Consider the following 144,179-nt stretch of genomic DNA (forward strand, 5'->3'; position numbering starts at 1 on the left):
TTAAACCACCTAAACCTATACCAACTGACAAGATTCGCGAGTACCATTTTCACGCGAGTATCTTTTTCACGCCAGTGCTTTTTCACGCAAGTACCTTTTCACGCGAGTACCTTTTTCACGCGAATTGCTTTTTGACGCGAGTACCTTTTTCACGCGAACAGTTTTTCACCCAAGTACCTTTTTCATGCGAGTACCTTTTTCACGCGAGTAGCTTTTCACGCGAGTACCTTTTTACGCGAGTACCTATTTTACGCGAGTACCTATTTTACGCGAGTACCTTTTTACGCGAGTACCTATTTTACGCGAGTACCTTTTTACGCGAGTACCTTTTTCACGCGATAACCTTTTTCATGCGAGTACCTTCACGTGAATTGCTTTTTGACGCGAGTAGCTTTTTACACGAGTACCTTTTCACGCGAACAGCTTTTCAGGCGAGTACCTTTTTAACGCGAATACCTTTTTCACGCTAGTACCTTTGTACGCGAGTACCTTCTTCACGCGAATTGCTTTTTCGCGGGAGAACCTTATCACACGAGTAGCTTTTTACGCGAGTACCTTTTCTAGTGAGTACCTTTTTACACGAATAGCTTTCTCGCGCGATTACTTTTTTAACGCGAGTACCCTTTTCACGCGAGTACCCTTTTCACGCGAACAGCTTTTCACGCGAGTACCTTTTTGATGCGAGTACCTTTTTGATGCGACTACCTTTTTCACGCGAGTACCTTCACACGAGTACCTTCACGCGAATTGCTTATTGACGCGAGTAGCTTTTCACGCGAGTACCTTTTATACGCTAGTACCTTTTTACGCGAATTGCTTTTTTCACGCGAATACCTTTTTCACGCGAGTACCTTCACGCGAATTGCTTTTTTCACGTGCGTATCTTCTCACGCGGGTACCTTTTTCACGCGAGTACCTTCACGTGAATTGCTTTTTGACGCGAGTAGCTTTTCACGCGAGTACCTTTTTCACGCTAGTACCTTTTGACGCGAGTACCTTCTTCACGCGAATTGCTTTTTCGCGCGAGAACCTTATCACATGAGTAGCTTTTTACGCAAGTACCTTTTCACGCAAGTACCTTTTCTATCGAATACCTTTTTACACGAATAGCTTTCTCGCGCGATTACTTTTTTCACGCGAGTACCCTTTTCAAGCGAGTACCTTTTCACGCGAACAGCTTTTCACGCGAGTACCTTTTTCACGCGAGTACCTTCACGCGAATTGCTTTTTGACGCGAGTAGCTTTTCACGCGGGTACCTTGTTACGCGAGTACCTTTTTACGCGAATTGCTTTTTCACGCGAGTACCTTTTCACGCGAACAGCTTTTTCACGCGAACAGCTTTTTCACGCGAGAACCTTATCACACGAGTAGCTTTTTACGCGAGTACCTTTTCACGCAAGTACCTTTTCTAGCGATAGCCTGTTATCGCCTGTTCACGCCAGTACCTTTTTCACGCGAATACCTTTTCACGCGAATACCTTTTCACGCCAGTAGCTTTTTCACGGGAGTACCTTTTCACGAGAGTATCTTTCATGCGAGTACCTTTTCAAGCAAGTACCTAGTCTAGCGGGTACCTTTTCACGCGAATAGGTTTTTCACGTGAATAGCTTTTCATGCGAATAGCTTTTCATGCGAGTACTTTTTTCACGCGAGTACCCTTTACACGCCAGTTCCCTTTTACGCCAGTAGCTTTTCAAGCGACAACCTTTTTCTAGCGAGTACTTTTTCACGCGAATAGCTTTCTACGCAAGTACCTTTTTACGCGAGTAGCTTTTCACGTGAGTACCTTTTCACGCCACTACCTTTTCACAGGAGTACTCATGAATCCATAGCTTGATCATTTAAAACACGTCAAAGAAGAAGATATTTGCTCTGGCGTCGACCCCTGTCATCTCGGTAAGCCACAGTTTTGCATGGATTTTATCAAAAATATCAATCATGTAGCAGACAGGTTTAAATGGTTTAAATAAATGCAATGTCGAATATCTAACTCGGAATAAAGATCAATTGATATCAGTAATATAGCTTTTGAAAACACATTTAATGTGTAACTTCTGCAAAAGAGAAATCTTGTATTCAAATTGTTTCTTCTTTCTACAGACATCACTTTCACAAAAGCGATGCACCTGAAGGAATACAATCATTTCAGCCTTGGAAGGATCACAAATGTGAGTTTCAAATACCATATTTATCTTATCACTTGAGTACTGTATTCTTCTTTACATAACTGAATTTGTAATTTACTTTTCATTGCTTACATACGAGGAAAAGTACACTGTATTATGTATAGTATGATTTTATTGCAGGACCTTCGGTGTGTTGATTGGGAGAAAGGCAATGCTATAGGTAAGGTCACACCAATTGATCTGAAATTCACAAACAATGGATTTAATGAACAGTAGTTATAAAGGGGCTATTAATATTCCAAAATGGGTGCTTTTGGGAACTTGCTGGCTTTTAAGGTTGTCTTGCCGCGCGGGTAACCCAGGTTCGATTTTCCTATAAGGGTAAATGATTAAGGCGCCTGGTGTGTGGTGAAATTCGCTCAAAAATTGCCCCAGCGGCCCCAAAAATACCTTTCAACGTACATTTCTATCTCCCTTGGCTGCGTTTATTTGACGTAAAGTTAAACCTTGTATCAACAAATGTTGAAATGGAGCAATATCATCAATAGCACAGAGCCTGCATTTGAAGTGCTCATTTGAAACGCAAGCAACAGTCAGTGAATTTCGGATATTACACTAGTTTCGACTACAATGCATGCGACTATAGTAGCTTAAGTTCACCCTGGAAAGTTGTAATGGTTAGACGTATGTCTGTGTTATTTCAATAGGGGAGCCTTGAATAGTAAGTCCTTGATGCAGCATCAAATATCCATCCTGGTCGTTGTAACCTTGAACAACGTATGCCATACACTAAAGCACAAACTAAAGTTGCTTCATAAAACATTCTTCTAAAAGCGTGTTGAACTATATTTGTAGAGCAGTCCATAGTGTTATTTATTGAAGATGTTTATTTAGTTGTCTTGCCGAACTATTCGCTCATATAAATGTGGTACAGTTGAGTGCCTCACAAATTATTCCACTATATCCTCGTATTAGTGTGGGGGGCACGGGTGGCCCAGTCGTCTAAGGCGCCGCGATTCTGAAACCTATGATTGTGGGTTCGAATCCCGGTTCACCCCGATTATGTTTCTAGGTTTGTCAGCACCATACCCGTGCTCGTGGGTTTCACCGAAGTGGTAAACGTCTGAGACCTGCATCACTTCGGGCTTTCCTCCCACATTAAGCTGACACGCCGCGATATAACTGGAACACTCACTCACTCATATTAATGTAGTGGAGTACTATGCCTGACGACTTGCTGGACTATACGCTGACATTAATGTAGTACAGTTCAGTGCTTCACAACTTGTTGAACTATTCGCTATTGAAGTGGCACAGTACATTGCCTCACTATTTGGGGAACTATTCGCTAATATTTATGTGGTACAGTACAGTGCCTCACGACTTGCTGAACTATAAGGTAATATATATGTGGTACAGTACAGTGCCTCATGACTTGCGGAACTATTCGCTGATACTAATGTGGTACAGTACAGTGCCACACGACTTGCCGAACTATACGCTGATATTAATGTGGTACAGTACAGTGCCACATGACTTGCCGAACTATATGCTGATATCAATGTGGCACAGTACAGTGCCTAGAGACTTGCTGAACTATTCGCTGATATCAATGTGGCACAGTACATGATATCAGTGTGGTACAGTGCCTCACGACTTGCGGAACTATTCGTTGATATTGATGTGGTACAGTACAGTGCCTCACGATTTGCTGAAATATACGCTGATATCAATGTGGCACAGTACAGTGCCTAGAGACTTGCGGAACTATTCGCTGATATCAGTGTGGCACAGTACAGTGCCTCACGACCTGCGGAACTATACACTGATATCAATTTGGTACAGAACAGTGCCTCACGACTTGCTGAACTATAAGGTAATATATATGTGGTACAGTACAGTGCCTCACGACTTGCTGAACTATAAGGTAATATATATGTGGTACAGTACAGTGCCTCATGACTTGCGGAACTATTCGCTGATATTAATGTGGTATAGTACAGTGCCTCATGACTTGCGGAACTATTCGCTGATATTAATGTGGTACAGTACAGTGCCTCATGACTTGCGGAACTATTCGCTAATATTAATGTGGTACAGTACAGTGCCTCACGATTTGCTGAACTATACGCTGGCATCAATTTGGTACAGTACAGTGCCTCACGACTTGCAGAACTATTCGCTGATATTAATGTGGTACAGTACAGTGGCTCATGACTTGCGGAACTATTCGCTAATATTAATGTGGTACAGTACAGTGCCTCACGACTTGCTGAACTATTCGCTGATATTAATGTGGCACAGTACAGTGCCTCATGACTTGCTGAACTATTCGCTGATATCAACTTGGCACAGGGCAGTGCCTCACGACTTGTGGAACTCTTCGGTAATATTAATGTGCTACAGTACAGTGCCTCATGATTTGCTAAACTATACGCTGAAATCAATTTGGTACAGTACAGTACAGTGCCTCACGACTTGCTGAACTATACGCTGGCATCAATTTGGTATAGTACAGTGCCTCACGACTTGCGGAACTATACCCCAATGTCAATATGGCACAGTACAGTGCCTCGAGACTTGCGGAACTATAGGCTGGCATCAATTTGGTACAGTACAGTGCCTCACGACTTGCGGAACTATACCCCAATGTCAATATGGCACAGTACACTGCCTCACGACTTGCTGAACTATACGCTGGCATCAATTTGGTACAGTACAGTGCCTCACGACTTGCGGAACTATACCCCAATGTCAATATGGCACAGTACAGTGCCTCACGACTTGCTGAACTATACGCTGGCATCAATTTGGTATAGTACAGTGCCTCACGACTTGCGGAACTATACCCCAATGTCAATATGGCACAGTACAGTGCCTCACGACTTGCTGAACTATACGCTGGCATCAGTTTGGTACAGTACAGTGCCTCACGACTTGCAGAACTATTCGCTGATATTAATGTGGTACAGTACAGTGGCTCATGACTTGCGGAACTATTCGCTAATATTAATGTGGCACAGTACAGTGCCTCATGACTTGCTGAACTATTCGCTGATATCAACTTGGCACAGGGCAGTGCCTCACGACTTGTGGAACTCTTCGGTAATATTAATGTGCTACAGTACAGTACAGTGCCTCACGACTTGCTGAACTATACGCTGGCATCAATTTGGTATAGTACAGTGCCTCACGACTTGCGGAACTATACCCCAATGTCAATATGGCACAGTACAGTGCCTCGAGACTTGCGGAACTATAGGCTGATATTAATGTGCTACGGTACAGTGCCTCACGACTTGCAGAACTATTCGCTGATACTAATTTTGTACAGTACATTGTTGCACGACTTGTTTTACTATACACTGATATCAATGTGGCACAGTACAGTGCCTCACGACCTGCGGAACTATACGCTGATATCAATTTGGCACAGAACAGTGCCTCACGACTTGCTGAACTATTCGCTGATATTAATGTGGTACAGTACAGTGTCTCACGACTTGCTGAACTATGAGGTAATATATATGTGGTACAGTACAGTGCCTCATGACTTGCGGAACTATTCGCTGATATTAATGTGGTACAGTACAGTGCCTCACGATTTGCTGAACTATACGCTGGCATCAATTTGGTACAGTACAGTGCCTCACGACTTGCAGAACTATTCGCTGATATCAATGTGGTACAGTACAGTGCCTCACGACTACTTGAACTATACCCCAATGTCAATGTGCTACGGCACAGTGCCTCGAGACTTGCGGAACTATAGGCTGATATTAATATGCTACGGTACAGTGCCTCACGACTTGCAAAACTATTCGCTGATACTAATTTTGGACAGTACAGTGTTGCACGACTTGTTTTACTATACACTGATATCAATGTGGCACAGTATAGTGCCTCACGACCTGCGGAACTATACACTGATATCAATGTGGTACAGTACAGTGCCTCACGTCTACTTGAAGTATACCCCAATGTCAATGTGGCACAGTACAGTGCCTCGAGACTTGCGGAACTATACACTGATATCAATGTGGCACAGTACAGTGCCTCACGACCTGCGGAACTATACACTGATATCAGTGTGGCACAGTACAGTGCCTCACGACCTGCGGAACTATACGCTGATATCAATTTGGTACAGAACAGTGCCTCACGACTTGCTGAACTATAAGATAATATATATGTGGTACAGTACAATGCCTCACGACTTGCTGAACTCTTCGCTGATATTATTGTGGTACAGTACAGTGCCTCATGACTTGCGGAACTATTCGCTAATATTAATGTGGTATAGTACAGTGCCTCATGACTTGCTGAACTATTCGCTGATGTTAATGTGGTACAGTACAGTGCCTCACGTCTACTTGAAGTATACTCCAATGTCAATGTGGCACAGTACAGTGCCTCGACACTTGCGGAACTATAGGCTGATATTAATGTGCTACGGTACATTGCCTCACGACTTGCAGAACTATTCGCTGATACTAATTTTGTACAGTACAGTGTTGCACGACTTGTTTAACTTTACACTGATATCAATGTGGCACAGTACAGTGCCTAGAGACTTGCGGAACTAATCGCTGATATTAATGTGGCACAGTACAGTGCCTCACGACCTGTTGAACTATTCGCTGATATCAATTTAGTACAGAACAGTGCCTCATGACTTGCTGAACTATTCGCTGATATTAATGTGGTATAGTACAGTGCCTCTTGACTTGCTGAACTATACGCTGGCATCAATTTGGTACAGTACAGTGCCTCGAGACTTGCGGAACTATTCGCTGATATCAATGTGGTACAGTACAGTGCCTCACGACTACTTGAACTATACCCCAATGTCAATGTGGCACAGTACAGTACCTCGAGACTTGCGGAACTTTTCGCTGATATTAATGTGGTATAGTACAGTGCCTCATGACTTGCTGAACTATTCGCTGATATTAATGTGGTACAGTACAGTGCCTCACGATTTGCTGAACTATACGCTGGTATCAATTTGGTACAGTACAGTGCCTCACGACTTGCTGAACTATTCGCTGAAATTAATGTGGTACAGTACAGTGGCTCATGACTTGCGGAACTATTCGCTAATATTAATGTGGTGCAGCACAGTGCCTCAAGACTTGCGGAACTATTCGCTGATATTAATGTGCCACGTTGTAGCGGTAGTAGTAGTAGCGTTAGTAGTAGTAGTACTACTGGTAGTGGTAGCAGAAGTAGTAGTGGTAGTTGTAGCGGTAAAAGTAGTGGTGATAGAAATGGTAGTTGTGGTAGTCGTAGTACTCAGTCATAGTCATAGTAGCGGTTGTCGTAGTAGTAGTAGTAGTATTGTTAGTAGCAGTGGTAGTAGCAGTAGTAGTAGTCATAGCAGTAGTAGTAAAGGTAGTAGTAGTCGTAGTAGTAGAGGTAGTAGTTGTAGTAGTAAAGGTAGTAGTAGTCGTAGTAGTAGTATGAAAGGTAGTAGTCGTAGTATTAGTAGTAGTATTAAAGGTAGTAGTCGTAGTAGTAGTGGTAGTCGTATTGGTAGTAGTAGAAGTAGTGGTAATAGTAGCTGTAGTAGTAGTAAAGGTGGTAGTAGAAAAGGTACTAGTAGTCGTAGTAGTAGTAGTCCTTGTAGTAGTTGTGGTAGTCATCATGGTAGTAGTAGTGGTAGTAACAGAAGTAGTGGTAATAGTAGCTGTAGTAGTAGTAGTAGCAAAAGTAGTAGCGGTAGTAGTAGAAGTGGTAGTAGTGGAAGTGGTAGTAGTGGTAGTAGTAAAGGGTAGTGGTAGTTGGAGTGGTAGCAGTAGTCATAGTGGTAGTAGTAGCTGTAGTAGTAACAAAAGTAGTAGCGGTAGTAGTAGTTGTAGTAGTGGTGGTGGTAGTGGTTGTAGTAGTAACGGTAGTGGTCGTGGTAGTAATAGTCATAGTAGTAGTGGTGGTAGTAGTAGTAGTGGCGGTAGTGCTAGTGGTAGCAGTCGTAGTATTAGTAGTAGTAGTACTCATAGTAGTAATGGTAGTGGTATTTGGAGTGGTAGCAGTAGTGGTAATAGTAGCTGTAGTAGTAGCGATAGTAGTAGTGGTTGTAGTAGTCGTGGTAGTAATAGTCATAGTAGTAGCAGTCATAGTAGTTGTAGTGGTGGTAGTAGTAGTGGTGGTAGTGGTAGCAGTCGTAGTATTAATAGTAGTAGTAGTCATATTAGTGGTGGTAGTGGTAGTAGTATTGATATTAGATATGGTAAAACATAGCTTAAAAGACAATCCATAATATTGAAAATGTCCATTGTACAATTCCAACTATACCATTAGCATGTGTTTATGACATAGGGATCATACCATGTGTTCACAAAAAAGGCGAGAGGTTCCTGTCACACCGTGGACACCCTAATACATCTAATACATAGTAAAACAAAGAGTAGATAAGACAAATAATTTATGTGGACATTTTATTGGGAATGGTACATGATTGAGAATGGTAACGACAAAACATGTACTTATCTGGGTTTCAAATATTGCTTAGGGAGCATCCATTTGATTTGTTGGAATCGAATAATAATTCTATTTCACGAAAATGCAGTTATTAAAACAATATTTACATTAACATTCACACAAACTATTTAATTTAGAACATTCGACGATTCAAACCTCATGGCGGAGACAAATAAATGGCAAAATAGGGTCATATTTGGTAACTGTAGTAATTGTGGCAACAACGACATCTCGAATTTTGTGTAGAGTGGGCGTCCGTTGTAAACAATGTCGTTTATATATGTGCAACATTCTGCATGGTGGCAGTGCAGCGTAACTATTGCCCAGTCAGGTCGGTCCTAACATAATCTATAATATAGTGATATAGAGAGTTTGGTTTTACGCAGCTTTTGGCAATAAATCAACAATATCACGGCGGGGGACATCAGTAAAGAGCTTCACACATTGTACCCATGTGGAGAATCGAACCCCGCCATCAACGAGCGAACACTATAACCACTCTTTAATCACGAGGCGGGTTCCATACAGGTTTCAATTTGGGACCATTTGATTGGCCATTTTCAAAATCGTAGTCCAAAACTCCAGCCAATCGCATCGCTTCCTCTGATTTGGCCACTTCCGGCATATAATTGACACAGTACATATGTTGGCCACTGTGGGACGGCGCCTTTACGCTTTCATCAATTTCGAGAGATTGTGATGGCCAGTGATTGGTCATCGACAGTTCCTTGTATGCCTTCTGCTTCAGCGCTATGTCTCTTGGGGCTGCCCAGATAGCAGGTGTCATGGAAACGAAGACCACGAAGCGCCATCTATCTGCATTTGGCCTGTTGAACACTGGCGGGACGTTGTCATGAATGAGCCTAGAGTCCCACAACACCATGCCACCCTTTGGTACTGCTACTTTCACTTCTTTGCATTTCCTTTTCCTGTACCAACTGACTTGATTAGTTGTCAATTTGTAGAATTCGCTCCTGAGGCTCTTTGCTCTGGCTGGTTTGTAATGATCGAAAAAAGCACTGTGGTACTTGTGCGAATCTTTCAGTACCCGGAAACAGAAGTCGTTTTCAGTAGATTCTTCTAAGTATAGCGCCCCCTGGTAACAGTGGAGGCCCTCACGTGACACCTTCTGGTCTACGTGGAACCAGTTCTGACCAGAATCGTACACCTTGTCAGTTTCTTCTGGGGGACGTGAGACAGCCACGCCATCAAAACTGGTCAGCAACTTGTCGGTCTTCCACAAGGAAGAAAACACTGGTTTCACCTTTAACCTGGCAGACCACGTGGCTTCAAAGTGACCAATCCGATATTGATATATAATAGAGCGTCGGTGATTTGGCCAATCGGGGGCTTCAAATTTTTCCAACCAACTTTTGTATTGGCTAATTAGTTGATCACATTCTGCTTGATCGATGACGTCATTTATGACGCAATAGCCATTGCTTTCAAGTTCATTTCTGGATAATTGGCTGAAAACACAAAAGAGAAAAACCGTTTCTTTTAATATAAATGAATACAACTTAATTACACAATTGTCTAACATAAAACGACAAATGAGCAATACAGTAAACTACGGTTATAACGAACTCAAGAGGACCACATTTTTTAGTTCGTAATAACCGTAGTTCGGTATGAGTATACATACAGCATATATGCAACAAATGCCCGGGTTCGTTATATCGGTCGGTTCGTTATAAGCGTGTTAGTTAAAAACGTAGTAACTGTATGTATTCAACTTAAATGTTTGTATAAGTTATGGCCAACCTTTTCCTAAAAGTCCCACTTTCCCCAAAAACTTTGCCTTTTAATATCATAAATCATTTTGAATTTTAAATAAATCAGGTTACAGCTGACTTGGAAATATCTGTCTTTATTAAGCTTTGATCCCAATTGTTTTTCAATTGCAGCTCAGTCAAATTTCTCCAACAAATCACTTTAAGTTTAATAACATCTCTTCCGACTGAGGAAAACACATGATCAATGTGGTACAACTTTCAATAAAAAAAAATCTGTGCCTAGCATACCTTAATAACAAAGTTATAAACAGTTCGGGTAGGACTTTCGGTTCGGAACAAACAAATAAGATTCCAAACTTTAAAAAAAGAAATACGGGGAACTGTTTCCTTAGCAGATTGAGACGGAGACCTTTTGAACATGTAAAGTGGATTCTTTTTAAGATTTCAGATGAGTAATTGCATGAATGTTATTTTACGCCTTATTTCAGCTATATCACGGCGAACTGTAAATAATTAATCCGTCAAACCAGAGGTTGATAAGATGAACAAACGATCCATGACGAAGGAATCGATAACAATCAGTCGGGACAGGGCAAAATTATGCCCGCTCCTCCTCTCAACCCTTACAATAACGATAACCTATACTGGGGACCTGGCCAGTCTCACACTCTTCACATGTGTTAGATTAAGTATCATAGGCATGGGGAGGTATAAAGGGATATAAACATCAACCTAAAATATCACAAAGTTGTTTCCAATTAAATCAGTGTTAAAAACGCTAATATATAATGGTCCGTGAGTATTGTAATCAAGCTTTTAGCAAAATGCGATATGGCTTCGAGCAAACTAAGAAATGCCTTCACATACTGCATCCATGTTAGGGATCGAACCCGGGATTTTGGTGTGATAGTATCCACCACCCCTATTCAGTGTTAGTAGGGCATACCCGAGGGTGAAGAAAAGACCTTTAAGCACAACAAAAAGAACTACAACTCGTACCAAATATTTTGAAGAGGTTATTTTTTTATCATTTTCTGAAAACAGTATAATACGTAAATGAAGACTGAGGAAGTCTACCACCGACATTACATCAGCAAGTATAGTTCAGTGGTTAAAGAGTGAGTATGGTTTAACGCCGATCTTCGTCGTGTCGAGCGAACGCTTTATCCACTCGGCTATCCGACTGCCCCCAAGTCCTTAAAGGTGGCCACTCGAAACGATGAGAGATGGCCACACTTAAATCAACTCTGTCCCTAAACAGTGAGAAGGGTTTTACGCCTATATTCTAGCAATATTCAACAAAGGTCTTCTGCGTAACGCCCCCAATTCATGAACAGGCTTCCAAATCACGATTCTGCTTGATAATATTCCAGCTGATGTGGGTAAGTATCTGTTCTCATCTAAAATGATCAATTAAAGGAATCACACACAAATTATAATGCAACGGTTGAACTAAAAGTAAAAAGTATTACGTACTGAGAAAATGTGAAGGTTTATGAGATCGATTTAAAAATCAAACTTTAGTGTGTGTATGTGGTGCTGCTTGTACTAGTCCGGACTGATGCCGATTTATAGTGCTAGCTCACTGAGATACCATGACGCAGTTTAACATGAATACCCCACCCAGACACAGTTTACTGACTCCGAGCCGACCAGTCCTTGTTTTAGCCCCTTAATGCCGAGCGCCAGACTGGATAACAAGTCTTTTAACGGTTTTAGGTATGACGCGGCCGAGGATCCATCCCCGGACCTCCCGGGCACTATCAGTGAGATCGCGGTATAACTAGCGTGTTGGAGTGTTTCTACATTTTCTTGAAAGTTTAACAAAAATAACCCAACGTATCAGTAAATTAACATAGTCTCATTTCCTATTGGATTGAGAAAACACAAACTCAAAATTTATTGTGAATATAGAATGCCATATAGAAAGTGGTCAAATGTTAGAAGTGTTAAATTTGGGATAACACTTTCTTTGTAAAGTACAGACTCCCGTTCAAAATTGATTGTTAATGTGAGTTATTTGTTTCAAAAGTTAAAACACATGAAAATAACAATTCAAACATATGCAAAATTACTTTTTACCGCTTGTATATGAGCAACACAGCTTACCTTATGGTAGCCCCTGAAGGGGCAGCTGACATAGCCATGGCTTGGTTCAAATAACCTCTGAGGGTGGTATAACTATTGTTCGCCTTCAATGAATATCTCTTCGTCCGATGGGTCTTTTATACCTTAAAACTGATTCCTATTGCGCAAACGCTTAAGATTGTCAGTCCTATCCATATGTACATGTTTAGGGCCAGCTAGACAATGTGACGCCGCCTGAACAAGTATATGTAACAGACCCCATGATATATGATCGTATTGTGAGTTGTGGTTATTGCGCCACAGCACGAAACGTGCTTGAGCGACGAAGATCTATATATAGATACACGGTATTCGATCGATAGCCGAGATGTTGTTACCCGCCTTCCGTGATCGGTGTTGTTGTTTGAGTGAGAGTGAGTGAATATGGTTTTACGCCGCTTTTAGCAATATTCCAGCAATATCACGGCGGGGGACACCAGAAATGGGCTTCACACATTGTACCCATGTCGGGAATGGAACCCCGGTCTTTGGCGTGACGAGCGAACGCTTTAACCACTAGGCTACCCGACCGCCCCAGAGTGAGAGTGTGAGTGAGTGAGTTAATAATGACATTTCGGAATCTTTTTGGTTGTTTTTCTCATTTAAATACGCCCGCCTTCTTTCGGCGGGCACTGGTGGTAGTGGTAGAGAAAGTATTGTGACGAAAGAGTCCTACATTACGAACATATAATACGATCATAAAGAAAACAAACATCGTTTATATTACCAGACGAAAAAACATGGATTATGCTTCCATTTAAAGTGTGTTTGAACCTTAGAACTATTAACTATTAATATTAATTCCATTCGACGAGTGATCTGTAAGTTTAGAAATCTCTCTACGTTGTTTAAAAATATAAGAACAAAGATATTGACTATTCAAATAATATTTGTACAAACTGTAAATGTGGGTCTATTGAAGTTTCTCGCTGTGCAGAGTTGCGTTCCTTGGGCACGCCAGAAACCTATGATTGGGCTCGAATCCCGGTTCACCCCGATTACGTTTCTATGTTTGTCAGCACCAAACCCGTGCTCGTGGGTTTTACCGAAGTGGTAGACGTCCGACACCTGCATCACTTCGGGCTTTCCTCCCACATTAAGCTGACACGCCGTGATATGACTGGAATACTGTTAAAAGCGGCGTTAAACCCAACTCACTCACTCACTCGTATGTTAATCCGCGATGCTATAATCAGCCAGTCTGCCCGCGGAGCTGATGAACGAACAAAAATAACGAAACTGAATATACCCAGCTATGACATTGTAACGTTTTCTCTTAGGTTGGACGGAGCGGTCGGGTAGCCTAGTGGTTAAAGCGTTCGCTCGTCCCACCAAAGACCCGGGTTCTATTCCCGACATGGGTACAATGTGTGAAGCCCATTTCTGGTGTCCCCCGCCGTGATATTGCTGGAATATTGCTAAAAGCGGCGTAAAACCATACTCACTCACTCACTCACTCTTAGGTTGGACAGAGTGAAACGTGTGTGGCGTCGAAAGAAAACTGTTTCATGTACAACTTCCATTGAAAACGAGTGAGTGAGTTGGGTTCAACGCCGATTTTAGTATTCCAGTTATATCACGGCGTGTGAGCTTAATATCGGAGGAAAGCCCGAAGTGATCCCTGTTTAATATATGTACCAAGTTTGGATGAAAATTCCTTCACGGTTGACAAGGTATGCTCCCGAAACGAAATACGTACGTACGGGCAGACAGACCAGATAAATCGTTAAACAAGTTCAATTTAAATCATACTGTGTGAAAGTAGGGAAGTTTCAAGTATAGAGTCGTGATACAAGGACACGATATATTAGGCAACGGAATCTTCCTTAAATGGTGAAAATTGGTTGAAGATACTTTCACTGATGTCTTATTGTTGACGTTCAAACAGTTCAGCGATCTCTCACAGAATTTAGAAAAATGTAATGTGCATAAATTATTTAAATTATTTGGCAATAGATTTAATCAAATTATAAATTGTAAATTAAGACTAGGCTGTACCGATTTAAACGAACCTCAGGTTTTACTGATTTTTTTAATTCATGATGATCCTGCTTGCAGTTGTTGTCATCACAACGACGACAGTTTTCATGTTTTATTCCAATATTAGAGTTATTGTGATATTAGATCAACACGTTATTTCTATGTCAAGGGCTTTAGTATCAAAGGCGACGTTTCGGTATAGATCCTTAATGTACATTTGTCAAGCAAGACAGTCTTGCTTGACAACGGTATCCGCACAAATTGCTTCTAAATTATGGAGTAGTAGCAGCAGCGGTAGTAGTAGTAGTAGTAATAGTAGTAGTAGTTGCAGGTGTAGAATTGTTAGATTTTAGTGCGGATCAAGCAATATATAAAGTCGGTAGCAAAACCGCAAGAGTTACCTCCCTTCTGGCCTCGCTCTATTTCCTGTTTACGGAATACTCCGAATAGCTGATTCAACCTTCAATTATCAAGCTCGGCGGATCAAGGTTAAATACACCGGCCAGGTAATTGCTTAATTGCCTGTCATGGCACAACCAAAGGTATACGTAACGCGTAGAGTGCCAACCGAGGGCTTGGAGCTGTTGAAGAAAAGCTGTAAAGTCTCCGTGTGGGACAGCGACGATGTTGTTCCAAAGGCTACTCTCATGGAGCAGGTGGCTGGGATGGACGGGCTGTTCTGCACGATTAGTGACATCATCGACAAGGACGTTCTGGAGGCTGCAGGTGAGTGGATATTTATCTACATCTTACTTGATGTGTTTTACCTTCCACAGTTATTTAGTTCTAAATAAAACAATATTGCTCTTTGTGAATGCAATTGAAATCAAGAGTTACCTCCCTTCCCCTATCGATTAATCTGGAGTTCTGTGATGCATAAAAATTCAAACAAACGGTTGTTGTGATCGCTTGTATTGGCGTTGCAGACGCCTCACTTGTTAACTGCGCTCTCGGGTAAATTCAAACCACCGACACCCACACCCGTTTTAAAAAGAAACCTGGATCCGCCTCTGATGAATTATATTTGATAAAATCCGATATTGTGAAATGTTTGGTCGTCAGATCCGTTAATTAAAATAATAAAGATGATAGACGTCGGTGTAGTCAAATATTTGTTTTGGTAGCATACACAACAATATCACTCAACACTCGCCAAATAATGGGAAGGTTGCATATTACACAATGACCGTATTTCATCTTTAGCGCGCACTACCATTTGTTAACAAGAACACCTTGTTATGCAATATAGCTGTATGTGCATAATCTCCGCCGATGTGGTCAAATTGCGGATGTTGACGTATCGCACGAGACGTTCGACACGTAGTTGTAACTGTAATCCTCTCACTGAACCAGCAGGGGAAAATCCCTGTACTATATACCGTATACGTATATATAAGTATAACATTTCAAATGTTGTTCCTCTTGAAGATCCGGGGTCTTCAGCAACCCATGCTTGGTGTAAGAGGCGGCTAACGGGATCGGGTGGTCAGACTCGCTCATTTGGTTGATGCATGTCATCGTATCCCAATTGCGTAGATCGATGCTCATGATGTCAATCACTGGATTGTCTGGTCCAGACACGATTATATACAGACCGCCATCTTTCAGCTGGAATAATGCCGAGTGTGGCGTTAAACTGTATATTTAGAAACAAACAAAAGCATATTTTTTTATACCTGTTATATATGTACTGTTTTTGTTTTTAGTCCTTTTACGGTATCTTGTTAGCCTTTTGTGCAAGAGCATGTGTTCGTGTTGTTTTATCTTCTGTGCACAATATAAGGATTTTATCTTTTCTCTCAGTAATTATTATTATCTGCATCAAATTTATATGCAGTGTGTTGAGAAGATCAGCAACCCTGCAGAGTCCGCTTGGAAGAAGTCGGCTGGACTGAAAAGTCGCTGACCAGTCACTTCCCACTTGAAACCGTCCATGTGTGATTCTGCATCAAAATGTAAAAATGAAATGTAGATTATGCAATAAATTTAGTGAGTTTGCCCAACACATTGTCAGTGGATGGCCAGCTTTAGCACACACACACAGTATCTTGCGACATGATGGAGTGTCTCGATCATTTTATTACCGTCTTCGCTATGCTTGTGGTTTTGACACAGGGGTCAGTCCATGGAACCACCTAGAATATGTAGAGGGGTAAATACAATATTCTTTTGAATAGGCCCGAATACAGCCTCAGACGTATCCATATCAACAAACCTGATCTTGTCCTTTTTGATAAATCCAATGAAATCATTTATATTATTGAATTTTCTGTCCCTTTTGTCACTAATGGGATTGAGAAGATTCGTAGAAAACATGACAGATATGCAGACCTCGCTTTTGAAATGTCCCGCTTGCATCCCAAGTACGAAGTTGTCCGACAACCCATTGTCCTCTGTGCCTTAGGTTTGGTACCTCCCAATCTGTTGACTGATATTGGGGGAGAGTAATGTAGAAGGCTGCAGTGTTGGGGGGTCTTCACATACTCCGAAAAGTTCTCGGTGGGTTCGACTATAGGCAGCACTTCCTGGGAGAAGTCCCATTCGCTGTCTGGACTGCGTGTAGAGGGGGCAAGGGCCCAGAGCTGATGACGAGCCTAACCAGCCTGACTCTGTCAGGATCACCCAAACCCTCTTTGCTGCATTTGAAGCTGTAAAAATATACCCACTTTCCACATATCTAGATTCAAATATGTAGATGCAGCGACAGCTGGACATATCGTTATTGTTTGTTTTAAAATCGCAGTCAGCGAGATTCCAGCTTCGTAACTAATCGAGTCTCAGACAAACCCGTGGTTGTCATCATGAGAAACGTCTCACGACGCTTGTTTGTGATGACACACAATCGACCAAGTCACCGACCCTGATCACCCGATCCAGACTTACCGCATCTTCCCGAGGCAAGGGGGTTAACCGACTATAAAAGTACTGTTTTCACTTTTACAGTCAGTTAACTCCCTTGCCGCCTCCTACGAGCAATGGGTTGATGTGGACTTACTCTAACATCAAAGTGAGTATGGTTTTACGCCGTTATCCACAAGAAGAGCCATATCGGTTTGGAGCAGTCGGTAAAAGCGTTCGCTCGTCACGCCGAAGACGACCCGGGTTCGAATCCCGACATGGGTACAATGTGTGAAGCCCATTTCTGGCGACAATCCAGTCAAAGACAAAACGTGATGAACCAACACACTCGAATCCTCAAGACGTGTTCCCCTAACTACATACTACATAGGGCAGCAGTGTAATCGTTACATTACATGAATTCACAACAATCGCTGCATACAGTCCGTATAAAATTGACCGTCTTCGTGGTCTGGCGGTAGAGCGTCCGCCCGGGGAGCGGAAGGTTCGGGGTTCGATACCAAAAGACGTTGAAAGATGGTACTTGTTGTTTCCCAGTCTGGTGCTCGGCATTAAGGATTGGTCGGCTCGGAGTCAGTATACTGTGTCTGAGTGGAGTATCCATGTGAAACTGCGGCATGGTATCTCAGTGGGCTAACACTATAAATCGGCATCAGTCCGGACAAGTTCAAGCACCAACTCACAATATCGTCGGATCATAGGTTTTCGGACATCATATGTTTTCGGAAGGCCATGTTGATCGCGATTACTCGTAAATACTCAGATGTTCCGACTGCACTGTGGTGAGCCGACTGGAACCATTACTTTAACATCAAGGTCACCCATCCGCGCTACAAACATTGAGTAAAATGTGTGAAACAAAGTGAATGAGGCGGACCTAAAATAGCCTAACATGGTCTAGCCTGGTTCCCAGTGTAGCGCCAGCGCAGCATACTCACGGAACCAGGCTGAACCTTGACCCAGCATTGGTCATGGGGTAAGTAATGTTATTCAACAGTTGTGTCATACACGATCGTGCATCTCGCGTTCTGGACCGTGTCCTACATTTGGAGGAGATTATTGACAAAACAAACTGTGATTCGACTTAGAATATCATTTATGGAAATTAGCTTGTAATTAATTGGGGTCAACAAGTGGCAGTTATAGCCGTGGTTCAAATGGAAATTACACTATTTCACATTTGCTCTTCATTCCGCAGGAATTTTGGTTTGTTTGTTGTTAAACGCCGCACTGAGCAATATTCCAACTATATGACGGCGGTCTGTAAGTAATCGAGTCTGGACCAGACAATGCAGTTATTGACAAAATGAGCATCAATCCACACAATTGGTATCTATGACATGCATCATCCAAGTCAGCGAGCCTGACCACCCGATTCCGTTAGTCGCCTTTTACGACAAGCATAGTTGCCTTTTACGGCAAGCATGGTTGCTAAAGACCTATTCCGCCCCAGACTGATAGGAATTGTGGGACTTGTGGGACTGATGGGATTAGTGCCACAGATGGGATTTTTGGGATTGATGGTATTAGTGCGACTGATGGGATTCGTGCGACTGATGGGATTAGTGGGATTAGTGCGACTGATGGGATTGATGGTGTTAGTGCGACTGATGGTGTTAGTGCGACTGATGGGATTGATGGTATTAGTGCGACTGATGGGATTGATGGTGTTAGTGCGACTGATGGGATAAGTGGGACTGATGGTATTAGTGCGACTGATGGGATTAGTGGGACTGATGGTATTAGTGGGACTGATGCGATTAGTGGAAATGATGGGATTAGTGGGATTGATGGTATTAGTGGGACTGATGGTATTAGTGGGACTGATGGTATTAGTGCGACTGATGGGATAAGTGGGACTGATGGTATTAGTGGGACTGATGCGATTAGTGGAAATGATGGGATTGATGGTATTAGTGGGACTGATGCGATAAGTGGAAATGATGGGATTAGTGGGATTGATGGGATTGATGGTGTTAGTGCGACTCATGGGATTGATGGGATTAGTGGGACTGATGGGATTAGTGGGACTGATGCGATTAGTGAAAATTATGGGATTAGTGGGATTGATGGTATTAGTGGTACTGATGGGATTAGTTGGACTGATGGGATTAGTGGGACTGATGCGATTAGTGGGACTGATGCGATTAGTGGAAATGATGGGATAAGTGGGATTGATGGTATTAGTGGACCTGAAGGGATTAGTGGTACTGATGGGATTTATGGGATTGGTGGTATTAGTGCAACCGATGGGATTTTTGGGATTGATGTATTAGTGCGACTGATGGGATTAGTAGAACTGATGTATTGGTGCAGCTGATGGGATTAGTGGGACTGATGGGATTGTTGGAACTGATGGGATTAGTGGAACTGATGGGATTAGTGCAGCTGATGGTATTAGTGCGATTGATGGTATTAGTGGACCTGATGGGATTAGTTGTACTGATGGGATTTCTGGGATTGATGGTATATGTGCGACTGATGGGATTAGTTGAACTGATTGGATAAGAGGAACTGATGGGATTAGTGCGACTGATGGGATTGATGGATTAGTGCGATTTATGAGATTAGTGGAACTGATGGGATAAGTGCGACTGATAGGATTAGTGGAACTGATGGTATTAGTGCGACTGATGGGATTAGTGCGACTAAAGAAAACTCCACTCCATCGGCGCCAAACAAACAACTCCGCGAGCATCGTGATCCCATAATACTATAATCACAATCCTTTTGTTATCGCCAATTTAACTTTCTCGAATTATGTACATAGGAGAGGCATTGTAGTGAGTGATGGAGGAACCTTTTAAGGAATCGAACCCGGGCCTTCCGCTTGACGAGCAAACACTTTAACCACCAGGCTACCCAACCGCCCCCTGGAGGAATTTTAAAGATGCTATCAGAGATACGACTGTGCTTGGAGAGGTTGAAAGGCATTTTTTGCTTGTAAACTATTTAACACGTTGCATCACGTTTTGGTGTAGATTGTTATCTCTGGGTCGAAAACGATATCCACGTACGTGTTCTTATAAAGCTGAGAGTAGCTGGTGAAAATAGTAAAATAACTTGGGTAACCAAAATCAGAATGTAACTATTTCATACTTGGTGCTCCTTTGACCTGTGAAGACCCGGGGAAGAATAGGCCTTCAGCAATCCATGCTTGCCGTTAAAGGTGACTATGCTTGTCGTAAGAGGCGACTAACGGAATCGGGTGGTCAGGGTCACTGACTTATTTGATGCATGTCATCGATCCCAATTGTGTGGATCGATGCTCATGATATTAATCACTGGATTGTCTGGTCCAGACTCGATTATTTACAGACCGCCGTCATATAGCTGCAATATTGCTGAGTGCAGCGTTAAACAACAAACATTCAAACAAACGTCAATCGTCGACGCACGGTGTCCGCACTAATGTGTCGCTGGTGTGTACCCATGGTCTGTCGAGCAGTTTCCGCAGCAGTAACAAAGCGATTTTGAAGATGCTATCGCACAATCTGACGATCCTGACGTCGGGTGGTGACCCTTGGTCTTTCACTACGTGGTCGGTCATCTGTAGGGTTGGTGGTCTGGTGCCGTTGCTGGAGCCTGTGTATGGTCCTAACGTGGACTTGAAATGCATTGGCAACTTGCGGGCGGTTTCTCCAGCTTGCAATGGTCCAAGAGCTTGGTGTCGCTGATTTCTTGGCAATCTTGCAATTCAAAAACGATTGAATGTTATCCGATCTGTGTGGATTTTTATAGGGCAAGAAATGGGGGAACGCATGTGCATTTCAATTTGCATCGGGTTACCATTGCCGTTGCCGTGCTGCGTTTGGGCGATCGGTTTTATTGTCATCTGCTTTGTTTTTTATCAGCAAATTTCATTTTTTCCGAACTAGGTAATGTAAAATTTTAGAAACTTTGACAAACAGTACCCAGATATTTAAATGACAACATCAATTTGCCAGATTGCTGGCTAGTCGTTATGTATGTTCAATAATCTGGAACGCGACCTTAAACCCCATTTAACCTCACCTCAACGAACCTTCCGACATAAGTAACCTTGGGGCTTGTATATAGGATCCGTGCACAGGACAAGGCCGTGATAGTCACGCACACTTGATAGATTCTTCTGTAATATTACACGAGGCGACACTATTTGCCTGGAGTCCCCAGGCATCAACATCCCAGGTAAACCCGACACGTGTTCAATAATCGCCTTGTTTACATACTGTTTCATCTTTTCATGAAGCGACCACATGGTGTCTGAATGTGTAACACTATCTTCCACGTTGTAAGCGCTGGGATCACTTAAAGGGGCTTTCAACTCGGAACAGTGGCAGTCCAGGTTTGAAACAATTTTAGAAATTTATAATGCAAGTCGGACTAAAAGAGGATTGGGTGGTCGGGACCCCCGTTTCACAAAGGTGACCTTAAGTCCTATACTTTAATATCAGCGTAAAAGTCCATAACATCCATACCTCTAATGTCAATTTTACTTATTTTGTGTTTGTTTATTGTTTAACGCCGCACTCAGCAATAGTCAAGCAGTACGACGGCAGTCTGTATATAATCAAGTCTGGACCGGACAATCCAGGTATTGACAAGAGCATCGATCTACGCCGTCATATGGCTGGAATACTGCTGAGTGCGGTGTTAACCCCCCCCCAAAAAAAAAAACCAAAAAAAAAAACCCAACAACAAAAAAAAACAACAACAACAAAAAAACACAAAAAAACAACAACAAAAAAACCAAAACAAACAAACAAACACAAAAGAATATCATACGAATGTATAGCTGAAAGATTGTTAACTGTAACTTAAATCAACAAAGGAACTATTTCTGATATGGGTAGTTTCCAAAGAACTTAAGATGACGTGTTCGGGATATTAATGTTTCATTTTGCCTTCCTGCAAACTTTTTATAATCAAGGTGGATGTGCGGTGGGGTGGCCTTTTGGTTAAATCGTTCGCTATTCGTCTCGAAGGCCCGTGTTCGAATCCCAACATTTGTCCATTATGTAAAGTCTATGTCTGGAATATTGCATGAAGCGGCGGAAGACCCAACACACCTACTCCCTCTGAAAATTGGCCTTATTTGTCGCCTTTAACCTTTCGTTTATACCTTACGGCTGCACAGACCTGTCGAGTGACCAGTGTCAACATCGATCAGTGGGACATCATCAAGCCTGTGGTTAAAGCGTTCACTCGTCACGCCGGAGGCCCGGGTTCGATTCCCAACATGGGTACAATGTGTGAAACCCATTTCGGGTGTTCCCTGTCGTGATGTTGTTGGAATATTGCTAAAAGCGGCGTAAAACCATACTTACTCACGACATTGATCAAGCCATATTGTCGATAAAGGGTCTTCCGGTCCCGAAAGGTACAGCGCCTTAAACGGTATATCGAGTGAAAGGAATTATTTTAAACGATGTTCTTAAGCATTTCAGTGCGTTAACCCCAACTCACTCACTTTTATGACTGCCTCGTTTTTATATTCATTTTAAAGTCTGACAAACGAACCTTTGTATGTCAAATATGTTACAGCATATACATGTATGCTTTGATGATGCTTGACAGAGCGACGCTTGACAGAGCGACGCTTCCTTGCGTGTCGTACTTGCATTTCAATACGGGCCATTTGACGTATACATATTATGAATAAATAATGTCAACGACAATGGATCACTAGAAAAAGTAAGCATGCCGTGCATATCATCATCAGTCTCAAAGAACAAACCACCATATGCATTAATGGATGACTCAGGTAAATTGGTTTGTCTCTTTTGTTCAATTTACTATTAAATTTAATATGTCCTTAAAAGTCCATTATTATTGTAAAGTTTGTTTTTTTTAGAAAAAATATATAACTCCCGCGAGGACTACGATCCCATATCGCCGATGTCCTATGAAGTGACTGCATTGTATACTACTCAAAAGAAGTTAAGAACACGTGATTATTTCATATAACTGAACTAATAGATAGTCGTTCTTGCATGATGCCATTGTCATGGCATAGGGGTATTTAAAAGTTGCAGTTATTTAGTTATACTGTATTATTGCCGAATCGCAACATGACGTTTTCATTCTGCATTCTCGCGATCAGTTCCGCACGACACTTAGAAAGAATGAAAGGAAATATACGAACTCGGGGAACCGCCATTGGATGCCATGTCTGCAAAATAACAACATGAATTATGCACGTGCTCGGATAACCGCCGGATAAAGAAAGTTCACACTCATGTCTGATGGTGGATAAAAATTTGATGGGGATGTATTTGATACGGGGTTGTTGGTTTGGTTGGTTGGTTTGTTGTTTAAGGCAGCACTCAGCAATATTCCAGCTATATGACGGCGGTCTGTAAATAATCGAATCTGGACCAGACAATCCAGTGATTGATATCATGAGCATCGGTCCACGCAATTGGGATCGATGACATGCATCAACCAAGTCAGCGAGCCTGACCACCCGATCCCGTTAGTCGCCTTTTACGACAAGCATAGTAGCCTTTCACGGCAAGCATGGGTTGCTGAAGACCTATTCTATCCCGGAATCTTCACGGGTCATTTGATACGGGGATCAAAGGCGACATTACATGCATTATATCAATGATCATGAATATTTCACACTGCGTCTGTCACGGCAGGTTTCTTGTAATCCCATTTTCAAGCGTAAACTTTCTTTTCCCCTGCATGCTATATATCTCAATTCCTTTTAACTGGATTAGCAGTTAGCATCGGAAACGTCCACCCGTGAATATCGTGGTCTTCAGCAACCCATGTTTGTCGTGAGGGGCGACTAACGGGATCGGGTGGTCAGGCTCGCTGACTTGGTTGTAGCATGTCATCGTATCCCAATAGCGTGGATCGATGCTCATAATGTCAATCACTGGATTGCCTAGTCCAGGCTCGATTATATACAAACCGCCGACATATAGCTGGAATATTGCGGAGTGCGTTGTTAAACAACCAACCAACCAACCAACCGTTGACATTTGAGTGTTCAAGAAGATCTTTAGTGTGTTGATTCATGATTATTTTTCTTTCTTTCAGGTCCCAGTTTGAAAATTATCGGCACAATGTCTGTGGGCATGGCGCACATTGACGCACGTGAATGCGCCAAAAGAGGGGTACAGGTAGCCAACACACCGGACGTCGCATCCGACAGCGCTGCCGAGTTAACGGTGGCGTTGCTGTTGTTGACAACGCGACGACTTGCTGAAGGCATGTACTCACAGGTTTCTTATAAATGTCCTGTCGGAATACGTCCCCATTACCGCATACAGAATACGCCCCCCAGTACCGCATACAGAATACGCCCCCCAGTACCGCATACAGAATACGCCCCCAGTACCGCATACAGAATATGTCCCCAGTACCGCATACAGAATATGTCCCCAGTACCGCATACAGAATACGCTCCCAGAAATCTATGATCTTGGGTTCGAATCACTGTACACCCGGATTATGTTTCTAGGTTTGTCAGCACCATACCCGTGCTCGTAGGTTTCACCGAAGTGGTTAACATCTGAGACCTGCTTTTCTCCCACATGAAGCTGACATGCTGTGATATAATGTTCACAGCGGCGCTAAACCCATATCACTCACTCGCTCACTCTAACGTGTTATCCAAGACTTACAATAAGTCCGCTGCATCTCGTGTTTCAGGCATCCAGGCAGTCAAGACGGGAGAGTGGGGCTTGTGGCGACCTATGTGGCTGTGCGGGGTGGAATCCGTCAACCGCACCCTGGGGATTATAGGAATGGGGAGGGTGGGCTTCGGGGTAGCCAGGAGAATGAAACCTTTCGGTGTCAGCCGTATCATCTACTACGACGAGTTCCAAGCAGGGTATGCAGCTGATGTCGGTGCCGAGCTTGTGGACTATGACACCCTGCTCCGCGAGTCCGACATCATCTGCATCTGCTGTGCCCTCACACCCCGCACCCGGGACATGATCAACGCGAGCGCGTTCGCCAGCATGAAAAAGTCCGCCATTCTCATCAACACGGCCAGGGGACCAATCGTTAACCATGACGACCTCGCCCAGGCTTTAACCCAGGGAGACATAGCAGCAGCTGGCCTTGACGTCACGGAACCAGAACCGCTCCCTTCAGACCATCCCCTCATGGCGTTGGATAACTGCATCATATTGCCCCACCTTGGCACCAACTCGAAGGAGACGCGTATCAATATGGCAACCAACACAGCCATGAACATAACAGCAGTGCTCTGCTGTGGACAAGCATAAGTTTTGGCTTTATTTTATTATTAGTTGGTTAACGGATATTTTCTACAAGGTATTGGTCGGTGTTCGAAATAAGATATAACTAAAATTATGTTCTTCAGTTACTTTCTCTCTTTTTTTTAATATAGTGTCGGGTGACGAGAAGAAAATTAAAATTTTCAAGTTTTCTTTTGGTATTGTAGTAAAAAACCAAGCAGCGATGTTAAATGTTAATAGTGTAGAACGTTCACATAAAAACATGTATGGTGTTCCATTGAAGTGAGGGATAGTATTGGAGCAAATTCTGTCTTATTCATAAGAGCGATTGTCAGTCTCAGTGTTAACATTAAACTTGGGTTTTTTTCACAGTCGTGATTTTTTAGCTCACCGTTCCGTCAACCAAGTGATAAAAAATTAAGACGTCTGTAATGTATTATGTGAGAGAAGATATATATTTTGTTTCTGTGTTAGCATACACATGTAGATGTACATTTCTCGTTATGCCAGTCTTGTCTTTGGAGGCTGACATAAATGGCTATTAAATAATAATGAAATCTGTCTTTTTGTTTTATTCATTGACAAACTAGATAATATTGGATGTATATCGCTTCATTATCATATCCCTCTTATATAAAATTGTCATTGACATGCCACTGTCATTTATTATATAATCTATATAGTGATCTATCAGTGAGGCCTCCTATCTATGTAGAGGGACACTACGCTCATATCGTCACTCTCCTTGACAACTGGTTAAACCCCAGCGGAAGTAGAACAGGGTCAATAAGAGTGCTTCATCATAGCTTGATGCGGGTACTTGTTGTTGAGAACCCTTGGCTCTAGATATTTGGCAGTTTGGCCAAGTTTATGATCTTGTTTACCGAGACTTTACCGGTATACCAGGATATGAAATACCAATGGATACGTACCACAATACGTTTGGAAAATACGGGTATATTGCGTGTTTGAAAATCATGCAGCATATTATGTTGTTCGAAGATTTTACATTATTGTCAACTCAAACGGAAATTATGGAACAGAAACTTTTTCCTGTTGTCGAAACAGTGAGAGACTATTTGTTTCCTTAATCGCTGCAAGGTCACTGTTATATCACCTACACGTCACTGCTGGAACTCGCTCCCACATCTCATCGCACTTATCTATCATACCACTATCATGGTTGTACTACTTTTACCTCTCGTGTACTGTTTTGCCATCATCACTAGCTAACAATGCAGTACGTAACGCAGATAGGCATCCTGCGCTGGTCATTGTCCTTCATGGCTAGAGCCTACTTACAAATAGAGATCTTAGAGCTAAGACGGTCGCAACTCCGATACTTTAACACTGATTGACACATTTTTCTCAGCCCCACGGTTGTTTAAAGTCTTCACCCATCTTTCCGAGGTAAGCGTGTCCACGTGTCCATATCAAAGCCTAGTTTCTAACCTTGCTGTATCAAGGCCACTTTTCTTGGCTAATCGGTCAGATAACGAAAGCATTCGCGATTTCATCCCTGACACACTAAAATAGGCAATCGTTGGGGTTGGGGGGAAGGAAGGAGGAGGTCGGGTAGCCTAGTGGTTAAAGCGTTCGCTCGTCACGCCGAAGACCCGCGTTCGATTCCCGACATGGGTACAATGCGTGAAGCCCATTTCTGGTGTCCCCGCCCGCCGTGATATTGCTGGAATATTGCTAAAAGCGGCGTAAAACCATACTCACTCACTCATCTTGGGAGGAAGCCCTAAATCGTAGGACGTTGACGTGTGAAATGTTGACGAAGTCCACGAGAAAGGCTATGGTGTCGATAGACCATGGCACTAGATATGGACAGTTCTGGGGTTCTAACCCTCAACCAGCGGATCTTGACTCGGTCATGGGGCTATATGGTATTTCAACATGAACACAACTGCCATACATCAGCATGAATGCATGTACGGCACAGAAACATTCACATCCCACGATAACTCGAAAACTATTGGGGTTTGTCGGGCAGCCTAGTGGTCAAAGCGTTCGCTCGTCACCCCAAAGACCCGGGTTCGATTCCCGACATGGGTACAATGTGTGAAGCCCATTTCTGGTGTCCCCCGCCGTGATATTGCTGGAATATTGCTAAAAGCGGCGTAAAACCAAACTCACTCACTCACTCAAAAACTATTGGCAGAATCGGACATATCGGCAGGTTATGATCGATTTGAGCTCACGATACCACAGAAAGGAACGAAGTAAGCACGATCGATGCTTTATCATTTTATACACAGATCAGCGAATATTATAAACAAAGAAGAGTCCAAAAACAAACTCAATGTACCGAAAAGAGAACAATAAACACAATAATTGAAGAAATAGCATATTCGCTCATCGTATTCTCACCATGAAAATCTTTTTATCCCACCCATACGGAGGGAAATACTGTATACAAATGGTCATTGTTTAATTGTAAAAAGGAGAATGTCTTAGGGTTAAAACGGGAGGAGAATAGGTTCGCTTTGTTATGACAGGCTTGCTCATTAGGATGCAAATGGAAGGTCATGCTTATGCGATCAAGTGTGTAATTTTGGACGACTTGTCCTCCAACATGACCTTATATGGAGCCTCTGTATGTAAAGCCTCAGCCTCCGCTGTATTTTCGTTTCAGCCTTTGCAATTGATAGACAATACTAGAGTACAAATGTCCCTTATTTACGCGCCGCTTTCGATATTTTCAATGCAGTATTTGCATTAACGATGTCACGATCTACCTTATTCTGCAAAGTTGTATACACCAACGAGACTTGCACTTTAAGTATCTCTTTGTCTTGTGAAATGTGGGAGGTCTTTTATTTCAGCTGGGTAATCCTTCAACCATACTGGTCCCTGCTTTTTATCGCCCTTGAGCTGATCTACCCATAATCCCCTTGGTAGATAAATGTCTCGGGAGTTAGCTCCCTTGTCTAAGACAGGGGCCACGAGAAGGTCGTCCCCAAGTAAAAACTCGGAATCAGTCGTAAGGGCGATTTCATCTTCAGGGCTGATCCACCAAAGTGGTCGTATAATTGGACTACCCTGTTTAACACTCTCTTTCGCTAATGAAATAATTGTGTCTGCATATCTTTTACGTAGTTTCATCTGTGCTTTAGCAATAGTAACTACCTCCGCATCGTAGATCCAGGGCGCAATTGAAAACTGAACAGCAGGCAAAAAAGTATTCACTTGCAACCATCGTATGAATAGCTCCCTTTCAGGATAGGCCCCTCCAGAGAAGGTGATGTCGTCTTGGTACGCATTCCCACCAATCATATCGGGTAACACGAACGGGTAACCAAGGATACCAAATGTAAGGATGGCTGGGATGACAGTTTTAAGACCAGTATCATAACCCCAAGAAGACATCCTATCAAAAAGACGAACGAAAATAGGATACTTTTGCGATGTCCACCCTACCCGAACTTCCTGGTGTCTAACTGCAGTGTCTGATTGATATGCCAGATCTGCCCACAGGCGTGCATAGTTCTCGGGGTTAGGGTAGGGTGATTTAATGGAGTATGACCTTGGGTAGTAAAAGGCTTCACCAGCGTCGAATTTAAAGGAACTGACGTTGTGTGAGGCCCTGAGGTTCCTAAGTCTGTCCAGGAATCTCTGTACGGCGTTGCCATTGGTAACATCCAGCAATCCAGCTTCATCCCCGTTCCACCATTTCACCAAGGCTGGGGCGGAGCCGTCGGTTGTCATGACGACATGTTTCTCCCTCGCTGCTTCCTTGTAAGCCTTGGAGTTGACGTCCATGAAAGGGTGCACCCACACCGTCACTCTGAACCCCATGTTGTTCAATGTCCGGATCATTTTACCAGGATCTGGAAACTTTCTAATGTCGAATTCCTGATCTCCGTAAAGTGGGGTCCAGTCATCATCGATTTCGATTTGCGAATAGGAAAAATCATTTTCTTTGATAGCCTTCGCGAATTCCATTAGAAGTGTTTCGTTGATGTTTTTATTAAACTGCGCCCACGTTGACCACACTGGGAACCTGAACATCTTCTCATCTGGTATGTTCTCTGGACGGTCAATGTACCGTCTTGACATGGCGTCGTGAAGGAGCTTGATATTTGACGCTCGGCAGATGGTGTAGTTGAGTTCGGGGAGGACGTTTTTGTTGCTCATGTAGGGGTAACCTTGTGATTTGCTGACAAGGCACACTTCCCCGTCTCCAGACTGATTCATGCTAACGTACAGGGGGACGTCGTTACTTATACGTATACCTACGCCGTTTGAATTGATGAAATAACGTTCCACAACGCCACCTATGTCTGACTTGTGAGTAAACATGTCTGTGGATACGAAAGGCTGCAAGTCCAAATTCATCGCATTCAGAGGCCAAGGTTGATGGACGTGCTGAAAACCGCCGTACCACTGCGCTCTGGACATACTGAAGCAATCCTTAATCTCTTGGGACACAGTTTGCAGAGCCTTTCTTCTCACGTCATAGCAGACGACATTTTCCTCCTCAGTGCGCACGACCTGCAGTTGTTGTTTCCCTATCTGATCCACACACAACGCATTAACGTCACCTCCGATGCCACAATCTCTGAAGTCGGAGCTCTCAGTGTCCAGACCGATTCTGCCAATTAACGCGGGTTTCAGGTGAGAAAATGAGTCGTATATTCTCAATGTGTAATAACTGTCCAATGTCAGATCTTTTATGGCCCGATCAACACACTTTCCTCCATAGTGTTTAAACCAAACACCCCCATAGTAAGCTAGAATTGTCCCGATAAGTGCCACGGCCAGGTATGCTGCTAAAGTACTGTCACGACCGGCCATGATTTAATGCAGCCTGCAAAGAGACATGAAAAACTAATTGACATAATAATAATGGTGAGGTGAAATGGGGTTTAAGGTCACGTTCAAGATTATTGAACTTGCATATAGCAACGTACTTGCGCGCGCGCGCGTGTGTGTGTGTGTGTGTGTGTGTGTGTGCATGTGCGTGTGCGGACACAGTGCTGGTCTCATTGGGCGAGCACACTGAGATACCATGCCGCAATTTAACTTGGATACTCCATTCACAGTATACTGATTCGAGCCGGCGAGTGTTTTTTTACCCCCTGAATGCCAGGCGCAAGGCAACAACACGTATCATCTTTCGATATCACGCGGCCAGGGGATCGAACCACCGACCTTCCGCTCCCCGGGAAGACCCTCTGTCCACAAGACCAGCGGGGCGGTCCATAATGCAAAGGCATAATTTTCACACAGGATGGATGAGTGACTTGCGTTTCATGTTGTTCGGATGTTCGAGAGTTGTTCGAGAGTGCCTTTGGTCTTTCGCTGCTTTAAGGACCGCCTCCGTGGTCTAGTGGTAGAGCGTCCGCCTGGAGAGCGGAAGGTCCGGGGTTCGATCCCGGCCGCGTTATACCAAAAGATGTTAAAAGATGGTACTTGTTATTACCCTGTCTGGCGCTCGGCATTAAGGGGCTAAAACAAGGACTGGTCGGCTCGGAGTCAGTATACTGTGTCTGAGTGTGGTGTTCATGTTAAACTGCGGCATGGTATATCTGTGGGCTAGCACTATAAATGGGCATCAGCCCGGACTAGTACAAGCAGCCACACACACACACACACACACACGTGCATGCACGTCGCTATATAAGTGCAATAATCTTGGACGCGACGTTAAACCCAATTTCACCTCACCTCACCTTTCGCTGCTTTAAGCAATATTCTATCAATATCACGGTGGGGGACGCCAGACATGGATTTACATTATACCCATGTGGGGAATCGGCTTTCATCAAGGCTGTGTTTTTTTAGAGTCACTGGGGTTTTATACACACTGATTCAAATTGGTACAGAAGTTAAAACATTTCTGTCTCGTGCAGGGAATTCAATTGTGACGTATATAGGACACGTTTTACTTAAGGTCTTCCAGCCTTTGGGTATAGCTCACTTGCTATCTTTACACCACAAGGTCACATTGTCTGCTGTTTGTGGATTTCCTTAGTCATTGATGCTTATTAAGTAGTTCATATAGCAGTAATTTTGAAAACCCCAACATCCCGCCCCACACCCCACTTAAAAACTGGATTTGACTTAAAGATTACGAACGTCATCAAAACTTTACTAGGCTGAAAGCAGCCTGCGAAACACTGCAAACTTAAGGACCAACTTTCGTGTGCTTTGAGTGAGTGAGTGAGGGAGTGAGTTGGGTTTGACGCCGCTTTTAACAGTATTCCAGTTATATCACGGCGTGTCAGCTTAATGTGGGAGGAAAGCCCGAAGTGATGCAGGTCTAAGACGTTTACCACTTCGGTGAAACCCACGAGCACAGGTATGGTGCTGACAAACCTAGAAACATATTTGGGGCGAACCGGGAATCGAACCCACAATACATAGGTTTCTGGCGTGACCAAGGGACGCAACTCTGCGAAGCGAATCGCGGCGCCTTAGACGACTGGGCCACCCGTGACCCCCGTGCTTTGAGTGAGTGATTGAGTGTTTTTAGCAATATCACGGCGGGGGACACCAGAAATGTGCTTCACACATTGTGTGGGGAATCGAAACCCGGTTTTCGCTGTGACAAGCGAACGCATTAACCACCAGGCTACCCCGCCGCCCCTTTTTGTTTTTCTTTTGCCCGGCAGTAAATGTGAGCCACTCCCCTTTGGCATGGCAGCCCCATACATATATAATTGAACATTCGTTCGAATTCCGTTCCCAGTGTCATAATTCTAGACAGCTACAGTTTTCAACATTACAATTTTTTTAACCATGGCCAAACTGAATGGAATATTTAATTTCAATAATGCACTCATATCGATAAATAAGAATGGTAAATATAATTCAGTTTGAGAACATCATCATCGTCAACACAGAAACCTAGACAACGTGATTATACTGCGACGTGTACGGAATAATGTCATAAAACACAACGACACATGTAACCTAGTTACGGCTGTTAAACACCACAGCGCCATATGCAATTGGACCATGGTACCAGGAACATGCAATTATAACAATTAACTGACCTTGGTTGCCGCTGCTCTGTCACCATCAATATTTAAATAATATTATGCTTTAGGAAGGTCAAACGGTGCACGAAATGAAATGTTACTCAAGGTCACGTCACTCAACCTTGTTATCCTCTGAACACAATGACACAGTCGGTGTTGCAACTGCGTTAAAGTGGAATGTCCTATACACGACTCGCCGCACTTCATGGTGAATAGGTGAATAGGTGAATTCCGATTTACTCCAGTCTGCAATGTTCTACCATGTCTCCGCGGTCTGATAAATATTTGAGTCATGCCACAGACGTTAAATTACTGTGCTCGTTGTTACCATTGGGATATTTGTCGGACCCGTTGAGTTTGAGGATACCCATATTACAATGCGGCATGGTAACTGAGCGGGCTGGCGGGCACAGTGACTATAAACCCAGCATAATTCCGGACTGTAGCAAGCAGCTACACGCACGCACGTCGCTACTTGTGTGAAATAATCTTAACCTACCAAAACATGACCTACTGATACATGACCTACCGATACATGACTTGCGGAAACACTAGCACTCCAAACCCAAGTAATGTTGTACACTAGCAAAGTAAACCCAAGCAATGCTGTACACTAGCAAAGTAAACCCAAGCAACGCTGTACACTAGCAATGTAAACCCAAGTAATGTTGTACACTAGCATTGTAAACCCAAGCAATGCTGTACACTAGCATTGTAAACCCAAGCAATGTTGTACACTAGCATTGTAAACCCAAGCAATGTTGTACACTAGCATTGTAAACCCAAGCAATGCTGTACACTAGCATTGTAAACCCAAGCAATGTTGTACACTAGCAATGTACACCCAAGCAATGTTGTACACTAGCATTGTAAACCCAAGCAATGTTGTACACTAGCAATGTACACCCAAGCAATGTTGTACACTAGCATTGTAAACCCAAGCAACGCTGTACACTAGCATTGTAAACCCAAGCAATGTTGTACACTAGCAATGTAAACCCAAGCAACGCTGTACACTAGCAATGTAAACCCAAGTAACGCTGTACACTAGCGATGTAAACCCAAGCAACGCTGTACACTAGCAATGTAAACCCAAGCAACGCTGTACACTAGCATTGTAAACCCAAGTAATGTTGTACACTAGCATTGTAAACCCAAGCAATGCTGTACACTAGCAAAGTAAACCCAAGCAACGCTGTACACTAGCATTGTAAACCCAAGCAATGCTGTACACTAGCATTGTAAACCCAAGCAATGTTGTACACTAGCATTGTAAACCCAAGCAATGTTGTACACTAGCATTGTAAACCCAAGCAACGCTGTACACTAGCATTGTAAACCCAAGCAATGTTGTACACTAGCATTGTAAACCCAAGCAATGTTGTACACTAGCATTGTAAACCCAAGCAACGCTGTACACTAGCAATGTAAACCCAAGCAACGCTGTACACTAGCATTGTAAACCCAAGTAATGTTGTACACTAGCAATGTAAACCCAAGCAATGTTGTACACTAGCAATGTACACCCAAGCATTGTTGTACACTAGCATTGTTAACTGAAGCAGCTTTGTACACTAGCAATGTAAACCCAAGCAATGTTGTGCACAAGCAATGTGAGAAAGCCAGGGTCGAATGGGAACGCGTCGGCTTGTGTAATACTGTTTTGCTTAGCCAGGACCTCAGCATTGTGAGCTTCTCTGAGCCTCTATAGTAAAGGAATCAGCATATGTGAAAATAAAGCAATATTACTAGCAATGGCGTCTTTAGTTACCGTACACGGTGTCATATTAGGTTAGCACAAAAATATCTTTGTCGCACATGTCATGTGAAAACTTAAACCTCAAAACTTAACACTTACAACCTAGGACGTTGAAGGTCAAACGGAAACTACTCTCCAAACGTTGTTGATAATTTTAACTTTATATTAACTTTATCAAAGTCACGAAAGTGATAAAAATACAAAAACATTAACGTCCTTGCACATAACAATTAATTATGTTAAAACACAAACCAGTGTCGAATAACGAATTTCTGTGAAATGTTCATGTGAAATATGTGAGGTGGGTTCTACTGACGGCATACGGACTCATATCAGGTCAGTAACAGCCATCTTGGATTGTTACGTACGATATACGGACTCATGTCAGGTCAGTAACAGCCATCTTGGATTGTTACGTACGATATACGGACTCATGTCAGGTCAGTAACAGCCATCTTGGATTGTTACTGACGGCATACAGACTCATATCAGGTCACTAACAACCATCTTGGATTGTTACTGACGGCATACGGTCTCATATCAGGTCAGTAACGGCCATCTTGGATTGTTACTGACGGCATACGGACTCATATCAGGTCAGTAACAACCATCTTGGATTGTTACTGACGGCATACGGGCTCATATGGGGGTCAGTAGTTCTGCTTCTGATTGGTCAATCTCAGTTTGAGGCATAATAAGAACCCAATATTAGTTGTGGAAACATCTGTTACCCTCTTGTATTAGTACCAGTAATATGAGCATATACATCTATTGAAATACATACCCTTGATATACGGAATCGAAACATAACTTTCCAAGGCACGGAAATCGGAAATTTCAGCACCTATTAAAATCTACAGATATGCATAGGAAATACTCCATGATCAAATACAAAGTATCAACCTTTGAATTCATGCTTGGACTTGTCTGCAAATCCGGTCACAGCATTCATGACAATGGTGCTTGTGCATACGGCAGTATACGATGATTATATGTTTCAAAGGAGTGTAGTCAAATGAAATAAATGCCCAAAGTTAGTTCGTATGAGGTCATAGCATTCATTGCCTCTGTGTTTGCGTTTGTTTCAGTGGTGTAAAGTCCGGCTTCTCGCCTTTGACAAGTGACCACGCAAACATTGCATAGCAAGGGTTTACCGGACCCAGCCTCCTGCGTCGTATACTTATATACAAATTAAAATTAGACGCAAATAATTCTGCGTCTGGTTGCAAAAAAATGCGGTTATTAGAATAATTGAATACGAGTGTATCAACATTACAGACAGCATGTTACATCAAACTAACGTTTCTATTCAGGCGGAACATACACTCAACGTTCAGTGATCTATGAGTGACTCACTTTATCGCAGTGTTTAGCACTCTTGCAGCAAAAGCAGGAGGGGTTCACAAGAAATGGGCTTCACACATCGTACCCATCTGGGGAATCGAACCCGCCCCTTTGGCGTGACGAGCGAACGCTTTAACCATTAATCTGCCCCTTAAAGTGTAGGGTGCCAATGGTAGAATTGTTTAAATTTCTACCTATAAAAGGCTAAAGGCTTATTAGAATGTGCAATGATATGACGTCAGTGCTTAAAAAAATTCTTGATTATCAATCGAAGCAATCGACTCCAGTTTAGGACCCGTGTATTCATGCCTAACACCACCCCATGAAATCGCATCTTGCTCAGTAGCCAGTGACATGAAGATTAGAAACGAAATTCTGAACAAATGATGCGTTGACAGAAACCAGTAAACATATATTAAACATGAGGAGAAACGAAATGAACAGATTTGGTGTTCTTGAAATATTTGAAAGATTGAAACAAACACAACGAAAGGTCCTCAACGCTTTCTTAAATCTTACTAGTAGTAACATATCATTCCTGATTCAGTTGTCTGCTGTGGTATATGTACGGTACGTACGAGCAAACCGAACCACCAGCTCAATGCCTCTTCATAGGGAAAGGTCAACACAACATTTAGATATTTTCCCCCGACTATCAAAACTGCGATATTTAAGTAAACTATTATCTATTTATTATAGTGCATGTGCATAAGGAAGCCGGAAATAGCCTTACCACTGACACAGCACAGCTGACACTAGGCGATTCCGGTTTGAAAGGGGATATATATCAATGTGAGCATCTGTTCAGCAGCTATCGTGAATGCACATCGACAGTGTTGTAATGTCAGTGGTTAGCGAGGTAGCGTAGTGTGGCAGATAACATGTATGTACCGGTGTGTTTATCGACATTCAGTAGGGGCTATAGTGGTTACGACATAACCCGTTGTATGTATAATAGAGTACTTACCAAAGTAGTATCTCGCTGTCGCCTCACTGAAAAGGACTGTCTCCCGTTCCGCCCGCTCGGGTTATTACATGGACGTGTATTTGCAAACACTTCAATAAGTTGTTGTTAAGCGTTTGTTAAAGAATTGACCCGAATGTTGAGGCGATATCCCTGACAGGCGAATCTATGCTGTTATTTCACGCTTTCACTGAAGATTGTCGTGGGTATCACTGGGTAGCGCTATCTGCGTTATTTAAAGGAGCACGGATGCATTACACTATCGGGATACATAATAGGTGCCGCCGCAGCATACAAGTCGATGACGTGAGAGGTTTTTTTCTGAGTTAATCCACAGATAAATATCACGTATTTGCATAAGGCGGGTTAAAAATATTTTCCATTTCTCGTCACATTTTTTAAAACTGAATAGACAGGGAGATAGGGTTAAATTTAAAGAGATGATTTCTGAAGGTTCCAAATCTTTAAAATTGATTCGAATGTGCCACCTGGTCCCACGCATAAAGGTGAGAACCGCTAAGTGACCCAACGAGACTGGGTATGTGCAAAAGTTTGAATTTAGTGCAAAAACGAAATTGGATTTTGAAAAAGATTGTTAGAGTCAGGGCAAGCTTAGGTGAGAGATGGTAAAGCGAAAAAATACCTTGTTTTTTAAACAATCCAAAAAAGTGTAATATTTGTCTTTGTCTCTCAACAGTTTGCCCTAAATTGTAGATCATCCCATTCAACTCTGGCTCAAGAAGATTCGTCGTGTGCAGTCACTTACTGCGTGATGACCGAGTTATTCACATACTGGGCAGGACAGTGGTATCAGATATCAGAATCAAGGTTGAACAGAGTAGCGCGTAATACGTAGATCCCAGGAAACACGCACACACACACGCACACACACGCATAGACACGCTCACACTACACGTAGGAGGACATTTCTTAGGATAACGTTATCATTATGTTGTCTACCTGTCTCGAGAAGACATACCATGGAGTGAAGGCTCGGAGAAAATAAGTCAGTGGGTTAATACTTACGTCACAGCGGCATTAGTTCACCTATATATATATATTTGTCTTATGCATGCATGCTTTGGTCCGAATCAGTGAGAATACCAGGCATTTATCCACTTCGTTCCATTTATCCATTTAGCATTCATACAAAATTGTAGACAACAGAAAACAAACTATCATTATTCCCTCCATTTCCTTTTCATTCAGAAAATATCGTAAAAATCCGGAAAATGGCGTCTTACATAATTAATTCGAGATACAAAATTGCTGTTGGAATGTTGCAAATGTAATGCCAACAGTTCGGCAATTCCGAGGGGGAACATGAGGAATGCGACTTTCATTTTAGGGGGTAATTGAAAATAAGAGAATGGGTCTCAGCCAGTCAGGATCCAACATTCACGTGTTAGTTAAGATAAGACAATATTGCCCTTTGAGTTAAAATCCTTTGCTCGCAGGACACTGTGTGATGTCACCCATGGCCTGCACATGTTGACTGTCAGTCAGACGCACATGACCATCGTCACACTCCTTTGGGGGTAATCCGAATGAGTGAGTAATGTTTCACGCCGTCTTAGAAATATTCCAACAATGTCGGTGTCTGGACACCAGCAATGGGCTCCACACAATGAAACCGAACCTTCTGCGTAACCACTCTACCTGGAGATATCGCTGTGGTGAGATCAAGCGATGTCTACATTGTAGATAGCGCTGCAATGAAATTGCATCACAATGCTTTGCAGACCATTGTGACATCATTGGTTACCCTGGCATCTCAAATGGCATCACTAATGGCTCTGCCACTGAAGCTGTTAGCAGTACGTTTTACACTTAAGACACTGCTTCTTATTGTCTACAAACTGAAAAAGTTATAAGAATGATATTGGATGATAAATAAAAACTCACCCTCGTGTCTTTTGATATCAAATATATCAACACTCGTTGATAAAAGTGGAAAAGATCCTCGGCAAGCCTCGGAGTTTTTCCACTTAAATAACTCGTGATGATATATTTGATATCAAAAGGGACTCGGGTGAGATTCTCTATATATAGTCCACTCTTTTGACGATAAAGGATGCTGGATAAAACAATTATGATGATGTCACACTATTGTACTTGCAGTGAATTTACTTTTTATTCTGAACAAATTTTAAACAAGTAAAACTGACGCAACTGTAGGTCATTGTGGAAACTTATTGAGAAATTATATTCGGAACCGCAAATGAAACGTCACCCCAAGTGACAATGCATGAAAAGTTGTCATTTAAATATCTGGGTAATTTCAACCTTGATGATCAGTTTTGCCAAGTTTCATCTTTTTAATATGTCTCTAGGTATGTTTACAGTGTTTGGACAAAAAAGGTTTCTCATATATCTATCCATGGTGACGTTTTTTTGCGGTTCAGTAATGTTATGTATCAACCATAACATGGCTAGGATCGTTGATTCTACTTCATCAAATATCCCTGTTTATTTAAAGTCTGCGGTGGCTAAATGTAGATATAGTAACTTAGGGTTAGATGTAGAAACTGGTAGATATAAGTATTGAATATGCACAGAAACTTTGTCCATTTTGTAAAAATAATAATCAGTTATTCATTGAAGATGAATTTCATGTTATGGTTACTTGTAGTAGGGGAAATGTAATGTATTAAGAGAAATGTATCAAAATAAAACCATGAAACAATACACCCACGAAACAATACATGAAACAATATACCCACGAAATAATGTAACCACAAAACAATATACCTATGAAACAATATAACCACGAAACAATATAACCATGGAACAATATTACCTTGAAGCAAAATGTTCATGAAACTATAACCATGAAACAATATAACCACGAAACAATATAACCACGAAACAATATAACCACAAACTAATATAACCATGAAACAATATGACCATTAAGCAAAATGTCTATGATGCAAAATAACCATGAAACAGTATGAAACCATAAAACAGTATAACAATGACACACTAAGATAGTTAGACGTAGATCGAGTATAGATCAATATAGTCAGGTAGGTTGGACAAAGGTCGAATGAAGATAAGATGCAGACAGGAAGGTTGGACGTAGATCGAATGTAGATCAGGTATAGACAGGAAGGTCGGACGTAGATCGAGTATAGATCAAATGTAGACAGGTAGGTTTGACGTAGATCGAATGCAGATAAGGTATAGACAGGAAGGTCGGACGTAGATTGAGTATAGATCAAATGTAAACAGGAAGGTTTGACGTCGATCGAATGTAGATCAAATGTAGACAGGTAGGTTGGACGTAGATCGAATGTAGATCAAATGTAGACAGGAAGGTTGGACGTAGATCGAATGCAGATCAGATGTAGACAGGAAGGTTGCTCATAGATCGAATGTAGATCAAATGTAGACAGGTAGGTTGGACGTAGATCGAATGCAGATCAGGTATAGATAGGAAGGTTGGACGTCGATCGAATGTAGATCAGATGTAGACAGGAAGGTTGGACGTAGATCGAATGTAGATCAAATGTAGACGGGAAGGTTGGACGTAGATCGAATGTGGATAAGATGTAGACAAGAGGGTTGAACGTAGATCGAATGTAGATGAAATGTAGACAGGTAGGTTGGACGTGGATCGAATGTAGATCAAATGTAGACAGGTAGGTTGGACGTGGATCGAATGTAGATCAAATCTAGACAGGAAGGTCGGACGTAGATCGAATGTAGCTCAAATGTAGACAGGAAGGTTGGACGTAGTCAAGAAGGTTGGACGTAGATCGAATGTGGATAAGATGTAGACAGGAAAGTCGGACGTAGATTGAATGTATACTGAAAAACAAAAGTTCCTTTGACATTGAATAAGATTTAAAGCAAAGTTACGTTTTTTACCAAATCTGAAACAATTTCGGTTCGCAACAGATAAAATACTCCTGTAAGTGTTCAAATGGTTTAATTTGCCATACTGACTTCAGAAAATGCGCGATTTCATAAAAAACAACAACCCATGAACATGCCAAAATGTCAATTTACAAATCAATAGCGTGTGTGTCCTCCTCTGGTTGCGATGCAAGCAACACACCTTCGTCTCATGGAATAGACAAGGCGTCGCACAAAGTCCTGTGGGATATCTGTCCATATCTGCTGGAGCATGTTTCTAAGTTCCTGGAGTGTCTGTGGAACACGTGGTTGACGTCGATGGCGCCGATCCATCTCATCCCACATGTGCTCGATTGGTGAGAGATCAGGAGAGCGAGCCAGGGGATGATATTCACGTTGTTTTGTTGAACTGAATCCCGAACAAGTCGAGCAATATGAGGCCTTGACGACGCAAAAACGGTAGAACAGCAGGACCGATGATCTCATCGCGGTAGCGCTGTCCATTGAGATTTCCCTCTAGCACTATCAAACGGGTTCTCTGTCTTTCTGTAATCCCTCCCCACACCATAACGCCCCTGAACCGATCTTCTTCCATGACACAAAAATTGACGTAACGTTCACCTCGACGTCGGTAAATTCGAATCCGTCCATCGCTGTGGCTGAGGTGAAAACTTGACTCATCAGTAAATAGAACAGACGGTGTCTGCACCACTGTAGACGTGCTTGACGGTGGTTTCCTGTCAAAATCGGACGTCTGGCGGGTCTTCTGGCGACAGTCCCTGCACATCTGAGGCGACGACGTACGGTTTGTGAAGATATTCGTTGAAAAATACACTAAAATATTGGTGTCACAGAACTTTTGTTGTTGAGTATATTTTGCTGAGAACGTGGCGTGTGTGGTATGGCAACGTGCACTTTAATGGCAAATGACATGCACAAAATGCTACGTTATGAATATTTAGCTTATGCTATCCTCGGAGGAGCCTGACGCAAAACTGAATTTGTAGTTCAACATAACTTAACACTACTGTATACAGTTTATTGTCAGTGTTTGTTCCAGGTGCCCCACGGTAATAAACGCCCACTCACTCACTCAATCATCCACCCACCCACCCACTCACTCACTCACTGCATGAGTGATCTGGCTTTTAAGAATCAATCCACACAAAGAACAGCTGTAGCATTACCAACAAAGAGTCTATCAAAATTGGCGAAGGATTCAAAGACCAACGATTCTGATCACCCGGCTTAAAGATCTCAGCTCGATACGATTGCCTCATGCATCGAGTTTGGGCTGTCGTGGAGTGGCGTGGGCTTTCCACACTCCAACCGTCGTGCAGTGGCGAGCCTCTGTGTGTGTTGTGTTGTGTTGTGTTGTGTTTCGTGCGTGCGTGCGTGTGTGTTTATCCTTTGTTTGACTTTATTTCCTCCATTAATTTAATTTTGGAGAGACATTCATGTTAACACAACATATTTACAAGAACATTATGCAAAGAAATTGACAATACTGAATATTTACATTGTATGAGATATACTGTCCACAGATAGATTATTGATCGCAGGTTCCAGGAGGTCATGTCTCGTGATACAGAAGATATGAATTCAGCCCAGCTGTCAAGGCTCATATCCTCTACAAAAGGGGTTGTACCACCTCTTAATGTCACAAGTTTTACTTCGTCATCTGCACAGTCATCTGCGCTTCAAAGTGTCTAGTAGATACTCATAGAGCTTAAGCTGTACAACGTAGCAGTTGGTGCTTTATTATGTCAACGCACTTGTCATCACGCATTATATACTGTCCAGGTGTTATAGTGTTCCAAGTTTCACACGTGCATACATATATTATACAAATATTATCATTTGTAGCAGGATCACGAGGATACATGAGATTTTATGCGTCCCGCGTCAGGTTTTATACCACAAGCTACGCATAAAAAACTTGTGCTATGTCAGCATTCGGCTTTTTGCTTTGAGTGGGGATTAAGGGGTATCTTCTGCCTCTCAGAAATACATGTGCAGACTGTACTGCTCGTGGCGGGGTTTTAGAGTTTCATTCCCCCGCTGAGAAATGTATTACTACCTAAGGCGGGGACACAGAATTTTATCAAGATCACGTGGACCAATCAGATCTTATAATTCTGTACATGGAGGTTTGACAATAATTATAATTGTCGCTTACTGATGTGAAATGTTCACATCTTTTACACATAAATACGTGATAAAAAAATTTAAAAATGACTACATGTCATAAATCTAGATTTGTAAACCAATAAGGCAAATGACATAAAATGGTATAAGTTTATCGTTAAATCGTTTCAGACATGTGACACGGATCTATCAAAGCGCCAGTAAAATCCCAACTCTTTCACGTCCTCTTAACATTGCATCGTACCTGTTTTTGTCTAAAAATCTAAAAATTCTGATGTCTTCTCCCTAATGCAGGAAACGAATTTTAAATATATCTAATACGAAGATAATATAACCAATGTAAACACGAAAGACGTTCAGTACAATCTGGTTATAATGCCACCTTTTGTACATTGGGAAATATGACATTATAACTAGGTAGGTGTAAAATCGACCAGATTGACATAATAAAGAAAAGTTATAAGAACCGAAACACTTTAACTTCAAACTACATGTATTTATTCAAACATGATTTATCCAAGTTACATATATTGTGAATATTAATTTGGCTTGAAAGAACATTTGGATTGAGGTTTACCTTTTGCCAGCTGAAAACTGTTTGAACATTATTTCAAGCTTGTTCTGCAGATTGAGATACCAGCATTCAGCTGGGGTTGTAGTTGGCAGTTAGGGGATGTAAACACGTGACAGGAGCTGACTGACAAGATTACTTGCAGTACAGGGCGAACTGTGGATTTTTACTCAAGTCTGATGTTTTGTTTTACATCACCTTTTCATAACAACAGGTGAACAAATTCCATGGGCCCAATGATTTTCTCCGCTATGTTGGCGGCCATGTTGACTTTCAAAATGGCCGCCATTTTTATCGAATAGTCGTTATATCCAATTGATATGCGGAGTATGAACTGGTTTGGGGCCTTGTCTAACAGTATCAGCACATGTCGGTCAGTTCGATGGTCTTTGTTTCTTTTGACATAAACACGTTAAAGGCGGTTATTAATTACTCATTCCAAACGCTGTTTAATCCCCCAAACCCATTAATTGCTATTTTAAGCGTCAAGTGGTGTTGTTTTTCTTACTTATGCCCTGACTGATAATTATTTCACTTGTCCCCCGTATAAATCCATGTTAGAACTAACCAGGCTTGTCATAAGAGATGACTAACGGTATCGGGTGGTCCCTCTCGCTGACTCGGTTGATGCATGTCATCGTATCCCAAATGCGTAGGGTATCCATGTTGAACTGCAGCATAGTATTTCTTGTTTGTTTTCTTTGTTGTTTAACGCTGTACTCAGCAATATTTCAGCTGTATGACGGCGGTCTGTAAAAAATCGAGTCTGGACCAGACAATCCAGTGATTGATATCAAGAACATCGATCCGCCCAAATGGGATACGATGCCATGTGTCTACCAAGTCAGCGAGTCTGACCACCCGATCCCATTAGTCGCCGCTTACAAGCATAATCGCCTTTTACGGCAATCGTGGGTTGCTAAAGACCCGGATCTTCACGGGTCCTTAGCATTTCAGTAGGCTAACACTATATAAGTAACGTAAGAACGAACTTGTACAGCGCGAGCATGCACATCGCCATCTTAGTGCAATAATCTTGAACGCGACGTTAAACCCCTTTTCTACTCGCATCATATTTATGATATTTTCTTGTTGAGAACTTTGTCTCTTACAGTTTTCTATATAATACGAATTCATTCTCGCGATCTCGCATTCTCGCACTTTGGGCATATTTAGCTCGTTTCCAAAGGTCGAGATCGCGAGAATGTCCCTTTCAGTTTTCCATAGTATAATGTCAATGCACGCTGACAGCGCTAAAGCCGGAACGGGCGGTAGAAACGAATTTTTTTATTGTGGGCTCGATTCCCGGTTCGCTCCGATTATGTTTCTAGGTTTGTCAGCTGGTGCCGGTAGGTTTCACCGAAGTGGTAAACATCTGAGACCTGCTTCACTTCGGGCTTTCCTCCCTCATTAAGCTGATACGCCGTGATAGAAGTGGAATACTGTTCAAGGCAGTGTTAAACCCAACTCACTCACTCACTCACTCACTCGCTAAAACCACATAGGTCCCGGAGATGGCTCTTCATTACCCCTATTTTATAAACTTTCATTCTTAATTATCTGTGCTGTTCGAAAGCAACCTCTACATCCAATACTACTGTCTGAACTGAAACAATCACACAATCAAAGTTGCAGATCTCGTGGGCATCGTACTGTTGTAGAAGGAATAGGGCGGCGTTTGTGTCATCGGGCGTTGCATGTTTCCCTCCCACTTTTGAAAATCACATATGGACCCAACTGAAATAAACAATTCAGAATTTGAGCCTTCCGGTCCCCATTGAAGTAAAGATATCATTTTTTTAAATGAAAAATTAAGATAAACCTTGGGTTGAGAATGAGATTTTCTTGACGTGCAATTTTTTAAAGAATTTAAAGGAACGGTTCCTGTAATGGTGTAGAGAGCTTAATAGCTTCCGGAAGTATCCTCATTCTTCACGTATCATTTGGGATGCACGGGTGGCCCCATCGTCGAAGGCGCCGCGATTCGCGGTGCAGAGTTACCTCCCTTGGCTATGCCAGGAGGTTATGATTGTGGGTTCGAATCCCGGTTCGCCCTGATTTTGTTTCTAGGTTTGTCAGCACCATACCCGTGCTCGTGGGTTTCACCGAAGTGGTAAACGTCTGATACCTGCATCACTTGGGGCTTTCCTCCCACATTAAACTGACACGCAGTGATATAACTGGAATACTGTTAAAAGCGGCATTAAACCCAACTCACTCACGTATCACTTTGACTAAATAAAGCGCAGAAAGTTCTTCTTTGTTTCCAGGACGGAATGACATTTGTATAACAGGTCGTGCGGTACGGTAATTTAGTGCCGGTGTGATATTAGAAGCAAAACAACAGAAAAAGGATTCTGGGACTCGGAATGTGTTCGTAAAAACCGATTATTCGAAATGTCAGATTACAGTGAGAATTGGTTTTGTTGACAGTGGTTCACAGTGATACTTCAAAACTATTAATGTCACGTGTCTGGAAGTTACTATGTTTGAAGCGAATAAGCGCGTACCGGATTTATGTCACACTATTTAAACTGAAGGATTGAAAAACTGCCGGTGTGAAAATTCTCATCCACCAATGTTTGGGAGAAAGTCCAGATTAGTACTTGGCGGGTCCGGCATTGGTGTAATTCAACCGTACTCCCCGCCATGACACGCACGCACGCACACACGCACGCAGACACGTACACACACGCACGCAGACACGTACGCACACGCACGCAGACACGTATGCACACCCACCCAAACACACACGCACGCGCACACACAGTCACACGCACGCACACACACACAGACACACTTACAGACACACTTACAGACACAATCAATCAATAAATCAATCAATCCTCTGCAAAGTGAGGCAGACCGCAGGCGTGCTGTATCATTTTGGTAAACGCATGAGCACAAGCTCCTCACAGCGATAGACCGTTCACGGAGCTCACTACATACGCTCTACCGTGGACAACTAAGAATGGGCCGGTGATTAATCCCGTTAAGGATAAGGGAAGCAGCTCTGCACAACGAGATGCGGTGCCTTGTCCTGGTTCCTGGACACCAAATCAGTTTTCGTAAGCAGCCTTCAGTGCAGATTGAATCATCTGGCAGCTGTAATTGGATGATTTTGTGTAAGATCTTTATGATTTCGATATGTACATCCACCCAGTAATTTAAATTGACCATGTTTCTCTAGATTTAGTGCTGTCTTTTTCACCAGCACCAGCATGACTTATGCTGAATGTGACCACAGATATTTTCAAGCAAGTGACATTTTCTGCTCAACTTGGGGTGGTGTGTTAAGCTTCCTGTACTCGGAAAAGGGGCTGGCTAAGTTGGTGCTTTTTTATTGCTACTCGAAGGCCTAACTGTGAACACACGTTTAATGCTTAGTTCTCTAAAAAATATAACTTTACCATAGAAGTCCAAGGGAAAACTTTTGGTTTTGTGTAATCTCCAGGAGCCCCCAAGTAAAAACGAAAAACTGCTGACGCAGAGGTTGTGTTTCATGTTTTTTTATTATTCTTTTAATAACCAAGTATTGTGTCATCACATTATGTAAAAAGTTGTGCAAGGCCTCATGTTGTTCGAAGGCACTGGTCAAGCTTCAGACATAGTCAGACACTGCCACTTTGATGCAGTGGATTCATGACGTCATTGATAGCGGAAGTGACGATAAGGGTTAAGTAATTATAGCAGATATACCACAGTGTTTCCATGGTGACAAGGTTTTCATCGGGAATATGAACTTACCAGTATAAGAATGACCCCTACAATAATTCACTATATATATTGTGCGAACAGGTTATCGGAAACGATATATGAACTTAACGTCCAATAGATTCAACAAGAGCAAACTTGTGATGTATGGACATCCTTGAATCTGGAGCACTCCAAGAAATGCTGTGGTACGTGAACATATATTCCAAAATATCAGACTATCGCCACTAAATTCTGTAAGCGCTACCATTGTAACTGTCTATCCATCTCGTACTGTTTGCTGTCATAGTGTCTGTGCCAATCTAGTCGTGACAATATTCTCGCAGTTCGCCGATTGAACATCTGTGGTAGCAGCACTCGCAGACAAAGCCTTGTTCACTCGTCCGCTTGCCGAGGTAAGAAAGAGCTTCTCTCTTCGGGGCGGCGAACTTCACCGGTTCCTGGGATGGATCATCGTCTGAATAAATGGATAGCACGCGTGGATATACTGGAAAACAATGCGTACACAACCAGTTGGCTGGAGAAGGGAATGCATGAGTGAGTGAAATGGTTTGAAGTCAACCATACTAAACTCCCTGGCGTAAAACTGTATACACCCATGTTTGATGGTGGTAAGTAAATGGTTATTCGATGGCTTTGTATTTCATCCGAATATCACAGTTGTGTTTGGGACTTTAAGTCTGTTGTATTTCGGCGTCTGTTTTCAGGCTAATAACGTTTTGATAACGTTTGTAATGTGTTGGTCAAAGCCAATTTTAAGTGTATGCTTTCCTTTGCATGGCACTGTACAACAAATATAACTTTAAACGAGTCAAACTATTACTGTAAACAATAGTGACTTAAATTTTGAATAAAATTAATAAAATAGATTACAAACATATGACTGATGTACAATGAAAACATCCCGTGAAGATCCGGGGGAGAATAGATATTCAGCAACCCATGCTTGTCGTAAGAGGAGACTAACGGGATCGGGTTGTTAGGCTCGCTGATTTTGTTGATGCATGGCATCGTATCCCAAATGCGTAGATCGATGCTCATGATGTCAATCACAGGATTGTCTGGTCCTGGCTTGATTATTTACAGACTGCCGTCACACAGCTGGAATCCCGTTAGTCGCCTCTTACGACATACACAGTCGCCTCTTACAGCAAGCGTGTGTTACTCAAGACCTTTTCTACCCCGGATCTTCACGGGTGAAAGTATGAGAGGATAGGGTAACCATAGCTGATTCTGATAATGATGATGATGATGTTGGAGATTTAACGACGCTTCTGGAGGTGCCGATTTCGCACAAGGCTGATTCTGAACTCAACACTGGCAATACCACCTACCCATGAAGCGTACACTCCTCTTCCCGAACGAACCCCGACAGACCATGTCCACCATCATGGATGCCCGTCGGCCACATAAACCGCCCACAGAAGGCTTCCGGTCATCAAGGTAGCAGGTGTGTTCATAGTAAGCATTGACTGGGCATACCCCACACACAAGACAGAGGACCAGCGCTAAGGACACGGCGATAGCGATGTCCATAGCTGAAACAAGATTAAATATACATATTCAGGGGGTGAGTTGGCTTTAACGAAGCTTTGAAAATTATAAAGTGAGTGAGTGAATTTTTACGGCGCCAGCGATATCACGGCGGGGAACACCAGAAATGGGTTTCACGCATTGTACCCATGTCGGCAATCGAACCAGGGTCGTAGGCGTGACGAGTGAACGATTTAACCGCTAGGCTACCCGACCGCCCGAATATTATTTAGAATTGACTTACATTCAATTTCGATTATGAACCTTATGGAGTGAAGGTCAAACGGTATGAATGTCGGAGCTTGCACATAAAACAATATAAAAACTGACTTTCACTTTATCAACATTGTTTACCTCAAAGGATGGAGGTCTAGATCTATACATAGTTTTATTTAGTGCGTGTGACTATATATTTACACTGACATCCAAACAATAACCAGCTGTATCTAGGAATAAAATAGTTTCTCAAAAAGAGAGGTGACATGAGCGTGCGAATGCACAACTTGCTTTTCAGAAACATCTGACACAAGACGTATGTTCAAATAGCATCACCATTAGATGAGAAAGGTCTGTTAAGAACGACCTCAGTTTGTCACCCACAATGACAGCGCGTCGTCATACATCAAGTACAAGATTTCCGTAGTTTTAATGAACCTGTGGCGGTAACATACACTTATGAACATCTTGTGACCGACATTATTAAGGGAATGGTCAAATAGTATATGGTGTGTGTGTGTGTGTGTGTGGGTGTGGGTGGGTGGGTGGGTGGGTGGGTGTAGAGGTGTGTACTTAAAATGGGGGTGGGGTAGGCAAAATATGATTCAATACTAAGACCAATTGACTAGTTCCTTTCCTGAATAACACAGATTCAATATCTCAATTCTCCTCATTGCATTTTTTGTGACAACTATACTGCAAATTGCTACAAGAAAGTGGTGCAAAGCCACCCTTTAATTAGATTTTTACAACTTTGGTAAAACCCACGAATGGCTATGGCAATCACAGTTCATGGATTATGATCAGGGCACATTAGATTCGACGAACACCTGTTCCTGGTACTACTAATGGAAGCATCTCTTCGTGTAAATTTCGGCGCTTTCTCAATTTTAACTTAACCCCCCAAATACAAGTCAGAGCATTGCTATATTTCTATCACGTGTTGGAAGATTGGGGGGGAGAGGCAGAAGGTGGACGGCCTTTATTGCCATTTAGTTTGAAAATCAAACGCTGATCCAAATAGCTTCATGAACATGATCAGTATTAAGCATTCTTAATTTAAGGTTTTCAGCTGATTTATTTTGTTTTAAATTGCAAATTCTGTTTTAATAAACTTATTTTAATAATGACTTCAATTCGATGTATGAGTCTAGTTGTAACTGAGTGTCTTGAAGAAACTAATACCTATGAATAGGTATTTAGGATTGATATAGTTGCTTCTTAAGGGTGGGGACAGATTCTCCAGATGGGTACAACGTTGGAAGCCTATTCCAGGTATCCCCCGCCGTGATATTGCTGGAATATTTGTAAAAGACGGCGTAAAACGATATTCACTCAAAACTTGGTGAGTGGTTATATCATGGCATGTTGGCTTGATTTGGGAGGAAAGCCCAAAGTGAGGAAGGTCTTTAGACGATAACCACTTTGGTGAAGCCACAAGCGCGGGTATCAGTGCTAGCAAACAAGGAAACATAACCTGGCGAATCTGAAATTCCAGCCCGCGATCATAATTTTCTGGCACGCGGAAGGGGCGCAATTCTGCAAAGCGAATCCCGGCTCCTTAGAAGACTGGTCCAGCCCGTCAGGTCTTTCTTTAAAGGAATCGGCAATTCCAGTGAACATATAATCAATAGCTGTATAACTAAATGCGCATCAAGTTTAGAAACCCAGTTTTACAAGAATTGGAAACGCCTGCCATCAACGTACAGCCAGCCAGCCTAGGTTTTCACAATGGCGTTCATTACCTCGTGAAACACTAGTCCTCTCATGGCTGAGAGTAAATAACTCACACGGAACCAGACGTGTCCTGAAGCATTACTAGCCTGCAAACCTAGATTTTGAGTGCTTAGAACACAAAAGATCATAAAACACGACCAGTGGGCAATGTTAATACATCAGCCCTGGTCTTGTACGGTTTCCAGTTCGTCAAGAACCCCATAACAACGTGGTAGCTGATTAATTGTCTAGAACGCTTTCGCGAAGGTAGCACAATGACACATATGAATCGTGATCTTTCTCGTTATACATAACTGCCTCACCGCCTTACATAAATTAGAAAGTATGTTGGCGACTATGACGTGATTTAAATTTTGATTTCCAAACCCGATGACTCCGTCCTTTAGTCCTGGGCTGTTTGTAACCTGGAGGTTAAAACGTTCACCGGTTTTTCTTGTTTGTTTGTTTGTTTGTTTAACGCCGGAATCAGCAATATCCAGTGATTGACATCATGAGCATCAATCGAAGCAATTGGGATACGATGACATGCATCAACCTAGTCAGCGAGCCTGACCACCCGATCCCACAAGTCGCCTCTTACTGCAAACATGGGTTGCTGAAGACCTATGCTAACCCGGATCGTAACGGGAAGTGCTTTCCAGTACCGCCGGTAACCCTGATTGGGTTGAGCAATGTGGGATCTGTGGGGATTCCGGGACAGAATACGGTCACTTTATTCCATTCCATCCTAATCCGAGCGAAGCAGATTCGAACTCAAGCTTTGGATTCGGTAGTTTGGGGACAACTCTGTATGATTGAGTGGACTGAGCTTAACGTCGCTTGTCCACTATTCTAGTTATATCTCAGCGTGGCAGCTTAATGTTGTGGACGAGAGAAAGGTTCCAGGACGTTATTACTTTGGTGAAACTCACGAGCCGGGCACAGGTATGATACTGACGAACCAAGACCATTATCAAAACAATTCTGGAATTTGTACCCGCGGTCAGCGAATACGGGTGCCCTAAGGGACTAAACTCCGCACAATAAATTTGCACGTATTATTAAACGACTAGACCACCATTGCCTGTGTCTGTGGAATAGGCCTAGAAAGGGTACTGGTGGTGACAAGACTTCAAGGGCTTTACCTTCCATAATATGATGGCACACAGTTTCAGCACTTGTCCAGGCATTGAGGCTACAATTGGCACTGTATTAAGCGAGCTTTGATGACCTAAATACATATATTTTGTATATTCCTAATAAATGATATTTAGCATCCAAAAACACACAAGCCTTATGATCTCTCTATGATATAATTTGTTTTGATTAAATTCTGTCGTCACAAGCAGTTCCTAAACATTGCAAGTTTTCCTGGAATGTGCAATTAGTATATTGCGTGAGTGAGTGAGTGAGTGAGTATGGTTTTACGCCGCTTTTAGCAATATTCCAGCAATATCACGTCGGAGGACAATAGAAATGGGCTTCACACATTGTACCCATGTCGGGAATCGAACCCGGGTCTTCGGCGTGACGAACGAACGCTTTAACCACTAGGCTACCCGACCGCGACCGCGTGAAAAGGTCGGTAGTTTAAAAGACAATTGCCTGCACATAGTGTCAATAATCACCTCCAGCGGTAATCAATCGGACCACCGGCTGGAGTTATTGCCCTTTATCAAAGGGAAGCTACTCCAGTCTAAGAAGGCCCTTACCTGGTCACTCGTCCCGAAGGTTTTTGTATTGTTATTTCGTAACGAAATTTAGTTAGATATCCCACACACCGGCACAGTGATACAAAGCAAAATATGAATGGAGTTAACGGGACACCTGCACTTATTTGCTCTTATTTGCTCTTATTTGCCATATTTGTTTGGGGTTTGATAAAATTACAACGGGATGAGTAATAGTTGGAAAGATGTAACGAAACTTTAAAAATAAACTTTATCCTTGTCTCACATGCTTATAATGATATGCGAACACACGAAATATAGAAATAATTATGAAAATATACTTAAAATATTCCTCACTGAATTATTACACTAAACATGTTTATGTTATTCGGCAACAATCATAAGAGCGACACACACTGTCCTAGACTGGTTTACCTGCCCTTGAGCGCTTGCGTTCCTCTCCTGCAGCCGTTAGGAGGCGAAGGACAGGGTACCAGTCAAGCTCTATTCGACAGGAGTCAACATATTACTGTTAGGGAGGTGGGACTCACATAGAGAAGTACGGTTCATGGTTCAAAATAACTTTTTGTAATTATGAGTTTCAATTTTAATAAAATCTCCACTAATCATCCATATATCAATAACTGACAACAGCAGATATATCAATGTCAACAGTATCAAGTAAACCACTACGAATTTGGCAACTTAATACCTCATGTTGCTTGGAAACAATGACAAATATTTCAGGACGTCATTGTTCGGAAAGGGGCGGTCGGGTAGCCTAGTGGTTAAAGCGTTCGGTCGTCACGCCGAAGACCCGGGTTCGATTCCCGACATGGGTACAATGTGTGAAGCCCATTTCTGGTGTCCCCCGCCGTGATATTGCTGGAATATTGCTAAAAGCGGCGTAAAACCATACTCAATCACTCACTCATTGTTCGGAAAACATGTAACTGGTTATGTTTCCATAGTATGTTGTTTTCCACATGTATATTACATAACTATTTAATCTAATATGTGCCATATTCACATGCAAATTACCATTTATTTTATCTTCTGGGTTACACATGTCCGCCCCGATTATGTTTCTAGGTTTGTCAGCACCATACCCGTGCTCGTGGGTTTCACCGAAGTGGTAAACGTCTGAGACCTGCATCACTTGGGGCTTTCCTCCCACATTAAGCTGACATGCTGTGATATAACGTGATATAATACTGTTTAAAGCGGCGTTAAACCAAACTCACTCCTTCTGATATTTTTTTTTCAGCCGCTCACTTAGATAAGTAAACTGCCTTACATTCGGGAAAGACCCCTAGTCGCAGAGTTAACAAGCAGTTGTGAGAACTCCCATACCGTCCTCGTATAATTCCTCCACTTTCTATTTCCAATGTTGTCTGTACCCTGCAACAGGCCCTGGGTTCGCCCCTGACTTTCAATATCTTAGACAATTATTTTGTGTGTGTGTGTGTGTGTGTGTGTGCATTTACATCAAGAGAATTACTTGGATAATCAAAGCATGAACGTACGACAATGTCCTTAGTTTTGATTTGATCATTTTAATAATGAATTTAAATAATAAAATTTCTTCGACAAAAAGTTTCGTATTATAAATAATTAAAAAACTGACCCACGCGGTAATTATAGAATGGGTTCGAACCTATATTTCTACCCGTGATGATCCGGGGTAGAATAGGTCTCCAGCCACCCATGCTTGCCGTAAAAGGCGACTATGCTTGTCGTGAGAAGTGACTGACGGGATCGGGTGGTCAGGCTCGCTGACCTGGTTTATGATGCATGTCATCGTGTCCCAATTGCGTGGATCGATGCTCATGATGTCAATGACTGGATTGTCTGGTCCAGACTCGACTGTTTACAGATTGCCGTCATATAGCTGGAATATTGCTGAATGCGGCGGTAAACAATAAACAAACCACTCTAACATTAACACCTTCACACACACAATCCATCTGGGTCTCATGTAGGCTATGAAATGTATGCCTGAATCGGATTCTATTGGAACCCTTGGACAAATCAGAACGGGCCCCGGAAGTGATACCCATTTAGGACCCATTTCGTAGCCCACATTATTTCCAAGTGGGGCCCATGGACAAATGCTGGCAAAGATTTGAGGTGGTGATGCTACGAAAGGGTTGTATATAGGGTAAATAAATATAACATTTTCCCAGACCCAATCCATCTTGGTCAAATATAACCTAGGAAACCTCGCTCCGCGTTGAACACACTGCGTGTATGTCTTCATTCTGCCTCAACGATATAAACGCAAACTCCTTGGTGTTTGTACATAAAATGAGTGGAACAGCATGGATTGAGTCCAATGTCATCAATGGATTGTCAATCTGATTTATGGAAATGACTAGAATTATTTATGGAGACAAGATATGTTTTTTATTACAACTATTTGACTAAATTTTATCCTTTTTTTAAAGAAAAGGCCTCTTGCAACAATGTTCTTTTTGCGGCAGAAAATCCCATTTTTCATGCATTTCCTGGGACAAGTTCTTTCTTTCGATGAAATCACACCCAGACCCTCCCTCTCCCCGTCCCCCTCATACCCCGCTCATACTCATCACAGCGCTCGGTGAAATGCAAAGTGTAGGACGTCACAGTCGGTTTGAGAAAAGCGCCTGCAGTCACCTCAACTTGAAATGCATTCTATTTGTGAATTTCTGTAGTGTTTTCTGCACACTTTGTTTTGCCGCACATAACTTGAATACTGTTGTAACCGCATCATTTTGTAACCTATAATTCTACATATAATTATATATATTTACCAACCGACAATGACTTGAGAAAGAAGTCTATGAACATTTCCCTCCGCGGTGATGTGTCCGTCAAATAGGCTGTTTTAATAAGAGGTGGTTATTGGGATTTGATATCTCTGATTGACAAAATCAAAATCGAGTAATTTCCTCATTCATTATAGACTGTAAATTACACAAGATGAAATGCATGTTATCACAGATGGGGTGTACATTATCCCAGACGCAAAAATATGAAAATAAATTGAGCCCGAAGTTGCTTAAAAAATAAATACTATTCTTCAGGCAGTTAGAAAAAAAATAATTATCAGCCACGAAAAATATATATGGTTGCGAGATGTTTTAAAAAACTAAATAACATGGGCGCATAGGTCTGTTTTTTTTGTGTGTGTAAATGAAACAGACCAAGCAGCATTAACAATCGAATCCTTGAACTTATGGTTCAGGCACGCGTGGCGGACTTGACGCGCGACGACGTTAACACAAAGTCATTTTAATTAAGTCTAAACATTTTAACCTTTAACTGATTCAAAACACTCATAAACATTAAGAATAACCAACATAAAATTAAATAAAATTGAGCTTGTTTCGAGGCCTGTGCGTTACTTTTACCCAGTTATATAAGCGAACGTCAAACAATTGGCTTACCTGACAGTGCTGAGAGCTTCCTAATTAACAGTCAGTCACCTTGCAGTGGCGGCTTCTGTGTAAAGGCGATGCCTTTATACACTCCTTACACCAAGCTTGTTGCCAGAAGAAGCCATATGTGGGCTTTTCAATATCCGCCCTGGTTTGCTTGAAAGTGTAAGGAAGCTAACCAGGGTCTTGAAATTGGTTCTATTCCGTGAAATATTGTTATGTTTTAGCGCGTGAGACAGGAAAGGTATATTTATAATCTTGCCACGACAACGTGGGGGCGGGTGGGAGGTGACTGATGGCGGCGGCAGTCAGGTTAAAAGAAGGTGCCAGAGAAATGATTGCAACGTCCTCATGCAACTCGTTTTGTAATGCATATTTTTGGATAAAATATGACAGGTATTAAAACGAGGGTGTTTAAAAGTATGCCATGTGTGACTGTACTCAGACAGTTGATGAACGTTATTGGTAAAAAACCTTTAAAATCATTTTCGTACATTATGTTGCAAAAGTGCATATCTGACAGGGAGTGGGATGGAGTGGTGGGTGGTGGTAGGGGTGGGTGGGTGAGTTCTGAGGGTCCAAGGTCCGCTCTGAATGTTTCTGAGTTTTGCCAGTACCTAACTCTCAATCTCTCTCACTCTGTACGGGGTGGGGGGTTAGTTCTAAACGGTAAGCGACAAGAAAATGTTGACGTATTGAGGGGTAGGGGATCCAAGGTTCTGAGTTTGCCAGTACCTAACTCTCAATCTCACTCACTCTGTACGGGGTGGGGGTGAGTTCTGAACGGCAAGCGACAAGAAAATGTTGACGTATTAAGGGGCAGGGGATCCAAGGTCCGCTCTGAATGTTTCTGAGTTTGCCAGTACCTAACTCTGTCTCAAGAACCAATTTAAATCCGGATGGGGTGATGACAAGTTTATCTGTGACTTGCTTAATTGCGTATCACCGTTGCTTATGCTGTGAACCACTGACTTGACTGTCTCAAACACGACTATTTACAGCTAACATTTATGAAAGTCCCATATCTTGATGCCGTGTGTAAAACATCACTCACTTACTCACTGTATATGTTTGTAATCTGAACTTTTAACAGAGCCATACCGATCGTGTCAGAAAGCACTTCACTGATTGTATTCTAGAAATTAGTTGTGGCATAAAATGCACATTAAGCCTTTTCCAAGGGCGGGAAAAAAATAGATTATTCGTTGTAATAACGACACAAAAAATCGCATATAACTTTTGTGTTCTTACAAAAGTACCTTTCCTCAAGGAAACATTGTCCTTCTATTACTGACATGTGTGAGAACAAAATGATTGTTTTCGTATTACAGTTTCTCATACTCACGAAACAAATACCTTTTGAAAATGTCTTTAGCGTTTGGTGCAACGGAGTGCACAGGTCATGTGACGTGACGCTGTCCATAAATTGAGGTCGTGGAAAGCAATTATTTCATATCACCGTCTGATGTTGTGACCGTTTGACACTTCCAAGGTGAGCACATATCCCTACCTTTTTAAGGCATAGGCCTACGAACATTAGGATGTTAATTGCATGAACTTTGCCTTCCGCATCTTCTCTTACCGTCCGTGAATCTGCCACAGGAACATTAAATATCATCCCTTATCTCCATGTGTGGTATGTTATGTGAGTGTACGCACATACATCACAATGGAAAAAGTTGTTTTATTTTTTATTATATTTTACTATATTTCGGACTTCCATTTATCTTTCGGTCTTCCATTTATCTTTCGTAAGGGCAACGGGGTAGCCTTGGTTAGAGCGTTCGCTCGTCACGCCGAAGACCCAGGTTCAATTCCTCATATGGTTACAATGTGTGATGCCCATTTTTGGTGTCACCCACCGTGATATTGCGGGAATATTGCTAAAAGCGGCGTTACACCAAACTCACCCGCTCTTTCCACAATAAACGAGCATTTCATAATCGATTTCGGTTTCTATAATGCAATTATGTGTTTGTTATAATGTTTACGAAATTATTGTGTCTCCTCAGGAAATGATTACATGAAAAAATATAGTGTAATCATCATAATGATTGACTTCATTTAAAAGATGTTTAACATAGAAATTAGGATATTAGCATCTGATAATGAACGTTTCGTTTCTGTACGGACAGACGCAGGTTGAAACGATGAATATTGTGGGTCTGACGCTGCTGCTGCTGTTGGGCGTGGTGTTTGCGGCCAAAGCTGGCACAACAGGTAGAGTGACGGTGAATGTAATATAGAAACATTTGCGCATGTGGTACTGCCATTTGTGATCGAGGTTTTGATTTTGGTCATTTATGACATGAACGTTTGTTATGTGATAAGTGTGACAGATGCGTGTGTGATATGGTCCTCCGTCTGTGGCAGAGGCGTGTGTGATAAGGTCATTTGTAACATGAACGTGTGTGATATGGTCATGTGTGACAGAAACGTGTGTGATATGGTCATTTGTGACATAAACGTGTGTGATATGGTCATTTGTAACATAAACGTGTGTGATATGGTCATTTGTAACATAAACGTGTGTAATATGGTCATTTGTAGCATAAACGTGTGTGATATGGTCATTTGTAACATAAACGTGTGTGATATGGTCATTTGTGACTAACACGTTCACTATTTATGGTAAATATACATAATTTGATATTCAACTTTGGTAACGTATCTTGCGGTAACGTATCTTTTGACACAAATAATAATGAGCCAGTTACGTGCACATCAGCGAGGGATGTGAGATACCCATATCAGGCGTCTGTAAGTAATGTCTACTTTAGGTAAATAAGTACAGTGAAGTGGACATAACATTCACCTTTGTCTGTTATGTGTGCCGTGTATGGTAAGGTTTTGTTTGTTTGTTTATTTAACGCCGCAGTCAGCAATATTCCAGCTATATGACGGCGGTCTGTAAATTATCGAGTCAGGACCAGACAATCCACTGATTGACATCATGAGCATCGATCCACGCAATTGGGATCGATGACATGCATCAACCCATCAACCAAGTCAGCGAGTCTGACCACCCGATCCCGTTAGTCGTCTCTTACTACAAGCATAGTCACCTTTTTACGGCAAGCATGGGTTGCTGAAGACCTATTCTACGAGTCTGTATGGTAAGGTATCTGCTGAAGAAGCTTGGTACCCAACCCAAATTGGAGGCTACAGTTGGCCAACTATATTTAACTTATATGTTGCGTTATGACTGAATGTAAAACTTAAACATGCATGTTCAAAATGTGATTATTGTGTTATGATAAATGCAAACCTTTCTCTTGTGGTTCGTTAAAGTCATCGGTATAGTATCTAGTCTTTGAAAGGCATTTAGAAGTGGTAAACATCCATATAAGGAGAGAATTTATGGATGTCAACTTCTTAACTACGAGGAACATCATCACATGATGAAGGAGTAAGCATATATACCTAAACGTTATGTGCCTCATGATAAAGAAGATATCCATATCTGTGCCTCAGATTAGAGTGAGTGAGTGAGTGAGTTGGGTTTAACGCCGCTTTTAACAGTGTTCCAGTTATATCGCGGCGTGTCAGCTTAATGTGGGAGGAAATCCCGAAGTGATGCAGTTCTTAGACGTTTACCACTTCGGTGAAACCCACGAGCACGGGTATTGTGCTGACAAACCTAGAAACATAATCGGGGCGAACCGGGATTCGGACCCACAATCATAGGTTTCTGGTGTGTCCAGATTAGAGACAAGTACCTTTGTTCTTGAAGACATGAAAACCGAACAGATGTCAGTAATGTTTCTTAGTGATCCAATCAACATTTGGGAGATACTGATAGATGAAGAAATACACTATTGACTTGTTACAGGTATATTTTGCTTATTTTTAACATATATAAAGACATTCATTTGGGAAAGTGAAGCCCTGGTGTTACCAAACTCTTATGTTATGTGACTCTATTGTAATTAACTGTATTCACAGATGCTTGGGGTAGGAAATGTGTTTAATTTGTACACATAGTGGAGAACGAACCTTTAGTAACAAACCTGGGAGATTGTTATTCTATTTTTGATCGGAACCGTAAATAAACGTAAAAAAACAAAAATGTATTGCTGATTTGACTTGTACCATATGTTCCTGTGTTTTATCTAGGTGAACAATTGACTTGCCTTTGCGTGGTTTTATGGCGGTGCCTTTAAGCGATCACCTGCTATCATCACTATTTGATGGTGATTCATAAACACATTCTCAGGATAAAGTCGGAATCGTACAATCGATTTTTTTATGAATATGGAAAGGGGTTTGTCGCTTTTATTTTGTAGGAGCCAGCATGATGACCAAGATATACGAGCGGCAAGAGGTGGCGTTGGAGAAGTTTACTAAGCTAAACAAAGACGGTAAACTCGTGTTCATGTAATGGTTTTATTGTTCAACTGTCAAGTAAATTGAAAAAAAATCAAATAGAACATTTTGCATACATCCGCCATCTTGATATAAATTCTTGTCGTAAGAGGCGACGAGCGGGATCGGCTTGTCAGACTCGCTGATATGGTTTATGCATGTAATCGTATCCCAATTGCGTGGATCGATGCTCATGTTATTAATCACTGGATTGTCTGATCCAGACTTGATTATTTACAGATCGCCGTCATATAGCTGTAATATAGTGCAAGAAGGATAAGTATAATGTATAACTGTATTTATGTATATACCGATGTACCTCCTTTGGTGGTTTGGAGAATAGACTTGATGGATTGATTGGCTTTATACAACTTTGGCCTGATTGTCATCCTACCCCGACAGAATGGGCCTTTGCTCATAATATCAATCACTGGATTGTCTGTTCCACATTCGATTATTTACAGGTCGCTCTCATTCACCGGAATATTGTTGAGTGTGGCGTCAAACAACAAACAAAAGAAACTCGGTCTATTAGAAAATATCAGATACGATAAAGACCCACAAGAATTGTCCAATTCCAATTTGGAGGTAGTTCGAAAAATATAAAAGCTTTACATGACTGTCACCTAAAACCTTCCTTTTTTTCTATGTTTTAATTTTGAATGTCTTATCATGGCTCCGGGTGGTATTGTCATATGTGTAAAAAGACCAGTTAAAGAGGATTTTTAATTTATATTTATTAATTTTAACCAAAACGTTGAGGATATAACTACATATACATGGAAGTGAAGTCAATTAGAGAAACGCTCTCTCATGTCTAGGACATTTTCATCATGGTCACTTTTGTCACTTTAGTCACTTTAGTCATGGATCTCCATTTAATGTTAGGGCTTGAATAAAATTTAAAAGTTCGTCATAGTAAATATACTAATTGTAAGTCATCTGAACACTTATCTAAGATACATTTTATGACATCTTTTTTCAAAGAATCCTAACATTTCAGTCTGTTAATCGTAGAGACCCCAAATATGCCCATCCTTCTTCATCTTCAATTTTTTATATAGAATTATGTGTATAAAATTGCAAACTAAAACGAAGAAGAGAAATTCTTACGCTTATCTCCTGTGGGGCAAAAGAACCTCTACCTCTCAGTTGATTTATCTCTCTGTTTGATTTTCAACTGAAAGCTAGCGATATTATATCCATAAAATGAACTGTACTGGCGCTTGGTCAGACCCCAAAGAATACATCTGCATGTTTTTATTAATAAAAATATGATTTGATTTAAAACTTTTATTGACTAAAGGAAATCGCACAACTGCTTATGAGTATATTAGACATTTCAATTCATTTCATTTCCCTTTTTCAGCACACATTAACATTTCAAACATGATAGAGTGCATGTGGCTGCATGTGCATTTCTTACCACTGTCTTCATTGAACCAATTTATGTTTGCACATATTAATGCATAATCATATCGAATCGACAGCGGTAAAATGGCAACATCAGATGGAGGAGGATAAAACCGAAGACGGTAAGTTTCCCTTTTGTGTCAAAACTCATGGCCTCGTGGCGATTTCAGGCCATGGAACGATTTTCCCGAGGCAAGGGAGTTAACTGACTACATAGTCTGGAATTTCGGAGTTTGTATTTTGCTTTGACTAACGAGTCTGTGCATAATCCAATCAAATCGTGTATTCGTGTCTTACCCCAATCTTCTTTCAACCAACATCTGTGGGGCGGTCGGGTAGCCTATTGGTTAAAGCGTTCGCTCGTCACGCCGAAGACCCGGGTTCGATTCCCGACATGGGCACAATGTGTGAAGCCCATTTCTGGTGTGCCCCGCCGTGATATTGCTGGAATAGTGCTAAAAGCGGCGTAAAACCATACTCACACACACACACCAATATCTGAACAAAATAACCTAGCCACAGATTACAATTTTTACAAACTGTTGCAGGAATGAATGGTGGTTGAATAAACATAATCAAAGTTAACAACAGTTCGTTGAAAAAAATCCATTACATTAAAAAACAAACTCGGTATAATTTCTTTTCTTTTGAGTTATACGAGTTACCCTTTATAACCATGTGTTTATCCATGTTGTTCTAGTTCCACATACAGTTGACTCATGGATGGATGAAAAACCGTGGAGGTCAAAAGGACAGCGTGTTGGATGTAAGTATCCAATGTCCAAGTCACGATCCTTGGTCCATTTGTTCTTGAAGATTTTACCGCGTCATACAAAAAGACGTTAAAAGATGGTACTTGTTGTTACCCTGTCTGTCCCTCGGCATTAAGGGGCTAAAACAAGGACTGGTCGGCTCAGAGTCAGTATACTGTGTCTGAGTGGGGTATTCATATTAACCTGTGGCATGGTATCTCAGTGAGCTAGCACTCTCGATCGGCATCAGTACCAGCAATAGTACTCAATATAATACATGATGCACACAGCTGTTTACGAACTTAATGTACAAATAACATTTAGGATTTTTTAGACACATATCTTATAACGAAACCCACCAAAAATTTACACTTAAAATATTATACAGACCCAAATATGTCAAAAGATGTGTAGCGATAAGATTGGTCTCTGGATGTTCTTTTGTAGTTTTGAAACACATTAACTATATGCCAGAAAATATATTCACATTAACCGTTATAACTTAGCTTCTTATGAGTGTTGATACAATTATTGTTTTGTTCCAGTTGATTCCCTTCTTGGCCAACTTTTGGGTTGAGTAAGGAGACAGACAATAGAAGAACAGGTATGTTCCATGAGTCCGCGTAAAGAAATAAACAACAATCGTACCAACATGTACTTACCTTCAACAGACACATCTACATGTACTTACCTTCAACACACATCTACATGTACTTACCTTCAACACACACAACTACATGTACTTACCTTCAACACACACACACCTACATGTACTTACCTTCAACACACACACCTACCTGTACTTACCTTCAACACACACACCTACATGTACTTACCTTCAACACACACACCTACCTGTACTTACCTTCAACACACACATCTACATGTACTTACCTTCAACACACACAACTACATGTACTTACCTTCAACACACACACACCTACATGTACTTACCTTCAACACACACACCTACCTGTACTTACCTTCAACACACACACCTACATGTACTTACCTTCAAGACTCGCATCTACATGTACTTACCTTCAACACACACAACTACATGTACTTACCTTCAACACACACACCTACATGTACTTACCTTCAACACACACAACTACATGTACTTACCTTCAACACACACATCTACATGTACTTACCTTCAACACACACACCTACATGTACTTACCTTCAACACACACACCTACATGTACTTACCTTCAACACACACATCTACATGTACTTACCTTCAACAATCGAATCTACATGTACTTACCTTCAACACACACATCTACATGTACTTACCTTCAACACACACATCTACATGTACTTACCTTCAACACACACAACTACATGTACTTACCTTCAACACACACAACTACATGTACTTACCTTCAACACACACAACTACATGTACTTACCTTCAACACACACACCTACATGTACTTACCTTCAACACACACAACTACATGTACTTACCTTCAACACACACATCTACATGTACTTACCTTCAACACTCGCATCTACATGTACTTACCTACAACACACACATCTACATGTACTTACCTTCAACACACACATCTACATGTACTTACCTTCAACACACACACCTACATGTACTTACCTTCAACACACACATCTACATGTACTTACCTTCAACACACATCTACATGTGTTTACCTTCAATACATGTGCTTACCTTCAACACACACATCTACATGTACTTACCTTCAACACACACATCTACATATACTTACATTCAACACTCGCATCTACCTGTAATTACCTCAACACTCACATCAACATATACTTATCCCCCGGTTTGTGTTGTCCATCTTCACACCTGCATAGTGTATCTTTCCAACTGTCTGTTTGTGTTGTCCATCTACCCACCTGTTGTATGGCTTTTCACGAACTGAATGTGGTATATATTGTGACATACTTTAGTATCTACTATTCACTTAACTCTGTTCTGGCTTACAAATAATATTTGAACAATGTTCAATTGAGCTTACAGTAACAATTGACTTTTGTCATTTTTCAGGCCCGTGACATCTTCGTGGCAAGGATAAGGAAGACAATTAGACAATACAGAAATTACTGTAGGACTGCACTCATTTAATCATAATAAAGATCTGTTTGGAAATATTCATATTTTTATTCATTTACTGTTTGGAATGACGATTAAATAAATAGATCCAATTTGATTCGAGGATACGAAAAAGGAGCGAAAGAAAAGTGGGTGATATCTACTTTTATTTAGGCACTTAAAAATCTCAGTTTAAACGTTATTTGATTTTTTGTAATTGAAAATCACATCCTACTTTCTACTTTCACCAACATTCTTTTTGATAATATATTTTTTTCAGAAATATATACTTGTATTCAATATTAAGAACAATCTCTCATTAATTCTGATTATGTTTTAGGAACATAAACTGATATCTTAAAAAATGCGAAATTTATTGCAAAAACAGTAACCACACGCGTCTCGTGACCCATGTACTCCATACCTCAAATGTAAAATATAATGACATTTTCAGGAGGTAGCTCTTTTTCAAAAATGATTAAATTGCAATAATACACAATAAATTTATTTCTGACCTAACCCTTCTCACGTGTGTCAAGCTTATGACATTAATGTTTTCCTTCAGAAAAGAAACAATGACCCTTACATAACGCTAGCTACAGACCTGTCAAAAGACGTTTGTAATCTGAGAAGTTTACACAGAAAAGTTCTTACCCTCGAACAACATTATTGCTGACATTTCTCATGTACTGTGGAATTGTGAAAACGCTAGCTCTCTCTGGGCCGAACTTGAAAGATGGATAAATAATAAGTCGGAAATTCATATCAATTTCACCAAAGAAAACGTTTTACTGGGTTTTCCATTTAAAGGAAATGATCCATTAAATGATATATGCCTTGTCGTTAAGGATACTATATTCAAATTTTATCTTAAAAAGAAAAAAATGTCTTTCGAGTTGATCTAGAGAGAGTTGGCAAATTACTACTTTATAACTAAAGCGATAGCTTACTCTAACTGTAACTGCAACAAGTTTGTGAAGTTTTGGTCCAGTTGCCACAAACTATTTATGTAACCATATCAACTAAAATACTGAATTTTCTGAGTTCATATGCCCCCATGATCTATGATTCTGTTGTTGTTTTAAAAATCGCTGTATGAACATTAATATGTATGAAATGCTGTACGACAAAAAAGTGGAATAATAAAAACAAAAAACAAAAAAAACAACATTTGAGGTGTCAATCACATTGAAAGTATAATATTTCTTCAGTCAGAATGTGTATGGTTAACTCTACAAGTACAAGTTGGCATAAAGAGTGAGTGGATTTGCACCACAGGACGTAATATTGCACATGTATAACGAAAACCGGGCGTGATTAAACGCATTTATTCACAAAGACTTGTCACCAGATCCGTTTTAGTCGCCTCTGACGACATTCGGACCTCTTTGGTGCTCATAATCTAAAACGTCAACGACAGAGAATAACCAGTCTCGATTATCGGCTGAAATAGTTTCCATTGGGTATAAAAGGCAGCATATATTAGTTGTGAAAATATTTGAATGGAACAATGAAAATCGTCGATTACTCCAGCCACCCTACCCTAAATTGCATTAATAAATCAATAAAGAAGCCTCATGAATTTTTTTGCCCAGAGCAGTAATCAGAAATATAAACCATGTTAAGGCACAAGTAAGTATTCAAGGATGGGTATCTATGGGGAATTGAACAAACACTCTTTAGCTAATTCAGGTTGTTTATTACTGGTTCCCATTTCAGGCAACAAACACATACGTATTTATGCAATGTGAGTCGCGGGTTCTACCGGAAGGGCAGGACACGCTTACCCTTTTCGCGAACACATTGTGTCATCACTGATTTTCAGTGATCCATTCATATAATTTTCACCGTTATTTTGCCTTTTACGCTCAGTGGAATCTGTTTCGGCAGATAATCGAGACCGGCTATACTCTAGCTTTGACGTTTTATATTTAATAAAAAGTGGCAATAAAATAGACTGTTCATCTCAACGCGTTGTGTGGTTAAAATTTATATATATTATATATAGAAATTCCAACCACGCCGTGAGATGGGCAAACACTTAATCTTATAACCACAATGTGCTGTTCAATTTATCGTATACTCTCCAAAATCAGGGGATCATGAAATATAAACCTTATGATCGGTCGTCAGATGAAAGATCAGCTTTAAAAAATTACTTTCAGAGATAGAACACTCCATTCGTTGGTAGGGGGTCATGCTTGATCTTTACACTTCAGCGGAAGGTCGTCAATTCGCCCTAGGCCAATTTTATGATAATCCATTATCCATTGAAGCACGTAAACTTGCTTTTATCTCGTATTTGTGATCAGATTGGGACTGTCGTCTACAACGTGACGGAAGGCAAGGGCGGATCCAGCAATTTTAATATCAAAATCCTCTCTCTAGAGTGAGTGAGTGCGTGCGTTTGGTTTTACGCCGCTTTTATCAATATTACAGCAATATCACGGCGGGGGACACCAGAAATTGGCTTCACGCATGTACCCATGACGGGATTCGAACAAGACGAGCGAACGCTTTAACCACTAGGCTACCCGACCGCCCCTCTCTCTCTAGATAATCTTACTGCCTACAACGTACTCAATTTGGTTTTCAAAAGGGGGATCCGCCTATGAACGCCTAATGCCCATTTCCCATCTGAGGCCACCGTGGGGGCAGTCGGGTAGCCAAATGGTTAAAGCGTTCGCTCGTCACGGGTTCGATTCCCGATATGGGTACAATGTGTGAAGCCAATTTCTGGTGTCCCCCGCCTTGATATTGCTGTAATATTGCTAAAAGCGGCGTAAAACCATACTCACTCACTCACACTCACTGATGCCACCGTGGACAAGCAAAATTTATTTTTTTTGTTGAAAAAAATCAAAAAAATCTTGCTCTACCGTAGTTGTGGGGAAAAACCGTGGTCCACCACAGCAGCATCGTATGAGAGTCGTTAAATTGTCGTGCCGGCGTCTTGTTCATTCGTACTCTTTCGTAGTGGCCACAATACCTACGGCAAGCCAAGACTCGCTTCTGTGCTGATTATTTGCTACTACGGTGGTGCTGCGACACAGAACAACTTGAACATAACGCCACCAGGAAAGAGTTTTTTATATCACGTGACTCACGATACAGTTTTTTTCATATATAAAAGAAGTACATTCAATTGTAAGAAAAACCTTTGAGCTTGTATTTATTTTACAGTATTTCTTCAGTGTTAGGGCATCAGTATTTAAGTTGTGGAAAAAAATGTTTATTTTTGTTTGTCTTCGCGACAGTATGTAAAATTGTAGGGTTTGTGAAAGAAATGATTTTAGATAAATATTTATTACATATAGCTTATTATACCATAAATTACATTTATACCATTTACAAAACAATGAATAATATACACTTGGAGCCACAAGCTAGGACAAAAAAAAAAGTACCATCCATAAACAAACTGTCAGAGTCACTCATGATTTCTAACATCTCAGTGGTAGCAAACACCAGTAGTCTGTCGTCTTCCCCGTCATTGATGCACAGAAAGTCTCTTCCATCTTCTGTCTGTGTCCACGTTCCTTCCAAGTTGACTGCTGCTCTGGTTTCTGGAACTTGTGGAATAGACTTGGCTCTGTTTCTGTACAGGGAAGCTTGAACAATTGCAAAGGAAGGGTCAGTCGCAGCTACTTCTTCATCATAGGTTGTAAAAACTTCATTTTGAACTTGGATTAGATTAGAGCTTGGATTAGTTAACAGCCTGAGATGGACAATGCCCATTCATATAATAGGGGTGAGGCAATTAAGCATTTGAATTATTGTAGGCGAAATGAGGAGTAGGCGAAATGAGGTGTAGGCGAAATGAGGGCAAGCCATTCCAAGATATAGCTTTTTAAACCAAACATCTCAAAGTAAAGATTATTATACCTACATCTAAACTAATAGATTATTAAACCGTACATCTCAACCTATAGCGTTTTATGCGGAACATCTCAAGTTATATCTCATTATACCGAACAAATCAACTCACAGCTTATTTTACAGAACATCTGAACTTCAAGCTTATATTATACCGTGTCCGTTATCAGATTAGCGATTTACCAGAGAGTCTACAGTGTGGCACTGAATGAATTGGTGTTTGTCTACAGTTCGACACTCCATAAACTCAGTTTTTCTGTCAACCTGTCCAATACCATAACAGCAACAGCAAGAATCGGAACCACTACATTCACAGAGGAGAGATCGACCCTTGGGTCCTCGGTGTGATTTAGTGGGTTAACCAGGGGGTTAATACGTTTTCCCGCTCAGAGGGTCAAGCAAGAGCACTGCAACACTCAGACAGAACATGATGACGAAGATGGGATTATTTCATGTTAATGTACAGGAGAGACTAGTACCACAACTTAAGTCCGGCATCAGTGAGTTAATGATGTTCTACCCTGCAATGAATATTCTCAAGTACATCATGATTTTACACTAACCCGGGGATCGGTTGGATACAATTTGTGACGTGGATGGTTTTTCATGTTATCAACCAGAGGCTGGTCCAGATTAGGTTCTTTCAAAGCCGCCATCGTGTAGCTTTACTATTGCATTGTTTGTTTTTTCGTTTGATGTTAACGCCACACTTGGCAATATTCCAGCTAAAAATGGTGGCCTGAAAAGGATACGTTTGGGCCAGGCAATCCAGTGATCGATATTGTTAGCAACGACCCACGCCATCGGGGACCAGGGACATGCTATCAACCAAGTCACCCGAGTACCCGAACCACTCGGTCGCCTCTTACGACCAGCTATGTGGCTGGAGACCAATATTCAAACCCAGAATGCCCACGAGGGATAATTGCATTTTCAAAATGGACTGATAAGGTTTGCTAAATTATTACGAATTCTTTCTTTCTGATGACCCTGTCATGGTCTAGTGGCCGTAGCGTTTCTGCGCAAGATTCTAACACGCGCAGATCGTTGCCAAACGAGGTCAAATTCTTTATAAATGTGTGACGAAGTAAGTAAAAATGAACATATATCCCTCCTCCCTACCAAGCCTGTGTTGATAAATGTCACAGGAAGCAAGACTATATTTTTAAAAAATGACAATAAGGCCATCGATATCACGCTATATTCCCAGACAGAGGCATGCTCAAAGCACACACAACCTACAGGACTGGACATCGCAGTTTGCTCAAGACGCGCTTATCGACCAGAACAGCAGCGTCAATGAGAATAGCCTTGGAAGAGATACATTTTATAACCCAGACTATAAGGAATGTAGTGTTGGCGATGATTTCAATGTGAGAGGGAGTGACTTTCACAAAGAAGCGACAGTCAAAGGTCTTTGAATTTGGAACATGTTTGGCTCGCCAAAGAACTGCGTGATGCTTATGAAAGATGACATGAGAGCACTACATATTGAACATGGTAGAAGATGATAAATAAAAGTTTTATGGTGAGACTAACCTTCAACATCTTTGATTGCTCACAGTGTCAGGTCTAGATACATGGGTCGAAGTATGCCTTGTGTGTGTTGTTTATGAAAAACGATTGTGATTGATGTCAAAGATGAAAGCCATGTTTCTCACGCATTTACAGACGCTGATTTCGTTGATTGTATGGTCAACATTTTTAAACCTAGCCAACTCAAACATATATTCCTAGACCAATACTCCAGATATATCGAATAGAACAAACCATTTGATCAGAAACCCGAACCTATTTTCTTTCAACTTTAAACAAGAATCAAAAGAAAACACTAAAATGTTTATTTTCTGATTTTAAATTTTCAGTTGGGCCAAATGGAATTCAAAAATAAATCAGACGCTTGTGAATTATAAGTAAGGTGTTGAGTTGAGTTTTACGGTGGTCAGACTCTCTGACTTGGTTGATGAATGTCATTGATCCCAATTACGTGGCTCGATGCTCATGATGTCATTCATTGGATTTTCTGGCAAAGACTCGATTATTTTCAGACCGCCGTCATATAGCTGGAATATTGCTGAGTGCGGCGTTACACAACAAACCAACCAACCAACGTCAGCAACAGCGAACCAGTTTTCACAGACGTACCAATGTGGGGAATTGAACAATGTAATGAGTGAACTCTTCAGCTACCCCGTTGTTCCGTCATGGCCCCAGTAGTGAAACATGAACCAGGCGTCAAAAGTCCGCTAAACTAAACATACACCTTCGTTGGAGGAACAGTGACAGTTTTCATTTATCAGCCCAGGGGTAAACATATCACTGTATTTACTTCTGGTATTTTGTAGTTTGCATATTGTTTTTGCATATATAATCTCGATGCTTCATTTTAACTTTCTATTGTTTCTTTTTTTTCCTGCTTCTATTGCCGTGTGTCAACTTATTTAATTATGTACTTTCCATGGTTGTCCTGAGAGGCGACTAACGGGATCGGGTGGTCGGGTCCGCTGACTTTGATGCATGCTATTGTATCCCAAATACGTTGATCGATGCTCATGATGTCAATCACTTGATTGTCTGGTCCAGACCTAAGAGCTGGAATATTGCTGAGTGAGTGTACAAAGTATTTACTAATTATGATAATATTTATAAGGTATTATTTAACCTGTTCTATTTGTTATTGTCTTTTTAAAACCAATATTTGATACCGTATTACAGAATAAACAACTGCAATTTTGCAACTAATAATATGCACAAACACGTACTATTTTTATTGAAACGAGTATAAAACAAAGGATAAAAACACACGCACACCACCACCACCGCCACCAAAGTGGTCATGTGTTAGAGCGTCCGCCCGGAGCGCGAAAGGTCCGGGGTTCACTCCCAGGCCGGGGGCATACCAAAAGACGCTAAAGATGGTACTTGTTGTAACCCTGGCGCCTGGCAATAAGAGGCCAAAACAAAGACTGGTTGCCTCGGAGTCAGTATACTATGTGAGATTGGGGTGTCCTTGTTAAACTGCAACATAGAATCTCAGTGGGCTAGCACTATAAAAGCGGACGGGTACATGCAGCCACACACACACACACACACACACACACACACACACACACACACACACACGTTAAACCCAAATGTGAAGCTCTAACCACAAGAATTGACACATTTTCCCATTTCTGGTGAACTACTAAGTTAACAGGTAACGGCTGCAACATATTTTTTTCCAGATAAGAACATAAATATATAACAATTTGAAAATTTGCGAACAGATCTTTATTTTGAGAAATTAAGTGCTGTCATTGGCATCTGTATTTTCACTCTGCATTGGTCATAATTTCACAGTCAGGCCGCGCGCCAGTCGGGGAGACGTCTCGGTACTGTAAGACAAGTGTTAATTGTTATTGTAGTGACACTTATCTGCTGTTTAATATTCACGTGTAATTTGTAAATATAAAACAAGTGCATCCTAGATATTTCATATAAGAAGGATATCGCAGCAAGATATTTTAACATCTAATGTAAAAGCTTCAAGGCCTTCAGATATAAAGCAACGAAAAGTGGATATAAAACCTAACTATATAAGAAGAAACAACTATTTATTTCAGTAATAAAAATATAGAGGTGGACTAGAGATAATGCAACGAGTAGATACACAATCAAATTGTGCGGACAGACAATACAGGTGGAGAGATGGACAATACAGATTATGGAGGGACAATACGGATGGTGGACAGACAATACAGATGGTAGATACACAATGTAGATGGTAGATACATAATGTAGATGGTAGACACAATACAGATGGTAGATAACAATCAAATTGTGCGGACAGACAATACAGGTGGAGGGATAGACAATGCAGATTATGGACGGACAATACAGATGGTGGACAGACAATACAGATGGTAGATACACAATGTAGATGGTAGATACACAATGTAGATGAGAGACACAATACAGATGGTAGATAACAATCAAATTGTGCGGACAGACAATACAGGTGGAGAGATGGACAATACAGATTATGGAGGGACAATACAGATGGTAGATACACAATGTAGATGGTAGATACACAATGTAGATGGTAGACACAATACAGATGGTAGATAACAATCAAATTGTGCGGACAGACAATACAGGTGGAGAGATAGACAATACAGATTATGGAGGGACAATACAGATGGTAGATACACAGTGTAGATGAGAGACACAATACAGATGGTAGATAACAATCAAATTGTGCGGACAGACAATACAGGTGGAGAGATGGACAATACAGATTATGGACGGACAATACGGATGGTAGATACACAATGTAGATGGTAGATACACAATGTGGATGGTAGACACAATACAGATGGTAGATAACAATCAAATTGTGCGGACAGACAATACAGGTGGAGGGTTAGACAATACAGATTATGGAGGGACAATACAGATGGTGGACAGATAATACAGATGGTAGATACACAATGTAGATGAGAGACACAATACAGATGGTAGATACACAATCAAATTGTGCGGACAGACAATACAGGTGGAGAGATGGACAATACAGATTATGGAGGGACAATACAGATTATGGAGGGACAATGCAGATTATGGAGGGACAATACAGATGGTAGATACACAATGTAGATGGTAGATACATAATGTAGATGGTAGACACAATACAGATGGTAGATAACAATCAAATTGTGCGGACAGACAATACAGGTGGAGGGATAGACAATGCAGATTATGGACGGACAATACAGATGGTGGACAGACAATACAGATGGTAGATACACAATGTAGATGGTAGATACACAATGTAGATGAGAGACACAATACAGATGGTAGATAACAATCAAATTGTGCGGACAGACAATACAGGTGGAGAGATGGACAATACAGATTATGGAGGGACAATACAGATGGTAGATACACAATGTAGATGGTAGATACACAATGTAGATGGTAGACACAATACAGATGGTAGATAACAATCAAATTGTGCGGACAGACAATACAGGTGGAGAGATAGACAATACAGATTATGGAGGGACAATACAGATGGTAGATACACAGTGTAGATGAGAGACACAATACAGATGGTAGATAACAATCAAATTGTGCGGACAGACAATACAGGTGGAGAGATGGACAATACAGATTATGGACGGACAATACGGATGGTAGATACACAATGTAGATGGTAGATACACAATGTGGATGGTAGACACAATACAGATGGTAGATAACAATCAAATTGTGCGGACAGACAATACAGGTGGAGGGTTAGACAATACAGATTATGGAGGGACAATACAGATGGTGGACAGATAATACAGATGGTAGATACACAATGTAGATGAGAGACACAATACAGATGGTAGATACACAATCAAATTGTGCGGACAGACAATACAGGTGGAGAGATGGACAATACAGATTATGGAGGGACAATACAGATTATGGAGGGACAATGCAGATTATGGAGGGACAATACAGATGGTAGATACACAATGTAGATGAGAGACACAATACAGATGGTAGATAACAATCAAATTGTGCGGACAGACAATACAGGTGGAGAGATAGACAATACAGATTATGGACGGACAATACAGATGGTAGATGTACAATGTAGAAGGTATATACACAATGTAGATGGTAGATGTAGATGTAGATGGTAGATACACAATGTAAATGATGCACAATGATGACTGGATACACAATGTAGATGGGAGATTCCAATGTAGATGGTAGATACACAATGAAGATGGTAGATACACAATGTAGATGGTAGATACACAATGTAGATGGTAGATACACAATGAAGATGGTAGATACACAATGTAGATGGTAGATACACAATGTAGATGGTAGATACACAATGTAGATGGTAGATACACAATGTTGATGGTAGATACACAATGTAGATGGTAGATACACAATGTAGACGGTAGATACACAATGTAGATGGTAGATACACAATGTTGATGGTAGATACACAATGTAGATGGTAGATACACAATGTAGATGGTAGATACACAATGTAGATGGTAGATACACATTGTAGATGGTAGATAACAATGTAGATGGTAGATAACAATGTAGATGGTAGATACACAATGTAGATGGTAGATACACAATGTAGATGGTAGATAACAATGTAGATGGTAGATACACAATGTAGATGGTAGATACACAATGTAGATGGTAGATAACAATGAAGATGGTAGATACACAATGTAGATGGTAGATACACAATGTAGATGGTAGATACACAATGAAGATGGTAGATACACAATGTAGATGGTAGATACACAATGTAGATGGTAGATACACAATGTAGATGGTAGATACACAATGAAGATGGTAGATACACAATGAAGATGGTAGATACACAATGGAGATGGTAAATAGACGGAAAGGAGAAAGAAACGACATATGTCAAAAGCGAAACTTTTTATTAAATTTTCCATGCTCACCCTATCCGAAAGATATCCTGAAGCCAGCTAAAAAGTGAACAAGAAACTGTCTAAGGAACCTTCTTATGTCGAATGTGTGGTAGTGTAAGTGTAAGTACAACATGTATAAGTTTCTGACATTGATGGTATGGGTTCCGAGACACCCGGGGTCACGGGTGACCCATTCATCTTTGGCACAGGTGATTTCCCCAGGGCACGCCAGAAAGAATGATCGTGGGTTTGTCAGCACCATACCCGTGCTCTTGTGTTTCACCAAAGTGGTAAACGTCTGAGATCTGCAAAACTTCGGGCTTTCCTCCCACATCCTTAATTTAATCTTTTTTACAACTTTAGGCGTGTTTTGAACATTCATCTAAAAAATACTTTTACGAACGGCGTGACAACTCACACTGTTTAACATAGAACGAGCGCTTCAAACAGGTCAGTTTGCCCACTAAAACACATCACATCACTCATTCAAAGCTTATACAGTATTATAGCCGACTCGCAAACTGGCTATTCTTTTCTGTATCCTCACGGGGCGGTCGGGTAGCCTAGTGGTTAAAGCGTTCGCTCGTCACGCTGAAGACCCGCGTTCGATTCCCGACATGGGTACAATATGTGAAGCCCATTTCTGGTGTCCCCCGTCGTGATATTGCTGGAATATTGCTAAAAGCGGCGTAAAACCAAACTCACTCACTCACTGTATCCTCACGATCTGATACACAAGACACTAAGAAAGAATGAAAGGAATTATACGAACGCTGGGGAGGGCCACTGGATGCGATGTCTGCAAAATAACAACATGAATTGTGCACATGCTCGGATATCTGCCGGATAAAAAAGTACACACTCATGTTTGATGGTGGATAAAAATGAAACAAACAAACAAACAAACAAGAAGTGGTTATTTGATGGTGATGCATTTGAAGCAGAGGCGATAATGCATGCTTATATCAATGATCACGAGTATCTCAGACTGCATCAGCCAAGTCAGATGTTTCCACATCCAATTTTCAAGCGTACATTTTCTATTGCCCTGTATGGTAAATACCTCCATTCCTTTTAACTGGATAAGGGGCGGTCGGGTAGCCTAGTGGTTAAAGCGTTCGCTTGTCACGACGAAGACCCGGGTTCGATTCCCGACATGGGTACATTGTGTGAAGCCCATTTCTGGTGTCCCCCGCCGTGATAATGCTTGGATATTGCTAAAAGCGGCGTAAAACCATACTCACTCACTCACTCACTCACTCACTTTAACTGGATAAGCAATTAGCATCTGAAACCCCTATCCGTAAATATCCGGGTTAGGATTGGTCTTCAGCAACCTATGCTTCTCGTAAGAGGCGTCTAATGGGATCGGGTGGTCAGGCTCGCTGACATGGTTGATGCATGTCATCGTATTACAGACCGCCGTCACATAGATTGAATATTGCTGAGTGCGGTGTAAAACAAACAAACAATCAAACAAACAGACAAAGTTTACAGACAAACAAACTCACAAAGTGAAACGTCCGTGATTCATGACAGCAGCAACGCTTAACAACCCATTGTCAGTCCCCTTAGCTTTCCAAACTGTTTGGGGGCGGTCGGGTAGCCTAGTGGTTAAAGCGTTCGCTCGTCACGCCGAAGACCCCAGTTCGATTCCCGACATGGGTACAATGCGTGAAGCCCATTTCTGGTTTCCCCGCCGTGATATTGCTGGAATGTTGCTAAAAACAGCGTAAAACCATACTCACTCACTCCAAATTATTTGCAATGCTTAATCTGACTCACATTGCATTACAATGAGGGTAATATTTTACAAAACATTAATATTACGTCCGATGCAAATCCCTATTTCGACTTGTACCATACGTCCCCATGTTTTTTTCAGGTGAACAATTAACTTTCCTTTGCGTGTGTTTGTGACGGGTGCCACCGGTGGGGAAGGATATGCTTACCTTTTCTCGGCGAACATCTGGTATATTTGATAGGGATTCATAAACATAAATGTGTCGGAACTGTACAATGGATTCTGCTAAGGTAGAGATTTCTTAATTGGTCGCTTGTATTTATAGTATTGTCATGCAGAAAACGAATGACACTTTTTTTATAATATTACAGGTTGTTAGATCTGCTGCTTGAACTCTTTATTATATTTGTATAAAAAATAACATTGGTGCGGATTTCAAATGCCTATGTTGAAGCCTCAAATGTGAGGGTTTAAAGAGGTACCTTTCTCCACGGACTGCTGTACATTTCGACTGACTCTCTCAACGTATCCTATTTGAAATTGCGTTTTAGGGCTATAAATGTAATCATTAATTACCTGTTAGATGTATCTAACATACACCCACCCCCCAAACCACCCCCCACCCCCACCCACCCACACACACACAACCCACCCCCACCCCCTCCAAGCCAGATGATAATCAATCCGTCTGTCCAAAAGTAAAGTTTACGAGAAACCCACCGCGGCCTTTACTTCTCGGTCCATGGCGAAACATATCGCCATAGTCGTAGTCGAAGTCGTCTGATTCCTTCTTTTTCTCATCCCCCCGTCCTTCGTGCCTCTTCCGCTTCTGCGTCTTCTTCGTCCCACTCACCTTCGCTTTGACTTTCGATACCTTTGACACTGTGAAGTATCATAATGCACAACGTTATTTTCAAAACTGCATTTATTTTGCAACCTTGCTGTCATTACTGATATTCATGGAACATTTGCACTTCTGTGGCAAGTTCCTTGGGCACTCCAGAAACCTATGATCGTGGGTTCGAATCCCGGTTCGCCCCGATTATGCTTTTAGATTTGTCAGCACCATACCCGTTCTTACAAGTTTCACTAAAATTGCAAACGTCCGAGATCCACATCACGTGGGGCTTTCCTCCCACAGTAAGCTGTCAAGTGGAGATATAACTGTAATACTTTTCAAAACGGCGTTAAACCCAACTCACCCACTCATAAGACACTCGAGCCCCGTGTCTACGAGATGGTGATACAAGTTTTATATTATTGTGTTGATAGTATTTTGTTCGCTTCTTTGTGAGTGCCCGAAATATTAAGGACGATTTTAGGAACCGTTTGTAGTCCAATGGAATGACTGGCCCAGGATAAGGACACTTTGACAATTCCGTCATGTACTGGAGTATCTATGAAAATACGGAGAGACTTGATTGGACTCCTTTAGATGACTAGAACGCAGGGTGATGGGTTCACATCCCAGGTTGGCCCCCAAAGTAATCTTTGATACTTCTTTGAGAGCATGTAGAATTGGAGTGCCACGTACGGATACGACATATGGATTATCAACTTCTTTATTCAAATTAGGAGCAGAACTTTGTTTTTAGGAACTTTTTTACATTAAGGTCGGGATACTTGGCATATGGGGTACACATTTACAAACAGTATAAACACGAGATGGCGGGATGGTTTACATGGTTGGTTGGTTGGTTTGTTGTTTTACGCCGCACTCAGCAATATTCCGGCTATATGACGGCGGTCTGTAAATAATCGAGTGTGGACCAGACAATCCAGTGATTTATGTCATCCATGCAATTGGAATCTATGACATGCATCAGCCATGTCAGCGAGCCTGACCACTCGACAAGCACAGTCACCTGTTACGGCAAGTGTTTATTACACTCTTTAAAACATTTAAACATTTCTTCAAGTTTAAACATATTTTGGTATTTAGCAAATGAATTTGGAACATATATTTTCCGTTTAAAAAATCACAAAGAAAAATAAAATGGAATTCATCAGCAACATAACTCATATCGCAAAGTTTACACGTTCGTTCAATGACAGGAATTTGGTGCCACCTACCAACAATTGTAGATTTCTTATGATTATGGAAAGGTTTTGTCGTTTATATTCATCTAAGTGTCAAAACTTTGTTTGACCTTTGACAGTTCTGGTGGAACTGTGCAGTCTAGTCATTCAAGTAGGCAAACCAGAGTTCTACAAAGTCATTCAACGATAACGTGTAAATGAGTTTACCTGTTTTTTGCAGGATATTCACCTGCTTCAGCATCTTCTCCTGCCGCTGATAGATCTTGGCCAGCATGTTCGCTCCTACAACAATATATTAATAAGTTATTTTGAATAATCGACTGTCCTCCCATTAATGTCGAGCGGTATTCCAGTAGCTCCTACATTTGGGGATTTCGCCAGTTAAGCTTTTCAGATAAACTCGATCAAATTTTTCTTCGAAGTTTTTCAAAGCGCGCCATACGACGCTTGCTCAAATGTTATTTGATCAAGGTTACAGTATTCAGGTCGGTAGTAAAGCTTTGAAAATGTTTGTTTGTAGACAGGAGTAGGAAAGGAAATTTCCACATTTGGCGCATCTGCGTCTGATGCAATTGCCTATTAAGACTTGTACCACATGTTCCCGTGTTTGTTCGGATGAATACTTGCCTTTGCATGTGTTTCTGACGGATGCCGTCGTTCGTTTGCTGACATGTATGATGTGTTTGTGTCCTATGTCAATTTGCCTCAGTAATCACAGCTACATCATCAACGTACCTGAGTCCTCCGTATACGACGCTATCACCACGCCCAGCAGCAGAAGCGTCAGGTACACAATCCTCATCATTTCAATCTGCAGATAGAAAGCATATCATGTTTATGTTTGATTGTAGTCTTCGAATATCATACAATTGAATGTTTCTCTACACATGAAGTGAATGGCTCCTAACGTCCCAAGACAACAACCTGCAGATAGAAAGCATATCATGTTAATGTTTGATTGTAGTCTTCGAATATCATACAATTGAATGTTTCTCTACACATGAAGTGAATGGCTCCTAACGTCCCAAGTCAACAACCTGCAGATAGAAAGCATATCATGTTTATGTTTGATTGTAGTCTTCGAATATCATACAATTGAATGTTTCTCTACACATGAAGTGAATGGCTCCTAACGTCCCAAGACAACACTATTGCGGACACGGGTGGCCTGGTAGTCTCAGGCCGGGCAAGTTGCTGTGTCGGGTTGCGTCTCTCGGTGTGGCAAGAACGTAGGTTAAACTAGGATCGTATGCCCGGCATGGTGAGAGCAGCAGTTAATAAAGTTAATTCAATTCAATTAAAAAGCATAGCGTCCGTTCCTTAAAACGTAAGTGTCAACAGCTTACCTTGAATTTGTCAAATCCTCGAAAAGACGATCAAAACTTCAGACTGTAGAATGAAGTGGTTACTTTCTATGAATACATTTTATATGCAAACTCTCCGTGTCTCGTGACCCATTTACTCCATCCCACAAAGGCCAAATATAATGACATTTTCAGGAGGTAGCTCTTTTCCCAAAATGATTAAATTGCAATAATACACAATAAATTTATTTCTGACCTAACCCTTCTCACATGTGTCAAGCTTATGACATTAATGTTTTCCTTCAGAAAAGAAACAATGACCCATACATGTCGCTAGCTACAAACATGCCAAACGGCTTTTGTAATGTGAGAAAATTACACAGACAAATTCCCACACTTATATGTATTATATCTGGGACTGATTATTATTACTGGGGTAGGACTGGGAAGTGGTACATCTTAATGGAAGGCATGGGGTGGTTAAAAAGTGAGGTAGCCGTGTGAACTAGTATACCTTCACCTTACTCGTTGGAGTACCTAGGTTATGAAAAGCAAGTGCCAAGGCAAGGATGCACTTCACATCGTACCAACTCGAGCAAAATTATCAGTCATCTAAATAATACCCGTCCATGTTGATGGACCTCCATGTATTATGATTCAACGCAGACCTGATCAGACAGATTTCATTTTCTTTGTCTATTCGCTTCTTTCAACAAATCACATGTAATTTCAATGCATACAATAACCCACTGAATTAAACACAAAATTCCCATTTTTTTCGAACATTTAGTTGGCATTTCCAATGAAAATAGCTTCTATGTCAGTGTGTCAGCACTGTTCTATTAAATGGACAATAAGTTCATGTCTGGGTTAAAACGCATGAAAGGTGCTGTAATGGTTTAAGTAAGGTTAAATGAGGACTTGAATGTCAATAACATTATTGGTTTTAACGTGATATAACTGAAATACTTTTCAGGGAGCCGTTAACCAACACTAAAGCACTTTCTTGGCATTAAAAGGGGTTCGATCCCCGGCCGCATCATACCAAAAGACGTTAAAAGATGGTACTTGTTGTTACCCTGTATGGCTCTCGGCATACATTAAGGGGCTAAAACAAGGACTGGTCGGCTCGGAGTCAGTATACTGTGTCTGAGTGGGGTATTCATGTTAAACTGCGGCGTGGTATCTCAGTGAGCTAGCACTATAAATCGGCATCAGTCCGGACTAGTACAAGCAGCCACACAAACACACACACGTACGCACGTCGCTATATAAGTGCAATAATCTTGGATTCGACGTTAAACTCCATTTCACCTCACCTTGGCATTACAACAATTGAACACACATAAAAGCAAACGTTATCGCCGGTATCTGCAACCTTGAAACCACATTGCGGGAGGCTTAAGAACATTGAGCTTCGCTAATATATGCATTATTAGAATCGAAACTCGGTCTCCAGTATCTCTGTATCATCCATGGGCACAATAATTGACCTTTTAGTTAAAACAAAGCCGTTTTGTCATTTTGTTTGTTTTATTTCATGATCGATGCATTTTAATGGATAAAAAGGTCATCTGCAAAAAAATCAAACAAACTTTATAATACAATTCGATGACTGGGAGGTATTTATGATCAAGGATGAAGAATACGCTGTAGTTGTAAATAGGGAACACGTCTCAGGCGCGGCAATTAGCTGTGCAGAGTTGAGTCTCGTAGGCGCTCAGAAACCTATGATGGGTTCGAATTCAATACTCGCCCTCATTATGTTTCTAGGTTTTATCAAAATAATATACGTCTATGAAGTGCAAGACTAACGTTTATTCTATGAAATGCCCATCTTTGGAAAGTATGATCCTCTGGGGGTAAGATCTTTTGTCTTTACCCCCAGGATTCGTTAATATATGAATCGTTTACGATTGTCTCGCTACTGGGTGGTCACGTGAAACTCAGGTTTAGTTAGTAAGTGATTACCAGGTACTTTTGAACTAGTACTATTTCCTCTGGTGGTATCTAGCTAAACTTAGTAACTAGCGTTTCCAATACTCACGTTTTCCTAGTAGTCCGTGGATTACCAACCTTCCTGAGATTGTCTAGCTACATAGTAACTAGGGTTTCCAGTTTTTCCTTGCTCAGGCAAAGTGGTTGAATCTTTTGTCGGTTAGACTAGTTTGATATTAGGTTACCTGTAGATTTAACCGCGCTAAATTATATTTGGAACCGAACGAGCAGCGTGAGGTTTCAAATGTTAAATTTAGTGCTGTTAAATCTACAGGTAACCAAGCTCTACATTGAAAACACAGTATGTTTATCTCCATTCTACCATGACTATATAAAACGCGAACTCTTTGGTGTTAGCAAATAAACTGAGTGAAGCGGCATGGGTTGAGTCCAGTGTTTTGAGTGAGTTATCGATCTGAATTACGGAATCACCGAACAAAATATGGCGCTGTATATTCCTAAGCAGTTTGTTTACACCATAATGCTTCACTCGAACATATGACAAACATTGAAAGAATATAACCACGGCAACTTGGTAAGCTAACGTGAGGTGGGCATCCCTAAAGAAAACAAAGCAAGATTTGCAAGGCTTTCGCTCTACATCGCGGGTCACCATTATGACGTCATACCGCTCATTGTGACGCAAAAGATATGACGTCACAGTGGTATAAAAAAAGCGCCAAAAATCCAAGCTCTCTGTTGTCTCCAAAACGTAAATACATTCCCTTTGTAGAATTCTATCGTGTTTTCTGCACGGAATGTATTGCCACCCATCCTTTGAATATTGTAGAAACCGCATATGTGCATTTTGTAACCTGTAATTGTAGATATAATTATTTGAATATGCCTACCGACAATGACTGAAAATAGTACTATTGTATGAATATTAGTTTCCGCGGTGATGCGGCCGTCAAACCAGCTGTTTCAATCAGAGGGGGTTTATTGTGATTTAATAGCCTTTGATTGACCAATCATAATCGAGAAAATTCCGAAATTCATGGTAGAATGTCTCATTACAGTGTTGAATTAACTGACTCAGGTTTAAAGTGGTCGCAGTCGACTTAATTGGGTGTCTACGTATCTGGTCGGCCAGTCCTCATCTGGCTTACACCTCATATCGCCTACGTACTACTATGAAAACCAATATATGGATGAGTGCACATCACACTTGTACCCTTATCCCTTAAGTAAAATGAACTCTTCCAACAAGAGTGGTCGGTGACTTGTCAAAGTGTTGTTTTAGCTACTCTCATTTCATTGGTGTAATAAGTTGCTTAGCTAAGCCGCTTGTGTAATTGCGCTGAATTAATTAATCAGTGATCTTTGTCAGTGCAGACTAGGTTTATTTGATCCTTCCATTGTCATCTATAAGGCTGCGCAGTTGTTCTCCTCCTTCTCCCGGGGGCACGGGTGGCCCAGGCGTCTAAGGCGCCGCGATTCGCAGTGCAGAGTTGCGTCCCTTGGGCACGCCAGAAACCTATGATTGTGGGTTCGAATCCCGGTTCGCCCCGATTATGTTTCTAGGTTTGTCAGCACCATACTCGTGCTCGTGGGTTTCACCGAAGTGGTAAACGTCTGAGACCTGCATCACTTCGGGCTTTCCTCCCACATTAAGCTGACACGCCGTGATATAACTGGAATAATGTTAAAAGCGGCGTTAAACCCAACTCACTCACTGACTCACTCACTCCTCCTTCTCCCCCCTTAACACAACAAAATACACAACTACCACATATTGGGATACTGTACCACGACTGACTGACCGCAGTTTATTCTTCAACAAGTATTCACATTATCGTGAGCATCGTCCGCATCAGGAACATCACCAGCATCATGACCATCAACCAACCGTAATTTACATGAATATAGATTCGATGCTTCATATTTCTAACGTGTACATATATACACAGGCATCGACGCCTTATTACGTATTCTAATGGCTCGTCAGCGCATACTCATCAGAGTATTTCCCAAATCCATACTCTCACAACTGGAGTGTTCGAGATTTCAACTATGGATACCGATCCATCTCACGACGTATTATCATGGCTCGCCAGCACAACTTGCAAACAACCCATAACATCCTGATCATCATATGGACAGCTGCAGGTACTACACATAAATAATAAAAAATATAGATTCAAGCGACATGTACTCCAATCGGCATCTTAGATAACCGAACATGTTTAATATAGCCAGCCCGACTGCACCGCACCTGAGAATGAAGTTTCAACTTCCCGCCTTTACTTATATACCCATTACGAACCCAGGTTACCTCCCTTTGTTGTGCTTTCCGACGTTAGGAGAAAATAATTTCGTTCTAATTCGTCCCTCAAACGAAAGAAATTATATTTCTCCTCCTTCTCCCCCTTAACACAACAAAATACACAACTACCACATATTGGGATACTGTACGGTGCACTGACTGAGGAAACAAAGAACGGGCAATCCAAAGCCCCAAAGAAAGAGACACTTTTAATCTGTTTTCGATGCTGTCCTTAACATAGCCATCTTTGGCACTCTCTCTCCTCCAGCGACCATGTCGTTTAAACATTCTATCAGGGATGCCTCTATTGGCTGCCACTGTTGCTCCACCTGACCTCAAACTATGCAAACCGTAGCATTTTATGTCAGGTACATAAGGCTTAAAGGCTTCAATAAATAATTCCCTCAACCGAGTATAAGACATCGGTTTGTTTTCGGCTCTAAATATATAGCCATCACTGGTCTTGGACAGATTTCTGAAAAGATAAGTTTCAGAATTAGTTTCTTTCCTTTAATCCAGATTTTTCCAAGACACATTCCATACACTTCACAGGACACCTCTTTGTCCCTGTTCTACCAATAATCAACCAAGCTCCGTCTCTGTATACATCGTTTTGGACCTTTCTATAAATACAGTTATATGAGAATCAAAAAACAACAAATCACCATGCTTAATATTAAGCAACTCAGCAGACCGCATAAAACCTGCGAATGCAAGCAAACACATACACACAGTTCTCAAATTATATACATTTAGGTTTTGCATTTTTGCAATCAAACATTCTTTCAAGTACTTCAACCGTGATAGGCTCATTCTTTTTAACGGGTTTAACTAACTTCCGTTTGGCTGCCTCCAACAAATTTACCACCAACGTGTTGTCCGTGGGAGTGGGCAAAACCAACAATAACATGAAAGTGTCGAATACTATAAAACGCTGACTGCACGGGCGAAAAAGAACCCGGCCGCTGTATAACTGACAGCAAATAAAGCGCACAATGAAAGGGAGATAACGGTAACCCTACAGGCATACCGTTAGAAACAGCCCACTTTCTCCAAGCACGGAAACCATACTTGTACTTTCTGCACGTGGATGTCGCTCTGGCATGGTAAAGCAGTCCCGGTATTGCTTTTGCTAATTCCTTCACACTCGGCGGTAGTTCTGCTATCTCGTCACCAAACACATGATCAAAAACACCTGTTACAGGAAATTCAAAACTGAACCCGAATCGCCATCATGTTAAAATTTAAATCATAAACACCAAATAGACCATTGCTTTGTCTGCTTGGGACATATGCATCTATGTATGTAGGCAGATAAACCACTCCCTTCACCTGTGAAACAAACTCTCCCCTGGGACATAACAATGGCCAAAAAGTAGCTGAATACCAAACAGGAACTATCAACGTAGCCCTGACTTGACACATTCTCAAATGCCGTAATGACCTAGATACCAAATAAACAGGTGGCACTATCCGATTGTTGCCTTCAGACCAACTCATGGTAAATGCATCCACTCCACATGATCCAGGATTCCAATATCTGGAATAAAACCTAACAACCTTGTTGTTATAATACGAGGCAATTACATCTATATCATATGGACCCCATATACTCTGTATGTGCTGATATACAAAATCACTGATTCCCCAATCGTCCGTGTCCACAAGCTTGCTAAGATAATCTGATCTCTCATTTTCTGACCGGGGTATCCACTGCATTTCAGGAAAAATGAGTGATGACACCAGGTGTTCGGGTCAACATGTCCCTACTTTTAACACCCGCTTCTCAGAAGGAATGTGGAACCAGGACCCTTGAAAGTTTAAAACCAGATAATCAATCACATTTTGGTGTTTTCCTTTGATTCTTGTTGATAGAAAACAAACACGTGCAATACGGGTTTCAAAGTAGTGACTTTCTGATCAAATGGTTTAATCTATTCGACATATCAGGGGTATGATCTTGGAATATATGTTTGATTTGGTTAGGTTTGAATATGTTGACCATACAATCAAAGAAATCAGCGTTTGTAAATGCGTGAGAAACATGGCTTTCATCTTTGACATCAATCACAATCGTTATACATAAACAACACACACAAGGCATACTACGACCCATGTATCGAGACCTGACACTGTGAGCAATCCAAGATGTTGAAGGTTAGTCTCACCGAAAACTTCTATTTATCATCTTCTACCATGTACAATATGTAGTGCTCTCTTGTCATCTTTCATAAGCAGCACTAGCCCGTGACAGGGTCATCAGTAAGAGGGAATTCGTAATAATTTAGCAAACCTTATCAAACCATTTTGTAAATGCAATTATCATAAGACCCCCGTGGGCATACCGGGTTGGAATATTGGTTCGGATGGTTCCAGCAACCGATATTGGTTATACATTCTTTTAGTAGAACATCATTAACTCCCCGATGTCGGACTTCAGTTGTGGTACTAGACTATCCTGTACATTAACATGAAATAATCCCATCTAGGTCACCATGTTACTGCTGAGTGTTGCAATGCTCCTGCTTGGATCTGTGAGCGGAAAAGCGCCTGGAAAGTCCGGTACGTATCTACTCCGTGGTTAACCAACTTAATCACATCGAGGACCGAAGGGTCGATCTCTCCTCTGTGAATTAATATTTTGGTTCCGATCCTTGCTGCTGCTGTTATGGTATTGGACAGGTTTATAGATAAACGGAGGTTTTGGAGTGTCGAACTGTAGACAAACACCAATTCATTCAACTGTAGACTCGGGTAAATCACGGACCCGGTACTAGTTAAGATTTTCGGTAAAATAAGTCAAGATGTAACGCATAATAAGCTATATGTTGAAATGCATGGTTTAATTATCTCTTCATTGAGACGTTCGGTTTAATAAGCTCCAGTTTAGATTTACGGTATAATAAGCTATGCGTTATAAATATTTATTTGAAAGCATTTCTTTTCACAAACCCGTCCGGAAGGCAATTTTACCTACTGTTGCGAAGATACCGAGTTATGATTATAACAATGTTATAACCAATTGTGGCAATACATTTTAGACAGAAAATCCCACGAAAAATGTCGAAAAAGGTGTATTACCCATACATCCGGGCACGTGGCGGTTACAGTTACTTCTGAGGTGCAGGATTTGGATTGTCTTTACGAGATTACAATGAACGACAGCAATAGTCATGTTGTGAATGTTTCTTTGTTCAGTTTGAGGTTGTCTTCTACAAGGTTGCAGTGTCATGATGGGAATGGGTTTTTTAGGTGCAGGACTCATCGATGACCTGGGCAAGAGACAAGGCAGCATGATGAAAGATCTGACGGACATTCACGAAGCAGGTAGACAATTGAAACAATAGTATGCACATGGTGGCGGTGTCGTTGAGGAATAGCCTTGTGATTGCTTCACGCTGGTTGGATAACTCACATCCATATATGTATTTTTTGTTTGCTGAGCGGCCCTGGTGTCACCAATGCATAACATTGCTGAAAAAATTATTTAACATTACGTCAACCCTTTTTCTTAAGGTCACTGACTTTTTGTGTGACGTTGAGATTTACTGAGGGGGTCCAGTTTCACAAATCGATCTCAGTGCTATGTCGTAATTCTCACCTCTCGAGACTTCTCCGTGAGTCCTTATGTAATATATGACATGACGGTAATATGCAAAAATGCCTACTCGTAATTCTACGTGTACACTGCTCACGACTGACACAATTAATAAAATTTATGGCTCCCATTTATCTAAGTATATTAAGCTGCCTGATAAACCAGTAACCTAAGTATTGATCAAAGTGGAACTGAAACTCAACTTAACCACTCACATTCTCTTACGCTTCAGTGTCCGAGCTTCAACAAGACATGGAGAAACTCCTGGGCAGTGCCGGAAACAGCGACCAGAAGTCAAGCTCAGGTAATTGCGCTGTGAAGTGTACAATTGCATCATAAGGTGACATGTTGTATCGTGAAGTGACTTCAAGTGATCCGTGGTTTCGTGACGTGGCGTTCGCTGACCCGTTGTATCCTGATCGTTTCGTGAAGTGACGTGACCCGTTGTATCGTGAAGTGACGTGACCCGTTGTATCCTGATGTGACGTGCGACGACACTTCCTTTCGTGAAGTGACGTGACCCGTTTTATCGTGAAGTGACGTGACCCGTTGTATCGTGAAGTGACGTGACCCGTTGTATCCTGATGTGACGTGCGACGACACTTCCTTTCGTGAAGTGACGTGACCTGTTGTATCCCGAAGTGGCGTGCACTGACCCGTTGTATCGTATTGTGACGTGCGGTGACACTGACCCGTCGTATCGTAAAGTGGCGTGCGCTGACCCATCGTATCGTAAAGTTACGTGCGCTGACACGTTGTATCGTGAAGGGAGGTGCAGTGACACTTCGTATCGTAAAGTTACGTGTGCTGACACGTTGTATCGTGAAGTGGCGTACGGTGAAACGTTGTATCGTAAAGTGACGTGCGGTGGCACGTCGTATCGTAGAGTGGCGTGCGCTGACCCATCGTATCGTAAAGTTACGTGCCCTGACACGTTGTATCGTGAAGTGAGGTGCGGTGACACGTCGTATCGTAAAGTTACGTGTGCTGACACGTTGTATCGTGAAGTGGCGTACGGTGAAACGTTGTATCGTAAAGTGACGTGCGGTGGCACGTCGTATCGTAAAATGAGGTGCGGTGACACGTCGTATCGTGAAGTGAGGTGCGGTGACACGTCGTATCGTAAAATGAGGTGCGGTGACACGTCGTATCGTAAAGTGAGATGCGGTGACACGTTGTATCGTGAAGTGAGGTGCAGTGACACTTCGTATAGTAAAGTGGCGTGCGCTGACACGTCGTATCGTAAAAGTGAGGTGTGGTGATACTTTGTATCGTGAAGTGAGGTGCGGTGCCACGACTTATCGTAAAGTGAGGTGCGGTGACACGTTGCATCGTAAAGTGAGGTGCGGTGACACGTTGTTTCGTAAAGTGAAGTGCAGTGACACGTTGTTTCGTAAAGTGAGTTGCAGTGACACGTTGCATCATGATGGGACTTGCTGACTAACACACCGTTTATCCTTTAGAGACAAGCTGACAAATATGATGACACCGGTATGATATAATTCCTCCGGATAATAAACTCACGACCGATGTAATGTTTAAACGATCCGTCTCCCCAGAACTATTTTACGTATTATCCTGAATATTTGGCATGGAACTTGAACAGTTTAACTGTCCCTTCCACGGTTCCTTTGATATGTTATATCGGTTTTGCCCATTACCTATTTCGAGGTGCTGGATTCCATATTCATTATTTACCTGACGTCTTGAACCAAGCGGGGGCACGGGTGGCCCAGTCGTCCAAGACGCCGCGATTCGCTGTGCAGAGTTGCGTCCCTTGGGCACGCCAGAAACCTATGATTGTGGGTTCGAATCCCGATTCGCCCCGATTATGTTTCTAGGTTTGTCAGCACCGTGCTAGTGGGTTTCACCGAAGGTGGTAAACGTCTGAGACCTGCATCACTTCGGGCTTTCCTCCCACATTAAGCTGACACGCCGCGATATGACTGAAATACTGTTGAAGGCGGCGTTAAACCCAACTCACTCACTCACTCACTTTTGTAAACAAGCATCTTGTTCTGTTCTGTTTTTCAGAGTCCGAGTCTGATTCTGATTCTGATGCCGAGATGGGGACGAGCATGCGTGCATCACGGCCCCGACAACCGACTGAAGGGATTGCTTTTGACTTCAACAAGTTACTATCTGGAGCAGGTGAGAGGACATCCTGCTGAGGTTCCATTTAGACATAAATAACACGATTATTTTGATTTTTGTAGTTGTCACTTAGTATTTGATATCCAGGACCATGTTTCTTGAAGTTTTAAATATCGGTCTTGTGTACGCAGTATGTTACACCCAATCTGTGCAACTGCCCAATGCATGCCATGGGTAATACATCTTGCACAATGGACGCATTGTGCAAACAATTATCTGCTCATTGCATGCAATGGGCAAATCTCCAAATGTTTCACAGTATTGGCAACCAGCTTGCTCATTTTACGCAGTGAAGCTGGCTCCTTCCTACTACGACCGCAGGACACTGCAATCAGACGATGTCTTGAAGTTCCAAATTCCAGTCTTGTGTAAGCAGTTTAACAATGCATACATACTTAGATAGTTAACTTATCTTAAGTCGAAAACTTGCAAGTGTAAGATGATAAAAAAGATAGTTTCCCCCAAATTGGCAATCTGACCAAAAAGGTCCCTTTTTATGAATTGTTTTTTTACTCGAATTACCACAACGTGTTTCACTTGTTTACGTTTCCTGGCATACTCAATAACACCCGCGACCCGTGAAGATTCTTGGGTAGAATAGGTCTTCAGCAACCCATACTTGCCGTAAAAGGCGACTATGCTTGTCGTAAACGGCGACTAACGGCATCGGGTAGTCAGGCTCGCTGACTTGGTTGATGCATGTCATCGATCTAAAGTGCGTGGATCGATGCTCATGATGTCAATCACTGGATTCTCTGGTCCAGACTCGATTATTTTACGGCCCCCGTCATATAGCTCGGATATTGCTGAGTGCGGCGTTGAACAACAAACAAACGATAACACCCGCGAAGCTGAAAATAAGTTTACCGTCACAGTAATTTCAAAATATTATCAATAAAAGTCAGTAGTACTCCATTTCTACGTGTGCCTATAAAAGTAACTGTGGAGCTGATGGAGAAGACTCGGGGACACGTACAATGGATAACTTCATTGGTTGGGTGATTGGTTATTTCCAAATCTCCACGAGTTGATTGACTCCATATCCAAGAATATACGTACTGCTTTTGATTGTGTTGGGTGGGTGCGTTGGATGTTAAATTTGTAAATGAAAAACTGCATTTGACTTCCTTGGAATGCCTTCTGCTGCTTAATACTAAAATGTAAAATATATGGTACTTTGTATTGTGAATAGCTTAATTCAAAATTGGGACAGGTTGGAAGTTTTGGAATGATTGTAGTTGTCGAGGGTTAAAGAATTGCATTGTGTTAGAAATCTTCTGTTTATAATTCATACTGCTCAAGATTTGATATTATTTGTTTCATTCGATTGTTAAAATTAAAATCCGATCTTAGCGCTCAATACCGCTAGACAAATATCTGAGATCCCATTTTACGCCGCATAAAGGTCTGTTTTCATGGCGATTGATTCCAGTGTATACAAGACCAACTGCATTTTTTAAATATGATATGTGTCATAATCAGTATCAAACTTTGATTAATATATGATGCCAGTTACATATATTTGGTTGTATTTTAATTTTACTTATTTTTCTATTGATCTGTTTTTCTCACCACTGAACCTAAGACTGTTTGTATTCTCCTCAGAGTTCAGTTTGGAGAGACCCGACGGATCGACAATTCCCAGAGACAGCCCCGAGTATAAGAAAATAATGGCTCAGTTGAATAGCAGTACGTTTCCATTCCTCTTCATAAAGATAATTGCCTACAATCGTACTCCCATGAAAGAAGAATAATTACCATATATTAAAATCCTTACTATGAATGAAGCATAATTGTTTATAATCTTAAAATCGTTGTCATGTGGAAGGATGAATAATATCTATACTCTTAGGGTCGCAACGATGAATGTAGGGAAATTATCTAAAATCTAACAAACAATTATTCTTGATTCATTAACAATCAAATATATTTCCTTGTCCTTATCACGTAATCAAAATGCGTGTCATCCATCCGAGATCGTCGGGCGTTGCTGATGGTTTCAATCTCTGGCACAGATTCGATTTAGTGGCCGTCGTGATATAGTTTGAATATTGTTGACTGTAGCGTAAAATACGTACACTCGTTTAGCTTGTAAAGTATACCATTTATTCAATCTTGCAACAGTATTGCAGCTGAAATATTAAAGGCTAATGTAAAGATAATGTATTAATATGAAAATAGATATAATAATAATCATCATCCTGGACCTCCTCAACACCCCTTACTCACTCCTTTACGTAGATGGCCTTGAACTGTCAATGGAAGAGCCACACTAAGAAACAGATTCTCATGCACTGTCGAGTTCTTTTCTTTCCTTTGGTCTTGACAAATGCAACATTCTTCATCTGAAACGTGGGAGGAGATATTGACCATCTCGTGGAAGTTCAGGCCTATACGTACTTAGGGGTGCAGATCCAGAATGCCCATATCAAAAAAAAAATTCGGGCAGAGTATTATTACCGTCTTCGCCATGTTTGTGGTTTTGACACAGAGGTCCAGCAATGGTACGACCAAGAATACGTAGAGGCGTCAGGGAAAATGACAAATACAAAATTCTTTGGAATTAGCCCGTAGACGGCCTCAGGTCAATCCAGGCCAACAAACCTCTTTCAGCCCTTTTTGATAAATCCAAAGAAATCATTTATATCATTGAATTCTCTGTCCCTTTTGACACCCTTATATGATTGACAAGATTCAGGGAAATAATAGCAAATATGCAGACTCACGTCTGCAAACCAAGTCTCAAGTTGTCCGAGTCGCCATTGTTCTCAGTGTATCCGGGTTGGCTGCCAGGAATACAGCCCTTCTGTCAATCTGTGTGTACAGAAGGCTGCAGTGTTGGGGAGTCTTCACATTCTCCGAAAAGTTCTGGGTTGGTTTGACTAGGCAGCACTTCCTGGGTGAAGTCCCATTCGCTGCCTGGGCTGTGGGTAGAGGGGCAAGGGCCCTGAGCTGATGATAAGCCCCATCAGCCTGACTGTGCCCAGTCCAATTTGCTGTATTTATTTATGTTAATCTGTATATAATAATTATAATAAATAATAATAAAGGAAGGAAGAAACTATAGACGATGTTAACCTCGCGTCATGCAAAGTATGAGATATTCTCATAATACAAAAACGGATACAAAATCTAAAATATGTTGGACCTGGTTAAATACGGTGTGAATGTATGAGGTTCATTTTACGCCACTTTGAACAGTACTTCAGTGATATTGCGGCGCATCAGCTTAATGCGTAGGAAAGAAAAAATACACTGGCGCAAAATCTCGATGTTTATCACTGCGGGGATGGGCATGGTGCTGAAAAAATACAGATAGTAATCGTTAAACCATAATCGAAATCCTGGCACAGCTAAGGGATGCAACTCTTGACAAATTACGGGGTATAAGATGTCTGCATCATATGCGCATCCTCATAAAAGCAGACCTCGTTAAACCATATTCTTATGCTTCGAGGAGATCACCTTTTAGACTATTATGACCATTACAGTATATTGCAATTTAAATGTTGGTTTGTCAAAAATAAGTAAGAATACATATTATAAACCTGTAGAAGTAACACCAATTCCCATTTTCCAGATGGAGTCGACCTGACCAGGTCAATGACCAGCACGGACACAAGCAAGAACGTCCCGGGGGCCGACATATTTGAAAAACATGTCGGAAAGACTGGATCACGGGGAATAGGGGCAATGTCAGGAATGGGAGGCGAGATGTCCGGAATAGGGGGCGGAAAGTCTGGGATTTCGAGTGGGAAGGCTGGAATTTCCGGAATGTATAGCGGAATGGGAGGTGGGATGTCCGGAATGGGAGGTGGGATGTCCGGAATGGGTGGCGGAAAGTCTAGGATTTTGAGCGGGAAGTCTGGAATTTCCGGAATGTATAGCGGAATTGGAGGTAAAATGTCCGGAATGGGAGGCGGGATGTCCGGAATGGGTGGCGGAAAGTCAAGGATTTCGAGCGGGATGTCTGGAATTTCCGGAATGTTTAGCGGAATGGGAGGTGGGATGTCCGGAATGGGAGGCGGGATGTCCAGAATGGGAGGCATGATGTCCGGAATGGGTGGCGGAAAGTCTAGGATTTCGAGCGGGAAGTCTGGAATTTCCGGAATGTTTAGCGGAATGGGAGGTGGGATATCCGGAATGGGAAGTGGGATGTCCGAAATGGGTGGCGGAAAGTCTAGGATTTCGAGCGGGAAGTCTGGAATTTCCGGAATGTATAGCGGAATGGGAGGTGGGATGTCCGGAATGGGAGGTGGGATGTCCGAAATGGGTGGCGGAGAGTCAAGGATTTCGAGCGGGAAGTCTGGAATTTCCGGAATGTATAGCGGAATGGGAGGCGGGGTGTCCGGAATGGGAGGCGGGATGTCCGGAATGGGAGGTGGGATGTCCGGAATGGGAGGTGGGATGTCCGGAATGGGAGGTGGGATGTCTGGAATGTTTAGCAGTTTTTTAAGCGGAATGGAAGAGTCCGGAAAGGGAGGTGCAAAGACCAGCAGTGATAAAAATGACCCCGTCAGGAGTTTTGGCTTCTTCGGCTAGCTGCAAAGGTTTAATTGGTAATTATCCAACACAGAGAGTGAGTGAGTGAGTGAGTGAGTGAGTGAGTGAGTGAGTGAGTGAGGGAGGGAGGGAGTGAGGGAGGGAGTGAGGGAGGGGGCGGGCGTTAGAGCCAGCGAGCGTGAGTGACAATACCTAGAAACTGAATGAGGGCGAGTATTGAATTCTAACCCATCCCGGGTTTCTGGCGCGCCTGCAAGCTAATTGCGGCGCCTTCCCGAATTTACAATGATGATAAAATTATAAATTGTATTAAAAATGTTGTTTTATTTTTTGCAGATGGTCTTTTCCGGCGTTGAACATACAGATCCATTAAAATGCATCTTTCATGAAATAAAAGAAAGTATATGATAAAAACGGCTTTGTTCAAACTTGCAGGGCAATGGGTTGTGTCCATGGCATATACAGAGAGTTAGCTTGATAAGCTGAAGACCCAGTTTCGATTCTAATAATGACACATAAGGCGAAGCTTAATATTCTTTCTCTTCGAGTAATGTGGTTTCAAGGTTGCGAATACCGGCGATAACGTTTGCCTGTATGGGTGTTACAATTGTCTTAGTGCTAAGAAAGTGCTTTTGGGCTTTGTGAAAGTGAATGGGTTTGCTTAACGCCGCTCTGAAAAGTAGTTCAGTCATATCACGGTAAAACCAAGGTACTGTTATTGACATTTAAGTCCTCATTTAACCTTACTTAAACCATTACAGCACCTTTCATGCGTTTTAACCCAGACATGAACTTATTGTCCATTTAATAGAACAGTACTGACACACTGACATAGAAGCTATTTTCTTTGGAAATTAAATTAAATGTTCGCAAAAAATCTAGATTATTGTTCATCCGTTTATTAATGGGAAAATCTTTGTTTTATTTTGGGGGTTATTCTACGCATTAACATAATGTGTAATTTGTTGAAAGAAACGAATAGACAAAGAAAATGTAACCTGTCTTATGAGGTCTGCGTTGAATCATAATACGTGGAGGTTTATCAACGGGTAATATTCAGGTGACTGATAATTGTGCTCGAGTTGGTACGATATGAAGTGCATCCTTGCCTTGGCACTTGCTTTTCATAACCTAGGTACTCCAACGAGTAAGGTGATGGTATACTAGTTCACACGGCTACCTCACTTTTTAACCACCCCATGCCTTCCATTAAGATGTACCACTTCCCAGTCATACCTCACTGATGTGACTACCCTATCCCTACACAAGGGGTGTATCGCCAATGGTTCAACCATCCTGTCCCTACCCAAGGGGTGTATCGCCACTGATTTAATCACTCTATCACAACCAAAGGAGTGTATTGCCAATGGTTCAAACATCCTATCCCTACCAAAGGGGTGTATCGCCAATGGTTCAACCATCCTATCCCTATACCCAAGAGGGATATCGCCACTATTTTAATCACTCTATCACTACCAAAGGGGTGTATCGCCACTGGTTCAACCATCCTGTCCCTACCAAAGGGGTGTATCGCCACTAATTTAATCACACTATCACAACCAAAGGGGTGTATCGCCAATGGTCAAACCATCCTATCCCTACCCAAGAGGACTATCGCCACTAGTTTAATCACTCTATCACTACCCAAGGGGTGTATCGCCAGTGGTTCAACCACCCTATCCCTACCCAAGGGTATGTATCGCCACTGGTTCAACCATCCTATCCCTACCCAAGGGGTGTATCACTTCTGGTTCAACCATCCTATCCCTATCCCTTCTCGGCCCACTGATGTAACCACACCATTTTCCCCTAACTGGTGTACCACTTTCCACCCTACACAACTGGTATACCATGGACCACTGGTTGATACAACCCCACTGATGTGACCAATTCAATCTCCACCCCTACCCCTGTCACGGGATCACACCCATCCTTACCGCTGGTGTCCCTCTAATTAACCGCCTCTCCGGATCCATCACTGGTTTAACCAACCCCACTGATGTGACTATTTCCCACCCCTATCCCTATAGTATCACACATATCGGTTCCCACCGCTTTGAACACCTAAGCCTATCTTCTTTGGGATAGGGAATTAACTAACTATAACGGTCCAGTTTAGACTTTGCCGAACTCGTCTTGGATACGTTTTGTCTGGACCGACAAGTCTATTCAAAGTCAAAATGACGTAACGACATCAACATTCTGTTCATAAACAACAGAGCGACTGTCGTGGAGGTTTCGGTCGATTGCAGGATTTGAAACGCTTGTGTGCCATCAAATGGGGACGGACAAATATTTACCATTCCTTCATATTTGTAATCAATGTGCTCACGACCCACATGCAATGGGTGTCTGTGAGGCAGGGAAGGTGAAACCTTTCTTCAATTAACTTGATCATCTCATCATAATCTTGACTAGCCGTTGCCATTGTGTTTGAAATAAACGCAAGTGATGTTGGAGTTGGAATCGGAATGGTCAAAAAGGAGGGACAGAGAAGGGGCATAACTCCTAATAGCCACTGGTGGCGCTACAATCGAGCCCAGAAATGTCAGCCTTGTTCGGCAAGGGTGGAACTGGACTTATATTGTCAGTTGACTCTATTGCCTCGGGAAGCCCTACCCAGTCACTTACAACCTTAATCCGAATGGTGCTGCCATTAGTTGGATATATCTATGTTTTGTCTTGTCCATTGGTCCCGTGAAGATTCCGGACTAGAATTGGTCTTCTGCATCCCATGTGTATCGTAAGAGGCTGCTAACGGGATCGGGATCGAAGATTCATGCTCATGATGTCAATCACTGGAGTGTCTTGACCAGACACGATTATTTCGAGATCGCTGTCATATAGCTGGAATATTGCTGAGTGCGGCGTTAAAAGCAGATGTTAAGCACTCAAAATGATTAGTAACACCGTAACGTTGGATCTTTCATAATTTATAGATTTCATACAAGCTGAAATGGACTCTCCGCGGCCTCGTGAGCACAGTAGTAAACATATATAAGGGATGCAACCGTCGACATGCTGGCCAGTTTTCAGATGCTTTATGAATATACAGTGATTGCCCACGCATACTTTTCATTCAACTTGTATATCTGCATGGAGTAAAATTGTCTTTTATACTGATCATGCTGCTTGTGTCTTGTCCATTTCCTGGATTAATTGCACAAGCAACAAGCTATCACAGATCAGCTTAGCCATAGCTTGGGTGTTTCCCACAAGGCAAAAGCGTCAACTTCAAGAAATGCCTATCAAACAATTCAGTGTATTTATCATCCAGATTAAATAGCCGGCTTCCATAAAAGAAAAATGCATGAGCAGATCAAGTACACCCAATGTTCAGAGTCAGGTTCATTTAGTTACTCATGTTGTGGCAATGTCGGCGACCCCGGTGACCCCTCCTCTTCATCGTCTAGTAAAACGAGACGTCGAGCTATCACTAACAGGTGAGCACCCTACCCTCCCACCCTCTCATTCACTTTAATTACATACTGAGTTACCAATCACCACGCTTCATTGGGTATATAAGTGAGTGAGTGAGTTGGGTTTACGCCGCTTTTATCAGTATTCCAGTTATATCACGGCGTGTCAGCTTAATGTGGGAGGAAAGCCCGAAGTGATGCAGGTCTCAGACGTTTACCACTTCGGTGAAATCCACGAGCACGGGTATGGTGCTGACAGTCGTAGAAACATAATTAGGGCGAATCGGGAATCGAACCCACAATCATAGGTTTCTGGCGTGCCCAAGGGACGCAACTCTGCACAGCGAATCGCGGCGCCTAAGACGACTGGGCCACCAGTGCGTTTTTGCGTCGTCATGGCCCAGGCATTACCTTTCAACATGAAAACGCCCGGCCTCATATTGCTCGACTTGTTCAGGATCCTCTTCAACAAAAAAACGTGAATGTCATCCCCTGGCCGGCTCGCTCTCCTGATCTCTCACCAATCGAGCACATGTGGGATGAAATGGATCGGCGCCTTCGACGTCAACCACGTGTTCAACAGACACTCCAGGAACTTTGAAACGTGCTCCAGCAGATATGGACAGATATCCCACAGGACTTTGTGCGACGCCTGGTCCATTCTATGAGACAAAGATGTGTTGCTTGCATCGCAACCAGAGGTGGACACACACGCTATTGATTTGTAAATTGACATTTTGGCATGTTCATGGGTTGTTGTTTTTTATGAAATCGCGCATTTTCTGAAGTCAGTATGGCAAATTAAACCATTTGAACACTTACAGGAGTCTTTAATCCTTTGCAAACCGAAATTGTTTCAGATTTGGTAAAAACTATAACTTTGCATAAAATCTTATTCATTGTCACAGGAACTTTTGTTGTTCAGTATAGTAGTTGCACATTTATTGAAAACCAGGAAATGACTTTTGAGGAAAGGAAAACTTGCTGGCCCTTTTGACCACGTGTTTAAATAACGCTGCAAATTAATTAATTACGTTAAAACTAAGTTGAATTATGTGTCATCATTCTTCTTGTACACCTTTGTGCTTTTGGAAAACAAACAAAATGTACCTGTTTTATCGTGATTGCCCACTGAAATACGACGAGGCAGTTTAACATGGATAACCCACTCCGACACACCTTGTTTTATCCCCTCAATGCCGAGCACCAGGCAGGGTAACAACAAGTATCATATTTTGTCTTTTTTTTGGTGTGACGCGACCGGGTATCAAACCACGGACCTTCCGCTCTCAGGGCTTGCGCTCATCCACTGAGGCGTTTTTTCGTGCGGTGATAATGTAGTTAAACTGTTTAACCATGTGCGATTTGTTTTAATAATGCTACAAATAAGAGGAATTAGGTTAAAATGTGTCAGGATGCTTGAAGACACACCTTTATGTCTTTGCAAAAAAAACCACGAACACATGAATTTTGAGCAAAGGAACATATTTTCGCCAATGGGCGGGATAACGCTATTAATAAGTTGAATTAAATTAAAATGAGTTGAAATATGTGTCATGATACTTGTAGACAGACCTGTATAAAAACAAACAAAAGCAAAAACATGAGTTTTGAGCACAGGATCATATTCTCGCCCATGGACCAATTATTTCCCCAAAATGGTAGAATGTTTTAATAACGCTATGAATGAGTTGAATTAGGTTAAAATTAGTTGAAATATGTGTCGTGATACTTGTAGACACAACTTTACGTATTTTCCAAAACAAAAACATGAGGTTTGAGCAAGGGAAAATTCTCTCCACTGATCTCCCATGGGCGACATAGTTTTGAATTTTGAGTTTTCGAAACATTATTTATTTATTTTTTCTTCCTTAGTACATACCCATGAAAATAACATGCTGAATTTTGTAAATACATTTGTCTGAGACTGGCGACAGCGTCGAGAGATTCTGGACAAATGGGTTTCTAGAATTAAAATAGGACGTGTTTTACTCAAACAATCTTATTCCTTTTGGCGTAAAAGGGAACATGTGAGTCCATTGTACGATTCTGACAATATCATGAGCATGGTTTTTTTAAATCTCAAATAACAGTGATGGTACCAGGTGTTTGCGTAAAGGTGAGTGTTCCCTGCCCGACCGATGGCACCCGTCACAAACACATGCAATGACATGTCAGTTTTTCACGTGGAAAAATAACATGGGAACATATGGTACAAGTCAAAATAGTAGGTTGCGTCTAACATCATTTTTGTCACTGAGGCGTCAGATTTGGAAATGAATTGCACCTGTCTACCATACAGCTTTCTGAGGCCTGGATCAAACCCTGATCAAACAACTTTTGAGTCAAATGACTTATCATGCTACTTGACATGAATCATATTATTACATTGTTCTTTGCTTCATTACTTGTCCCCTTGATCACACACGCCTGTATGGAAGTGATGCAAAAAATTAACTGATACGAGCACGGCTTGGAACAGCCGGAGCGATTGGTGAATGATAACGGCGTGGGACAATTGTAGGAAGGTTGTACACTTACACTTTCATGTTTGGTAAAAGATGGCAAGTAGTCATGCCATGACAACACAGAAACCTTAGAAACGCAATACATTTCACAGTTTCACTTGAGAAAAATACCTACAATGATCATGTTGTTTGATGTAGAAAAGAAACATATGGCATGATACAGATGAATATCTAAATTAATCTCTTGCAAATACCATGAATCAAAAGCAACACAACTTGTATCGTGCTCAAAGAAGCTTTGAAGTCTCCTGATCATAACACGGGTTTCAACTAACGCAAATCGGATATTCTCATGCATCTGTATATAATAAAGATATTATTATTCCGGATGCATATTGAAATCACCTTCTTCACAGTCGACAACGGTGAGTAGTGTTGTATTCCTACTTACTTCTGAGTCATAAGGTGGACAAAGTGAGTGAGTGAGTGAGTGAGTGAGTTGGGTTTAACGCCGCTTTTAACAGTATTCCAGTTATATCATGGCGTGTCAGCTTAATGTGGGAGGAAAGCCCGAAGTGATGCAGGTCTCAGACGTTTACCACTTCGGTGAAACCCACGAGCACGGGTATGGTGCTGACAAACCTAGAAACATAATCGAGGCGAACCGGGATTCGAACCCACAATCATAGGTTTCTGGCGTGCCGAAGAGACGCAACTCTGCACAGCGAATCGCGGCGCCTTAGACGACCGGGACACCCGTGCCCCCCAAGCTGGACAAAGACCTGTAGGTTCAGTCATATCACAATACAGAGAGAGAGAGGTACAAATCACCATAATAAGGTTTACGGTCAAACAGGGTATTGCGACAAAGAAATAGGGAGGTTCACATCAAAATGGACCGTCATTGAGTTGCCCGTTTTTCAATATAAAAGCTACATTAAAGTAAGGGTTATTATGAACATATATGATTGTGTAAGGGTCTTGAAAACAAGGGGCGGTCGGGTAGCCTATAGTGGTTAAAGCCGAAGATCCGGGCTCGATTCCCGCCATGGGTACAATGTTTGAAGCCAATTTCTGGTGTTCCCCGCCGTGATATTGCTGGAATATTGCTAATAGCGGCGTAAGACCAAACTCACTCACTTACACGCACTTTAAATTAAGCATTATGAATATTACTATGGCATCAATGGAAGGATGGTTATGAATGAAATGGACAAACATTATAGCCGTATAGCCTGTGGACGTATGTCTCATATGTATAGTATGTGACGTGTGTCTCATATGTGCGGCTGTATAGCCTGTTGACGTATGTCTCATATGTAAACATGGTAATATAGCCGTCGTTAAGTATCAGACAGGAAGTGAAACTTAAAGTGTTTTCTTTCCATAATCATAAATACAGAACCTCAACGCCACAGAAGAACCAGTCTCGTTTATCCCACAAAACACATTCCATTTGACGGAAATATTAAATCTTTGCCAAAATCGAAGTCCATTGTACGATTCTGAGTATGTCATAAACATGTGTTTGTGAATCACTATCTGATAGTGATGATACCAGGTTTTCGCGTATCCTGCCCAAACGGTGGCACCCTTCAAAAACAAATCCAATCTTTCTAGACAGTTTTTCAACACATAATGGTTTAAGCCAAAATGAAGAATTGCATCAAACACATTTCGGTCACTGATGCGTCAAATTTGGACAAACGTGATGTTTTGTTAAAGAGGTGGCCTTCCTATGCAGGCGGTCATGATGGCACGGCTGTTGGTATTGGCGTGTGTGTCGTTCCTTTTCCTCGCCTGCATTTCGGCGAAGAGAAACGGCGGCCAGATGGAGGAGACAGGTAAGTCTCAAACTTCACACTCAGGTAAGTCAAACAGAAGACGCCAGATAACCTGAGCGATAAGAACATAATATACATGTGCAATTTACATTGCCTCTGACGTCTGTCTCATATGTATAGTTTGTGAGTATGTCTCATATGTATAGTATGTGACGTATGTCTCATATGTATAGTATGTGACGTGTGTCCGATATGTTCGGCTGTATAGTCTGTGGACGTATGTCTCATATGTATAGTATGTGACGTATGTCTCATATGTATAGTATGTGACGTGTCTCTCATATGTGCAGTCGTATAACCTGTGGACGTATGTCTCATATGTATAGTATGTGACGTATGTCTCATATGTGCGGCTGTATAGCCTGTGGACCCATGTCTCTTATGTATAGAATGTGACGTATGTCTCATATGTATAGTATGTGACGTGTCTCTCATATGTGCAGCCGTATAGCCTGTGGACGTATGTCTCATATGTATAGTATGTGACGTATGTCTCATATGTATAGTATGTGACGTGTGTCTCATATGTATAGTTTGTGACGTATGTCTCATATGTATAGCATGTGACGTATGTCTCATATGTATAGTATGTGACGTATGTCTCATACATGTAGCATGTGACGTGTGTCTCATATGTGCGGCTGTATAGCCTGTGGACGTATGTCTCATATGTATAGTATGTGACGTATGTCTCATATGTATAGTATGTGACGAGTCTCTCATATGTGCAGCTGTATAGTCTGTGGACGTATGTCTCATATGTATAGTATGTGACGAGTCTCTCATATGTGCAGCCGTATAGTCTGTGGACGTATGTCTCATATGTATAGTATGTGACGTGTCTCTCATATGTGCAGCCGTATAGCTTGTGGACGTATGTCTCATATGTATAGTATGTGACGTGTCTCTCATATGTGCAGCCGTATAGCTTGTGGACGTATATCTCATATGTATAGTATATGACGTGTCTCTCATATGTGCAGCCGTATAGCCTGTGGACGCATATCTCATATGTATAGTATGTGACGTGTGTCTCATTTGTGCAGCAGTATAGCCTGTGGACGTATGTCTCATATGTATAGAATGTGACGTGCGTCTCATATGTATAGTATGTGTCGTGTGTCTCATATGTGCAGCCGTATAGTCTGTGGACGTATGTCTCATATGTATAGAATGTGACGTGCGTCTCATATGTATAGTATGTGTCGTGTGTCTCATATGTGCAGCCGTATAGTCTGTGGACGTATGTCTCATATGTATAGTATGTGACGTATGTCTCATTTGTGCAGCCGTATAGTCTGTGGACCCATGTCTCATATGTATAGTATTGGACGTGTGTCTCATGTGCAGCCGGTGACGTGTGTCTCATACATATACAGTGTGACGCTTGTCTCATACGTATAGTCTGTGTCATATACCTCATTTGTATAGCCTGTTACATGATAGTATGTGACGTGTGTCTCATGCATATGGAATGTGACGCGTCTCTTACGAATAATCTGTGAAATGTGTTACCGGGGAGGGGGGAATTCAACATTCCGATATTTCATATTTGTGTACTTTTGCATTTCTCATTTATGTGTCAATGTTTTTTTAAGTAAACAATATCCAGTGACCGTAAGCAACACAACACCACAATGTAGCCTTGTTATGAACAAGACGAAACGTGGTGATCAACCATTGTCCCTGTCCGCGTTGAAGCGCTAGTACAATCATATTAGTTCCATTACATGAAAAACACTTAAAACCCCTGAAAGACACAAATGTACGCTCATGACCAGATGAAAGCTGTCGATAAAGCTGGGTCATCATTTCTTAAAGCGGAGTTAAACCATACTCATTCACTGTCGCTGAAGTACGCGTAAAATCATCTGAAAGTTATTTCTAAAATACATTGATAACCATATGAATATTTCTTTAAATTTGTGATTGAGTAAGTATTGTACGTAAGTATTTACGCCACTTTTAGAAATATTCATAACATGACGAAAGACACCAGAAGTGGGCTTGACACAGTGTTAAGGCATTAGGGGAATCGAACCCGGGTCTTCGACGTGACGCGCGAACTCCGTCACCTCCGGACAACCACGGCGCCCTAACCGGAAGCTATTACTAAAGCACACTTAAAACATTTAGGAAAAATTATTACCACAACTTTTTTTAGAAAAATACGCTTATAACCATATGAAAGCTATTACCGAGGTATAAAAGAACATTAATAATCATACGATTAGCTTTTTCTAATGAACATGTATAATTCTGTGAAAGTTATGAACTTAGTTATACTTATATCCTATGAAAGCCGAAAACAGAAACGCATAGATGGTAACAATATTTCGAAAATATATTTCGTGGATGGAAAGCATTCCATGTTGAACTGCAACACCAAATAGAAGTCTACATGTTCTGTTTTAACATATAAAGTATCATCCGTGATATTGCTGGAATACTGCTAAAAACGGCGTAAAATCAAACTCACACACTCACACACTATAAAGTGTCACAAAACAATATTATTGTCTTCGATATGCTTAATATTGATGACATTTCAGGATTTGGTTTCTTGGAAAAATGAAAAGCAGTTTTCACGTGCAAGTCTTTGAATTTATCATAGGTTTCTTGATCAGGTTATGACGCGTGCCGTTTTTACAAATCACTCAGTTCACGAAAAGAATTTGAAAATCGTCAAGCCAAGATTTAATAATATGTTCTTCCTGAAAAGCCTGGCGTAATTGCTGCAGATTCTGTGGCCTTGGTTGACGAGGACGTCTGTGCAGCTCATCCCACAATCTTTTTGAACATACTTGTCCCACTTACCGATTTTAAGGCCTTGTACACGCAGTGGTTGTATATAAATATTTGACATCTATTATCGAGGCCTTATGTATAATAATTAGAATTGAAACACATGTTTGTGTCAAAACCTAACCTCCATGCACAAACGTACTAATCCCCCCGTTTCTGATTCATTAGCCCTTGTATTAGCAATTTCCAGTGTAAAACATATGTGTTCTGTGTTGTCGACGTACTTTAAGGTTTGGCTGGACTGGAGAAGCAACAGCAGAAGATGGTTGGCGAAATTGAAACAATTCACAATGCAGGTAATGTGCTTCTACCTGTTCCCATAGATCTCCGATCGGGTGGCATGGTGCCCCGACCGCGTTCGAAGGTGTTCATGATATTAATCTCTGGTTTGTCAGGCCTCGATTGTGTACAGGCTGCTGGCGTCAGACAACAAACTAACAAGTGTAATATTTTTTATGAGATAGTACAGTTCGTATCGCATTTGACCAGATCACTATTTACTACAATATATACGGATATTACGATTGGGAATAAAATCAAATAAAACGAGCATCTGTAATTACCAAGTTTGATGTGATCTCTCAGCCGTAGTTACTTTTATTATGTACTTCAGTGTGAAAGACTGAGTTTTCTGAAGTTGAGAAAAGTGATATTTTCATTGCAGTGAACATTACACTTTGAGGAACTATTGTCATACAAGAGCTGCCTCCTTGCAAATTGTCTCCCTTTATCGCAAGTGTCTGACCTGGACACAAACTGTTGACTTCCTTTAACGTTAGTTCCACATTGACAAGGCCAGCTAAAGACAGATGAGCCTTTATGTATTTAATATCGCTTCTTTTCGTTTGTTATTCTCTTGAAAATGTTTCGTTATAAACTTTAAATCTCTCATTTTTATTACTTGACCAGCGTGTTTTGCTTCGCTTCCAACAGCGGTCTCGTATCTTTCAAGAATATATTTTTGGAACTTGATTGTGTATATATAATCATATCCAAATATATGACAAAACATTTTTAGTGACCTCAAATATTGTGTATTACTTTTGTTTATATTTTTTAAGATTTTTCAATTTCGGAACTACTTTTTAAGTCGCAATTACTTTTGTTGGTGAAACGTCCATGTGTGTTTTGTTGAGAAAATTTACGTTGTAAGGGTGTACATTTGTAAACAAAAAAAATAAATTTCCAGTAGAAAACTACAAAAGAAATAATTAATAAATAGGATATTCCATGTGTCTTATAAAATATCATGTTTCTCTCATCTCTTGACAGAGATAGTCGCGCTCATGGCTATGCCTTTTCCCCGTCACTCGATGAGAGAAATACTCGACACATGAAATACCATCTATATACCGTTGCTTCTGAATAGTTGACCCGTGATATGCACATCATATTTGATACGTCACCTAATGTCGTTACATCTCGAGTTGACTATGCTTACACTGTCCATGGTTAACATAAACCTTTTTTCATTCACTCAGGTCCTGACGTGTTAACTCAAACAAAACATACCACCACGTGACTATATTATTTTTTTCAAATAACACCAACACGGGATATGTTCGGTTTTTTGTAAACAGGTGTGTAACACGATAGCCTCTTTCTGTGATGTAGACTGCCTCCTCGGTCTAGAGGATAGAGCGTCTGCTCGGGGAGCGGAAAGTCGGTGGTTCGATCCCTGGCCGCGTCTTTCAAACAGACGTTAAACGATTGTACTTCGGCATAAAGGGGATAAAAGAATGACCAGTCGGCTCGGAGTTAGTATACTGTGCCTGAATGGGGTATCCATGTTAAACCGTTGCATGGTATGTCAGAGTTCTGGCACTGTAAAACCAAGCACATATTGTCCTTCGACATTTTCATTGCAGTTCAAACATCATTTCATTCCAGTAACAAAACTGAAGTTGGACATGAAGACTCTCTTAAAAAAAGGTATGGCGTCCCATAGTTCGGGTAAGCCGTGGTATTGTTGACACGCATAGGTTGCAAATAAAAGTGGAAACACAATGACCTTAATCGCAAAAGAATATTTACTAAAAGCAGGGTCCATTGTACGATTCTGACCATGTTTAAGCGTAAAAGTTGACTTAAGTAACCTTATCTACATGTAGACCCTGACATATTGAACGTTAGCCACAGGGAGATGAACATCTTGAACTCTGACACACTTAACTTTAGTTACATATAAACGCTGACACACTTAACTTTAGCTACAGGTAAACGATGACATATCGAACTTTAGCTACAGGTAAACGCTGACACACTTAACTTTAGCTACAGGTAAACGATGACATATTGAACTTTAGCTACAGGTAAACGCTGACACACTTAACTTTAGCTACAGGTAAACGATGACATATTGAACTTTAGCTACAGGTAAACGCTGACACACTTAACTTTAGCTACAGGTAAACGCTGACACACTTAACTTTAGCTACAGGTAAACGATGACATATTGAACTTTAGCTACAGGTAAACGCTGACACACTTAACTTTAGCTACAGGTAAACGCTGACATATTGAACTTTAGCTACAGGTAAACGCTGACACACTTAACTTTAGCTACAGGTAAACGCTAACATACTGAACTTTAGCTACAGGTAAACGCTGACATACTGAACTTTAGCTACAGGTAAACGCTGACATATTTAACTTAAGCTGCAGGTAAACGCTGACATACTTAACTTTAGCTACATGTAAACGCTGACATACTGAACTTTAGCTACAGGTAAACGCTGACATACTTCACTTTAGCTACATGTAAACGCTGACATACTGAACTTTAGCTACAGGTAAACGATGACATACTTAACTTTAGCTACAGCTAAACGATGACATACTTAACTTTAGCTACAGGTAAACGCTGACATACTGAACTTTAGCTACAGGTAAACGATGACATACTTAACTTTAGCTACATGTAAACGCTGACATACTGAACTTTAGCTACAGGTAAATGGTGACATATTAAATTTTCGCTAGATGAAAAGGTTGTCAAATGTAACTTTAGCTAGATGAAAAGGCTGACAGATGTAGCTAGATGTATATCACGTGTTACAGTATTGTAACTTTGGGATATATGACTACAGTTCCCAACGCTGTCTTGACAATGTGATGCCTGTTTCTACCTTTACCACGAAAGCTTCATTCCTTGAAGATGCTTAAACATAAATTGTGTAAACAGAGCTGTATCTTTTGCTGTTCAAATGGATGTGTTAAAATGGGAGTGTACCTATAATGCTAGACTCTATACCTTTTTTCGCTGTATATTTGGGTTAAAGGGATGATGACAGTGAATACTTTCTTTTGGTAGCTTCTAACACGGACGAGGCAGTAGCCAGTTTTAACATGATTGACCAGCTACTTGCAGGAGCTGTAAACACAGGACAACTCAGTCAGTACTATGAAAGTTTGAACTTGAAAAGTGAGTGAGTTGGGTTTAACGCCGCTGTTAACAGTATTCCAGTTATATCACGGCGTGTCAGCTCAATGTGGGAGGAAAGCCCGAAGTGATGCAGGTCTTAGACGTTTACCCCTTCGGTGAAACCCACGAGCATGGGTATGGTGCTGTCAAACCTAGAAACATAATCGGGGCGAATCGCGGCCCAAGAGACGCAACTCCACAGCGAATTGCGGCGCCTTAGACGCCCTAGACGCCTGAGACAACTGTGTGGTTAAATATTTTAAAAGCCTGTTTTATACGTGTAGTGATCTGGACAGCTTTATCATCAACAAATCGACAAAACCATGTCTATAATTGCAAGAAATCTTTGCTGAAAGCAATGTCCATTTTACGATTCCGGGTACTTCATAAACCCGTGTTGATCTTGTTCATCGATCACACGATTGTCTGGTTTGTTTACAGGCAGTCTTCGCATAGCAGGAATACTGTTGTGCAGCGTCAGGCAATAAATACTTGCTTTGTGTGAATGCCGAGTGCTTCCGGTGGGACAGGACATGCTTACCCTTTTCGCGAACACCTTGTCTCATCACTGACGCTCAGTGGTACATTCATATCATTTAACAGTATTATTTTGCCCTTCACGCCCAATGGAATCTGTTTCGGCGGATACTCTACACTGGTTATTCTCTTGCATTGACAATATATATTTTTATGAATCACTATGAAATAGTGATGATTCCAGGTGTTCGCGATAGGGTTTGCATGTCATGCTCCACCAGTGGCACCCGCCACAAAGGCATGCAAAGGAAACAGCTTCATTTCCGACATGGGTGCAGTGTGTGATGCCAAATCTTTGTCGCCAGCCGTGATATTGCTTGTATAGCGGCATGAAACTATATACTTCCTATTATAAAATATATTGATATCGCTGGCTTTGATACTGTAGTTGTACCTTTAATAGTGTCTCTGCAACCAGGCGGGTTTTATTTGATTCTCAGAATCGCAAACAGAAACAAGCAGCGATGGATCTACACATGAGTCCACAGACATCTCTGACGACGAAATTGAAACAAGCATGCACCCAAGTCACAGACAACCAGGTTTATTGTTTGATCATTCCAGCTAATTTCGTCATCTTTAATGCGTTGTCAAGAACCAAACCTTTTTTTGTCAATTATCCATATTATCGTTTACCTTTCAATCACGACCCAAACCCTTGTTTAGATAAGTTCCATCAACTGTACTAACCCAAATCCTTGTTTGTCAAACCCCTATCAACTATACTGACCCCAACCCTTGTTTGTCGAACTTCCATCAACTATACTGATCCAAATCCTTGTTTGTCGAACTTCCATCAACTATACTAACTCCAATCCTTGTTTGTCGAACTTCTCTACCAACTATACTGACTTCATGATCAGTCCTTGTTTGTCGAACTTCTCTGCCAACTATACTGTTTTCAGTCCTTGTTTGTCGAACTTCTCTGTCAACTATACTGATTTCAGTCTTTATTTGTCGGACTTCCATCAACTTTCCGAAACCCAATCCTTGTTTGTCGATTTTCTCTACCAACTATACTGACTTCATGATCAGTCCTTGTTTGTCGAACTTCTCTGCCAACTATACTGACTTCAGTCCTTGTTTGTCGAACTTCTCTGTCAACTATACTGACTGCAGTCCTTGTTTGTCGAACTTCTCTGCCAACTATACTGACTTCAGTCCTTGTTTGTCGAACTTCTGTCAACATTACTGACCGCAGTTCTTATTTGTAGAACTTCAATCAACTTTCCTTACCCTAATCCTATTTTGTCGATCTTCTGTCTGCTATCATGACCAAAATTCATGTTTGACGAATTTCTAGTTAATTTTCTATCGTGTTTAGCTATTTTTCCATTCTATCATGACCCCAGCCCTTATCCATATAATATCTACCTGAAACTAATATTTACCGTGCCCCTTCCAAACATCCGTCATGATACGTCAATCTATCATTGACATCAATCAAAAATCTATCTGTTAGTGTAAAGGGTTTCAACTCAGATAGGACCGCCTCCGTGATCTAGTGGTAGAGCCTACGCCCGGAGAGCGGAAGGACGCGTCATACCTAAAGACGTTAAAAGATGGTACGTGTTGTTATCCTGTCTGGCGCTCGGCATTAAGGGGCTAAAACAAGGAGTGCTCGGCTCGGAGTCAGTATACTGTGTCTGAGTGGGGTAACCAATGTTAAACCGTAAAGCGTCCGCTCGGAGAGCGGAAGGTCCGGGGTTTCGATCCCCGGCCGCGTCGTACCAAAAGACGTTAAAAGATGGTACTTGTTGTTACCATGTCTGGCGCTCGGTATTAAGGGGCTAAAACAAGGACTGTCTGAGTGGGGTATTCATGTTAAACTGCGGCATGGTATCTAAGTGAACTAGCACCATATATCGGCATTAGTCCGGACTAGTACAAACAGCAAACACACACACACGTACATGCACGTCGCTGTATAAGTGCTATAGTCTTGGAAGCGACGTTAAACCACACTTCACCACACTTCAACACAGATAGGCACAAACGGGTAGCCTAGCGATTAAAGCGTTCGCTCGTCACGCCAAAGGCCCGGTATCTATTCCCGACATGGGTATAATACGTGAAGCACATTTCTGGTGTTCCCTGCCGTAATAATGCTGGAATATTGCTAAAAGCGCTTTTAAACACTACTCATTCACTCATTCACTCAACATAGCATTTCTTCATCCGCTTCAGATCCTTACAAAGGGATGTCAATGCAGAGTACTGGCCAGTCTAGTGGGACATCAGGTTTTAACATGTTCAGCCAACTATTAGCACAAGCCATGAAACAACAAGGTGTCATGCAAGCTTCAGGTCAGGTTCATGACAGCCCAAGACTGTAATATGACAACCTTTAACAGCTTTATGGGAACATATTTTTCATAACTGAGAATGTAGAAACTGTTTGAAAGACAATAATCTTAAATTAAATGAAGTACACATTGTTTACACTGTGTGTCGAAATAAGACCGTTTCGAAAATGTAATATAAATCATGAAATTCAAGAGCATTGATTATCGGTCGGATCATCTTGACTGGGTGCCGCCATTTTGCTGGAACCAAATGCAAGAGGTGGAATCTGATTAGTCAACAGGGGGGACATAGAAGGGACATCACTCTTATTAGCCACACAGTTTTCATACAAATGTAAATGTTTGTTCATTTTTTAATTCGAAGATTCGAAGACTCGAAGCGATGGATCGACAAACGAATCCTCGGACCTCTCTGACGATGAAATGGGGACAAACATGCGCCATAACAGCCAACCAAGCGCATCCTCAGACTTCTCTGACGATGAAATGGGGACAAACATGCGCCATGACAGCCAACCAAGCACATCCTCGGACATCTCTGACGATGAAATGGGGACAAACATGCGCCCAAGTTACAGCCAGTCCGGTATATCGTTAGGTCAATCACAATCTTGTGTCTTCATTTTCTATGTCGACTTAGTAGGGTTGGTGGGGTAGCTTAGTGTTCAACACGCTCACGACATGCATCCACCAAGTCAGCGAGCCTGACCACCCGATCCGTTAGTCGCCTCTTACCACAAACACTGTCGCCTTTTACGGCAAGCATGGGTTGCTTAAGACCTATTCTTACCCGGATCTTCACAGGTCCTTTATTAATGTAGATCACTTTTACAGTCGTGAAGGAGTATTGGTACTTAAATGCGTCGCTTCCATCTTGTTGTTAATTCCCGATTGCCTTCCGTGGACTTGTGGATAGAGCGTCTGCGCGGAGAGCGGAAGGTCGGTTTTCCTATTCCCGGCCGCGTCATACCAAAAACTCTAAGGTAGGGACTTGTTGTTGCCCTGTCTGGCGCACGGCAAATAACAAAGACTGGACCTTGAATGAGTATACTGAGTGGGGTATACATGCATCCGTGAACATGCACGTCGCTATATAAGGGCAATTATCTTCAACACGACGTTAAACCCCATTTCACCTCACCTCTTTTTACATCATGACATATTTTTATTTAATGACATAGTTTTAAACGTACACAGCTGCCTACTTCGTATGGATACGTTTTGAAAAGAATCATTTGCTCGATAAAATACTCGAAAAACATAATTTTGCCTTAGATGTGTTTGTGAATATTTATTCTCGGGGGCAAAAAACACTGTTCGGCTGCATTTGTGTGACTTGAAGCAGTGAAAAAATATTCTGACCCCCTCCCATAATATCACGAGGTTAAGCTCCAATATGTAGGGGGTGAGGGGTGGCACGGATGGCCTAGTCGTCCAAGTTTCTTGGAGAGGCCAGAAACCTATTGTGGGTTCGAATCCCGGTTCGCCCCGATCATATTTCTAGGTTTGTCAGCACCAAACCCGTGCTCGTGGGTTTCACCGAAGTGGTAAACATCTGAGACCTGCATCACTTCGGGCTTTCCTCCCACATTAAGCTGACACGCCGCGATATAACTGAAATACTGTTAAAAGCGGCGTTAAACACAACTCACTCAATCTAATATGAAATGGGTTATAAGGGAGCCTAAGAAATATAATCCTCGTGAATAGTGACTTGAAAGTCGATGGTTCCTTGATATAACGATGTAGTTTTATTTTCTCAAAGCTGGATCCACACGGAAGGATCATTTCACCTGGACATTCGAAGGCGAACCCGTTGACAAAAGAGAAAAAGATACTGACGCGTACCAAGTGCCACGTTCAGACGATGTCCAGACACAAGCTGAGGGTACAGCTGGACAGACATCACCTGATACAGGCGACGATGATAAGCAGCCATAACTCCGCGGCTGCAGCGAGTGGTCAAGGTTTGGGCAGTGGCCTCTGCTGTACAAGTTTTGAAGCCTCATCACTCGACTGAAATTAAATTGATGTCACAGAGTTAAAATCAACATATATTACCGACAAAAAATACGGGGACTGATGAAATAATACTGAACGACATCTTGATGACACACTGTTGATTAACTTGCCTATGGCTGCACTTGGTATTGCCCGCCATTCCGCCGGAAGAGCTTCTCGGGTGCTGGGTCTCTCTGGTACTGGCTTACAATCTCTTGGGGACACGACAGGGGACTTTGCGGACCAGTTAAATGTCCGCATGCCTTCTTTTCCGAGATAATGGGTTACGACCTGGCACAAAGTGGCATGGCATCGTCATCTTGCAGTTAAGAATTTCTGCCAATAATACAAGTGAATGAAACAAAGACAGGTCCCTGGCATATCGCTGGCCAGTCAAATATTCAATGAAAATAACTAAATCAGTTCTCTTCATACTACCCCCCACCAGGACACCTCCACCCCCACACTGATCATGGTCAAGAACTGTTGCCCAGTCGTCTAAGGCGCCGCGATTCGCTCTGCAGAGTTGCGTCCCTTGGGCACGCCAGAAACCTATGATTGTGGGTTCGAATCCCTATTCGCCCCGATTATGTTTCTAGGTTTGTCAGCACCATTCCCGTGCTCGTGGGTTTCACCGAAGTGGTAAACGTCTGAGACCTGCATCACTTCGGGCTTTCCTCCCACATTTAGCTGGCACGCCGTGATATAACTGGAATACTGTTAAAAGCGGCGTTAAACTCAACTCACTCACTCACTCATTGCAACGTCACCCGTTTGTTCGTGCATTGTGATCAGATGCAGCGTTCAGATGCAACGCCACGTTTTTGTAAATGTACACCTCAACGACAGCTTCATTCAAATCATCAGTTCCCTCTCTTTTTGTCGGTAGTATATATGATAACAAACTGTTTCCTTCAAACGAATAAAGTTCACATTCACATGTATCTGATATTGAATTCATTTTCGTTTTATTTTTGAAAACATTTACCCACCAGGTACAGTAGTTGTTCGAGTGGTCAGGCTCGCTGACTTGGTTGATACATGTCATCATATCCCAATTTTATACAACTGGTGTCAATCACTGGATTGTCTGGTCCAGACTCGATTAATCACAGACCGCCGTCATATATCTGGAATATTGCTGAGTGCGGCGTTAAACAAACAAACATTAAATGATAAAAATATTGAAAAAAATAACTGACTGTTCTTTGCATGACGTTAACTGCCGCGTGTATGCTGCTGCTCGAACACTGTAGGAACTCCATACAGTTTCCAAAGAAAATGAACCACAAAATGGTAATGAACAAAAGCATCAATGGAAAAACCGGTTTCAAATTAAACTTAAAAAGAAATATACTGAGGGAAACAAATAAGGGAACACCACTTCATCACACTGTTCCTTTATTTATTTCCAGACTTTCACCCACAGTGGAATTCAAAGCATGCGAAGCAACCTGGAAATAAATAGAGGAACAGTGTACTTTCGTGTGTTCCCTTATTTGTTTCCCTCAGTATTTGTGTCCTGGATAGAACTTTGCTTAAAATTGCGTTCTTCGGGCGAATCTATGTCAAAACGCCAGAGATCAATTTGGTAAAAAATAAAAAAATAAAAAAATCAAACACAAGACAACAGAGGGGAAAATTCTCAATCAAATTCTTGATTCTCTGAAGGCAAAGTTAAAGGTTTGGACAGAAAGAAAAAGAAAGTGGGATAAGAAATAATTAAAATTTCATAAAACAAAATAAATTGTTCAAATCTAATGAAAAACGATTTCACAGATAATTAAATGCAACCAATGACAGTGAAAGAGTTTAGAAACAATTGTGGTCTATACCCGTCAACTGTAACCTCGAAGAACCATGGGAAGGGGATTACAATAACAGTGTACATGAAAAGATAAGGTCACCATTCTTGTGTTTCATTACATCTGATTGCCTGAAAAATGTAATTAAAAAGTCCAATTCTGATACGGCGCCAGGGCCTGTTGGTTTTCGAAACCGGCATTGGAATCTTGTCCCATGTGTCCAAACGCCATTACGTCACTGTTTTAATTCTCCTGTGGATACAGGGGACGTTCCGCCTAAGTTGTGCAAAGGGCGAACGATACTCCTTCCAAAGAAGAGGGCACGGGTGGCCCAGTCGTCTAAGGCGATTCGCTGTGCAGAGTTGCGTCCCTTGGGCATGCCAGAAACCTTTGATTTTGGGTTCGAATCCCGTTTCGCCACGATTATGTTTCTAGGTTTGTCAGCACCATACCCGTGCTCGTGGGTTTCACCGAAGTGGTAAACGTCTGAGACCTGCATCACTTCGGGCTTTCCACCCACATTAAGCTGACACGCCGCGATATAACTGGAACACTGTTAAAAGCGGCGTTAAACCCAACTCAATCACTCACTCTTCCAAAGAAAGGTGATCTGACTGACCCTAAAAGTTTCCGTCCTATTACTTGTTTGAACACACAGTACAAAATATTTACAGGGTGTCGTATTTACTGCGCTTCCAATGACATTATCTTGAGGGGGCAGAAAGAAGCCAGAAAGGGATGTTGGGGTTGTAAGGATCATTTGATGGTTCAGAAAATGATCCTTGAAGAGGCCTTGAAACTTACCACCTTAACCTCTCGATTTGTTGGATAAACTGCCTATGGAGGATCAACACTAAGAAAACGGATTCTCCTTGTCGAGTCCTTTTTTAATGACATCGGTATGTCCTTTGGACTTGACAAATGCAACATTCTTTATCTGAAACGTGGCAAGGTAGAAGAGAGAGGATCAGTCAGTTTACTTGGGGGAGGAGTTATTGACCATCTCGTGGAAGGTCAGGCCTGTACGTACTTAGGTATGCAGGTTAGGGACAAACTCCCGAATGCCCATATCTCATGTAAAAACTTCGGGCAGAGTACAAATGTAGACTTAAGAAAATCTGGAGTTCAGAACTGAACGCTCGCAATAAAGTCAAAGCCACAGATACATATGCTGTACCCGTCCTTTCGTATTCTTTTGGTGTTGTTGACTGGACGAAACAAGAAATTCAGGGTATTGACTCCCTGACACGAAGAATCAGGTCAGACAATAGATCCCACAACCCTCGCTGTTGATTTAGTTGATGGATATGTACTGCTGGACGGTACGGTACAGTGAGTGAGTGAGTGAGTGAGTATGGTTTTACGCCGCTTTTAGCAATATTCCAGCAATATCACGGCGGGGGACACCAGAAATGGGCTTCACACATTGTACCCATGTCGGGAATCGAACCCGGGTCTTCGGCGTGACTAGCGAACGCTTTAAACATTAGGTTACCCGACCGCCCCTGGACGGTTGCAGAAATGAGTTAACCAAGCGAAGTGTCATATTAAGTCGGTCCAGACTCAGTTTTTCAAGGAAAGGCTTTCTGAACGACCACTGCATCGAGTTTATGTGCAGTGTGTTGAGAAGATCACCAACCCTGCAGAGTCCTTCGCTTTGATGAAGTCACCTGGGCTGAAAAGTGAAACAGAAGGCTTTCTGTTTGCTGCTCAGGACCAGTCACTTCCCATTCGAAACCGTCAATGTGTGATTTTGCATCAAAATGTAAATATGAAACGTAGATAATGCAATGAATTTAATGAGACTCTCCAACACACCGTCAGCTTTGGCACAAACATAGTATCTTAAGTAGAATTTGTCTTCAGCAAACCATGCTTGCCGTAAAAGGCGACTGTGCTTGTCGTAAGAGGCGACTAACGGGATCGTGTGGTCAGGCTCGCTGCCTTGGTTGATGCATGTCATCGTATTCCAATTGTGTGGGTCGATGCTCATGGTGTTAATCACTGGATTGTCTGGTCCAGACTCGATTATTTACACACTGCCGTCATATAGCTGGAATATTGCTGAGTGCGGCGTTAAACAACAAATGAAACAAATAAACATGATAAGTATCCATATAAGAGGTGAGGTGAAATGGGGTTGAACGTCACGTCCAAGATTATTGCACTTATATAACGACGTGCATGCACGTGTGTGTGTGTGTGTGTGGCTGCTTGTACTAGTCAGGACTGATGCCGATTTATAGTGCTAGCACACTGAGATACCATGCTGCAGTTTAACATGAATACCCCACCCAGACACAGTATACTGACTCCGAGCCGACCAGTCCTTGTTTTAGCCACTTAATGCCGAGCGCCAGACAAGATAACAAGTACCATCTTTTAACGTCTTTTGGTATGACGCGGTCGGGGATCGAACCCCGGACCTTCCGCTCTCCGAGCGGACGCTTTACCATTTGACCACGGAGGCGGTCTCCATATAAGAAATGAGCGTTATATTTCTGAGTACTGGGTAAAGGAATCAAATAAGAAATAATTTAAATCACTAATGCTATATTCTACAAACGAAAAACAAGTAATCTGTGTTGACGTTCATTAAGAATCCCCAAATGCCTGGATATATTTCAATATCTGAAACGATTGATTGCGTCTTGCATACAGAAAACATATTTTCCTAATGGCCAGTGCTCAGATCGAAAGCATGCTGAGCCTGTGTGTTCTAAAGTCTGAAGGCGAGCAATCTAACACAACAAAAACCCTCACAGGCCGTGAGAATGTTGGACTTTCATTGTTTCCAAAGACATAAACCTTGTAATTACTTGAAATCATTTGCAACCGACGTTTCAGTCATATTTTTAAATGACAGAACATGCCAAATTAGTGTAATTTGTGATTGTTTATAAGTACTTCTGTCACAAGTACTTGTGTGGTCAGCATATTTCTGATGACTCCGTCCACGCAGTCAATGTTCTATAAAAGATGCAAAATATTGTTACTAGCACTCAATGACATATAGGTACTTTACGTCTACACCGTGGACCACTACTGAAATATTGCTGAGTGCTTCGTTGAAAAACAACAACACAAACACAGGGGAGCATATCGGTGAGTACTTAGTCCTCTGTCCAGGATTTATAGCGGAATGCCTGTACTATAGCGTTTCTAGGTGACAAATGGAAGGATGGTCATAATTATATTTGCTCCTTTTTATGTACCGATTTGGTCATTGCACGACATCAACCCCTATCAACTGGCGCTATCAGTCTTTTCGGCTACGGCCGCTTTATGGCTAAAATAATGCCGTTGCGACGTTAAATTTTAACGCACTCACTTCTCGTATACGGAACACAGTGACTGTTATTATAATATAATTGTTAAACAAGTAGCAGTTAACCTTTTTCTTTGCTTCCTAGTGTTTACAACATGTTGCGGGTGATGTTCGTCGTCTTGACGGTGTTGACGGTGGCGGTGGAGTCGAAAGGAGGTCAGTCGTTCATTTATTTTCGAGAACACCTGGTGTCATCACTATTTGGTAGTGATTCATAAACACATGCTTATGAAATAGTCGGAATCGTACATTGGACTGTGGTTTTGGCATAGATTTCTTTCACTTCTATCTTAAAGTTTCCTTTTAACCTCGATGGAATCTATCTCGGTGGATAATCGAGACTGGTTATTCGCTGGCGTTGAGGTGATATTACGATTATAGTCAGGTTTTGCCGCTTTTGTTTAGGAGACACAATTCTTATTTTTGGTTCCGGCTTCCCCGATAATAGCAACAAAATGCCGCGAGGAAAATAGAAATTTTATTCAAAATATATTAATTTCCTTAATACTCCACTGAGCCTAATTAATGGATGTAAAACAATGCACAAAAAATAGAATAGTATGTAATTTTTTCTTACACACCTGATGGTGAAAAACCCATTTGAGATGACTGGTATCAAACATATGTGTGAGATCGAATTCCAGGCCAGTGATTGGCTACTCCATGGTGATGACCTGAGGTCAGATGATGACGGACTGATTCTTAGTTATTGATAAGTTGCTCGTGCTTCAGTCGAATGTTGACCTACGTACAGGACCGTGTTAATAATAATAATAATAATAAATAAATAATAATAATAGACAAACTCGTCCTCGTCCTCGCCACAGCGACACATATGTCCCCCCTCTTCAACCCTCACTTCGAAGTCGAATAAAATTAAAACGTCATCACGCAAACTAATACACTTCACAGTTTTGAATTCCCTCTTTTTTTATCAATCACTGTTATTTTAGGCAAAGCAAAATTACTGAAAGTGACTTCTGAAAATTTGGTACATCGTAAATCTCGCCAAATCACAATTCACGGCGTTATTTACTGTGTGTTAAGCAATCTAAATATCGGATATTTACTCGAATAGTTAAAATAGAAAAACAGCATATTAGTGACCACGGGTATTAAATCACTAATGATACACAAGCGCTGTAGTGTACGTTCCGCCATATTGGATTGTGTTTACAAAATGCCGGTTATGAGACGCCTATTCGATATGGTATATTTCAACTCAGCTGCTATACATGCATCCCTGAATTCCTCATACCTATTAGAAACAAATGACAAATGGTCTTTGTCACCAATGCAAATTATCCAGATGAAATCATGCGAAATAAATTAGCTGTGGAAACGAACACTGTGCTCGGAAAACTGTACTTGCTGAAGTGTTTACAAAGCATTTTTAGAGGTTCTTACGTCTAATTGTTGCATACATTGGCTCGATCACGCGTTTGAGAATATTCATTGGAAGAGTATCTTTGCACTAATTATGGAATTACAAATATACACATTACAATTATGTGGTAAATTCAACAGAAACCATAAATGCTTCCGTACTGTGTAACGCCATGACTGACGCTAGATCACGTCACAAACAAATGACAGTACGCAGATTGTCAGAATGTTTCTGATTGCTTACGTGACACATTTATGTATATGCGATCCCTAAATCACCGAAAATCCTCCTAAGGAAATCCCGAATACTGTTGTCAGTGAACACGCCATTTTGTAAAAGTCGGTCACCGGAAGTGATATCATACGGAAGTAAACATTGCTGTACATATTTGGTAATTTCTTTGAGGTGAAAACTTTTAACTTGGCAACCGTGTTCTTTGTTTTTGTCTAGTTTGCATTATCATTATCGCCTTGATAATTCACAATTATGGTGGAAACCATTTCGTGTAGGGTCACATTATTTATGAGTAGTAAGCAGTACGTAGGATGACGTCACTTCTGACAGACTGAGTGGTGTTATGTATTAATGCGCTAATGCGATCACGATAATAGACAATAAGCATCGATTCGATGCTAAAAAGGTGTGATTTTAGGGTATGTAAGCAACAGATTACTGCTCTCGTGCGTGTCAGATACCATCGATCTTACAACTCGTTGTCACAAAGCGTATCTAACTCGCTTTCGCTCGTTATAGCTACCGACTAACTACCACATGTCATTAAAAAAAACAGACTGATATTTGCATGAACAACGCTATACTTATTTTCTTATACATACGTCTTAATGGTCTTTTTCAATTTGTTTTCTTCTTAAAGCGACGTGACAGACAATCACTGGGTAATAATTAAAACTATTTGAAAGTTTCATGTATTTACAGGAACAGATCTGTACATGTATGTGTGAATCAGTTTAACGCCGCTTTGAGTAGTATATAGAGAATCTCACCCGAGTGTCTTTTGATATCAAATATATCAACACGAGTTGATAAAAGTGGTAAAAAATCACGAGACTTGCCGAGGATTTTTGCTTCTTTTATCAACGAGTGTTGATATATTTGATATCAAAAGACACGAGGGTGAAATTTTATTTATCATCCAACATCATTCTTCCTACTTTTTCAATTTGTAGACATTAATTAGCAGTGTTTTCAGTGTAAAAAGTACTGCTAACATCTTCAGTAGCAGAGCCATTAGTGATGTCATTTGATTGTGACGTCATGGTAACCGGTGACGTCACAATGGTCTGCAAAGCATTTGATGTAATTTCATTGCAGCGATATCTACAGTGTAGATATCGCTTGATCTAGTCCAAGCGATATCTCCTGTGGGAGCCAGTTTTGGATGATAAAATGTTTTATCAAGGCGGCACGGATTAATGCTGTCGAAAAATCCAAAATAACATATCAAAGTTACTGATTTCGATTTTTTAAAATAAACTTGAAGTAACGAGAGAGAGAAAGATATCACGAGAAATTGATCGAAGTAGCGATTAAGAACTAGAAATTTCGAGAAAATAATTGAAATTACGACAAATTTCGATTTAGACAAAATAAAATTTTGCTTCCAAAGTGGCACCATTAGGCTTTCGTAGTGGCACCCGCCAATCATACAACATGCACAAACTTGCAAACAATCGAGACTTGCCCAGAGTACAATTAGGTGATGGGCCAGACAATCCAGTGACACGATATCGCATTTAATGATTTTGTTGAAACTGAAAACATCATGTTGATTTCGAATTGCGTTGTCTGTGCATAGTTTCTGTTGTTTACTGGCACAGAGAAAACATTTTGTAACCATATGAACCAGGATAGGTTGAGTTGTGACCTGACAATTAACCCCGTATGACAATGTATGAGGTCCCTCTGGCGCGTACCATTGTGAAGAAAGGAGTAACGGGTGGTCCTCGACAAGCAGTACGATGGATATGTTCGTGTCCTGTCCTGGCGTGTTTTTTTTGGTAAGGGGGTCGACAATCGCATTAATGTGGTGATGCATTATTTTCAAGTATTATTTTAATGCATGCTATAAACAAGCTAGCGTGAACACAGATAACATCTTGGGGTGAACGACCGCCTCCGTGGTCTAGTGGTAGAGCGTCCGCCCGGAGAGCAGAAGGTCCGTCCGGGGTTCGATCCCCCGGCCGCGTCGTACCAAAAGACGTTAAATGATGGTACTTGTTGTTACCCTGTCTGGCGCTCGGCATTAAGGGGCTAAATCAAGGACACACACACACACACACACACACATCGGCATTAAGAGGCTAAAACAAGGACTGGTCGGCTCGGAGTGGGGTATTCATGTTAAACTGCGGCATGGTATCTCATTGTGCTAGCACTATAAATCGGCATCAGTCCGGACTAGTACAACCAGCCACACACACACACACACACACACACACACACACGTGCATGCACGTCGCTATATAAGTGCAATAATCTTGGACGCGACGTTAAACCCTATTTCACCTCACCTAACCTCACCTCTTGGGGTGAACACGAACTGTCAAGGATTAAAAGGATTACCCTGACAACGATTACTGATTAGTTAAACCAGAACAAATATAAAAGCTGATAAGCTAAGCAATTGTAAAACAGTAAAAAAAGAGAGTAAATAAATCAACACTTTGACAAGATAATTGAAAGATACATAGACAACAAACTAAGTCGGCTACAACCAATTAACACTTGAGATTTAATTAACCCAACACTCTAATAAATAACGGGAAATAATCACAGTGGGTCTGTCCCTATAGGTCCCTTGGACAACAAAATAGACGAAAACGCCTGAATAGCAAACTGGTCTTATAGACTAAAGCCCCAGTCACTTTGACTGGGCAAAGAAATTCTAAACTTCCCAAAATAAAAGGTACTTTAGTCACAATCATTGAAAAGGGTACTTGACCAAAAGTGTAACTTGCCTCCCGATGGTAAATAAGTACTTGACCTATACAAGACGGAAAGTCGGTCATCTACGGATTACTAGAAAAACGCGGTAGGAAATATAAAAGCCTAGCCAGTAAGTTTTAGCTGAATACCACCCCTCAGAACCTGAGAGAAAACTGCCCCATAACCACTTACTAACGAAACCTGACTATTTGATCAGTTTCGACCTGAACAAACCAGTAGCAAGGTGACACGTTAATGGTCTAGCGAGACCTGGAGGTGAAGACACATGCTTTCGCCAAAGGTTATAACCCGTATGCGTGGACGTCGTAGAGAACAACCTGTCCTGTCAGCCGTGGGTGTGGTTAGGTGAAATGGGGTTTAACGTCGCGTCCAAGATTATTGCACTTATATAGCGACGTGCATGCACGTGTGTGTGTGGCTGCTTGTACTTGTCTGGACTGATGCCGATTTATAGTGCTAGCTCACTGAGATACCATGCTGCAGTTTAACATGAATACCCCACTCAGACACAGTATACTGGCTCAGGGCCGACCAGTCCTTGTTTTATCCCCTTAATTCCGAGCGCCAGACAAGGTGAAAGCGGCCGGGAACGAACCCCGCACCTTCCGCTATCCGGGCGGACGCTCCACTCCAAGACCACGGGGACAACCAAAGTGTGTTTCCTAACACCGAGAAACCCCGAATAGCAAACTAAGTACTAAACCAATACAGAAGTGAGTGAGGGAGGGAGTTTGGTTTAACGCCGCTTTTAACAGTATTCCAGTTATATCGCGGCGTGTCAGCTTAATGTGGGAGGAAAGCTCGAAGTGATGCAGGTCTCAGACGTTTACCACTTCGGTGAAACCCACGAGCACGGGTATGGTGCTGACAAACCCAGAAACATATCGTGGCGAACCGGGATTCGAACCCACAATTGTAGGTTTCTGGCATGCCCAAGGGACGCAACTCTGCACAGCGAATCGCGGCGCCTAAGACGACTGGGCCACCGGTGCCCCCCACTGGTCCAACAGAACATTATTGACTATAGTGGCATGAAAAAGGATTATTTCTTGACAACTTTGTTAATATTATATTTGCACAAAGCTGGATCCGCGCTGAAGGATAAGTACTCCTGGACCAAAGCTGGGGGATTAAAATGGACCAAAGGCGAATCCATTGACAAGCAAGATGAAGATGCTGACGAGGACCAACTGCAAAGTTCAGGCGATGTCCAGACTCCAACTGTGACACTGTGACACAATTAAAACATGCCATGATGTTGATTCAGATAAATTGATCAGATAACATGTGGCTCATGTAACGTGAGTTAGAATGTGCATAGGAGTTTCATGTAGCATGCATGGGATGTGATTCAGATAAATAATCAGTCAGATGCGATATGGCTCAGATGTAGCATGAATCAGATAGGATATGGCTCAGTTGTGGCATGAATCAGATAGGATATGGCTCAGATTTAGCATGAATCAGATAGGATATAACTCAGTTGTGGCATGAATCAGATAGGATATGGCTCAGATTTAGCATGAATCAGATAGGATATGGCTCAGATGTAGCATGAATCAGATAGGATATGGCTCAGATGTAGCATTAATCAGATAGGATATGGCTCAGATGTAGCATGGATCAGATAGGATATGCTTCAGATATCCAATGGATCAGATAGTACATGGTTCAGAAATCGCATGGATCAGATAGGATATGGCTCAAATGTAGCATGGATCAGATAGGATATGGCTCAGATCTAGCATGGATCAGATAGGATATGGCTCAGATGTAGCATGGATCAGATAGGATATGCTTCAGATATCGCATGGATCAGATAGTACATGGTTCAGAAATCGCATGGATAAGATAGGATATGGCTCAAATGGAGTATTAATCAGATAGGATATGGCTCAGATGTATCACAGATCAGATAGGATATGGCTCAGATGTGGTATGGATCAGATAGGATATGGTTCAGATATCGCTTGGATCAGATAGGATATGGCTCAGATGTAGCATTCATCAGATTGGATATGGTTCAGATATCCCATGGATTAGATAGTATATGGTTCAGAAATCGCATAGATCAGATAGGATATGGCTCAGATGTATCACAGATCAGATAGGATATGGCTCAGATGTAGCATGCATCAGATAGGATATGGCCCAAATGTAGCATGGATCAGATGGGATATGGCTCAGATGCAGCATGAATCAGATAGGATATGGCTCAGATGTAGCATGCATCAGGTAGGATATGGCCCAGATATATCACAGATCAGATAGAATATGGCTCAGATGTAGCATGCATCAGATTGGATATGTATCAGATGTAGCATGCATCAGGTAGGATATGGCCCAGATGTAGCATGGATCAGATGGGATATGGCTCAGATGTAGCATGAATCAGATAGGATATAGCTCAGATGTATCACATATCAGATAGGGTATGGCTCAGATGTAGCATGCATCAGGTAGGATATGGCCCAGATGTAGCATGAATCAGATAGGACATGGCTCAGATGTATCACAGATCAGATAGGGTATGGCTCAGATGTATCACAGATCAGATAGGATATACTCAGATATCGCATGGATCAGATAGGAAATAACTCAGATATAGCATGGGTATGATAGAATATCGTTCCAATTTAGCATGGATCAGATGGGATATGTTTTGGACATAAAATAGTTTATGGTTACCAAGGATTTTAAAGATCAGGTATGTGAATTTAACAGACAGGCTAGCAAATTCTCATTGTTGCATGTCATTTCTCGTATGATACTTTGTTTAGGTGAGACAGTGATGAGCATATTACTGAAACAACAGGAGCACCTGCTTGAGGAAATGACAGGAGTCCGCAGAGACGGTAAATCTGTTATACATACTAGTATTTGAGTAACAAGCAGGGAAGTTATCGTCACCATCTTAACATATGTATCCTAGAACTGTATTTGGCTTTTCAAATTTAAAAGGTGGGCAGTGTTTGAAAATAAATTCCGGTTGGAACTTGTGTAGTTCAAGTATGGTCATAACACAACTACGCCTAACAGTGGCATACAGTAGTCCGGTTTGCATTCGGGTGGTAGCTCAGTCGGCCGATAGGACATAGAACTCAGGGGTGAAGATTATGATGCCAGCAGCAAGGTCATCACATGATTAGAGGCACACTGGGACCGACTGGCCAATGTTCCCGGCGCGTTGACCCGCTCTGTTAATTACACATACAGGATTGTTTGTTGTTTAACGCCACACTCAGCAATATTCCAGCTATATGACGGCGGTCTGTTAATAATCGAGTCTGGATCAGACAATTCTGTGATTAATATCATGAGCATCGATCCACGCAATTTGGATACGATGACATGCATCAAATAAGTCAGTGAGCCTGACCACCCGATCCCGTCATTCGACTCTTACGACAAGCATAGTCGCCTTTTACGTCAAGCATGAGTTGCGGAAGACCTATTCTACCCCGGATCTTCACGGGTCTAAACATACAGAAAGTTGCGAAGTTTTCACCATGATCATAATTAAGAATTGTTTCTCTGGCATAGACCTCGCCGCTACGTCGCCAACATCTTTTTCTGTCATCTGTGATTACTATTGTAATCCTATGTTAAAGTATGGGAGTTAAGATCATCTTAGCACTAAATCGCTTTGTGCAAGTGGGCCCTGGTCTCATTGCAACCCCACTTCAGCTTCTACTTGCATTTCATTGTGATTAGATGTTTCGTTCAGTTGCGACACCACGGTGTTGTTAATGTACACCTCGCCGCAGCTACATTTATATCTTTTAAATTAGTTCTTAGTTTAGTTATTTTCTGTCCGTTGTGTAATACTATACATGATGAAACAATTAGATATTTTGGATAAATAAAGTTTCAAAAACAAAACTTTTGACTTGGTTTCCAGAAAAGGGGTGTTACCATTTGGTAGAATATGATTCCTGTCGGTGAAGGAATGTTATTGGTTGTTATGATATTAGGTTTTGGAGTGCTCTGATATTATACAATATTGGGATGTTACCGGTTGTTGGGTCCTAGTGGACTTTGATACCCAGTGAAGACATGTTACCGGATGTTATAATATTAAGTTTGGGAGCACTTTGATGTCTGTAAAGGAAATTCAATGTTACCGGATGCTTTAATATTAAATCCTGTAACACTCTGATATACAATGTCCCAGTTTCCCAGATGAAGTCGGCCATTGATGCTTCAAATACCAAATGTGGTCCACACAAGCACTCTTTTGACGGTGAGTACTTTCATTATAAATTGTCATTATTCCTTTGAACATCATCACAACCCTCCCACCCTCGGTACATTTAGATTACTGCAACATATTTCCTATTGTCATCTTGCGTTTACTGATTTATGTGGGGGGCACGGGTGGCCCAGTCGTCTAAGGCGCCGCGATTCCCTGTGTGCCAAAGTTGCGTCCCTTTGGCACACCAGAATCCTATGATTGCGGGTTCGAATCCCGTTTCGCCCCGATGATGTTTCTTGGTTTGTCAGCACCATACCCGTGCTCGTTGGTTTCACCAAAGTGATAAACGTCGAAGACCTGCATCACTTCGGGATTTCCTCCCACATTAACCTGATACGCCGTGATATAATAGCTGGAATCCTGTTCAAATCGGCGTTAAACCCAACTCACTCACTCAATCAATTGTTATATACAACTGTGATAATCCCAGATTAGGCAAGAATCAGATGTCTTCCGGATGTGAATTAATAAAACGTGAAGAAGAGATCTTCTCAGTTTGAAATGTTAACATTCTCTCGTTCCTTACTTTGTCTGCACTTCAGATTCCAATGGTGTCACAAAGTCACACAGTGAGCGTGGACAGGGTCCGTCCAGGAAACACACTCGGTTTTCGCACAGTGGTCATGTCCAAAAGTTGCATCGTGGTCGCGCCCAGATATCGTCCAATGGTCACACCCAGACACTGCCCAATGGTCACGCCCAAATGTCACACAGTGGTCAGGCCCGGACGCCGTACGCTAATCACGCCCTGATACCGCCAAATGGTCATGCCAAAATGTCGCACAGTGGTCACGCCAAGATGCCGTCCAATGGTCACGCCCAAACGTCGCACAGTGGTCAGGCCCAGAGATTGTCCAATGGTCACGCCCAAACGTCGCACAGTGGTCAGGCTCAGAGATTGTCCGATGGTCACGCCCAAACGTCGCACAGTGGTCACGCCAAGATGCCGTCCAATGGTCACGCCCAAACGTCGCACAGTGGTCAGGCCCAGAGATTGTCCAATGGTCACGCCCAAACGTCGCACAGTGGTCAGGCTCAGAGATTGTCCGATGGTCACGCCCAAACGTCGCACAGTGGTCAGGCCAAGAGATTGTCCGATGGTAACGCCAAAACGGCGCCCAATGGTCGCGCTCGGATGCCGTCCGATAATAACGCACAGGCGTCGTACAGCGGTCACGCCCGAACGTCGGATCGCGGTCTTGCTAAGGGCAGGGGAAGTCGAGGAGGTTACTATGTTACAACTTCAAAATATTTGATCTTGCTCTGTGTTAAATGTTAAACTGCGGATCCGCACATCGCAACAACTAACTAAAATCAGCAGAACTTCAGCAGAATCCCGGCACTCCGTTTGTCTCGAACTTCCTCGACACATTTTCGATTGTCACCATATCTTCGAGTTATCATTGATGTGTTAATAGTTTCTTTCTCACGTGTCTTTCGAGAATTTCAGCAGAAATTCGGTAAAATTATCGCATCGTTGTTGCAATGTGTCGGTGGCAGTTCCGTGGAATGCTACGAAATTAATGAAACGTGTATCCGTGGAAGTGTATCTATCCCATGATACTGTAGTGGTTCCTGGTTGGTTCCAAACAGATTAACTAGCCTCTTCAGCCTCTCCAGCCTCTCTAGCCTCTTTAGCCTCTACCGCCTCTACCGCCTCTCTGGCCTTTCCGGCCTCTCTAGCCTCTCTAGCCTCTACCGCCTCTCCAGCCTCTCTGGCCTTTCCAGCATCTCTAGCCTCTCTAGCCTCTACCGCCTCTCTAGCCACTCTAGCCTCCCTAGCCACACTAGTCTCTCCAGTCTCTCCAGCCTCACTAGCCTCTCCAGCATCTCTCGCCTCTCTATCCTCTCTCGCCTCTCGATCCTCTCCAGTCACACTAGCCTTCTGAAGATTCTCTAGCCTCCATAGCCTCTCTCGCCTCTCTAGCCTCCATAGCCTCTCTCGCCTCTCCAGCCTGTCTAGCCTCTATAGCCTCTTCAGCCCCTCTTGCCTTTCCAGCCTCTCCAGTTTCTCCAGCCTCACTAGCCTCTCCAGCATCTCTAGCCTCCCTAGCCTCCCATAGCCTCTCCTGCTTCTGAAGATTCTCTAGCCGCCATAGCCTCTCTCGCCTCTCCAGTATCTCGCCTCCATAGGCTCCCCAGCCTCCATAACTTCTCCAGCTTCTGAATATTCTCTAGCCTTTGGCACGGATATTTTGGTCTGTCCGCTCGTGGGTTTCACCAAAGCGGTACTTCTAGTACCCATGGCACTCATCACGTTCACGAGGTAAGATAAAACTGTGCAAAGGGGTGTTCAACATAAATTACTCTGTCATCGAGTGGTGGTAAGGTGTAAGGGGCGTAACTCCCTCAGTCTAATTCAAGGCCGTAAATGTACTTCACAGACTATATAGTATTAGTGTATAAGCAATAAAACAAACACAGACAATATGGGTAACTTTGAATACGAATTCACTGAATTAGCGCTACATAAATGTAAATCATTCAATGCAGTGTCTAGTATATGTATAGGTACAACATGCTCTGTCCACCGTGTGTATAAGTACAACATTCTATGTCCACCGTGTGTATAAGTACAACATGCCCTGTCCACCGTGTGTATAAGTACAGCATGCTCTGTCCACCGTGTGTATAGGTACAACTTGCTCTGTCCACCGTGTGTATAAGTACAGCATGCTCTGTCCACCGTGTGTATAGGTACAACATGCTCTGTTCACCGTGTGTATAGGTACAACATGCTCTGTCCACCATGTGTATAGGTACAACATGCTCTGTTCACCGTGTGTATAGGTACAACATGCTCTGTCCACCGTGTGTATAAGTACAACATTCTATGTCCACCGTGTGTATAAGTACAACATGCCCTGTCCACCGTGTGTATAAGTACAACATTCTATGTCCACCGTGTGTATAAGTACAACATGCCCTGTCCACCGTGTGTATAAGTACAGCATGCTCTGTCCACCGTGTGTATAGGTACAACTTGCTCTGTCCACCGTGTGTATAAGTACAGCATGCTCTGTCCACCGTGTGTATAGGTACAACTTGCTCTGTCCACCGTGTCTATAGGTACAACATGCTCTGTCTACCGTGTGTATAGGTACAACATGCTCTGTCCACCGTGTGTATAGGTACAACATGCTCTGTCCATCGTGTCTATAGGTACAACATGCTCTGTCTACCATGTCTATAGGTACAACATGCTCTGTCTACCGTGTCTATAGGTACAACATGCTCTGTCCACCGTGTCTATAGGTACAACATACTATGTCCACCGTGTGTATGGGTACAACATGCCCTGTCCACCATGTGTATAGGTACAACATGCTCTGTTCATTATGTGTATAGGTACAACATGATCTGTCCACCGTGTCTATAGGTACAACATACTATGTCCACCGTGTGTATGGGTACAACATGCCCTGTCCACCGTGTGTATAGGTACAACATGCTCTGTTTACCGTGTGTATAAGTACAACATGATCTGTCCACCGTCTGTATAAGTACAACATGCTCTGTAATTTATCTACAGGATTAGGTATAACATGCATTATCTACCACAGGGATTTGCGTAACATTCATTGTCTATTGCAGGGGCGACCATAGCTCAGCAGATGATTGGTGCGATGGGCGGGATGGGCGGGTCAGTGTTTCGCCAAAAAGGTTCCGGCAGTGGCTTTTTCGGAAACAAAAGAAAATCAGCTTCCGGAACCTTATCCAAGATTTTTTCAAAGTTTGGCTAATAGAAAAAAATGGAAAGGTATATTACTCACACAGTTTAGATACCAATCATACATACAGTTATTATCGGGACAAGGTTACTAGAAAAGAAATGTCTCTGGAAGGGTCTTGAAAATATTATTTATTTCGAAAAATTGCAATACGCATAATATGTTTACAATAACTTTGCATCGTTTTTATTCAAAACAGTCCTAATGCTTCGTCCGCGAAATTTGTCATTTTTAGTAAATTTATCCAACTAGCGACTGTAAAATATATAATCTGCTTCTTTCATCTGTGTAGAAGGTAGGTATGCAAATTAAACCGTTTTTGTTTTAGGTACGGGAACAAAGACAATGAACAATCGTCTATCGTGGAGAATCTCAGTCACATGCATCAGTCCTGTTGTTGCCAATGTTTCTTTCCAACACCTGGAATATGTTAATACATAATGCTGCATATCTAATCAATGCGTTTGTTCTTTCTCCGTGGCCTAGTGGTCTAGCGTCCGCCCGGGGAGCGGAAGTTCCGGGGTTTCATTCTCCGGCCGCGGGATACCAAAATACGTTAAAAGATGGTACTTTTTGTTACCCTGTCTGGCGCTCGGCATTTAGGTGATATAACAAGGACTGGTCCGCTCGGGGTCAGAATACTGTGTCTGAGTGGGATATCCATGTTAACCGGCAAGGCGCTCCGTGAGGATCCGGGTTAGGATTTGTCTTCGGCAACCACACTTTCAAGAGGCGACTAACGGGATCGGGTGGTCAGACTCGCTGAATTGGATGATGCATGTTATCACATCCAAATCGCTTGGATCGATGCTGATGATGGCAATCACTGTATTGTCTGGTCTAGACTCGATTATATACAGACATAGCTGGAATATTGCTGGATGTGGAGGTGGGGGTTGTAAAGAAATAGGATTTTAAAAATCCGGATAAATCAGCTGGACCCGTTGCTTCAAAAATGTCAAGGAGAATGTCCTTAGCATTATATGTCTCTTCTACAGTGTTGTATACATATACTCGTCAACTAAATCAAGGTTGTGTAAAATGTTGTGTATCGACGAGGCGCGCATAGACGCTGACCAGGTTGACCGTTCGGACTGTACAAGAAAACAGGACGAGATGCATTTTGCTACTCTCCTGGAATAGTATCAAGTGGTACATTTGTGCGATTCTGCATATTCGGCCAACGCTGAAAATAAAAGTACTTGATCAGTAATATTTTCTGAGTTTTACTGAGGGACAAAATTCGAGGATATAAAAATAAATATATGTCTATGACTATATAAACCCATCTTCCCGAGGCAAGAGAGTTAACTGAGTCACTATAAAAGTCCAGTTTCCACCCTTGCCGAACTAGGCTGGTATTATGGAGTAACGTTTTGTCTGGACTAACGAGTCTATGCATAGTCCAATCAAAATCGCGCACCGAAATCGAAATCCGGTTCGTAAACTGTCCTGCAGATTTCGATCGTTTGCAGGATTTGCAAAGCATGTGCACCGTCAACTCGCTGTCAACAGATATTTTCCAAATCTTTTAACGTTTTTAATCAAGGTGCTCATGTGATTTAATGCACTTCGCGATGTAAGACCCGTTTTATCACAATATAGATCTTGATTATCGATCAGATCGTCCTGACTGGGCGCCACCATTTTGTGTGAAGCAAACGCAAGTGATGCGAGAGGTGGAATCTGATTGGTCCATAGGAGAGGCTTAGAAGGGACATAACTGGTAATAGCCACTGGTGGCGCTACGATCGAGCCCAGTAACTCCAGCCTAGTTCGGCAAGGGTGGAAACTGGACTTTTAAAATCAGTTAACTCCCTTGCCTCGGGAAGATGGTATAAACCAGTCTTGATTATCCCCCCGAAATATATTCCACTGGGTGTAAAAGGCAATGTTGAGGAAGATGTGACAGTTATAAGAATGGATCACTGAAAATCAGTAATGACAACGGGTGGACGCGATAAGCATGTCCTGCTCGCTCCAGCGGCAACACCCACCACTCAATTCCAATGGCGCACCAACATACAGTTTCACAGGCTGATAACGACAAGAGTCATCAACATTCATCAACAAACGACAAATCCCCCCCCCCCCCCCCCCAATCCAAAGTGAGATTGTCACTTCCCTGCAGTAGAACATCTATGGACCTTATTTTAGTCACCATGATACAATAGAATATAGATATAGGGATTGAGAAACGTCAAGCCGAAATTATCACTGAAGAGCAGGATGTTCTAAGGGCGAGGGGCATTCTGGGTGCAGATCCACAGAAACTGCTTGACGCACAGAAATATCACCATTGAACTGAATTCTTACCAAAGAGCCCTACTCGTTTGTTTAAATTCTACGTTGTATTTGGTGAAATTCAGTATTATATATACAGAAACAGAAAATAGGAATGTCAAATGTACGATATATTTACGTTTTGAAAGCTTAACTCCAACTAACTTACAGGTTCTTCGTTTTACGGCAATTGTTTTCATGTGTCAAAGATGCAACTAGAAAATGGGGCAGTATCAATTTGAGAACATGTTCGTCTGGTAAGTCAGTATCCTAGTCGACCTTTCCAATCTTGAAGACATCAATTTGAGAACACATTCTCATAAAGTAAGCCAGTAACCAACAGCTAATTTTTTCCAATCTAGCCAACAGAATATTAGCGCATCTTGCAGACATGTTTTAATAATATTTCCGTCTGTTTGGTAATGTTGCCTCGGGCTACGTATTTGTGTACTATGTATGTCTAAACCCAGTGACAAAAAGGAATATTGTCCCTCCGTAGCCTAACAACCTCCCCCCCCCCCCCCCTCTCTCTCTCTCTCTCTCTCTCTCTCTCTCTCGCTCTCTCTCTCTCTCTTAACTAATATATTTCTTTATTAAAACCAAGAGCCTCGTTTGTCCTTAGTACATGGCCTACTGTCTTAAACGGAACAACAAACCCCGAGAGAAACCCAGCTTCGGAAATAACATCGTCACGCCGTAGAGCCGGGTTCGATTCTCCGTATAGGTACATTGTGGCAAGCCCATTTTCCGGTGTCCCCTATCGTGATATTGCTGTAATATTGCAAAAAGCGGCATTAAACCATACTCACTCACTCACTTACTCGGAAATGGCATGACTCCAGCCAGTTATAGGGTCGACATTCATAGCAGAGAAACACCACACTCAGAAGATCAGTGTTGATTCAGTGTATGTGCGGGCATCAGATTTCATCCCTTTGCCTACTGTCACGACGCCCTAACACCTCACGCGATCATTCGGCAGAAGAAGAGGTCACATTGTAAGTCACATTCGGCAGAAGCAGAGGTCACACTGTAAGTCACATTCGGCAGAAGCAGAGGTCACATTGTGGGACACTGTCAGCCGCCTACACAACGGTTACAGTTGATTACGTCAGTAAACACCCATTTCTACAGGACGCGGGTCTTCAAAGTACGTTACAGCTATGTAAAATAAGTTACTTATTTCTATTTATACATTTCAAAGAAAAGAATGGGGTAGGAGTGAAGGGCAGTGAATTAATTTTATTGATTTGCTTTCTATGTAAAACTAGTGAAAATAATTAATTCGTAAAATTATTTTAAATTTTGAAACACCATACTGTTTGTGATATCTCGAGTAATAATTGACAGCAAAGGTTGGTAAAATATAATCTATTAAGATTATGATCTCATGAAGGATTTTAAATATATATTAAAAATAATTTATTGTAATATGTTTTTTCGGTGCTGCAGAACCAACTACTGAAACTTAACGCGAGCTTCGGTGTTTCATGGGGCGGTCGGGCAGCCTAGTGGTTAAAGCGTTCGCTCGTTACGCCGAAGACCCGGATTCGATTCCCGACATGGGTACAATGTGTGAAGCCCATTTCTGGTGTCCCCCGCCGTGATATTGCTGGAATATTGCTAAAAGCGATGTAAAACCATACTCAACAACAACAACTACTACTGAAAGTGGGTTTATAATGCCTTTGGATATATTTGAATAACAGACAAGGCTTTTATTTCAGCAATAGAGAAGTCACCTGTGATTATATGACTAACAGGCTGGTAGCAGTGTAATGAGCTTCCAATTTCACTTCCTGAAATACGTTCCTATAATTGAACTACTTGAATGACATGATGCTAGCACAGGAAAATCAAATGTTAGTTAAGTTTGAAGTTCTTTCCTTATTTGCAAATTTAACATTCAAGAACATGTCTTTTTTCTGATTTAGTTGTAATCCAATCGCTCCTGAAGAAAATTCATCATCTTCCAAATCAATGGTATCATTTGGCCTTCGTCCTTTCTCTTGACAATGGCTGCATCGTCGGGTACCAGGTGGCAGTTCGCCAACTTTTTTGATGTTTTTATTTTGTCATGACATCCAAAGTCCATGTTACACAACAGTCGAATCCAATGATCCTAATATGTCAACTGCATTTATGTAAGGCTATTAGATGGAATTTCAATTATGTTTTTTGTTGCTTTGGTTGAACCTGAGCAGGCATAGTGTGTGTTTTGTAGCAATCTGAATATTGTAATCTTTGCGCTGGGAGATGTTTCAAGGAGAAGAGTTATTTTACCTAATCATCATTGTGATTTCTTTTATCAATTTTTACATGTATTTTAACTTTTTATTATTTTATATTTTCTTTCTATTTACTTTTTTGTTGTAGGGGGAGGGGTGGGGATGGTGATTCAAGTGACTACTCTATTCCTCTTGTTAACACCCGGGGTAGAATAGGTCTTCCGCAACCCATGCTTGCCGTAAAAGACGACTATGCTTGTCGCACGAGGCGACTTAGGGGATCGGGTGGTCAGGCTCGCTGACTTGTTTGATGAATGTCATCGATCCCAATCGTGGATCCCATCGTGGATCGATGCTCATGATATCACTCTGGATTGTCTGGTCCAGACTCGATTATTTACAGACCGCCGTCATATAGACAAACAAACAAACAAACAAACATAAATACATTGCCCCGTGGGGATTCCAGGTTCTAGTACCTCGGTTACCGACTAGGGCACACCGCTATTTTAAAAGGCCCGTTGCTCTAAATGTGATTTCGGGTGAGAATCGGTCCTCATCACCCATGCTGATCGAATGAGACGTTTTAATGGATCGAATGGTCTGATTCTGTGATTTTTCTGATTGTGTGCCTTCGTGCCCGACAATATCAATGAAACTGTTACGGACACTATTATTTATAGACCGCCGAAAGCCCAGGTTCGAATCCCCATGTGTGTTCAAAGCCCATTTCTTGTGTCCCCCGCTGTCATATTTCTTGAATATTGCTAAAGTCGCTATTATTTACATGCCTCCGTCGTGTAGGTGGAATACAGCTGATGCACATGCGAAGTGTTTATTTAACCTCGGAAGGGTATCCATCACACACCTTCATTTACTGAACGAGAGGTGTGTGGACTTTACATAGGGGGTCCTAGCTGTATTTAAGACGGTACTCGACAAGACGAGCGTAGTGACGTTGACATCGCAGCTTGTTTCAGTCACCAAGAAACAATACATTGGACTCTAATTTGTGTCGTCATTCGACTCGAGATGAAGCTGTCATGGCTAATAGAGTCAGGGTAACAGAATGGAGATATGTTCTTGATACTGTAGTATAAAATGTGACATAATAATCATATAATCAGTTCCATGACTTCAGTAAATGTTGAGGGGCGGTCGGGTAGCCTAGTGGTTAAAGCGTTCGCTCGTCACGCCGAAGACCCGGGTTCGATTCCCGACATGGGTACAATGAGTAAAGCCCATTTCTGGTGTCCCCTGCCGTGATATTGCTGGAATATTGCTAAAAGCGGCGTAACACCATACTCACTCACTCAGTAAATGTTGATAATTAGTTCGCGAATAAACTTACTAACTGTTAATAATTAGTTCCAAGAATTAAGTAACTGTTAATAATTAGTTCGTGACTAAAGTAACTTTTTATATCGGTTCCATACCTTTAGTAAATGTTCATTATTAGTCCATGACTAACGTAACTGTTTACAATCAGTTCCATGACTTTAGTAACTGTTCAAACTTTGGTCGTGACTAAAGTAACTGTATGTAATTAGTTACATGACTTATTTGACTGTTTATGTTTAGTTACATACCTTAGGTAACTGTTTATGTTTAGCTACACGACTGAAGTAACTGTTTATGTTTAGCTACACGACTGAAGTAACTGTTTATGTTTAGCTACACGACTTAAGTAACTGTTTATGTTTAGCTACACGACTTAAGTAACTGTTTATGTTTAGCTACACGACTTAAGTAACTGTTCATGTTTAAATACACGACTTAAGTAACTGTTTATGTTTAGCTACACGACTTAAGTAACTGTTTATGTTTAGCAACGCGACTTAAGTAACTGTTTATGTTTAGCTACACGATTTAAGTAACTGTTTATGTTTAGCTACACGACTTAAGTAACTGTTTATGTTTAGCTACACGACTTAAGTAACTGTTTATGTTTAGCTACACGACTTAAGTAACTGTTTATGTTTAGCAACGCGACTTAAGTAACTGTTTATAATTAGTTCCAGGACTGCAGTGGTTAGTTGGGCGTGTCAAGGTTTTCATGACGGGCTGTAGTTCAATGAACGTCTTAGTGAAATACAAACACGGTAGATCTTCACTACCGAAGTAAAGACAGAAATGACGCGAATCTTCTGGACAGGACCGCGACGAATTGTTTGTTTTATCGTTGTTGCAAATTGTTATCCATTTTTTTGAATTTATAAACGGTGATTTTAGGATGAAACTCTCCACGTTGCGTTATTAACATTTAGGGAGAAAAGAAATGGTACCTTTGAAACCCGTCACTAAATTTAGAAAGATTCGGCCAAATTAATGGACTCTTTGTTTGTAAGAGTTGACAGAAATGGAACCGGGTCTGGGTTTTTATGTGAGGTTCAAGAGTTTCGAATTATCTCAAGGAAAAGATAACTGTACCAAATTTCTACAAAAGCTAGAAAAATAATGAATGTATAATTATCCAAATGTCTTTTGATGGGCAACATGTGTATACATGACAAGCATGAGGTAGATACACCAACGCGGATAAATAAATACAGTTTTATTAGTCTCATTCATTCGCTGACCGCCTCCGTGGCCTATTGGTAGAGCGTCCGCCTGGAGAGCGGAAGGTCCGGGGTTCGATCCCCGGCCGCGTCATATCAAAAGACGTTGAAAAATGGTACTTGTTGTTACCCTGTCTGGCGCTCGGCATTAAAGTGCTAAAACAAGGACTGGTCGGCTCGGAATCAGTTTTCTGTGTCTGAGTGGGGTATCCATGTTAAACTGCGGCATGGTATCTCAGTGTGCTAGTACTATAAATCGGCATCAGTCCGCTTTACAGCGCAATAATCTTGGATGCCACGTTAAACCCCATTTCACCTCACCTCACCTTCATTTATCCATTTCCGTTGTGTCATTACCATACCGCGTTGCGTGTTTCTTCAAGCTTCTTCACATTGTGAGAATTGTACATGTCTTATCTGAAGAGTTTTCCAGAAATCATACTAGTCGTAAAAGGCGCTTAAAATAAGGAGTAGGTGATCACAATGTGTGATTGTCTGATTGTACCCCGACACTGTGGAGAATTGTTGCAGCTGGATATTCCTTAATGAGTGAGTGAGTTGTGTTTATCGCCGCTTTTAACAATAATCCTGTTATATTATGGCGGGTCAGATTAATGTCGTAGGAAAGCCCGAGGCGATGCAGGTCTCAGACGTTTACCACTTCGGTGAAACCCACGAGCACGGGTATGATGCTGACAAACCTAGAAACATAATCGGGGCGAACCGGGATTCGAACTCACAATCATAGGTTTCTGACGTGCGCAAGGCTCATCGGGGCGAACCGGGATTCGAACCCACAATCATAGGTTTCTGGCGTGCCACAGGGACGCAACACTGCACAGCGAATCGACTGGGCCACCCATGCCCCCTATTCCTTAATGAGACGAAACCAACATGTGTGCATTTGAGTTGAAATTAATAACCAAAGTGCCATCTGATGATTCTTTTTATTAAAAAAAATATTATCATAAGATATCTTCGAGACAGTCGTCAGCATGGTTTGTGTAACAGACAAGCCGGGTCACCGTCGGCGGTCTTGTAAAAGATGTTGAGGTTGGACAAACCCATTAGCCTGTAAGAAAAGTATACAATGAAATATAATCACCACTTTGTCTTATTAGAAGTGCCACAACGTGATCGTGGCCAAATATACTACTCAAAAGAACTTAAAGAACACTTTAGTCTTTCATATTGCTTTAGTTGTGGCATGGCATCTGTCGGACGTTCTTTAACGTTTTTGTGTAGTATATCTACCATTAATGTTTTCTTTAATCCATTTTCAAGAATACATATTATTCATTAATCATAGCCTTAATATTATCCATAAAGGTAAATATATAGTGTAATTTAATGTGTCCGAAATTTGCACGTGCATTTTAGAGATGCTCAATGCTGATTGGTCAGTTAAAGCGATATGACGTGACATTACTTCATTGTTGAGAACAATGCGATATGACGTCGACGTTATCCATTGTTAGCGAAGTCACAAGTTGACAACATTGCGTCATCTGAACAATAGTAAAGGAATAATTGTTCATTAGATATGCTTGATTTCCTGCTTTTTTATGTACAATAACCTACGGTTATAACGAACTCAAAGGGACCACTAATTTTAATTCGTTATAACCGTAGTTCGTTATAAGCAAATGTACGGAATATATACAGCAATTAGACAGGGCCAAAAAAAATAGTTCGTTATATCCGTCAGTTCGTTATAAGCGTGTACTTTATAACCGATCTGTAACAAACATTCCTAAATTTCACCAATTTCTGAACTGCAGCAATATTGCACAGGAGAAGTCATTCATTGCCATGCCGCCGGGAAACGGGGTCACAATGCTGGGACGTCACAGAACCTTGCGACACTACTCCATTCCGCCTCAAGGAATACGCGACGTGTAATAGTATTGGAATTTAGTCCATCTTGGCTTGGTACATTATGCTGTATCTTCATTATTTGCCTGTGTGTTATACTCAACGTCCCCGCTTCATACACTACTACCAATTTTATGAAACAAGTCAATAGTATCTGGTATTACACGGGAGTATTTTATTTATTACTACTTAATAACTTTTTAAATTTTCACTGTCGTGTTTAAATAGGCATATAGAACATAGCGTGTTACTTACCTGTGGTGTTGAAAAAACCAGATCTGGTCGTAGTCTCAACGCTCATGTACTGTTCCTGAAACCTTTTGGCCTGTTTCACGAATACCTTCGCTCCTCCACATACGGACTTGATGAGCCCAGCCATGAAGACCTTCACTTTCTGTTCCTTACTCATGGACTTCAGTTTCTCGGCTAATTTTACTGCGTCCATGTTGCTAGACACCGTGTCGTATGTGTCGGTCCCATTGCCCATTCCAGCCATTAAATCTGTGCCGTTCGTAGATGCGTTGTTGCTCTGTTGTTGTCCCATCATCCTGGTAATATTATCAAAGATAATAAAAATTATCAATAATAATAAGAACAATAATAATGATAAAGCGACAAAATAGAAATCTCTGTATAAAGCAGGGACGATTGTACGATTCCGACTATGTCATGAACATGTGTTTATGAATCACTATGAAACAGTAAATTTACCAGGTGTTCACGAAAAGGTGAGCGTATCCTGCCCCAATGGTGGTACCCGTTACAAACACACGCAAAGGCAAGTCAATTGTTTACCTGAAGCAACACGGGAACATATGGTACAAGTCAACACATGGTATCTTTCAAAAGTTAAAGATAAATTTCGAGCAGGTTTTCTTGGGTTTATGTTACAAAAACACAGGGCGCTGAACATAGAGGCAAAAGGAAGAATAGACGCATGTTTGATGTTGTCTCCAAATGAAACAAGTAGCAATTAGTTATTTGATGACGATGTATATAACATGGATGTCATTGTTGTGTATTTGACCGCAGGTTTGTCGTGTTTCGGCGACTGTTCAGCCTAGTAACGTTTTGATAAGTTTGTAACATTCTGGTCAAATCTAAATTTTAAGTGTATACTTTCTTTTGTCCGTCAATCTAGTGTACTCAAAAGATTTTTGTTTGTTTTAAGTGTAAACTTTCCTTTATTCCGCAATCAAGTTTAGTCGAATGATTTTTTTTTTTTTTTGGGAGATGATTTAATCAGTATGGACAGAGGACAAAAATGGAACTCCGCTGAGACGTATTTAGGCCTTTTAGTATGACTCAATGTCTATCTTTGTTGTTTGTTTGTCTGTTGTCACTCAGCAATATTCCATATATGACTGCGGTCTGTAAATAATCGAGTCTCGACCAGACAATCCTATGATTGACATTGTTTGTTGCTTAACGCCGCACTCAGCAATACTTAGGCTGGGTGCAAATAATATAGACCAGACAATCCAGCGATTGACATCACGAGCATCGATCTACGCAATTGGGATACGATGACATGCGTCAACCAAGTCAGCAAACCTGACCACCCGATCCTGTTAGTCGCCTCTTACGACTAGCATGGGTTGCTGAAGACCCATTCTAACCCGGAATCTTCACCGGACGACTGTATTTGTTCCCAGTCTGGATGAACATATACGTGTACTTTTGTCCAGATTACACATATATGTTAATTGTTGTCTTCTACGTTTTATTCTTACGTTTTGAATATGAACCATCCGGAAAGAACTTCTCCTTGGCGACAGAGTTTCAGTATATTTATCTCAAATACAATTTATCAATAAAATACATTTATCTAAAAACCTTAAATGAATATACTCCGAGATTGAAATAACACGTTATGCCAGAACGACTTTAAATCCGCCGAGATGATATTTTACCATGGTCTGTCTTCTAAAATGATTTGCTTATCTCAGAACCTGATAGGGGTGAGCCATACAATCTATGTTTTATAACGTTCGGTGATAGTAACGAGAGATAGTCACATCCTTGAAACTTACACCATGAAAGAAATTTCTTTTTTTTCAGCGAAGAAATCTAATGCCTGAGTCTTTGTACATGAGTAAGTTTTGTATTACATCACGTGTAGCATTGTTCCAGTTATATCACGGCGGGGGACACCAACAATGGGCTTCACACAATCGAGTTGACCAACACTTTACCCACTAGGCTACCGTACCGCCCGTTAACCTTTAAGATATCACACATTACAAATACACACACACAAACGCAAGCTAACGATCACATACGTACACGCGCGCGCGTATTGCTAAACTTACATGGACATCTGGTCACTGACTTCAGCACACTGGCACAGCTGGACGAACTCGTGAGAGATCTTGAAAGCGACTTCGTGCTTCTTCTTCTCAAATTCCTGAATGAATTCCATCATCTTCCTCTGCTTGTCCATCCCTTTGAGGACCGCCATCTTCTTCTGCCACATGGCATACATCTGTTGCGCCTCCCCGTCATCAGAGTTTTTCATCTCACCGTACTTCATGAATTCTTGGAATTTCTTGAACTTCTCGAGAGCCTTGGCTTTTTCTTCCCAGTCCATACCCTTGTTGTCCTGGTCCATCCCATCTCCACCCTGCATCTGTCTCTTCATCTGCTTCATCGTCTTGACGAATTTGGCGAACTTGGCGAACATCATGAACGCTTTCTTCTTCTGTTGCATTTCTTCCTCTTCCTTTGCTGCCTTCATCTTGCCGGCAAACGCCTTGAAGGCAACGAACATTTTGAATGCCTTTGCCTTCTGCTCAAAGCTGAGTTCCTTGGTTTCCTTCTCCAATTCCTTGTCATGTTGCTTTTCTTGTTCCTGGTTGGCTTTCTTGGCCTTCATTGCTTTGGCGAACTTGACGAATTTGAAGAACATTGCTTTCTTCTCATCCATGTCCATCTCTCCATCATCTTCCTTTTGTTCTCCGCTATTTTCCATCTTGGCCGTCTTGACAAACTTATTGAAAGCTACAAATTTCTCAAAGGCTTTCTTCTTCTCTTCAAATGCCTCACGCTCTTTTTCCTCCTTCATTTTCTCAGCAAATTTCTTGAAAGCAACAAATATTTTGAAAGCCTTGGCCTTCTTCTCAAAGTCCATCCCTTCTGTCCTCTTTTCGAATTCCATGTCCTCGGCGCCTTCCATGCCTTTAGCCTTCATCGCTTTCATGAACTTCACAAACTTCTCAAACTTCTCATACTGAGCCTTCTTTTCTTCATCTCCCATTTCCTTCTCTTCCATTTCACCGCCCATCTCCTTTGCCTTCTTTGCCATCTTGACGAACTGGACGAATCTGCAAAACATCTCAAAAGCCTTCTTTTTTTCCTCAAATGCCTCATGTTCTTTATCCTCCTTCATTTTCTCAGCAAACTTCTTGAAAGCAACGAACATTTTGAATGCCTTAGCCTTCTGCTCAAAGTCCATTCCCTCTGTGTTTTGGTCAAATTCTTCATCGTGTTCTTTTTCCATCTTCGCAGCCTCCTTCTTTTCCTTCATGTGAGCAATGAACTTGTGGAATTTCTCCAACATCTCCTTTTCCTCTCCCTCTCCTCTCTCCTCACCCTTTTGCCCCTCCTCATCCTCATCCTCCCCATGCATCTTTTTAGCAAAGGCTAGGAACTTCTTGAAAGCCTCTTTCTTCTCCTCCATTTCTTTTTTTTCCTTTGATTCTTTCATTTTCCCAAAGAACATTTTGAATTTAACAAACGTTTCAAAAGCTTCCTTCTTCTTTTCAAAGCTCATTTCGCCCATGCCTTTGCCTTCACCTTCACCTTCACCTTCGCCTTTGCCCTCACCTTCACCTTCGCCTTTCATTCCAGCCATCTTCATTGAGAACTTCTTGAAAGCAGCAAAGGTTTTAAAGGCCTCAATCTTCTTCTCCGTTTCTTTCTTTTCCTTCAGATCCTTGGCCTTCTCTGCAAACATGCCGAATGCTTTGAACGCCTTGTATGCCTCCATCTTCTGTTCAAGAGACATGCCTTCATCTTCCCCGGATGAAGGATTAGCAAATGCCAGAGACAAGAGACACAGCAATATCGAAAATTTCAACATCTTGATATCTGGAAGAAACGAATGGACACTTAATATACTGAACAAAAAGTTTGAAATCATAAATATTATGTGGGATGTTTTCATGAAACTGTGTGCTCAGTCTTCACACAAAAATATTCATAATCCCTAGTGGTTTTGTTCAGTATATGTTACCAGTAACTTTACTTCAATTACAACATTTGCTATACATGAAAAAAGAAAATGATGTATGGAGCATTAGGGAGTAAGTCATTGGAAACTAGTCAACGAACACCAAGCACTCTTTGTTAGACTGGAGTGTTCGGATTAATTATAATCATTTGTTGACGATGAAGAAAATAAAGAGTGTACATGCAATAACAGAATCGGAGCTTGAATATCGTTGAGCATTCACAGTAAGCAAACGTAACATGCCAACTACTGTTGAGCATTCATCTCAGTAACGGAGACAAGCTCGAGCAACGTTGAACATTCAGCCAAAGTCATGCTCAGTAACGGAGACTAGCTCGGGTAACGTTGTACATTCAGCCTAAGTCATGCTCAGTAACGGAGACTAGCTCGGGTAACGTTGTACATTCAGCCTAAGTCATGCTCAGTAACGGAGACTAGCTCGGGTAACGTTGTACATTCAGCCTAAGTCATGCTCAGTAACGGAGACTAGCTCGGGTAACGTTGTACATTCAGCCTAAGTCATGCTCAGTAACGGAGACTAGCTCGGGTAACGTTGTACATTCAGCCTAAGTCATGCTCAGTAACGGAGACTAGCTCGGGTAACGTTAAACATTCAGCCTAAGTCATGCTTAGTAACGGAGAATAGCTCGGGTAACGTTGAACATTCAGCCTAAGTCATGCTTAGTAACGGAGAATAGCTCGGGTAACGTTGAACATGCAGAATACACACCATGATCATAACTTGTAAGCTTTATTTAAACACTG

At 41.6% G+C, this 144,179-nt stretch overlaps 10 protein-coding genes across 12 annotated transcripts in view; 5 read left to right on the forward strand and 5 right to left on the reverse strand.

The window, feature by feature from the left end:
* Positions 1–8,724: 8,724 nt before the first annotated feature.
* LOC139471822 (uncharacterized) lies at positions 8,725–12,521 on the reverse strand. Its single transcript, XM_071254323.1, has 2 exons — positions 12,453–12,521; positions 8,725–10,076 (listed from the first exon to the last, which is right to left on the reverse strand). Exons 1-2 carry the CDS (start codon positions 12,488–12,490, stop codon positions 9,110–9,112), a joined length of 1,005 nt encoding a protein of 334 aa, XP_071110424.1. The 5' UTR covers positions 12,491–12,521; the 3' UTR covers positions 8,725–9,109.
* A 2,352-nt stretch (positions 12,522–14,873) lies between these two features.
* LOC139471599 (glyoxylate reductase/hydroxypyruvate reductase-like) lies at positions 14,874–25,859 on the forward strand. The gene is made up of 3 exons (XM_071253978.1): positions 14,874–15,176; positions 24,342–24,512; positions 24,957–25,859. The coding sequence occupies exons 1-3, from the start codon at positions 14,978–14,980 to the stop codon at positions 25,535–25,537; spliced, it is 951 nt and encodes a 316-aa protein (XP_071110079.1). The 5' UTR covers positions 14,874–14,977; the 3' UTR covers positions 25,538–25,859.
* Positions 25,860–27,269: 1,410 nt separating this feature from the next.
* On the reverse strand, positions 27,270–36,882 carry LOC139471620 (myogenesis-regulating glycosidase-like). 3 transcript variants are annotated; one of them, XM_071254007.1, is made up of 2 exons: positions 36,573–36,882; positions 27,270–30,326 (listed from the first exon to the last, which is right to left on the reverse strand). In XM_071254007.1, the coding sequence occupies exon 2, from the start codon at positions 30,311–30,313 to the stop codon at positions 28,295–28,297; it is 2,019 nt and encodes a 672-aa protein (XP_071110108.1). In that variant the 5' UTR covers positions 30,314–30,326; positions 36,573–36,882; the 3' UTR covers positions 27,270–28,294. The 3 variants fall into 3 exon arrangements, with proteins under 3 accessions (XP_071110108.1, XP_071110110.1, XP_071110109.1); XM_071254009.1 differs by lacking the exon at positions 36,573–36,882 and adding an exon at positions 36,339–36,417; XM_071254008.1 differs by lacking the exon at positions 36,573–36,882 and adding an exon at positions 32,518–32,672.
* Positions 36,883–37,554: 672 nt separating this feature from the next.
* Positions 37,555–64,058, forward strand: LOC139471876 (uncharacterized). The gene is made up of 8 exons (XM_071254388.1): positions 37,555–37,583; positions 38,027–38,120; positions 57,553–57,637; positions 59,704–59,778; positions 61,273–61,317; positions 61,896–61,961; positions 62,493–62,551; positions 63,989–64,058. The coding sequence occupies exons 3-7, from the start codon at positions 57,568–57,570 to the stop codon at positions 62,522–62,524; spliced, it is 288 nt and encodes a 95-aa protein (XP_071110489.1). The 5' UTR covers positions 37,555–37,583; positions 38,027–38,120; positions 57,553–57,567; the 3' UTR covers positions 62,525–62,551; positions 63,989–64,058.
* On the reverse strand, positions 46,735–48,399 carry LOC139471834 (molluscan insulin-related peptide 3-like). The gene is made up of 2 exons (XM_071254334.1): positions 48,198–48,399; positions 46,735–47,320 (listed from the first exon to the last, which is right to left on the reverse strand). The coding sequence occupies exons 1-2, from the start codon at positions 48,397–48,399 to the stop codon at positions 47,166–47,168; spliced, it is 357 nt and encodes a 118-aa protein (XP_071110435.1). The 3' UTR covers positions 46,735–47,165.
* A 3,418-nt stretch (positions 64,059–67,476) lies between the features above and the next one.
* On the reverse strand, positions 67,477–78,944 carry LOC139471976 (uncharacterized). Its single transcript, XM_071254482.1, has 5 exons — positions 78,875–78,944; positions 78,347–78,421; positions 76,820–76,981; positions 75,069–75,154; positions 67,477–67,644 (listed from the first exon to the last, which is right to left on the reverse strand). The coding sequence occupies exons 1-5, from the start codon at positions 78,942–78,944 to the stop codon at positions 67,477–67,479; spliced, it is 561 nt and encodes a 186-aa protein (XP_071110583.1).
* A 10,427-nt stretch (positions 78,945–89,371) lies between these two features.
* Positions 89,372–94,001, forward strand: LOC139471650 (uncharacterized). The gene is made up of 4 exons (XM_071254071.1): positions 89,372–89,456; positions 91,065–91,148; positions 93,040–93,294; positions 93,379–94,001. The coding sequence occupies exons 1-4, from the start codon at positions 89,372–89,374 to the stop codon at positions 93,999–94,001; spliced, it is 1,047 nt and encodes a 348-aa protein (XP_071110172.1).
* A 7,598-nt stretch (positions 94,002–101,599) lies between these two features.
* On the forward strand, positions 101,600–112,706 carry LOC139471977 (dentin sialophosphoprotein-like). Its single transcript, XM_071254483.1, has 8 exons — positions 101,600–101,693; positions 104,729–104,794; positions 106,389–106,430; positions 107,812–107,892; positions 108,900–109,001; positions 110,647–110,766; positions 111,130–111,351; positions 112,531–112,706. The coding sequence occupies exons 1-8, from the start codon at positions 101,600–101,602 to the stop codon at positions 112,704–112,706; spliced, it is 903 nt and encodes a 300-aa protein (XP_071110584.1).
* Positions 112,707–117,994: 5,288 nt separating this feature from the next.
* Positions 117,995–130,251, forward strand: LOC139471978 (uncharacterized). Its single transcript, XM_071254484.1, has 7 exons — positions 117,995–118,055; positions 123,337–123,484; positions 124,377–124,474; positions 125,034–125,108; positions 126,428–126,496; positions 127,051–127,734; positions 130,103–130,251. The coding sequence occupies exons 1-7, from the start codon at positions 117,995–117,997 to the stop codon at positions 130,249–130,251; spliced, it is 1,284 nt and encodes a 427-aa protein (XP_071110585.1).
* Positions 130,252–138,236: 7,985 nt separating this feature from the next.
* The window catches only part of LOC139471644 (axoneme-associated protein mst101(2)-like), a 6,318-nt gene continuing 375 nt past the window's right edge, over positions 138,237–144,179 (reverse strand). The window contains exons 2-4 of the mRNA XM_071254055.1: positions 141,496–143,272; positions 139,439–139,731; positions 138,237–138,380 (exon numbers count right to left, since the gene is read on the reverse strand). Coding sequence (XP_071110156.1) covers positions 138,376–138,380; positions 139,439–139,731; positions 141,496–143,272 — 2,075 coding nt within the window. The 3' untranslated portion in view covers positions 138,237–138,375. The remainder of the gene's footprint in view (positions 138,381–139,438; positions 139,732–141,495; positions 143,273–144,179) is intronic.

This window comes from Haliotis cracherodii, unplaced genomic scaffold, assembly GCF_022045235.1.
Source record: "Haliotis cracherodii isolate W230 unplaced genomic scaffold, xgHalCrac1.p SCAF_23, whole genome shotgun sequence".
In the NCBI taxonomy this organism is placed as follows: Eukaryota; Metazoa; Mollusca; class Gastropoda; order Lepetellida; family Haliotidae; genus Haliotis; species Haliotis cracherodii.

Excerpts from the sequence above, each read along its gene's own strand:
- LOC139471650 (XM_071254071.1), top strand. The coding sequence starts at position 89,372 with ATGGGGACGAGCATGCGTGCATCACGGCCCCGACAACCGACTGAAGGG. Across the intron at positions 91,149-93,039 it reads AATGGCTCAGTTGAATAGCA|ATGGAGTCGACCTGACCAGG; the intron begins GTACGTTTCCAT and ends CCCATTTTCCAG. Across the intron at positions 93,295-93,378 it reads TGGGATGTCCGGAATGGGTG|GCGGGATGTCCGGAATGGGT; the intron begins GCGGAAAGTCTA and ends CCGGAATGGGAG.
- LOC139471834 (XM_071254334.1), bottom strand. The coding sequence starts at position 48,399 with ATGGACATCGCTATCGCCGTGTCCTTAGCGCTGGTCCTCTGTCTTGTG. Across the intron at positions 47,321-48,197 it reads GAGGAGTGTACGCTTCATGG|ACGATGATCCATCCCAGGAA; the intron begins GTAGGTGGTATT and ends CCATTTATTCAG.
- LOC139471822 (XM_071254323.1), bottom strand. The coding sequence starts at position 12,490 with ATGGCTATGTCAGCTGCCCCTTCAGGGGCTACCATAAG. Across the intron at positions 10,077-12,452 it reads CCTTCAGGGGCTACCATAAG|CCAATTATCCAGAAATGAAC; the intron begins GTAAGCTGTGTT and ends TTGTGTTTTCAG.
- LOC139471977 (XM_071254483.1), top strand. The coding sequence starts at position 101,600 with ATGATGGCACGGCTGTTGGTATTGGCGTGTGTGTCGTTCCTTTTCCTC. Across the intron at positions 104,795-106,388 it reads TGAAACAATTCACAATGCAG|TAACAAAACTGAAGTTGGAC; the intron begins GTAATGTGCTTC and ends ATTTCATTCCAG. Across the intron at positions 110,767-111,129 it reads AGGTGTCATGCAAGCTTCAG|ATTCGAAGACTCGAAGCGAT; the intron begins GTCAGGTTCATG and ends TTTAATTCGAAG.
- LOC139471620 (XM_071254007.1), bottom strand. The coding sequence starts at position 30,313 with ATGGCCGGTCGTGACAGTACTTTAGCAGCATACCTGGCCGTGGCACTT.
- LOC139471978 (XM_071254484.1), top strand. The coding sequence starts at position 117,995 with ATGTTGCGGGTGATGTTCGTCGTCTTGACGGTGTTGACGGTGGCGGTG. Across the intron at positions 118,056-123,336 it reads GGCGGTGGAGTCGAAAGGAG|CTGGATCCGCGCTGAAGGAT; the intron begins GTCAGTCGTTCA and ends ATTTGCACAAAG. Across the intron at positions 127,735-130,102 it reads GGGCAGGGGAAGTCGAGGAG|GGGCGACCATAGCTCAGCAG; the intron begins GTTACTATGTTA and ends TGTCTATTGCAG.
- LOC139471876 (XM_071254388.1), top strand. The coding sequence starts at position 57,568 with ATGAATATTGTGGGTCTGACGCTGCTGCTGCTGTTGGGCGTGGTGTTT. Across the intron at positions 59,779-61,272 it reads TACTAAGCTAAACAAAGACG|CGGTAAAATGGCAACATCAG; the intron begins GTAAACTCGTGT and ends TCGAATCGACAG. Across the intron at positions 61,318-61,895 it reads GGAGGATAAAACCGAAGACG|TTCCACATACAGTTGACTCA; the intron begins GTAAGTTTCCCT and ends ATGTTGTTCTAG.
- LOC139471599 (XM_071253978.1), top strand. The coding sequence starts at position 14,978 with ATGGCACAACCAAAGGTATACGTAACGCGTAGAGTGCCAACCGAGGGC. Across the intron at positions 15,177-24,341 it reads GGACGTTCTGGAGGCTGCAG|GTCCCAGTTTGAAAATTATC; the intron begins GTGAGTGGATAT and ends TCTTTCTTTCAG. Across the intron at positions 24,513-24,956 it reads AACGCGACGACTTGCTGAAG|GCATCCAGGCAGTCAAGACG; the intron begins GCATGTACTCAC and ends CTCGTGTTTCAG.
- LOC139471976 (XM_071254482.1), bottom strand. The coding sequence starts at position 78,944 with ATGATGAGGATTGTGTACCTGACGCTTCTGCTGCTGGGCGTGGTGATA. Across the intron at positions 78,422-78,874 it reads GTCGTATACGGAGGACTCAG|GAGCGAACATGCTGGCCAAG; the intron begins GTACGTTGATGA and ends ATATTGTTGTAG. Across the intron at positions 67,645-75,068 it reads TATCAGATCGTGAGGATACA|CTTCCCTGTACAGAAACAGA; the intron begins GTGAGTGAGTGA and ends CAATTGTTCAAG.